The sequence below is a fragment of the Equus przewalskii genome, chromosome 19 (assembly GCF_037783145.1).
Source record: "Equus przewalskii isolate Varuska chromosome 19, EquPr2, whole genome shotgun sequence".
Classification (NCBI taxonomy): domain Eukaryota; kingdom Metazoa; phylum Chordata; class Mammalia; order Perissodactyla; family Equidae; genus Equus; species Equus przewalskii.
The window spans coordinates 42,209,981-42,329,956 of record NC_091849.1 but is presented as its reverse complement, the minus strand read 5'-3'; the positions used below and the strand labels follow the sequence as shown (position 1 = coordinate 42,329,956).

Here is a 119,976-nt window from a genome sequence, read left to right as displayed (position 1 = left end):
CCATGGCTGAGTGGTTAAGTTCATGCACTCCGCTTCGGCGGCCCAGGGTTTTGCTGGTTTGGATCCTGGGTGTGGACCTAGCGCTGCTCATCAAGCCACGCTGAGGCGGCGGCCCATACGCCACAACTAGAAGGACCCACAACTAAAATATACAACTATGTACTGGGGGGGCTTTGGGGAGAAGAAGGAAAAAATAAATAAATAAAATCCTTACTTTCCATTTCAAAGACAAGATTTTTGTTCTGAAGTTAATAATTATGTGATTTCTTTCTCATCCAGAGGCGTTAAAAAAAATGTCAAGATCATAGTGCACATGAAATTTCATGGACCTTTGTTTCTCTTTTATTTTTTCCTTTTAACTATCAAAAGCATATTTTCTTCTCTTGACCATAAATGATTTGGCCTTAAGCACCTTTTCGATGGCTATGCTGAGTAGCTGTGCTGCAACATGTTTAAGCATCCCCCAAGTTCTGGACATCTAAAGTGCGCCCACAATTAAGAGTGAGCATGTGCATGATTATGATCAAATCATTTTCCAAATGGAAAGTTTCTATTAATTGATACTGTCACCCAAAACAAATGTTTGTTTCAACTCTTCTCTACACGAAGATGTTATTTATTGACATTTCATTGGGTAGAAAATCATATCTAATTGCTGTAATCATCTTTAATTCCTACCAAAATGTACCAATAATTGCAGTCCTTCGTCTCTGAACTGTTTGCCCGTGTCCTCTGCTCAGTGACATATATTGAAACTGCCTTTTGCTTTACTTGATTAGTCCCTGTGAATTTTAGATCACTCAAATCTGAGGCCCTGGGTGATGGAAGCGGTCACAGAATATAAATCAATCTACAGTTTGACTTAATTGAAAATAAGAATAGGTGATTTTTTTTTTAAGATTGGCACCTGAGCTAACATCTGTTGCCAATTTGTTTTTTTTTTTCTTCTTCTTCTTCTTCTCCCCAAAGCACCGCCCCCCCCCCCCCCCCCCCAGTACATGGTTGTGTATTCTAGTTGTAGGTCCTTCCACGTCTTCTATGTGGGACGCTGCCTCAGCATGCCTTGATGAGCAGTGCCACGTCCATGTGCAGAATCTGAAGAGGCGAAACCCTGGGCAGCTGGAGCAGAGCGTGCAAGCTTAAAGTCTCAGCCACGGGGCTGGCCCTAGAATAGCTGATTTTTTTTTTAAAGAAGCTCTTTTAATTTCAAAATACATACAAGATTTGTGTTTTACAGTTTTGTATTCAATTTTTCTTGTTGTTGAGGTTATGATAGTTTACAACGTTGTGAAATTTCAGTTGTACCTTATTTGTCAGTCATGTTATAGGCACACCACTTCACCCTTTGTGCCCACCCCACACCCCGCTTTCCTCTGGTAACCACTAATCTGTTCTCTTTGTCCATGTGTTTCCTTATCTTCCACATATGAGTGGAGTCATGCAGAGTTTGTCTTTCTCTGTCTGGCTTATTTTGCTTAACATAATACCTTCAAGCTCCATCCATGTTGTTGTGAATGGGATTATTTTATCCAGAATAGGTGATGTTTTTAATATACAACACTTATTATTTGGAATTGGCTGAAAAGACTAAATTCCTCATCCCCAAATGTATGTGTTTGCAAAAAGACTTCCGCATTAGAATATGGCTGCACCTGGACAAACTTCAAGGCCATTCCTATTTGAGGACACAGGAAAATTCTAGAATTGTGAATTATGTATATACAGCAACTGCAAATGGAAGATCTCCTGGCTGTTTTTGTTTTGATTCAGAACAGGCAGAAATTCATTTTTCAGAGGCTAGATGCCAATTTCCAAACTCCAGTCCAAGCTGCTGAAAACAACTGCTCTGCTGACGGTGTCTCCCCAGATTGAACAATGGGACGCTATGGGAGGGGTGGGAGCCCCCCACCCGCGTGGACTCTGCTAGCAGATTTATCACAATGGATCCCTTTTTGGATCCTTTAACATACCACATAAGACTCAATCTGCTTTAATAAAGTCCCTTTAAGTGAGTGTTAAATTGGTCCCTATATCAGTGGGTGGTAACGATAATTAATGGTGGCTACATTACTATCAAGCTAAGTGCACCTATGAGAATTCCACCAACATGTAAGGAGAGGTTCCCTTTGACCATTTCACACTTTGTTAAAAGCAGTTTTAAGGTATGCTAACTTCCAATAAGAGCTGGTCAGTATATGATCTGCTCACTGAGCTGTCTTCCCATGTAAAAATGATATGCTATCTGAGCCCTGGTAACAGGCTAAACATTGCTCATTGAAACAGGTGACTTAGCACATGCCATCATCACATCCTTTTTTTTTTTTTTTTTGAGGAAGATGATTAGCCCTGAGCTAACATCTGCTGCCAATTCTCCTCTTTTTTGCTGAGGAAGACTGGCCCTGAGCTAACATCTGTGCCCATCTTCCTCTACTTTATATGTGGGACGCCTACCACAGCATGGCCTGCTAAGCGGTGCCATCCGCACCCGGGATCCAACCCAATGAATCCCGGGCCACTGAAGCAGAACGTTCGAACTTGACCACTGCACCACGGGCTGGCCCCACCATCATATCTTGATGAGATGAGGAGTAAAATACCAAGACCACTTTGGTGAGTAATTCCTAACAAAATAGCATCTGGCTTTTTGAGTATATTTTTTGTTTTGTTTTCTTTTTGGCAGAGAACTTTTTATATTTTAGGGAGGTTTGGTGGTGATAGCTCCAGCACCCCTGGAGCTGGTGGTGGCATCAGCCTGTTTCTCTCCCTTCTCAATGAATCACAATCATTTTAATGGATGTTTAAATTCTGTTGGCTTCTACAACCTTCATAAATGGAGAGTACAATTTTAAAGAAAGAATGAATAAAATTGGATTCCTCTTAACGAAGTTGTAAAGAGAAGCCAGCCATTGAGGGCAGCATAAGAGTTAAGCTGGCTTTAAGCTATATGCAACTGTAAACTTTGAAAAGGGAGAAAGAGGGGCCGGCCCTGTGGCCAAGTGGTTAAGTTCACGCGCTCTGCTTCAGTGTCCCAGCGTTTCGCTGGTTCAAATCCTGGGAGCAGACATGGCACCGCTCATCAGGCCATGCTGAGGCAGCGTCCCACATGCCGCAACTAGAAGGACCCAGAACTAAAACATACAACTATGTACTGGGGGGATTTGGGGAGAAAAAGCAGGGGGAAAAAAGAAGATTGGCAGCAGTTGTTAGCTCAGGTGCCAATCTTAAAAAAAAAAAAGAAGAGAAGAAAAGGGAGAAAGACTAGAATGGTAACTCACTCCTAATTGCATTCCCAACATTAAACTCTGAAGACATAAATAGACCAATGGACAGCAGCTGGCCTGTCTTCTAGAAGAGAGAGCCGTGTAAGGGGAAGATGGTGTCCAACCCAACAAGCTGTAGCTGCAGGGTACTGTGGCATTCTGGCTATGCCCCAGAGCACTGAAGCCATTCTACCTGGGCTCATCACCTGGTTGGGCCACTCACTAAATGTGTGACCTTGGGCAAGTTTTTTAACCTTCCTGTGCTTCATTCAACTGATGTTTATTGAGCAGCTACTCTGCCAGGCACTGTACTAAATTCTGGGGATACAACACTGAACAAAATAGATGAAAATCCCTGTTGTTTTGAGTATGTGTGTGTGTGTGTGGGGGGGGGGTGTCTGGGGGGATAGTAGTAATGTTTCATGATCTGGGTGCTGCTGATGGATATTCAGTTTGTAAAAATTCATTGTGCTGGGGGCCAGCCCTGTGGCCTAGTGGTTGAGTGCAGCATGCTGCGCTTCTGCAGCCTGGGTTTGGTTCCCAGGTGCAGACCTACACACTGTCAGCAGCCATGCTGTGGTGGCAACCCACATACAAAATAGAGGCAGACTGGCAACAGATATTAGCACAGGGCGAAACTTTCCCCCAAAACAATACATTTCACTGTACATTTATGTGCATGTTTCTGAACGTGTATTTTACTTTAATAAAGTTTTTAAAAATCCATGGCCTTGTGGAGGTCACAGCTGCATTAAATGAGTTAATTATGTAAAGCATGTAGAGCTGTGCTTGCCACATAGTAAGCACTCGAAAAATAGTGGCTACTCTTATTATTCCAGTGAAAACTCTTTACAAACTAGGCCATCAGGGGATGTTCAAGAGATTCAGCTGGCTCTGCCACTAGGATTAGTAGAATCCTTCCATAGACAGTTAGGCATGGACCATGCATCTGTCGTGAAGAATGTGGGTTTTTTCTTTCAAGGTCAAAAAATAAGAGGAATTTTGTTCATGCTTGTGAACTAAAGCAATGCAGGGCTGCTGTGAACATTTGGAAAAACCTGGGAAGCTGGATCCTGCCTTCTGCCTTGCATAGGTTGGGCACCGGGAGAGGCTGTCTGCTGCTGCAGGTGGGTGGGCAGAGGGCTAACAGTGTGCCACAGGCCTGGCCCTTGGGGGGCAGGGGGAGGGAAAGGCCGCTCATCATGCAGCAGCCACAGGTCAAAGAGCAAAGCAGTCAGAGTGCTGTGCCCTCTGGTCTAGGCCTGGGCCTGGGATTGGGCCCCAGCGCCAACACCCCAGTAAGGGGATAGGTCTTTACCTCATCCTACTCTAAGGACAATGAGCTCTGGGGACAGACATAAGCCAGGTACTGAAGTCCTGTGGTAACATGAGTGACAGCATGGGGGATGGTGGGTAATCAGAGACTGGCCACCAAATCCTAGACAGTCCAGGGGGCTGCAAGCGGTTCCCCAGCCCTGGGTTCCAGCCCCTGAACAAAATCCAGGATGGGGCCTGAGCCTAGCCTGGAATCTCAGTGCCCACGGCCCCTTCAAGAGGGGGCAGTATCCGTCCTGGAGATGGGGAGGTGGGGGCTAGACCAAAAAGCATCATCCTTCAAGGACCTGTTCCAAGCCTCACAGGCTGGAGGAAAAAGCTTCCAGTTTGCTCCCCTCTCCGCGGCCGTGGCTGCCCCAACTTGGGGGAGGGGAAGAGGGGCTTGGCCCAGGCTATGAAGGTGCCCCTCAGCCCCAGTTCAGGCCCTGGAGCCTCTTCTTTTTTTTAAGATTTTTCCTTTTTCTCTGCAAAGCCCCCCGATACATAGTTGTATATTTTTAGTTGTGGGTCCTTCTAGTTGTGGCATGTGGGACACCACTTCAGCATGGCCTGATGAGTGGTGTCATGTCTGCTCCCAGGATTTGAACCAGTGAAACGCTGGGACACTGAAGCAGAGCACGTGAACTTAACCACTTGGCCACAGGGCCGGCCCCCAGGCCCTGGAGCCTCTTTAGCAGAAGCTAGAGTCTGGGGCACTTGGCAGCGCATCCCCTCCCACCCACTGGGCCAGCCCAGAAGTGTGAAGGGGTCTCAGTGTGGGTGCTCACAGGGACCTGGTGGGACCTTCCACCATTCTCCTCTTCCAAGCAGCAGCAGCTGCTTCCTATTTTCCTTTTAAAAGAGGCTTATTGGTGGGGGTGGGTTAAGGCCAAGAAACCAAGCCAGTTCACCATGAATCACAGTGCCAGGTGTTGGGGGAAGGGGCCCTGGCAGCTGCGGGGCAGTGGAAATACAATGGACTTGAGTCAAAACCAGAGTCTGAGTGCCAGGACTTCGGGCATGTCATTTGACGTTAGCCTCAGTTTCCTCTCCCACGAAGTGGGGCTAACAGCACCCACCCCACAAGTGTGTTGTAAGGTTAAAAGCACTGTGAATACATGCAGTTGTCACCATTGCTATTGACTGCCCTTATCTCTGCCCTCAGGACAGACTGGGCGGGGCCTGAGCCTCCCACCCCTTCTCCCCAGAGGCCGGTCTTCCCGTTCCTTCCCTGCTCCCAGGGAACATGCTGTAACCAGCTGTTGTTGGGGGACTGGGGTGTCCTCCCCTCTGGACTCCAGGCGCAACAGCTACGAAGAGCAGAGGGATCAGCTGTGGTCATCAGGGAACAAGGTTCAAGACCAACAGGCAAGGCCGGATGGAGGCGGGAGGGAGGGGTGAGGGGTGGGAGCAGGTGAGGTCGCCAGTAAACATTTTACACAACAAATGGCAAGGCCTTGAGGGAGAGAGGGGAGGCAGGAGGGAGGGAGGGAATGAGGGCAGCTGGGTGCCCAGGCACAAGTGAGGCCCCTCCCAGCCTGGGGAGCTCAAGGGGACCAAGGCCAGTGAAGGGCAGGGCCAGAGCACTGCGCCGGGCCTCACGCCATGCCCAGACCCACCCCTCATCCCAAAAGTACACAGGCCCTCCCTGCACACGCCGTTCCCCACAGTTGGAAGGTCCAGCCTCAAAAATGGGAGGAGGAGAACCACCTCCGCACCCTCAGCCCAGACACTAGAAGGTAAGCAGCAGGGAAGAGCAACAAGGAGCTCCAGGCCCTTCTGAGGAGCTGAAGGGGACTCAGAAATCGGAACAAAAAAGACCAAAAGGTTTTTACTCTGTGAGCCCTGGGGAGGGCCGGGCAGAGCACAAGGTGTCCACAGGAGGGGGTGAGCAGAGAGGAGGAGTTGGGGCCTGCAATCTTGCTTCCCTGTAGGGGAGGAGTGAGGGGAGGTGAAGGCCAGGTGTGACCTCTGCAGGGCTCCAGAAGGCTCCAGTCCTGGGGTCCAGCTCGACACCTGCCCCTCCTGCGTTCACACCAGCACCCCTGGCAGGCCTGAAATCGCACGGCCTGCCTGAAGCCTGGGTCAGGAGAGAAACGCTCAGCAGAGGGAAAAGGCCAGCGCGTGCTGATGGCAGCCCATCTGAGTTCTTCCCAGCTCGTGTCTGTCCCCGTGAGGAAGAGGGCACAGCTGAGGCAGGGAGGCCCCAAGGCCAGGAGAGCTGTCTCTGCCTGCTGGAGCCATGCCCCAGCTCTTCAGCTGCCCGGTCACGGCTCTTGGTACAGGGGCACTGGGTTAGGCTCAGAGCTCATCAGGGGGGCTGTGTGTGAGCGGGGATGCCTTCTGGATGCCCTCATCCTCCTCGGGGCTGGGGTCTCCCTCGAGGTCCCCCAGCTCCTTCCTCTGTTTGCTGCCACTGCCCGAAGCCTTGGTCCTGCTGCTCTTCTTCTTGGACTTCTTCCCTCCCAGGGCGGCTGTGTCCCCCTTCTTGCCAGACCACTGCTCTGCCAGGCAACCTGGGGTGAGGAAGTGAGAGACCCTTAACAGACTGGATTGCTGGGTGAGGAGCACTGATTAGGGGGCCACTGGAAGTGGCGGCTGAGGTCACCATCCCTACCTCCCGCCTCACTGCGGCCCAGGCCCCTCTGGGGCAGCCGAATTGTCGCAGGTTATTCTGTACCTGGTTTCAGTGCCTCTTCCCCCCACCCCGTCCCATCAAGCTCCCTGTGGGCAGAGATGCTATGATGACCCCTATTCCTTATTTCTTTTCCATCCTTTCCCTACCCACCTCCCCTGAGGGGGAGCAAGCAATAAAATCGAGGGCCGACCCACCCTGCCTTCTCCCTGCCTCAGACTCACTGGTGTCCTTGCCCTTCAGTACGTGGTTGGCGCAGAGGAACTGAGTGAGGTCCTCCTCCTGGTGGTTCCTGTACCAGTCCTCGATCACCTCCTCAAACTCTTCCACCAGCACGTCGCACTATTAATCACAACACCTGGCGTTGGCAAAGCCCCCACGCTGACTCGCTCCTGGCGGAGCTCCGCGGAGCCTCACGACCCACAGCAGGGGCTGTGATTCTCCTGAGGAAACTGAAGCCAGAGAGGCGAAGCACTTGACCAACGTCCCCCAACTCTTGGTGGGCTTCCACAGCTGCAGCCCCGATCCCCACCCAGCCCTGTGGGACACAGCAGCCTCTGAGAGCTACAAGGCCTGTACCTGCTTTTTGAGGTCGGCCACCTCTGCAGAGGTCTCGTTCCACAGCTCGTAGGGGATGTCCATCACCACCTTGACCCCTTTGTGTACGAGGTTGTGCAGCGTCTCAAAGGTCTCTGACATGCCCTGGAAGAAGCGACCAGACATGAGGCGCAGAGACACTGCCCTACCTCCCACCCTCCTCTCCTGGTGGTGCGGGGGGCCCAAGCACCCAGCTCTAAGTCAGGACCCTCGAGGGCTCTTCACACTTGACCTCACCTTCCTCTCCCCTTTTAGGCCTGCTTCCCATAACCCCTACAAACACACACACACACACCCCCTGTCCTGCCTCTCCACACCTCCTCCTTTCGAAAAGGTCTGCTCTTGCTCTCAGATCCTTTGAACGTACAGTTGTTTTCCAGGAAATAAGTTTGTCTTGGCTCTCTCCCCTCAAGGGGCTAGGCCCACTCCCTGTTTCGGGTTCTTTCTAGGGCTTGTGTCTTTCCTCGGTGGGAGGAGGGCACAGGTGAGGCGGGGAGGACTCTGTTCAGTAAAAAATATTTCTGTCAGCTAACCTAGGTATTCTCCCTAGAGACAACATAGCATCTACTTCCTCTATCTTTTCAGAGATAATGAACACAAATACAAGCAGAGATCCATACAAATATATCCCCCTCCGCCGCTTTCTATGTTAGCAGTAGTATGTTTCATGTACACTGTTCTGCGCCTTGCCTTTTGTACTCACTAGACCTGGGAGATAACTCTAGTTCAGTCTGTAAAGAGCTACCACATTCTGCTTTACCGTTGCAGAGCAGTCCACTGAATGGCCAGATCCATTTATTTAACCACCCCCTACTGGCCAATGGTTAGGTTGTTTCCAACTTTTTTGCTACAGAAAATAATGTTAAACACTTTTACATTAAGGCAAACATGGATATATTACCAAGTAGAGGACAAAATTCATACAAATTAGAAAAATAAAACCTAAGACTTCTGCTGCTTGAGACTATCCCTCTAGGGTTTGCAGGGGTTTCTGACTGATCTGCTTTGTTAGAAGGTACTTAGGTGCACCAATGTGGGAGACAACCGTCTTAAAATGTGCCAGGCCCTGAAGATGTAGAGACCAAGAAATATGGGCCTTGTTGTCAGCAGCTCATTCTCCAGGGAGAGAAGAGAAGCATTTATGCACATAGTAGGTGCCTTAAAGGTCACATAGGCAGCCTGAGGGAGGTCCAGGGCCCTGTGGGCCGAGAGGAAAGACAGGGCAATCTGTCTCTAAGCCTGGCCAGTTTGTATCTCCTGAGTTCTTCCTGCACAGTGCTTAGGCCTCCACGGGGACTGCCAGCCTGCAGCATTTCTGTCTCAGGCTGAGGCAGAACCCTGATGGGCAGGCCCAGGCCATTAGGAATGTGCCGACTGCCACGGAAAAGTCAGGCCACTCAGGAGGGGAGGAGTGCAAACAGCAATCAATGAAGCATGGGATGAGGCCAAGGAAGGAAGCTCCCAAGGCACTGATCTTCCAATGACACCCATATCAGCAGACACACTTAGATGCATGCAGGCCTGGCCCCAGCGGGGATGAAGGACAAGCACAAATCCAACCTTGGCAAAGCGGTTGCTGCCGGTCCTCTCCTTGTGCAGGCTGTAGTCCAGGAGCCTCTTGCAAATGGTCTCAGTGACTTCGATTAACCGCAAGTCCCTGCCGAGACAGCAGCACAAGAGGGACTGAGTTCCCCTCCTCGCCCCAGAGGATCAGCGGTCCGTCCCTCCAGCCCTGCTACCCCAGCACCTGCGCATCTCACCAACGGGAGGTCAGAGCTGGAAGGAAGATAGGTCATCTGGTCTGGGGGCTCTGAGATGCTGGAACACAGACCAGAGAGACAAAATTTTAACAGCTCTATGGGAAGGAATTTTTTCATAAAGCTAAAGGATTCGGTATTCAGATATTTTTTATAAAGCAAAATGAATTAAATTTTGATGTTAAAATATCACTTCATTTTGAAAGGATGATCATTGCTGATGGAGGTATTTGTTGGTTTATTTGTAATATTTATACCTGGCCAAATTAAAAGCTGGTAATCCTATGTTATTTGTATTTTTTAAAATTGCAAATCCAAGAGTCTGGGAATCACTGATGAGGTCCAAGAGTCTTGCTTTTACAGATGAGGAATCTGAAGCCCAGGGAGTTCAGGGATGTCTGAAGGGGTTAAGGGATTTCTACCCCCACACTATTAGCTGGGGGTAGAACTAGTGGGCTAACTTAGTTCTCAGTTAGAGCTGCCTCCCTTTGGTGGTTTTGCCTAGCTGGAAGGGAGAAGGGAACTCCAAGCCACTGAAGCTCTAAGGAACAAAGCAGGCCAGGCCAGTGGGTCCCCCCATTCACTCACGACTTGGTGTACTTGACTCCGGAGGCCTTCCGGTCCAGGATGCCATAGCCAGTGTCAATCACCTCCTTGGTCTTGCCAGTCTCCTCGAAGGCTGACTTCAGCTCCACGGCGACATATTTACACACTGGGGGAGGGAGACACAGCACAGCCTACTGAGTACATGTGAGTCTTCGACGGGAGCCAGCTCCCAGCAAAACAGACTCAAGTGGCCACCTCTCCCAGACTGCGTCAACGCTCTGGGCGGGGAAGGAGGTAGCACCAGACCACCAAATGGAGTCCACTGGGTGAAACCTGGCTCCAAGATCCACTGTCCCATGTCCACTCCTAGCCCTCATCCTACTCACGTCATTTCTCTCAGCTCCCAGCAATCATTTTTCTTTTAAAATTTTCAAACATAAAAAAGCTGAAAGAGTACCATGAATAAGTATATACCTTCTGCCCGTATTCAACAGCTGCTAATAATTTACCACAATCTCTCTCCAAGGCACAAAATAATGCGACAATAATCTACCTCAACAATATATACACTGTTTTTGCTAAGCCACTTTGAAAGTTGCAGACATCATGACCTTTCACCCCTAAATATGTCATCATGCATCTTGTGAGAACAAGGACCTTCTCCTACCTAAACACAAAATAATTATGATACTTGGAAAATGAACAATAATTCCAATATCATCTAATACTCGGTCCATATTCAGATTTCCCCAATTGTCCCCAAAACGTCCTTTACGACTGTTTTATTACTTGGTTTCATATGTTGTTCCAACACCAGCTCTCTATTCCTACCAAGTTAATTTGCTCCATTCCCTCCAGAGGCCTTGTTTCTGCTGTTTCTGAACATTTATTTTCTCATTTCCTCTTACGCTTCCTCTAACAGTTACTGAGCGACTCCTGTGTGTCAGGTACTGCCTGGGGACACAGAGATGAAAACAAGGTCCCTCCCTTCCAGACACTCAGTCTAATGGAGCAGAAAGAAGTATAAACAAATAATTGCCACTGCATAAGGATGCTACCACTGAAAGCGTGAAGTACCTGAGACCTCGGGAAAGTGCTTAAGGTCCTCTAGGGGCTGTGGGGCTCTTCTGCCCATTCTCCCAATCTCATCTTAAAAGCCTCCTCCCCCAGGAAGCCCTCTGGACTAATCCCACCTGCTCTTGATTTCACTCCTGGACTCTGCAGGATCCAGGCTCTCACTAAAGGCCTTCGGTCACCTCATGTGTCTCTCCAATTAGACTCCAAGGATACCCGAAATGAGTATCATGTACTGGAATTTTCCTGCCTTCTTCTAGGCTGGGACTGTGTATGTGTTGGATAGTTGATATATTGCTGAGAGAGACTGTGTTCGTGGGTGAACAGCTTCCAGTGCCTCTGAGTGGAATATGGTCTGCAGGCTAGATGCCATCAGCATCGTTACAACATTCAGTAGAGTTTGGTAGAAAATCAATTTACCACCAAAACAAATACATCCCCTGGAGGCTTGCTTGGTGAAATTCTGTAACATATACATTAATGGATGGCTTGGAGAACTTGGAACACAACAATTCCAAAATATAAGCTGGTGATCTCAGATCTGCAATGAATTGAGGGTGCCTCACCTCCCTGGCTCTCCATCCAAAACCGTCTGGGCTCCCCCCCACCCTTTTGTCCTGTACGCTGTACAAGCTCAGCATTTTTCTGGCTCCTTTGCCCCCTTCTCCCATGCCCTCAATATGTAGTGTTCCAAGCCTGGGGGGTTGGAACCTATCAACCCATCTCATACCCATCAACTACAACCTTGCTTCCCAACTCTTGCAAACCCTACCTCTTCAAGAGCCCCTCTGGGGATCCTACCCAGAACCAGACTTGGAGGAGACTCATGGCACAGACCCCAGACCCCCGTGGGCACCCACCCACTCTTTTTCAGGGCAGGTTCTCCTTCCTCTGTGCCAAGGTCTGTACCACTCAGGCTACTGAGCCAGGAGGCAGGCTTTGCGAGCCCGACATGGTCAGCATTTAATAACAAAGGTATAACAAGGATAAAGTGAATACATTAGTAAGAGGACCCTAGCGGTTTGAGTTTGCCAAGCCATCCTGTGACTGAAAAATCCCTTTTAAATTAATCTTTATCAATAACCTACAAAATGAGGTTGGACGAGACTGATCTCTAAGATCCTTACTGGTTCTATGCTTCTATGAGTGGATGCCTCCTAAGGAAAAGAAATGTGAGCTTCTTAGGTTATGAGAATAATAAGAGGAACACCAGGGGCTCTTTGGTACCAGAATGAAATAGAAAACGAAGAGAAGAGGAAGTGAAACCCCCAAAGGATATGGGTAAGGACCAGTGGAGGGGAGAAAGGAAAGCACCATAACCCGACTGTCTACTTGAGGAGTACAGGCAAAGGTGCAGGCTGGAACCCACGCTGGGAGCCCAAGCAGTCGGTCGCTCATCTCTAAAGCATCTCACCTTTAATCTCTTACAGGGAAGGATTATGTGTCCTAAACCTCCCCACCCCCACTTTCCAGCGCTCAGGGAACATCTGGCCTGCTGAGAGCTTTGAATTGGGATGAAATATATTTATCACCAACTTTCTGGGGGGCCTGGGGCTAGGAAGGTGGGAAGGAAGGAGTGGCTGTAAAGGGCTAAGGAGAAACCGAGGAATGGAGGGGAGGAAGGAGAGGCAGACCCTTCACAGTCCTGGATCATTGGTTTGTCTGCTGACACTCCCCTCAAAGTTCCACACCTCCACTCCTACATCTTTGGGATTTGCTCTTTCTCCATATTCCTAAAATCTCCCTCCCTCAGGCTCTATCCTTCTCCCACAGTGGCCCCTTAGACCTCAGACCCTCGTCCTTCCTCTACACACACCCACAGGCCCCTGTTTATGCATATTTACTCGAAAAACATCTACTGGGCACCTACCAGGCCCTGCGTGAATAAATATTTGAGATAAGGTCCCTGCCCTCAGGAGCCCACAGCTAGCGCGGGAGACAGCCACTTACACAAACGAGGTTGCAGTGAGGGCACAAAGGGGAGAGTCTCAGGGTCTCCTTCCCCCAAGACCAGTCACACGGATCGTTTCAGTTCCTCAAACGTTTCCTTCGCTTCTCAGCTTGCAGGACGCTGCCTCTGTGGTTTCCTGAGCGGGACCCTCTCTTTTCTCTTCTCTTCACCCGGCTAACTCCTAACCACCCTCTGGGCTTCTTGTACGAAGCCTTTCCGGACTTCCCTCTACACACAGCCTTTCTCCCATCTCTAGGATAGATGAGGTGCTCCTCACCTGGTCCCCAAAGCCCTGTACTTCCTCTATCACGGCATCTACTATCCTGGATAACTGCTTGTTTTTAACGATTTGTAAGCTCCAGATGCACCGAGACCTGCTCTCTCGCCCGCCCCTGGGTCCCCAGCGTCCGGCATGGTGCCAGGCACACAGTAGTTTCAATGAACGAAGAGACTCTCGCTCAGAAGCCCAGGACCTTCCATCCCCCTGACCCTTCTCCGCAAGCCCCGCCCGCCGGCAGATACTCCCCGCGGGCCCCGCCCCCTCACCTTCGCATTTGCTGGGCAGTCGAACCCAGTCGGTCTCCTCGGCCTGGGCCTGCCTCGGGCCCAGGTCCGGCGCGGGCAGCAGCAGCAGCAGCAGCAGCAGCAGCAGCAGCAGGGGGAGAAGCAGGACACAGCGGGGCCCAGGCCCGGGCCGGGGAGCGGGCTCAGCCAACGGCTCCATGGCCCAGCCGGACCCGACCCGAGCGGACCAGGCTGCGCTTCCTCCCGCGGCGCGCGCTGGGCAGCTTCCCGGAGCCGCTTCCGGGACTGCACACGTGCCTCGGCGTAACCGGGGCAACCGCGAGCCCCTCGCGCGCTCGCTCCGCGGCCCGCCCCCGGAGCCGACGGGGGCCCGCGGACGGCGCAGCCAATGGGCTTTTCGGGGCTTGTCCTTTAGCGAATGGGAGGCCGAGCTTTTTTCGGCCTCAGCCAATGAGAGGGCGGATGGTGTCCTCAGCGACCTATGGCAACATCTTTTCCCACCCCCTAACGGTGGCTCTGGGCGGGGCTGGAGGACCAGGACAAGAGGGAGGGAAGCAGCTGACAGGGCCTGAGTGGGACGTGGTCCTGCACGCTCGTCCTGGAAGATGTGCGAGAGGCCGTCTTCACTGTCTTCGCCTCCTTTCACGTCGTTTCCCTCCTGGAGTCATAATGCATCAAGCTCTTACTGAGCACCTGTTTTTTAATTTTATTATTATTACTTTTTTGGTTATTGTTATTGTTCTAACTACCAGTCACTCTAATAGGCACTGTCGGTGAGACCAGGACGACTCAAACAGTCCCCAGCCTTCAAACTTAGTGCCAGTAACCCTAGATTTTTCCCAGTGAGAACTAGAACAAACCACTTCCTCTCTGAGCCTCAGTGTCTGTCTGTATGATCACTTTGTGATCCTCCCAGCTGCTATTCGAGGTTTGCCTGTTGCTGGGAAGCTCAAATAGGTTAATGGAATAAAGCTTATGGAGCAGATTGTAAAAAGTTCACGCATTAATTTTCTTTTTACGTGTGTATTTTCTGTATGTGTGTAACCTCAGCCCTTTTTACTGCCCTATTATTTATTTCTGTGGATTCTGAGCTCCCAGAAGGCAGAGACTTGATTGACGTAGGCCCACAAGCCGTCCTGGGAAATAACATTAAGCCAGCCACAGGAGAGATTCAGAGTCTGGCACAGGGCAGGATTGGCGCAAGATGGGGAGGGGTGTTGAAGCTAAGGGAAGCCCTCTTGCAGAATGAGAAGACATTTACTGAGGTAAGAAGTAGTTTGGCGGGAGCCCTGGGCTTAGCATCTCAGCTGAGAGCTGGGAAGGGACAGTGGCTGGAGAAAGTCTGAGGAGATAGCTGGACATGCCCCCACCCCACCCCAGCCTACCTCCTCCCTCAGTCTGGTGTTGGGGAAGGAGCAGGCCCTATGGGACGGTGGACAGATTCACCCCCAGAAGTTGTGGGACACCCTCCCCTGACAAAAAATCCAAAAAAGGGGTAGGAGAATCTTCTTACAGGCTGGTGAGAGGCAAGCAGGGGAGGAGACAGTGAGAGTTGCCATGGAACAGCAGCTGAGAGGGCACAGAGGCTCAAGGAAGCTGGAGGTGTCATTGACACCACGTGTGTGGGGGGTGTTAAAGCATAGTTCCCCACTGACGCCTTGAGAGAAGGAAGACTAAAGGAGCACCATTGATGCGGCAGACTGTCCTATGCTGCCCAGGGGACATCTAGATTCACATGAAAACGCCCAGACGTTGGGGTGACTACTAGCGAGGAATCCCTGGGAAAGGTTGGATTTCTGGCCCGTGCTGAAGAACAGGGGACACACAGTGTACCCTCCAATGTGGGAGCCTCATATTTTATCGCTGCAAGAACTCTCTTTAGGAAGCAAAACAAAACAAAAACCTCCTTAGTGCCTGGCTCAGAGGTGATGCTCAATGAATATTTTTCAAATGAATAATGACCCTTAATGGATTAATAATGTGCAAGTTTGAAATTACCATCTATGGTCTTGGCACTGGACACGAACCCGTGACCCTGGGATCCTGGCCCTGTTCACTTCTGCTGAGTCTGTACAAGACTTCACAGAGGCCTAGCACCTCGCCTTCCTGGGTCTCGGGCGGGGCTCCTCGCCCTGACCTCTCACAGAGGTTGGGCCACATGAGGAGACAGAGAGGGGGCCTTGCCCCATGCCTGGCTGTGAGGAAAGGAGACAGAGGTGAGATAGGGTCCTCCCCAACCCCAACCCCACTCTGCAATTCCCAGGGTCTCACCCTCAGGAAGCCCTCTTCCTCAAGGGAGCCTTCCCAGATTTCTGCCTCCTTTAATTCTGCCAAATTCCCTCCTCCCAGGGCAGATTTGAATCAAAATATTGTTCATTTGTTTGTGTCATTTATGCTCTGCTTTAATTGTTCTCAGTTATCTGCACCCTAAACGTCCCAGTGCCTGAGTCCGTCAGCACCCTCAAGGATCTCCCAGTCTGACGGGAGAGACACAGCCTTTTCCCTCAGAAAGCCTTGGTCTGAGGGGGGAGACAGAGCCCAGCCCCCAGGATGCTCCTGTCCGCAGGAGGAGGCAGGTCACATACAAATGCTCCAAGGCTCGAGGCAGGAATACTGAGGGGGGTCCTGAGCCTCAGGCCCAAGCTTGGTTGGCAGAGACCATCCCCTCTTCCCAGACTGGGCTCCTGGGATCCGGACGCGGACGGAGGGTGGGAACCCCCCCGGCCGGCCCTGGGCTGCAGCGCCGGCGGGGTGGACGGGGTGAGCGCTCGGCCTGTGGTCCCCCCATCACTGCGGCGAAGCCAGTGGGCGGGGGCTGAGGGCTCTCCTACGGGCAGAGGCTGCGGAAGGAAAGGACGGTCCGCCCTCGGGGCCGCGGGGAGCTCGGGGGTCGCGGGGTCTCGCGGGCCAGGCGCCCGGGCCGGGTCCCCCCTCGCGGCGGGCAGGGCGCGGAGGCGGCTGCAGGTCAGGAGCACGTCAAACAGCAGCAGCTTGAAGAGCAGCAGCCGCAGCGCCCCGAGCCGCAGCGCCTGGCCCCGTGTCCCTGCGGGAGAGGGAAGGAGCGGGTTAGGGGCCTGGAGGCTGGCCCTGAGCCCCACGACAGGAGATTGTTCTATAGTGCAGAAGGGCCTTGCCCTCTGCCCTTGCCATCCCTCCTCCCTTTCACCGCCCCCCCCCCCCAAATCCAAGGAAAGTCCTACCTGGTGTCTAACCTCAGCTCTTACTGGTCATAATAACAAATACCTTCCTAGCCAGCCTTCATTTTATTTGATTCCCCAACAACCAGGGGGATGTAGGCCAGGCAGGAATTAACATCTGATGCAGAGAAGAATAACCAGCTCAAAATTCTCTATTTGGTCAGGAAGTAGAACCTGACTCATGACTCTGTCCAGCAGGTGGTGGGACTTGGGACAGTTTCCCAAGGCTCCCAAGAGACTCCCAAGGCTCTAACACTGAGACCATCCATCTGGGCTGCGCAAGGAGAGCTCCAAGGACCCTCTGTTAGCTCTCACCTGCACTTCTCAGCTGTGTGCAGGAATTAGGCTGGGGTCGCAGGATCTATTCCGGTCTCACCCACGGGAAGACAGGGGCCCAGGCTAGCCAGCGCCCCAACCCCACAAGGAACCCACCAACCCTGGGTGGGACCCACAGGCTAGAGCCCAACATGGTCTAAGGTCCTGGTCCCCAGTACTCACCCCTGAGAGGCTCCCGGAGGCAGATCCTGGCTGAGGAAGCCTCTCCTGCCAGCCAAGGAGAAGGGAGTGAGTCCTTTGGGATGAGCCGTGCCCTCCCCCGCGATGCTATGCCCTGGCCCTGGCACAGGGCAGCTCTTCATGGCATGTGGCTAAATGGACAAATGAACCAGCAGCAGAACCTGAGCCATTTGCTAAATGTCCTCGGAAGGGCCCAGCTCTCCCTCCCTCCTCGCTGGCCCCCGTTCTGTGCCCCGGGGAGGCTGAGGTGCCTCGGCACTTTTAGACAGGGAATCAGTTTTCTTAGCAGCCTTCTTTGGAAGCCATGGCATTTATTCAATAAATAGTCTCATTGCGAAGATGACAAAATTAACATAATCCAAAAAGAGGAAGAAAATCATCTGGTCAGTAATAATAACAGCTGGATTTGGACATGCTGCTCAACCTCTCTGTGCCCATAAAATGAGGAAAATAATATGACCTACTTCATAAATGTAAAGTGTTTACAACAGTGCCTGGCATTAAGTAAGTGATAGCAATTTATTATTTAATTATATTTGGCTCTAATAGGTAGGGTGTCATAAATAGGGTGATATATATAGATATAGATATTAACACTAGGTATAGGGCCAGCCTGGTGGCGCAGTGTGTTAAGTTCCACTTTGGTGGCCCAGGGTTCGCAGGTCTGGATCCTGGGTGCGGACCCACGCACCGTTTGTCAAGCTGTGCTGTGGCAGGTGTCCCACATAAAATAGAGGAAGATGGGCACGGATGTTAGCTCATGGCCAGTTTTCCTCAGCAACAAAAAAACAAAAACAAAAACAAAACACTAGGTATATAAAGAGAGATATTAACCCTCAGTGATAGGGTTAATACATATACCTCAGTATGTATGTATATCTCAACCCCAGGAGGGAGGAGTCATTATTACCTCTTGGAAGTCAAGCATCAGTCTGGATTTGAATGAGATATTACAGTTGCAAATCCCAGGACTCAGGGCCCTTAGGCCACCCTGCTCTGAGCCCAGGAATCACCTCACCTAGATGTCAGCACTTGGACACCCTTCATGCCCCCAGGCCTGGAGCCTGCCCTCCCTCCCACCATATCCTCATTCCAGGGTGTGTTCCAGGGCAGGGAGCATCCACAGGGGCCCAGGCTCGGTCCCCACCTGAGAGCTGTAGGGGCTGTGTGCTCCGGCTGTGGTCCCCAGCCCCAGGCCCAGTGTGGCAGACCAAGGTCTCCCAGGCTGCCAGTTCCTCAGAGGGCAGGGAGAGCTGGGCCAAGCTGGTCCAGGTGCCATCTTCTGCTAGGGAAGGGCCGTAGGTGAAGGCGTCCAGTTCACTGCCATTGCCAGCTGAGAACCAGATGGAGCTCTCAAGGCCAGGGGGTGCAGCATCGAGGACCAGGCAGACCACCAGTGTCTGCTGCTTCCCATCTACCAGCAGCGTGATTGGTGGGGCCAGGGAGGGGAAGGGGGTGCCACGCACACCTGCAAGAAAGCACACACTTGTTGGGGGCTACATCTGTCTGTGCCCTCCCAGGCCAGCATCTCACTGCAGACTTCTATCCTTGTGTCTGAGTTTCTATCCTTCCATCTATCCTTCTACTATCCATCTATTTATCCTTCTACCCTCTCATCCATCCCTCTCTCCTGGCATTTACCCATCTAACCACTCTTCCTTCCCTCCATCTTTTCATTCATCCTTCTATCTCCATCTTTCCTACATCTATTCTCTCTACCTTCCATCTATATGTCCATCCATCCATCCATCCTCCCAGACACCTATCTATCATATCTGAACCTTTCTGTGCCAGGCACTGAGGAAACACCATTAATTAAGATATTGTCCCTGCCTTTAAGGAACTCAGTCCCATGGGAAAGATAGCAGATGCATAAATAAATACTTATAATACCTTGTCGTGCCAGCCTCAGGAGAGTGGTTACATCTGGGGAGGAAGGGAAGGAAACAGGATCCGGAATGAAATCAAAAAGGGCTTCAAATTTATCTGTAAATTTTTGTTCCTTTAAAAAGTATATCTGATTCAAATATGGAATAATTTTAACCATTTGTTAATCTGAGTTGAGTATGCGTGTGTTGTATTATTCTTGAGTCTTTTCTATAAGTCTGCAGTATTTTTAATAGCTTTGTTTAGATGTAATTTACATGCCATATAATTCACCCATTTAAAGTGTATGTCTGTATTATTTCATAATTTAAAAAAAGAAAAATAAGTCATCTCTGTCCTATATTTTCCAGAATAGTCCTGATTTTACACAAACTTATTCTTTTCAGTAAAGATGACTCATTTAATATATAACAAAATGTTATTTTTGAAAGGTTGGGTATCTTGTCATATCAATAAAATCTCAAAGGTTAAAACCTACAAACGGGGCTGGCCCAGTGGCCAGCAGTTAAGTTCGCACGTTCCGCTTCGGCAGCCCAGGGTTCGCTGGTTCGGATCCCGGGTTCAGACTTGGCACTGCTTGGCATGCCATTCTTTGGCAGGCGTCCCACATCTAAAGTAGAGGAAGATGGGTACAGACGTTAGCTGAAGGCCAGTCTTCCTCAGTAAAAAAGAGGAGGATTGGCAGCAGAGGTTAGCTCAGGGCTAATCTTCCTCAAAAAACAAATACAAAAAACCAAACAAAAACACAAAAAACAAACAAACCTACAAACAAATTCACACCATGAGTTAAGCACAGCCAGGCTAAGGAAATGCCCCAGGGTGTGGGAAGGGTGCCAGAGAATCTCATGGGGAGATAGGACAGGAGGCTGCTCAGGAAGGAGTTCTTGAAGGTCAAATAATTGACCAGAAGCACATGGATGGTAACTCAGGATTTGAACTCGGGTCTCTGTGACCCCAAATCCCACAGACCACCCCACCCTTGGAAGGATAACTAAGATTTTGCTATGTGACACAGTGGCCCAAGCCTGGGACAGGCCTCAGACAGAGTTGGGTTGATTACTGACTCCTCCATTTATTTATTTATTTAAATTTTAAAAATTTTATTATTTTTACTTATTTATTTATTTATTTATTTTGAGGAAGATTGGCCCTGAGCTAACATCTGCTGCCAATCCTCCTCTTTTTGCTGAGGGAGACTGGGCCTGAGCTAACATCCATGCCCATCTTCCTCTACTTTATGTGTGGGATGCCATGGCTTGCCAAGCGGTGCCACGTCCGCCCCCAGGGTCCCAACTGGGGAACCCCAGGCCACTGAAGCGGAACATGCGCACTTAACCGCTGCGCCACCAGGCCAGCCCCCTAACTCCTCCATTGAATTTACTGAGTCTCAATTGTCCCAGCAATACAACGAGGTTAATAATACCAGCCCAATAGAATTTTGTTGTAAAGACCATGAATGTAAAATGCCTTAGCAGATAGTTATTAGTATTATTATCGATACTAATATTAATAAGGTATCACAAACAAAGGGAGTAGGGAAGGCTGGGAGTTAACTCCAGGACCCTCAACCTCCTGAGCCTTTTCAGTCGTACAGATAGAGACACTCTCCAAGTCGAGCTCAGCCTCCACCTCCTCCAGGAAGCCTCTCAGTATTGCTCCTTCTCACCCTGGCTGCTTCCTTCCCAGAGCTCGGGCCTCCTGCCATGGGCTCTCCCTGCTCCACACGGGTATGGTTTGTCTCCCTAGCGAGGGAGAGCCTGTGTCATACTGGGGCTAGCTTCAGATCAAGAAAACACCCTGACTCAAAGGTCAAGGACCTTTCCCCCTGACACAGGCAAACAGGCACCTGCTTCTAACTGAAGCTGGAATTCTCAAAATTTGAGTCATTTGGCTCCAACCTTGTTCTGTGGAGGACTGGGGGTAAATACCCCGGGGAAGTCACCGAGGCCTTGGGACATCTCCTGAGAGCCCACTGATAAGGGGGAGCTGGGAGTGAACCTGAGACACTCTGAGCCCTGTTGGAATAAGGCACCCTGAGGGCAGGAGGCCAGGCCAGGAAGGACAGGAGAGGGCCTCACAATGCTCATGTCCCATCACCCATATCGCATAACACAGCCCGGCTACACCCTCCCTCCAAGCTTCCCCCCCACCCCAGCAGTGCACGCCCATCCAGCTTGCTCTTGTTTCCCTATACCTCCAAGAGGTGACCGCCCTCCACCACCGCTGTGGACTCCAGGGGAGCAGGATCTGGGGCCTGGAGCGAGGTAGCTGGGAGGTGGAGTACACTAGGGAAGGCAGTGATGGGCTTCTGTGGAGACCGTCCCCGCAGGCCCCCGTGGCTCTGTCCTGCTTCCCTGCATCCCACCCACCCCCAGGGAGGCTCAGAGCCACGCAGTGGGCTTGAGTAGACTAACGGACGGGGCACAGAGAGGCATGCCGGGAGGGGGCTCACCGGTGGGCAGGGCTGGACACCCGAGGGCCAGGAGAAGCAGCAGCCAAGTCCGGGCCATGGCGCACCTGAGAGGAGGCAGGACCCAGCTGCAGACCTGAGGCGTGGGCTGGGGGAGGAGGTGCCCACAAGACCGCCTCCCAGGCCGCAGGCCCAGCTGCACCTCAGCTGCTCCACCACGGAGCCGTTTACCCCGGTGAGCCCCTCCCACCCCCAACCTGGCCCCTAAACCCAATCCTCTCTCATGGTACCAGGGGGGCTCAGGGTGCCACTCCCACACCAGGAGGTGGATGCCAAACTCCCTCCCGTCTGAAGAGCCCTTCACAGTCCGCAAAGGCTTTTCCCAGTCACTGGTCCTGCTAGAGGGCAACTGTCCTCTCCGGGAAACAGAGCACCAGGCTGAATGGCAGGGGCTTAACCTGCGCACTCCACTCCGTCCACCCAACCACTGCAGTTCCATCCCACGGGGGAAGCAACTGAGGCTCAGAGAGATCAAGTGACCTGCCCGAGGCCACACGACAGGAAAGTGGCAGAGCCAGTGGCTTGATCTCTTCCCTATGGCTTGCCTTACTACAGCCCAAAAGATGCCCAATAACTTACTTCCATGTTGTTAGAACCCCCGCCCCCGACACACATTTTGATAGAATTTACTTTTTCAGAGCTGTTTCAAGTTTGCAGCAAAATTGGGGGGAAGGTACAGAGATTTCCCATATATTCCTTATCCCCTCACATCAAACCTTTTTTTTTTTTTAAAGATTTTATTTTTTCCTTTTTCTCCCCAAAGCCCCCCAGTACATAGTTGTATATTCTTCGTTGTGGGTCCTTCTAGTTGTGGCATGTGGGACGCTGCCTCAGCGTGGTTTGATGAGCAGTGCCATGTCCTCACCCAGGATTTGAACCAAAAAAACACTGGGCCGCCTGCAGCGGAGCACGCGAACTTAACCACTCGGCCACGGGGCCAGCCCCTAAACCTGTGTTTAAAAATAAATATTTTAGGGCCGGCCCCATGGCCGAGTGGTTAAGTTTGCACGCTGTGCTTGGGCGGCCCCGGGTTTCGCAGGTTTGAATCCTGGTCGCAGACATGGCACCGCTCATCAGGCTACGCTGAGGCGGCATCCCACATCCCACAACTAGAAGGACCCACAACTAAAAATATATACAACTATGGGATTTGGGGAGGAAAAGCAGGAAAAAAAAAAAAAAAAGAAGATTGACAACAGTTGTTAGCTCAGGTGCCAATCTTTAAAAAATAAATAAATAAAAATAAATATTTTATAAATGCCATTTTCAGTGACTCCATTAAATTTTAGCTAGAGCAGTCATTTTGACTCTGGAACTTCACACCGAGGCATATACCCCAATGAAATAATAAGAGATTCAGTCATTATAAGACAAAGATTTATGCACAAAAATGTTCTTGGAAGTATTATATTTTAAAAAGAAAGAGAAATTGAGCCAACAACCTAATTGTTCAATGCTAGGGGGAGGGTTGAATGAATTAATGTTTGGTGTATTTTTATTAGTGACTATTACACAGCAGCTTTTAAAATCCTGTTTTCAAAGAATGTTTAATCACCTGGGATGTAAAAAAGAGTTTGAAGTGTGGACTGTGAAGTCAGAACACCTGGCTTTCAATCCTGACCACATCACTCAGGAGTCGTGTGACTCCCACCAACTTCTTCCCTAAGCCTCAATGTCCTCGTCTGTACAGAGGGGATGGTCATAGTTCAAAGGTGTCCTGTGAGAGTTAAACGAGATAATCCATGAAGAGGCCTTAGCACGTTCCGTAGGAAGAAGTCAATAAATGTTCTCTCTCTCGGCATGCGTGTGTACACATAGTCACACACAACTCAAAGTCGCATGTTTGTAAACTAAACAGGATGCCAGTGTAAGCAGAGAATATAGACCCAATTTTGTATACGAAATAAGTAACTATCCCCAGAAGAAAGCAGACCAAACGCTAGCAACGGTTATCTCGGCATGTTAGCATTTTGGATAGTTTTTATTTTCATCTTTATAATTGTTTATTTCTCAAATTTTCTACAATGAACCTGTATTATTTTAAAAATTAGAAAAACGAACATTATTAAAAAGTAAAACTATAGATGTACTATAGTTTATTTAGCCATTCTTTTATTGTTAGACATTTGGGTTTTCCAGTTTAGGGCAACGGATATCTTTGTTTATAAAGTATTTTCCAAATTCATACTTATGTCCTTAAAATTATTAAGACCTCTGTGACTTTTTAGGGTTTTTTTCTTAAAGATTTTATTTTTCCTTTTTCTCCCCAAAGCCCTCTGGTACCTGGTTGTATATTTTAGTTGTGGGTCCTTCTAGTTGTGGCGTGTGGGACGCCGCCTCAAAATGGCCTGATGAGCGGTGCCATGTCAGCGCCCAGGATCCCGAACCAGCAAAACCCTGGGCAGCTGAAGCAGAGCGTGTGACCTTAACCAGTTGGCCACGGGGCTGGCCGCCTCTGTGACGTTTTTGCTTTTTGTTTTCTGTTTAACTTAAAAAAAAAAAAACTGAGGGGCCTGCCCGGTGGCGCAGCAGTTAAGTGCACATGTTCCACTTGGGTGGCCCGGGGTTCGTCAGTTCGGATCCCGGGTGCGGACATGGCACTGCTTGGCAAGCCATGCTGTGGTAGGCGTCCCACATATAAAGTAGAGGAAGATGGGTATGGATGTTAGCTCAGGGCCAGTCTTCCTTAGCAAAAAGAGGAGGATTGGTGGCAGATGTTAGCTCAGGGCTAATCTTCCTCAAAAAAACCCAAAAAACAAAAAACAAAACTGAATTGTGGTAAAATACACAAAACATAAAATTTACCATCTTAACCACTTTTAAGTGCACAATTCAATGGTATTAAGTACATTCACATTGTTGTACAACCGTCACCATCATCCATCTCTACAATCCTTTTCATTTTGCAAAACTGAAACCCTGTACCCACTAAACACTAACGCTCCCTTCCCTCTCCCCTCAGACCCTGGCAACCACCATTCTATTTTCTGTTTCTATGAGTTTGACTGCCTCATTAAAGTGGAATTATACAGTATTTGTCTTTTTGCGCCTAGCTTATTCCACTGAGCATGATGTCCTCAAGGTTTATCACCCATGTTGTAGCACGTGTCAGAATTCCCTTCCTTTTTAAAGGCTGAATAATATCCCTTAATATGTATATACCATATTTTTCTTCTTATGCATTCATCTCTCAATAGACATCTCTCAATGGCTGCTTCCGCATTTCAGCTATTGTGAATATGCTGTTATGAAATTGGGTTTACAAATACCTCTTCAGGATCCTCCTTCCCAGGGGCTGGCCCCAAGGCCTGGCGGCTGAGTTTGGCACACTCCTCTTCAGCGTTCCAGGTTTGGTTCCCTGTGTGGACCTACACCACTCACAGGCCACACTATGGCAGGTGACCCACATGCAAAATAGAGGAAGATTGGAACAGATGTTAGCTCAGGAGGAATCTTCCTCAGAAAAGAAAAAAAGATCCTCCTTTCCATTCTTTTCTGTGTATACCCAGAAGTGGAATTGCCAGATTATATGGTAATTCTATTTTTAATTTTGGGGGGAACCACCATACTGTTTTCCACAGTGGCTGCACTAATTTACGTTTCCACCAACAGTGCATCAGGGGCCGGCCCAGTGGCACAATGGTTAAGTTCACACATTCGGATTCCTCGGCCTGGGGTTCACCAGTTCGGATCCCGGGTGAGGACATGGCCCTGCTTGTCAAACATGCTGTGGTAGGCGTCCCACATATAAAGTAGAGGAAGATGGGCACGGGTGTTAGCTCAGGGCCAGTCTTCCTCAGCAAAAAGAGGAGGATTGGCAGTTGATGTTAGCTCAGGGCTAATCTTCCTCAAAAAAACAAAACAAAACAAAACAAAACAAAACAAAGAAACAGTGCATGCGGGCTCCAATTTCTCCACAGCCTTCCCAACAGTTGTGATTTTGGTTTTTTAAAGCAGCCATCCTAATGTGTATGAGGTGTTTTCTCATTAGGGTTTCAATTTGCAATTCCCTAATGATTAGTGATGTGGAGTACCTAAGGTCTCTGTATTTTAAGGTTCTTTTATACACATTTATGTTATACTAATTTATATTCCACCACTATTTATGAAAGACCCACTTCATCCCCGCCAGCATTTGGAATTCCTTAAAAAAAATCCTAATTTAATCAGTTAAAATAGTATGTCATTTCTCTGATCACATTATTTTCCCATCTTGTTGTTTCCTTCAGTGTATTGCCTATTTATTGTGCTCTTGCAGTCCTAGTGTCTTGCTGATTTTGTAAGAGCTTTCACATATTAAAGATACAAACTCTTTGTATATTGCACTTTTGGAGCTATTTCCTAATTCACTGACTACTTTTAATCTCACTTTTTAAATTTTTAACCTGCAATTTTCTGTTTCATATGAAGCACCATATGTATCTTTCCTATTGGGATTTATCTCACCCCGTTTAAACGTAGAAAGTGCGCTCCCCTCTAGAGAGCGGATACGGTCTCCTTCTATCATCGTTTTGCATGTGTAGTTTAATCCCCACCCCCCAGCCCCATTTAACTCTCCTAGGAATTAATTTTGCTGCATGGTGAAGATGTGCATCTAAATTTTATTTTTTTTCCAAAGAGTTTACCAATTATCCCAGGATTATTAATTGAATAATCCCTCCTGTCCCCATCTTTTGCGAAACTTTCTTTATTGCACGTTAATATCTTTTATGTTGGCGGGTTTATTTCTTCCTGGTTACGGGACTTCTTTACTCTGGTGCCAGCCTCACCCCATTTCCCTCTGGATGTTTATTTTAACAATCGTGTCGGACGACTCGCCGAGTCCTGAGGGAACCGTCTGCAGCCGGCGCCGCGCTCCCGCCCCTTTTCCCGCGGGGCAGCCTGGAGGCCTAGGGCGCCACGTGTTCCCAGGCGCAGCGGGCGCCCAGGTGCGCTCAGTCAACGTGGGTTCCCGCCGGGAGGGGGGTGGGAGAGAGGCAGGTGTCCCTAACGACTTTCCCGCCCTCCAGCCAGGGGAGGGGCTGGTCCGGGCTCCATGACCACATTACAGATGGGGAAAGAGCCCTCTTTTCGGAGTGTCAAGACCTTCCCGAGCACTGGAAGGGTAGAGCCCCCTCCTCCGCGAGCGCTCGCTCTCTTGGGTCACGTCCAGCTGGCACAGCTACCCTTCCGCTTGGCCCGCTCTCAGTTCCCTGGACACAGCTCTGCCTGGAAGCGCTTCTTGCCTGCTCCTCACTTCAGTTTTCTCCTTCCAAGAGCCCTAGGAATCTTTTCCTGACTCACAGTCTTGCTGGTCCTAAAGATGCCCATGCCCAGGTCAGGGAGGACGCCCTGACACTCTGGCCTTAGATCCCAGAGCCCAATCCCTTCTCTGATCTCCTCACTTGGCATTGAGCCTGCCATTTGCTGACCACTGCTACGAGCCAGGCGGTGTTCACAGACATCTCATGAAATCCTCACAACCGCCCCATGAAGAGTTCTCAACCCTGTTTACAGTGGAGGAAACAGGCTCAGAAAAACGAAGTTACGTCGCTGAAGATTCTCCAGCAGGCAGGTGGTGGAGCCCGGCGTTCCCCACAGGGATGTGTTTACAGGTCTGTGTCTCTCCAAAGCTCTTTGCACAAGGCTTTTGGGAGAATTAAGTTAAGTATGAGTACCCATCTGAGCGCCTGGTGTCCGACGGATTATTACTCTCCTCTCTTTTCGCTTGCACAGGTAGGAAACCGAGGCCCCTTGTTAGACTGAGATGACCCACAGAGAAAATGAAAAGGAAAATTAAGGGAAAGTAGCAGTGCTTATAGAGAAGACTGCTGATATCACCAACTCATTACTGGCTGTAAATCAGACATATCCCATCAGAAGATTGTAACCAGAGGTGCAAAATGGGGGTGAGCAGGTGCGTGTGCTGAAACATCAAGGAGCCGTCTCTTCCAGTGATACCGACAGGGGCATCTGATCCATTGATCAATTAAAAATCCTACAATGATATTTCTAATAAGAAGTAAAAATCACCTAAATGTTTAATGATAAGGAAATAGCTAAATGAACTAGGGTACATCTATGTGATGCAAAATTATGCAGGCCTTAAAATGTCCTTTCATTCAAAATCATTTATTGGTCTCTTTCTTTTTAAGATTGGCCCTGAGCTAAGATCTGTTGCCAATCTTTTTTTTCTTCTCCTTCTCCCCAAAGCACCCCAGTGCGTAGTTGTATATTCTAGTTGTGGGTCCTTCTAGTTGTGGCATGTGGGACGCCGCCTCAGCGTGGCCTGATGGGGGTGATAGGTCCACACCCAGGATCCGAACCTGGGAAACCCGGGCCGCCAAAGTGGAGTGTGTGAACTCAACCACTCTGCCACAGGGCCAGCCCCCTATTGGTCTCTGTTTTATGCCAGAAATTGGGGCTGGAGATAATAAGATAAAAAAGAGATATTCCCAAAAGTTAAGGAAGGAAATAGGTTCATAAACAGATGGAGACTTGGAGTGTAATAGATATTGTGACTGAAGTGTATGCGATATGTGTGTGTGCATGTGTGTGTGTGTGTGTGCACGCGTAGAAGTAGAGAGTGGGGTCCCGAGAGAGTGAGATCATTCTTATAGAGTTGGGGTGGACATCAGGAAAAGTGCTTTAGAAGATGATACTTGAGCTAAGACTTGATTCATTCTGAAGAGTTTGTAATGACATGGAAAAATGTTTCAGTTGTGTTAATTTTAAAAGGATAAAAAAATGTACATGTGTGTTCTGATGTTGATGGAGCCACCACACCAGCTTTGGGTTGCCTGACACCAAATTTAATTTATATAAGAAAGACATAAACTTATCTTGTGGAAACTATTGTTATTTTGGTTTTTCTGTTGCTCACTGCCAAAACTAATTCTAACAGAAAAAAAATACTGGATGTCCCAGGGTCCTAGCAGGAACACAGGTGGGTAATTTGAGCAGAGTTTAACAAAGGGATTGTTTATAAAGGGGTGGGCAGGGTATAGGGAAACCACTGGGGTGGGGCTGCTGCAGCACCCCGTGGCTGGTAATGGTGGGGTGTGAGCACCTGAGTCTGAAGAGGGGAGGGGTGGGAGCAGTTACAGGAACCCAGAGCCAGAGAGAGCTGCGTGCAGAGGGTGCCTGACAACAGCTGTGACCCTCAGTCAATGGACGTAGTGCTGATTCCGAAGGGAGAGAAACAGGAGGATAAATTCCCTGACTTGGTCATCCCCCCATCTTCTGATCCCTGGCTGGTGCCCTCACTGGCTGAATCCAAGTGGGGGATGTGGGAATCCTTGGATGTAGTTCAGCTCCCCAGGGCACAGGGCCAGTTGGGGTGGGGTGGGGGTGAGGTGAAGCTGGAGGGTCACAGAGAAGCTCTTCTTATCCTTGATTCAGAGGAAAAATCCATGTCCCCAGCACAGAGGACACACAGTATCTCATCACCTGTTATATTATTGAGAGGGGATGTCAATTTGGTTCTACTCCCACTGAAACCTAAGATGTGAGCTACCACCAGTGTTCTTCACATAAGTTAGCAGAGGAAAATGAGAGTTATGAGGCCTAAGTTCATAATCACAGCTGCCCCTTGTCACTCCCGAGGACACATTCTCCTTATCCTTTGCCAGCACCTTGGCTGGACAGGATTCTTTACCTGTGGGTCACTCAAACCTTTATTCCTATAGGGTCTGAGTCCTTGGTGGTCTTGACTTTGTTGGGTTGCTGAAGTTTTCTGTTAACCAGGACTACTGGGCAGAGGATTCTTAAGAGGCACTTCAGTGAATCCCCTGGCTTCCAGATCTAGCCCCTATCTCAACTATGCAGTAGCAACCTAATTTTCTCTGGTCTTTGGGAAAAATCAACCCAGACGTTACAGAGACCCCTTTCTCTGCCTGTTGGTTCAATAGCATGAGAAATCGAAATGGCCAGGGACCCTCCGAGCCTCCCAGTTGTCAGCACTGTGATTGTTCCACAGTGCAGGTGTTTCTCCCTCGGATACTAGGATTGCCAGACTCCTTGAATCCAAGGTTATGGGAATGGGTAGCAAAAATTCTTCCAGTAGGTTATAGACTTCAGGTATAATAGTGAGGAGACTGCTGCTGCACCTACTTCATTACATATGATTCTGGTTATGGCTTAAAGAAGACACCGCACCTGTAGGATCGCACCTCCACCTCGCAGGCATAGTTTCTCAGTTCTGCTCCAACCGAGCCTTCAGCTGGCCATGCTATCCACCATGCTAGCTGCTTCTGGGTCATGGGGCATGTGGTAAGGCCAGTAAATTCCTTAGGTATAAGGTCATTTGTACATTTCCTTGGCTGTAAATGTGTGCCCTGGCTGGGGATGTTATGTGGAGCGCCATGGTGATGGATAAGATGTTTTGTAAGTCCAGGAATGATGGTGTTGACAGAAGCACTGTAGGCAGGGAAAGTGAATTCATACTTGGAATGTGTGTCTGTTCTCATGAGGATAAAGTACATCCCTTCCATGCTAGGAGGGCCCAGTCAAATCAACCTACAATGAAGTGAGAACGATGCTCAATTAGGGACTCAGCATTGAGCTGTAAGTAGGATGGACACTCAGCACTGGCCACTGTCGGATTAGCCTTGGAGAGGAGAAGACTGTATCACTGAGCCAGAGCATAGCTTCCATTTCTTCCACCATGGGTCCACTGAGCAAGCCCTGGAATGCCTGGGGAAAGAGGCTGACCATGGACCACAGGACTGTTACCTTGTCCACCTGATGACCATTCTTATCGAGGGTCATTGTAGCTACTTTGCCTTTGGCTGTTACACAATCCTTTATTCTGCCAGGACACCATTATCTCACTGAGATCAGGGAATCCAGTTCCATTGATCTATCCAGCATCCCTCACTAGCATCTCCTCTAGAGAGGACAGCCATCAGAGCAAGTCAAGAATGCTGGTGGCCCTTACGAAGGCTTTCTTAGTGCCTTGGTAAGAGGAGTGTTTTCCAGACCCCCTTAAAATATATGGCTAGGAATGGGTAAGCAAGTTTCACATAATAAATCCAACCAGCATTCCCATCTTTCTGAGAGTTCCGATTCCTTCCTCTACTTCCCCAGGGAAGTTCTGGCATTTCAAAGTATTAACTGTAGGCTACCATTAAGTCCAGGCTTTAACGAACCATCCTAGCAGAGTATTAATGCCTCTCCCAGGTGCTTGAGCCAACACATTAAATCCCAAATCCTGGATAAGCATCCATGGCGATGAGTTTGGCCAAACTGAGCCTTACATTCCACCCTCCTGGGTCTATTTCCCTTAGAACCCTCTCCACACATGCTCCCATGGCTCCCACCAAGGCAGTTTGGCAAAGCCTGTAACTCTTTCCTTCTGGGCATTCTCCTCTTAGCGTGGGCCTTGTGCTTCTCCACCCAGGCTGTGTGGGATGTAACTCATGTAGGGCCTGGGGCCAAGAGGGATGGAGGTGGGAAGGGCTCAGAGGCTGATGTCCTAGGACATAGGAGCACTGTAAGAGAAGGTTGTCTCCACAGACAAGAGGATTTGGGGGCTCAAAGTTCTCAGCCTCATCTGTGCCTGCCCAAATGTCCCTATCCCATCTCAGGGTCCCACCCTTCCCCATCAATACCCTTATCTTAACATAAGAGATGTAAAGGGTTGAGTATTTAATGAGCGCCACACTGTGGCAACCCTTACAATGACATCCCGGGGCCAGTCCTCAGCTGCATCAGCCCTCTCTGCCTGTAGGAGATGAGGGACTCCTTCAAGCTGCCATCAAGGTGACCTGATTGCTCACTCACATTCCCCACCAGACAGCGATAACTTCTAGCTCTCCTTTCCCTTGTGCGTGTTCCCTGTAGTCATCAGAAGCCAAATGACTCCATCCATAGTAAAGAAGAGCCACGGCCATTTCATCTCCCATCTCCTCTCCCCAGCAATGGAGTACCCTACACTTCATCCCATGCCACCCCCAATGATAATTTGAGTAATGATGATATCTTTGCGTGCAGTGGATTCCCTGGGTGCATTGCCCCCTCACTCTGCAAGGAGGCTTCCCCTGTACTTCTTGAGTTTATGATCAATTCCAGTATCCTGTCTGAGGCTGCTCTTGGAACCAGTTCCTGTATTGGTGAGTATGGGCGGGAAATAGATGACACACTTATACTGGGGAACTTGAGGAGAACTTAATAAGAGGACTATTTACAGAGGGAAGCGTGAAGGGAAATCCCAAGCGGCAGTGCAGTGCCTGGGACTATTAACAGGCCTGGAGGAGTGAGGGGAGGCAGCAACAGCAGGGCCGCAAAGCCAGAAAGCCGTGTGGAGGGACCCTGCGGCCAGTGCTGATCCTGTGGGGAGGGAAACAGGAGAATCCATACCCTGACCTCCTTCCCCTCCTTTCTTCTGCTGGACCCCCCTCACCCCCACCCCTCTTGGCCAAACCCAAAAGCTAGAGGGCGAGGGAGCCTATTGCAGGTGTCTGTAGATGTCAGTGTCCAGGAGGCTGGGTGGACAAGGGTGGAGAGAGGACCTGGAGGGGCCAACAGAAGAGAACCAGCAAAACCACCCATCTGATAAGAGCATTAATAACTGCCTTCATTGAACATCATTCATTATCCTAGTTAATCTGTCGGACAATCCTGTGAAGCAGGCACTAGCATTGCTCCCGATTCACAGATAGAAATCTGTCGCACATGGGGCTCGCCCCGTGGCCACGTGGTTAAGTTTGCGCGCTCCACTGCAGGCGGCCCAGTGTTTCGTTGGTTCAAATCCTGGGTGCGGACATGGCACTGCTCATCAAACCATGCTGAGGCAGCGTCCCACATGCCACAACTAGAAGGACCCACAACGAAGAATATACAACTATGTACCGGGGGGCTCTGGGGAGAAAAAGGAAAAAAATAAAATCTTTAAAAAAAAAAAAGAAAGAAATCTGTCGCACAGACAAGTGAAACAACTTGCTTCAAGTCCCACAGCTCGTAAGTGCCGGAGGTGGGATTAGGACCCAGGCTCAGTCTGGCTCCAGAGTCGGGCTTGGGCCAGCCCTGCAGGCTGACAAGCTGACCATAAGAGCAGCTTACGCCCGTGTGTGCTGGTAAGATCAAATACGTTTCAAAACCAGTATAATGTGTGGGCTGCTGATTTCAATTGGCACGTAATGTTGTTACTGCACCAGGCACATGCTACATTATTTATGCAATAAATTATAGGATATGTGTATATCATAATTATCACAATAACATAGCTCTGTGACTTTTCCCCTGTATGCGGTGAGCCCCTTGAGGATGGAGATCTGTATGCCAAGCATTTGGCATTGTGCACAGCGTGAGGTGGGCTCTCAAACGACGCTTGCTTTGAGTTGAAATCGATCTTTTCTCCTTGAGTTTATAACAATAGATTCAGTCAGTCAGTCAGTCATTTAGTTAACATTTCTGAGCACCATTAGGTCTCTGCAGGTGCTGGTCTAGGCACATGGGCATATGGATGAGTAGGACTCACAGTCTAATCTAAGAGACAACATGTGGATAGTGAGATGAGCAAGGGACGGTGGAAGCGCAGAAAAAGGATCAGTTAATTCTGAAGGCAATGATGGAAGAGGTGGGCCCATTGAGGAGAAGCCTTTGAAGGATAAATTGAGTTTGAAATAATGAGAGAGAGGGAATTTTCAATGAGATAGAATTTTTTAAAATCATGGATGAAAGATGTCTAATGAGTTATAAATGAGCTTAGGGGTGTTTGGAGCCTATCTCTACACTTAGAGATTGATATCTGGCCTTGCCACCCCCTGCCGCAATGACCTCGTGGCCTCCTGGGGTCCTAGCTGATGCAGGGAGAGGCTGTGGGCGTGCCTGGACTGGAAATCTCTTTGCCCCTGCCTGTGGGCTTATTCACTTTTCCTTCTTTTGCCTCCCTGCCTTCTGCATGCACATCCATGACAGTGCGCAGGCTCAGAATGGCTACCCACAGGGCTGGGGTCTCTGTGCCCTCAAAGGAAAGGCAGCCTGGGATGGGGAGAGAACACTGGGTTAGGAGTCAGCAGGCCCAGGTTCCAACCCCAGCCCTGTTCCTCCCTTTCTTTCTTTCTCTTTTTTTTTGCAAGATTGGCAGCTGAGCTAACATCTGTTGCCAGTCTTCTTTTTTTTCTTCTTCTTCAACTTCCAGTACATAGCTGTATATTCTAGTTGTAGGTCCTTCTGGTTGTGCTATGTGGGATGCCGCCTCAGCATGGCTTGATGACGGTGCCATGTCTGCGCCCAGGATCTGAACCAGCAAAATCTTGGGCTGCGGAAATGGAGTGCACGAACTTAACCACTCCGCCCGGGGCTGGCCCTATTCCTCCCTTCCACGGGCGGTAGCTCTGTATGTAAGAGCGTTGGGCTCAATGGTGTTTGTGGTCCCTCCTGACAACCCTTGATTCCTAGGCTCATCCTGCCTCTCTCATGGAGTTGTGCTGAGGATAAAAGGAAAGAATGCGAGAGAAGAAAAATGATGACACTGAGACAACTCCCCACTTCCCAAACCCATGCATGTCACTCTCCCTAATTCTGAGCAAATTTGGTCCTCACTGTGCCTGGGAGGACACCCAAGGTTTGTTTTGACCTCATAGAGATGTTTTCATTTTGCACTTGACAGGTAGGAAAGAAGGAAATTGTGGAGCAGAAAACCAGAGTGCCCCAGCTAGGATGTTGGGAGTGGAACTGGTGCCAGGACATCTGAGACAGGGAGTGAAGCTGGTGAGTTAGGAGGGCATCCTTAGGGCGAGAACTGCAGATTGCCCAGGAAACTGAAGCAGGCCACAGAGCAGGATGAGCTCTTCCTTCATTCGGTATTCTGTTAAAAACGCAGATTGCTGTACTGCAATTCAATTCTCACGCTAACCACCTGGAGTTAGTGCAGACCCCACAAGTTAGAAGGCATGGTCCCCGACAAGACTGCTCTGATTTCAGAGGTCAGAGGGGTCCCCAGGCTGCAGGTACTTCTGACTGGATACAAATTTGGGGGGTTTCCATGACCCCCTTCAGGCTCAATAATTCACTAGAACAATGCGCAGAACTCAGGAAAGTACTATTCTTTTGATTACAATTTTACCAGAGAGGACACAGATCACTATGACCAGCTAAATGAAGAGACTCATAGGGCAGTGCCGAGCTTCTGGGCCCTTTCCTTGTGGAATCAGGGCTTGTCACCCTCCTGACACATCAGTATGTCTGCCAACTGGACTTCATGTCCAGAGTTTTACTGGGGTTTCATTACATAGGCATGGTTGATTAGATCATTGGCTGGAGCTTGAACTCCATCTCCAGCTCCCTCCCCTCCTGGACCTCACTGGCTCAAAGCCCCAGCCCTCTAATCATGTGGTTGGTCTTTCTGGTGTGGCCAGCCCCAATCCTGAAGCTATTTAGAGGCCACCATGAGTCACCTTGTTGGCATAAACTATCAGGGCCCACCATGAGTATCACTCCTAATTCTTGGGAAATTTCAAGGATTTACAGTCTCTCTCCCAGGAACCAGGGACAAAGGCCAGTCAAATTCTTTATTATATGACACTCAGCGTGGTTTCCTCCAGACCAGCTTCTCAAGCTCCCTCCCTCCAACTTTTTATTTCGACAAGTTTCAAACCACGTAGATCACCAATTCTGGGCAATTTTGCCACATTTGCTTTCTCTCTGTCATCATGATGTTTCACCCCTAAATGCTTCAGCATGTGTCTCCTACGAACAAGGTCAATCTCCCACATAACCAGAGCACAGTGACTGCACTCAAGTCATTTCACATTGATACAACACCATCATCTAATACACGTGCCACATTCACATTTCCCCCAGGGTCATTTGTGGAGCAGAAAACGTCCTTTATAGCTGATTTCCCCCTCATCTTGGATCCAATCTTCGCATGTTTCATATCTCCTTTCAACTGACAGACTTTCTCAGTCTTTTCTTTTTCTTTTTCTTTTATGACATTGACATCTACAAAGTGTCCAGGCCAGTCATTTTGCAGAATGTCTCTCACTTTGGTTTGTCTATTTCCTCAAGACTCGATTCAGAGTGAACGTTTCCGGCAGGAAGACTATGGAAGAGACATAGTATTCCCGCATCTGCAGTGTCCTTCTCAGTGCATCCCGTCAGGAGGCACATGATGCCAGTTTGTCCTCTTAATAGTAATTAAACTTTGAATCCTTGATTAAGATCAGGCTAGCTTTCGATAAACTTGGAAACCCGAGAATTATTGGTATTGACTTTCCAAGCAGTCAGAGGGACTGCAGCACACCTGGCCTGCTTTCATCTTTTCTCACCTGCTTTGGGAACATGAGGAGCAGAGTCTGGATGGCAGGAAATGGGAAGAGAGTCTCCAGGCTCTCCAGTGGTGTCACTTATTCCCAGTTCTCCTGAGGCCACTGGAGATGGCTCCACAGCCATTATCTGTCCGGTGCTTCTGAGCCTGGGATGGAGATTATCTCCCCGTCATGTGTCCATGCATGTGTCCCTGTACGTGCGCAATTCTGCGTGTGCAGGAAAGCAGGTATGTGCACAATGCCTATGCATGTGTGCAAACGTGCGTCTTTTTGCCCGCATCAGCGTCTCTGCACGCACGTTCCAGTGTGTGCAAGCCTTCAAGTTTCTTCTAAAGCATATGCCACGTTGGAGGCTCTGGGGTGGGCTAAACTGTGTATGGGTGTGTGCAGCGCTACTGCGCGGAGCTTGTCACGATTCTCAAAGCTCCGCCCTTTCTGGGCCGGCTTGGTCTGGTCTGCGACCCCCCTTCATTTCCTCCGACAGTGGTTGCACCCATGCCGCCCGGAAGTGTTTGCCTGCCGCACCCATGCCACCCGGAAGTGTTTGCCTGCGTCCACGACATGGCTTCGCCGACGGACACGGACTGGCCTGGCGCTCCGCGCTGGGCGGGCCGAGCTCCCAGGCCGGCGGAGTCGGCCCCGGCCGCGGTGACCCTGGCGCAGCTACTGCAGCTGGTCCAGCAGGGCCGGGAGCTCCCGGGCCTGGAGAGGCGCCACATCGCGGCGACCCTTGGCGAGCCCTCGGCGTCTCTGCTCCCGCGGAGGCCCAAGCCCTGGGAAGCGGCGGGCAAGACCGAGGCCCCCGCGCCCCCGCCCTAGACCCGGGGCTACAGCTCCCGCGGACCCTTGGGTACGCATGGAGGACCCTCCTGGAGGGGCCAGGCGGAGGCAGCGACCGCTCCGTCCTAAATGGCACGCAGTGGGTTCCTGAAGCTCGAGGTCCTTTGCAGCCGAGATCTGGAGGACGTGACTGTGGCATGAACTCGGACCCTGGATACTGGCCACTCTGTTATTCATCTTTTGTGCGTTCGCCCTGAACTGTCTCAACTGGACTTAGGCCTCCTGGGAGCATCATCGGGGTTGGTTTGTAGCCATATTTCTGGACCATGATCTTCATTAAAAATGTTTAAAAAATCCCGTTTCAATCCTTTCATGTAATTGAAACAAACCTCATACTTCCTTGACTATCTGCTATGCAGGTATGTTTTCACTTTAAAGATGCTACACACTAACCGGGTCTGAACCACTGGGAACAGCTTCTTAGCAATGTAGAGAACGTCAGTATTTATCTGTCTCCCGATTCACCTTATTCTGGGGGTTATGGAAGTGAATACAGGATCCATTTTAGACAGCCATTCTCCAGATCAGCAGTTAATAAAAGGTTTGATGATAAAACTTGGCCCAGAATGACTTCAAGGATACAGTAAATGAAGAAAAGCCCAAGCATTAAAAAAAAAAAACAAAACAGCCAACAACAAAAACCTTAGAAGCCATGGCTGTGGGAAGCAGCTGGGTCAGGCAAGGGGCTGGAGGCTCAGAGCCGAGGAAGAGCTCCTCCAACCACCTTCTGAAGTCGGTCTCTTTCAACAGGCCATGTGGCTCTGCCCCACTGCTTCCTGAAACTAGGTAGTCTCCCCTACACCTGGAAGATATCAGGTACATGCCCTGTCACCAACAACCCACATTAGCATACACGAATCTACATATAATGCAAGAGGAGCTTTTCCCAGATAGAAAAAGTATAGTCCCACGACTTGTTCAGGAAATGTTCTATCATGGTACACTATGCAGAAGTGCATAATTTTTATACCCTATTTATTTACATAGAATTCTACGTTAAAAACTATTATTTTGATTACTCCTTTACCAACCATGTGAAGCAGAAAGGCTAGTGTGTATTAGCCCCATTTTACAGGCAAGAGTGGAAATACTCCCATATTTTGTATGAGACACATCTGCGATATAAACCCTGGGCTTCCACACTCAAAACTGTTCTTTTCCCATTACTTTTTTATTTTGGGGGAAGATTAGCCCTGAGCTAACATCTGTCACCAATCCTCCTCTTTTTGCTGAGGAAGACTGGCCCTGAGCTAACACCTGTGCCCATCTTCCTCTACTTTATATGTGGGACGCCTGCCACAGCATGGCTTGCCAAGCGGTGCCATGTCTGCACCAGGATCCGAACTGGCAAACCCCAGGCCGCCAAAGTAGAAGGTGCGAATTTAAGTGCTGCACCACCGGGCTGGCACCCCCGTTACTTTTTGATACATCATTTTAAAGTAATCTGCTTTCACAATGCTTTACAGTGTAAATATTCATCTATAACATCTATCTCTGGGAGGTTAACTCTTGAGGCAACCAACCTAATTAATTAGTCACAACCTGTCACATTTTAAGGTATTATTACATCTCTGACTTAATCTCACAGCTATGTTTGAGGGCCCCAGGAGCCAAAACTTCAGCAAAGCTGATCTCAAGGGACCAGGGGGCTCAATGGTTAATTCAGGCGTGTTTACAAGTCTTACCCTGGGCCTGGTGCGCCCTCATCCAACTCCTCAGAAGGCAAGTTGAGGCGACTGAGTGACAGGAGCAGAGGGAAGGCTCATTTAGGAGTAGACACTGATGACAAATACAGCAGAATGAGACCCCCTTTTCAGGTCAACCGTCCCCAGGAGCCCTAGCGTTGGTCTACTATGTCATTATCAGCAGGATAGAGGGTAACGCTTCTGGAGTCTAGAATATGCGAGGAAAGGGTCTAACTAAACTGCCTGCCCGGGGTCTAAAAGACCAAATAGTGCTAATTTCATCTAGGCCAAACCAAGGAAATGGTCCACTCTTTTCTGATTTGGGTTTTAAGAAGAGGACTGATCATGAGGGAAACCAAAAAATTCCATCCTGAAGCCCAGTGGAAATACACGGTGAGCAGCCCCCCAAGTTACAGATGGCACACGAGCTCGGCAAACGACGACTGTATTCTTAACAGGAAACGCCCAATTGGCATGAAGGACAAACGCTATTTGGGTAAGCTTTGGTCTTCCGCAGTACATGGAAGCAGAGGAGACTAGCAAGGTCACAGCCTGGCTGAGCAACGCTGACAGCGCACGCCTTCCTCACATGAGGTGCAGGGCTCCCTGCGAAGGGTCTACAAACGCCCTCCAACTTCCAAGCAAAAATGGGAGTTGACGTATGTTCTCCTGGGAAAGGGTCCTTTCCCTTCTCACAGATGAGAAGAGGTTAAAATCCTGAGCTAGAGAAAAGGACCAAACCAGAAGGAAACTACCAGACACACTTAGAGCCAGCCAAGTCTGCGAGCTCGCAAAGGCATCACTGGAAAGTTAGAACATGGACTCGCAGCTGAGACAACTGAGCAGTGTTTTTGTGCTCTTCCAACTGTATTTCAAGTTCTTTCCAAAACAAGGCCCTAGGAACCCCCAAGTTCAATATGCCCCTGGACTTGGTCCACTGCTGTCTGATATTCATTCACCAACATTAAGCCCCCGGAAAGAAGATGTGACAAAGCAGGACTCCCTCCTCCACGGCGTGAGTCGTTTGCTGATTTCAGAGGTGCCAGTGGCGGCCAACTGGAAACACACAGGAACTTTTCCTTGGAACCGGACTCTGAGGAGAAGCGCCTGCCAGGACCATCGCCATCCTCTCCCTGACCCTTCCTCTCCAGTTGCTGAAGATATAGCAGGAAATAATCTTCTTTGAAGATACTGGGTAACAATTCCAAGAAACAAAAACACACGCTTCCAACGCATTGTGCTTTCAGATATTCTGAGGAAGAAGAACAAACTTCATTAATAAAAACTTACTGCAACTTGGCACCTAAGAGTAAAAACAGTAATAAAAAGCAATTTCAAACAGCTGAGATTCCCCAAAAGATATGGTTTAGATCTTCGAATCCCTTCTGAAATTAGTTCTTAATATTATTCTCTCCCCACTTCCAGCTAAATGACCATAGCAATGCAGAAGGGGTGTTTTTTGTTACTGAACACTCTCTAGCCTGTAACTCTTGGGATATACACAGCCCTGTGACCTAACCAGGCATTCCCTGCTCCAAGCAGGTCTCCATCCATTAGACTTTAAATACCAGTGTCCTCTCTCCCCACAATGCCAGGGTTACTCTCAAATACTGGCAAATGCAAAAAGAATTTCTAAGTGGCAAGGAATCAAGTCAGCCCAGCCTCACCTGGGTTTAGTTCAGCTGCCGGATGAGCTGATTGATGCGTTCACCTCGGTAGCCAGGGGAGCCCACCTCCTTGAGGAAGCCCACTCTATTCTTGGAAGCATGACGGGCCACTGAGAGCTGGAAAGGGCGCAAGAACCCTGAGATCATCTGGAAATGCTTCCCCGGGAAGGCAATTTCATGAATGAGGTCTTCCAAGCAAATGACACCAAACTTCCCTGAGAAACATAAGGTACAGGTTCCTTTATTCGACATTTACCCAGCATATACTGCAAGGCTCCTGTATGCCAGAGCTGGGTACTGTGCCAGGTTCTTGGGACCCCAAAAAGAATATGACCTGGACCCCACATCAAGACCACCAGATCCCTGCTTTCTGCCCCAACTGACCCCTAACGTGCACCACTTACCCAGGTGCTCCTCAATCACTGTGTTGTCCGTCAGAGGGATGGTTTTATTCTTGACCCTGGCTTGTCCACGTTTCAAGATGAGTTCCCGGACAGACTTCAGATTTGGAAATCTATGTGAGGCAGAGTAAAGTACAGCCTTAGCCAGCTCCTGGCACACTCCACTGCAAGCGCCACTCAGGCCTGTGGTCTGGCTGAGGACACATTCTCCCAACCACCCCCTCTGCGCACCAGGAAGCGTCCTGCACTCACAGTGCAGCTGGGAGGCTTGGGGATACGCAAGCGAAGAAGGGGGTGAAAAACCAGAGTGGCCCTGACTATGTCATCAGAAATGAAAACTTACAGATATAAATGTTCACCAGGCAAAAAATTTTATTTCCCCAGAAAAATAAAACAAGTCCTGGCTTACAGTCTAGGACTCTGGCCTCAGGTCACCCTCTACTCAAGACGGTGCAAGAGTTTGACATTAAATGCAAGCCTTTGTTGGGTTTTGATGTTTGAAGGAACACTACTCTTACACAAGCGCTGCCCCAGCTCTGCCTCAAGACTCGGAGAATTTCTCTCTCCTCCACCCATCTTACTCAGCCCCAGCCTACAAAGGAGCAAGCCCTGCCAGGGTACTGCTCACGGTGCATCAGCAGCACTGCCCCTCCTGCTCTACCTGGCCCATGTTCCAAGGCTCTTAGGGCTGGCAGCTGATTTCTGGTGACTGTGGTCACAGCAAAACGTTCCATCAACACAACAACATGAGCACTGGACGACAGGATGCTGTGCACCCTGCTGTTCCCAACACGTTCAAATACAATCTAAGGTGAAGACAGACACAAAAAACTGTACTCACCCCCAGGTCACGTAAGGTTCCACTGTGCGCAGCATTTTCATGGTGTGAGGGGTCACTCTGACAAAGACACCACTGAAAATCTTCTTCAGGCGAAGCTTTGCAATGGTACTCTGCACCAGTAAACTCACCCCATTAATCCTGAAACACAGGAAGTCAGGTTCTGTTCAGTTTATGTCAGCCCAGCAAGCACCTACGAAACGCCTGCCACTACTAGGCACCCACAGAGCAGACGCAGATCGCGCCTCACAGAGCTCAGCCGAGCAGGAAGCAGCTATGCAAAGGGATCATTTCCACACAACGTGGAGCAACGCCTGAGGTGCTACAGCAACAGAGATGGTCCCTGGATCTGTGGTGTGCGCGCCTGCGTGGGAGGTGGGGCGATACGTGTCAAGCTAAGGAAACTGGACTTGCTTCCGTGGGAGGTTAAAGCTACGGAGGATCCTAAGTAAAGGAGACGTGATCAGATTTCTTTTTGACAATCACTGAGGAAAGCATGTATGACCGATCTGAGAGGGTGACACCAGAGGCAGGGAAACTCAGTCAGAAAGCTAATGTGGTACTCCAGGAAAGAGATTAGGGGCAGTGGTAGGAGGGCTCATAAATACTCAAAACCCCACAGGCTTCTGGTTTGGGTGACTGGGTAGGAGAAACAAGAAAGGGCAAAATTGTACGTGTAGGTAGGAACAGGTAAGGAAAGTGCCCCTAAATGTGGGAAACACTTTATGCACGCTCCCCAGCACCAAATATGCTCCATCCACCCACTCGCCCTTTGTTCGGCTCCTAGAAAGACGCCTTGACTCCCTCACGTCAAGACTCTTTGCATCTATGCCTGGAAAGCTGTCCCCCAACACTAGTTAATTCCTATCACATTTGCAGGTCTCAGCTTCAAGGGCCTGCTTTACAAAGTGTCCCCACCAGGGTGCACACCCCTCTGCTACCCGTCTCCTCAGCCCCTCACATCCAGCACTTGACCCTCATAGCACTTGGTGCGTTTTCATGTCTATTTACCTAAAGTAAGTTTCCTTAACCTTCAAGACAAGAACTATGTTGTGCTCAACCCTGAATTCCCAGCACGACTTGCCTTAGTAGCTGAAGGCCTCCTGTCTTCTCATCTCCCTAGAGACTGGGTCTAAAGCCGAACCAACAATGTGCCCCAGCCTCACAGAACGTCACGAGTTCCTCACCTCTGGATGCGTACAACAAACGCTAAGGAATGTTCATCTGGCACTTCCAAGGCATGAGGTTTCACTTCTAGTCGCCTGAGGCGCACCCTGTCACGTTTTTGCCGCCAGGAATCATGCAGGAACCATTCCAGTCGCTTAAATTTGAGCTCTTTCCCCTTCTTCTGCTACAGAGAAGGCAGACCATCATCACCATTTTGTGCCTCTATTCATCTTTACTTCCACGACAGGGATTCACAAATCACTACTGACAGAGCTTCCTTCCCCGCGTTCTGCAAAGGGGAGCAAGTACCTCTATTCTTAGACAAGGAAAAGTGAGATACCCAAGTAAAGGGGGACTGGGAAAACCTGGGAACTACCGGGCAAAGTCCCTGTTAAATAAACAAGCAAAAATGAGTTCACACGCTGTCAACCAATGTTTCCCAACAAGTCTTTATGGAACCTAGCATTGTATTGGGCATCATAAAGCACAAATCAGGCAGGAGCTTGTTTTGTTTTCTGCCTCCAAAATACTTTCACAACTTTTTTTTTACAAATTATGTACTTTTCTCCAAAAACATTTTAGCAAGCAGTAAAAATTGGCACATTTAAAAAAATATGTATGTGTTCTTCTAGGTTCACAAGTATGTCTGCTCTCTCAAATTACTTGGTATGAACCTGAAAGAACCACCACCATTTCACTTTTTCCTTAACCAACTTTACTGCAGAATTTTGCCTGCAAAAAGTGTCTGATAAAGATGTGCTAAATGTGGGGCTGGCCCTGTGGTCAAGTGGTTAGGTTCGCGCGTTCTGCTTCAGCCGCCCAGGGTTTCAGCTGGTTGGGAACCTGGGTGTGGACATGGCACCGCTCATCAGGCCATGCTGAGGCGGCGTCACACATGCCACAGCTACAAGGACCCACAACCAAAAAAAACCCAATATATATATACACACAACTATGTACAGGGGGTGGGGGGGGGATTTGGGGAAAAAAAGCAAGTCCAGTTCAACATGTGCTGGATAAAACTCACCGAATTCCAATTCGAACCCCTTCCTCCCGGTTCCCCACCATTACCTTCCTCTTTTCCAGAAGCGCCTGCTTTGCCTGGGTGGCTTTGAGGGCCTGATAAGCCTTCCTCTTTTTCAGGAGATTTTCTGGAACCAAAGGGATCTTTTTTCTTTGCCTGATACAGAAAATTGAGATCAGCGATAAGATTTAGGAAACAAATCTTCAATGAATTTCCAAACCATTTCCTGGGCTTCGGGAAACACTACTGTCTTCAAATTCCTAAGGACTGAGACTCCCCTGAAACCTGTGGTTTCTGACTCTAGTCCTCAAAATGGACCCGTACCATTCACTCGTCGCCAAAGCCTTAAAAAGTGCTCAACCTCCCGGCATCTGGTTCTCGTATACGTCAGCAGCTACTGTGCTACAGCCTTTTATAAACACTAGCACACCAGCAGCGATATGATTCTACTAAAATCCTGCGGGGATGCAGCGGGTGCAGACCCACCTGCGGGCGGAATATTAAGTCAGGCTGGGAGAACCCAAATCTGGCACTCTCCAGGATAAGAGTCAATCCTCGCCCCTCGACGTAACCCGAACTTGATGGCGGCCCCCTCCACCCGCCCACCCGTCCCCTCAACCCTCCGGCTCCCCACCCCACCCTCTGTCATCTGAAGCCTTTTCTATCCTCTGCCTCCAGTTCACAAGTACCCTTATTTTCTGCCACCGAGGAACGAGCACCGTGGATGGGACTGGATGCTCAAGACCCCACTTCCAAAGATTCAAAGCCCCAAACACTCACTCTTCCTCCGCCATCTTTCCGCTGCTGCGGCTACCGCTCATGCGCAGCTCCACCCCGTGGGGCCGAGAGGAACCGCTCTATGTTTATTTGACCATAGAGATGTCTAATCTAGCTCACGGCCGGCGGACGCAGACAGCCCGCAGCCTCTTAGCAGCAGTGAACCGCTGAGGTTTTGTTAACCCTGATCCCTACAAAAGCTGCACAGAGCTTTCCTCGCACTGCTTCCAAGCATTTCAGAACCTGTATCATCTTCAAAATCCAGCCCTTTTCACTTAAGCTATAGTCTCAAAATACTGGTGGCTAGACTATAAACAAGGAACTGCTTCCCACAACGCACTGCGACTTCCGGCGTTGGTGAGCGCCGCTCTTCCGGCTTCTGCTCGGCTGTGCCCCCCTCATCCAGGGACAGACGCAGTCTCGGGTCGTGTTCTAGCTTGGTTGAGAGGTCTGGGGGCTCCAGTTGTGGCTTTCACGTGTGAGTGGAGGTGTTTGTGGACCGTTTAGGATGGTAAAGCATGCAGCTCCGATTCCGTCTGCCTGGCTCCCTCCGTGGGTCCCTGAGCAAGTTATTTAACCCGTCTGTAGCTTGGTTCCCTTTACCCATAAAAAGGTGTAGTAATGGTCCTTACCTAACAGCGTTATGAGGATTGTATGAGATACTCCATATAAAGCGCTTAGCACAGTGTTTGACTAAGCAGCCAACACTATGTTAGTTATTAGTGGTAGACCGAAAACTAGAAATTCCTCCTTGCCATCTCAGAACCTTCCGTCATAGCTCTCACCACCTGGAACATGCTTCCTTCTCTCCTGGTCTTCATAAAACAATGAAAAACATCTCAAGTCCCGTCTTTTCTGGAAGCCTCTAGAACAGCGCGTCTCAAGTATGAATGTGCATAGGAGTCACCCGAGGATCTTGTTAAAATGCAGATTTTTATTCAAGAAGGGGAGGGGGTCTGGGGGGTCGATGTTTTGCATTTTTAATATAATTCAAAGTGATGCCGATTCTTCGGTTCTATGGACCACATTTTGCCTAGCAAGGCTCTAGAGTAGTCTCTTTCCTTTCTCTGAATTCCTTTGGCACGCAATAAAATAACTTCCCCGTGATACTAAGAGAGCAGGGACCGTGCCTGCCTTGTGCATCACTGTTCCTAAGAGTCTAGCACAGGTTTCTCAATCTTGGCAGTATTGGCATTTTGGGCTAGATAATTCTTTGTTATGGGTTGCAGTCCTGTGCATTGTAGGATGTTTAGCAGCATCTCAGGCTTCTACTCACTACATGCCAGAAGCACCCCCACTCCAGTCGTGACAAAGAAAAATATCTCCAGGCATTGCCAAATGTTTAGCTTAATATATGTATATATTTATTTATCTTAAGGTCCAGGGCAATGTCGTTATTTGACAGTCGGCACTTAACAGACTTCACTACAGACTTTCTCCTGTACTGTTTGGCTTCTTATTTCCCTACTTAGATTGGGTGCTCTGAAGGCGGGCAATTTGTCTCATATTCTCTCTATCTTCTGCAACACCTATCATAACAATGGGCACCTGCAGGGGCTTGTGAACTATCTAAGCTCAAGGCATCATTCTGGTAGTTGCTGTGTAACTAGTCCAACCAGAGACAGTGCCACAATGCACAGAGCTCAAAGGACAACACAGTCTTCAGAGTCACAGACAGTGGTGGGAGGCTCATTCTCATCCACTCTTTCAGCATCTCACCATGTGTCTTTGTAAAGAGGCAAAAACAGAAGCATCACCAAAGTGTAAAACATCCATTAGATAGTAAACAAGGAAGAAAAATAAGTAATATTTTGTAACTCCCCCAGTCTACAGATAAAAGGTATGTTCTGTGGTACTGAAATTATTGAGGAGAGGAGAAATTTCAGGGGTATCAACAATACTCCTGGCTGAAAGGGACTTGGAGGCCAGGAATCAGGCAGGGTTTTCCAATGCCAGCAGATGGTGCTAGGAGAGTACTTATTCTCAGTGCTAGAGCTATCGTTCCACTAGAGTGATCCCGAGAAAAAGAGGTTGAGTCCTCTTCAACGCAAAATTGTTCGCTAACTGAATACATGTTTACTGAACATTGACCATATGCTCAGGCAAGATACAAGGTTTTTATGTCAAAGTGAGGTTGCTGAATGAGAGCGAGGCATGGCCATTTACAGCCTCAAGAATTATTCTTTTTAGCTTGTCCTCAGAGGCCTCTCTTCTCTTTTTTCTTAACCAATTCAGTTATCCATCATTAGGAATGGCTAAATAAATTGTGGAAGACTGTGCAATTAAATGCAGTGAGGTAGGTCTCCACGTCCCAGAATCTCAGTGGTGGGTGTTTTTCATTTTTTGGCTGCTGACATCCGTTCCCATTTCCTAACAGTATCCCATTTCTCCTGTGGACTGGCCTCTCCCTCGTCGTGGGCAGTCTGGGAGGGCAGGGTATCATATCCAAATACTTGGCCCCCTAATAGGTAAGTTGAGAGGGTCTCTGGAAGATCTTTTCAACTTCTCCCACCTCCCCAGTGGGAGGGGGCATCAGAGCCTAAACTTCTCTGGGTTTTGAATCTTGAGTAGAGTGATGATAGAAGAAGTGTAGGAGGTTTGGGGCAAGGCTTTCTAAGGATTTCCACCCACTAAGAGCTCCTGGAGTTTCCTTGTTCCTCTCTTTCTCAAGCCTGATGGTTCTTCAATCTTCCCTTCAATCCTTATCCTTCCTATAAAACTCCTTTATGCTGGTGAAGCAGATCGGTTTCTGTTGCTTACAACCAAAGAGTCCTGACAATAATACTACTCCCAGACATTTGGTTACATCTGAAAAAGCAAAATACAGAATAGGGTGTAGGAGTGCTCCCAGATTGTTTTGTTGCTGTTTTTGCTTTTTGGCTATAAATGTATTTGTGTGCAACGATTTTGGAAGGATATACAAGAAACTTGATGGGGGTTATTTTTGGGAAATGGGAGTGGGGTCTGGAACGGAAGGTTTACGTTTGTTTTATGCCTTTTATCACATATGTATTCGTTTAAGAAAAACTAAGATATTACTCAGGTGTTACTCTCTAGGTAATCAGGTTCTTCTGATTTGCCTGTTTTAGAAACCGCTTCACTATATGTTGTTTTTTTTATAATTCTTTTTTTTTTTCTTTGAGGAAGATTAGCCCTGAGCTAACTACTGCCAGTCCTCCTCTTTTTTTGCCGAGGAAGCCTGGCCCTGAGCTAACATCCGTGCCCATCTTCCTCTACTTTATATGTGGGATGCCTACCACAGCATGGTGTGCCAAGCAGTGCCATGTCCAAACCTAGGATTCGAACTGGCGAACCCTGGGCCGCCAAGAAGTGGTATGTGCGAACTTAACTGCTGCACCACTGTGCCAGCCCCTGAATATACGTTTTTAAAGACTTTTCAGGGCCGACATTTTGTGGTTCTCTGAATTGACTCCAGGATCCCTTTCCTAACATGTCTCACAATAAGTTGTTTCAGTATTGCCTGCACCTCTGGATTATTTGGAATCCTACTTTTTTTCACTTAAGAGATAATTGAGCAGTACCTTCTCAGTAAGGCAAAACCACCACACTCAACACAACCAGAAGGGGGCTCCATCCGTAATCTCCCATCTCCCCCAAACCTCTTGGATTATGACCCTTCCTGCAGTCAACTTCATTTGGTTTCAGGCTTTCCTTGCTGCTTCCTTAGAGAGTGACGTGGGGTGTCCAGGAAGCAGGAGGGAAAGAGAGGACGGTGAGAGCAGCCAGATGAGCCTGGCGTTGGGGAAGGAACATGGACAACAGCTTTTGATCCTGATGAAAAACAAGCATAAGGGAGCAAAGGCGGGAAGGAAGAAGGAGAGCACAAGTGAAGGAAAGCAGCCTTCTGAGGGTTGAGGGTAGACACAGGAAAGCTAGGGTTGGAAGGGGACAGCGTGCAGTAGGTAAGAACAAAAGCACAACAGAAAACCCAAACCTCTGCTGAGTTATTTCAGGGGTAATGAAACATTAGCTTATTCCACCTTCCACACTTCTTCAGTAACACCTCATTTTACACCCTAAGAAGTGGAGGGCCGGGACAAGTCTTCCTAGTTTATAGGCAAGGAAGCTGAGGCTGAGAGTAACTTGCATGAAGGTATCTGCTTACCTGTTTGATGAAGTTCTGGGACCTGTTTCCAGATTCTGCTGCCAAAGGCACTTTCTGCCCAGCCCATTGTACTGCTTTCCTTGACCTTCACACAAATGATTTTTTCCTAAGGATCTTCTTGCCTTTACAAGCATTTTTAAAGGCCAGGCTCTAGTGCACGCCTACAAAGAATACAGATTAGTGTTTCTTCTAAAGGCTTTTCACTTGCAGCAATGTAGACACGGCTATGCATCCTACGGAATCCACTTCATACTACGAATGTGCTCCTACCATCTGTGTGTTTACTGAAGCAGGTTTCTCCACATATTTAGCACTATAATTACAAAATTCCTTTATCTTCATTCCTGCAGAAAGGACCATACTCTTTTTTTCTGAAATATAACCCAGGAAACTGTACTAAGACCCAGGGCATGGAAACAGAGATTGCAGCTCTCTACTAAGTGGCAGACTGAGAGTTTCAGCCCCGTTTCTTCTCTCCTGAACTCGTCAGTTCCTTCATGTAACAATTATTTGTGTGCTCGTTTCCTCTCTAGACTGTGAGTTCCCTAAGAGCAGAAATCATACTGAATTATCCGATATCCCCAGTGTCTGGTGCAGTGCCTGTCAACTGCTCAATGAATGTTTGGGGGTTAATGCTCTCCACCTGCAGCTGGCTGCCCAGGAGTCTGTGTCAGAGAACACACACAAGGCTGAAGTAGAGCCAGGGCCTGGCCCCTTGAGGACAGCACAGCTCGAGCCCTGCCTGAGATGCTGTTTCAGTACCCCCAGACAGTGGAGGTTTCTTTTCCTTTCCTTTCCCTTTCCCCGCAATCATCCACTGGCCACATTCTCCACATCAAGGAGTACTGGGGCCGCCCAGACTTAGGGCTGGGGTCTTTAACCATCCTAAGAGAAGATGCCTGGTCTTTCCTCTGGGCCTGCCCCTGGGGAACACAGAAACTCTGATCCTAACCAAGCAGCCAGATGATCCATCCTTCTAACTTTTCATTCAGGGGGCACTCCCACCGTGAAGGGCCTGAAGAGGAGCTAGAATGTCATGGTGGACAAACATTTGTCCTTAGCAAGAAGAGAAGCTTGACATCATGGCAACACTTCAAAAGACATTAAGGGATCCATCCATTGACGTGATTATTCTAACTTCTTTTCTTTATGAGAACTACTTCCTATTTCTGTATGGAGTACTGCAGTCTTCATTTCCCAACTGCTACTGCTTTGAGGGTGGGGGGAGTGCAATTAAACCACCGAGTAAGGAGTGTAAGTATAAATTCTAGGCCCCATAGAAAAATGTAAGGAATCCTATACCCTCACCCCGAGAAATACATTTCGCCCTCTGGTAGTTGCCCTAACAAGTTGTTCAAGAACTCAGACGGGCCTCTTGGGGCTGATTTTACAGATAAGTCACAGAGGTATTTCTCAATACAATTTGGTCAAATTGTGAATCCAAAGAGAAACATACTAATTCCGGAACAAGTCTTATGTAAAACAGTTTTCTTTACCTACCCTTCTTGTTCTTGTAGAAACAAAATAAATATGATAATGAGAACTTCCTGCAGATTCAAGCTCACTTCTCTAACTTCAATGACTCCATTTTTCCCTCCTTAGTAAAGACCCATGTGACAGGAGCAGGGATGGAGGCCGGAGGGGTCCATGACTACCTTCCTCACTGACCAGCTTTGTTTAATTTGTAGCTGTTTGGAAAGGCCGATTAATTCAAATCCTATCCCCTCACTGGTTAGGCTACTTTTTGGTGATGGTAAATATATTTAAATAGAACTCCCACTGAACACTTACTTACCCTTTTCTTCTGGGAAAAGCAGCCATTCCTATTTGCAAAATCAAGACAATCACAGGTGCACATTTTCCCAAATCTTTGGCTGTATTGCAATGGTTGTTTCATTTTGTAATCTCCAACTAAACATTTCCTAACCATGGATTAACAATATAGTTACTGACTGGTTTCTTTTAACAGTATTTATCCAACATAACAAAATAAACTGCAATTTGTTATACTTTTTTTTACAAAACATTTTATAAATATTTTTACAAAATGTATACAAAGCAATTTCAAGTGAGACATACTATACAAATGAAGGTATTTAAGCAAATAAAGCCCACACCACACTGACAGTGAGTGACGCGTCCTCCTTCAGTCAAGTCAGTCTGTAAGGCCTCCCTAATCTAACAAAGTCGACTAAGTTCTTCAGAGCTAAAATAGTTCTTTTTCGTAATTGCCAGTTTAAAATTTGCTTTATCTTTAGGCAGTACTTAAGGACACAGAAAATCAAATGCTTAATAACAAATTCACACTTTTGCACAACAACAGAAAAAAAAAGAAAGAAAATCATTTTTGTTACTGAGTACAGGTAGTTCTAAAACTTAACTTTGACTAATGAACCTGAACAACTGAATGTTGACCGTCTGAGGCCGAGCTCTCTCACCCTGCACCCGAGGGGGCTCGACGTGCGAGCTGTGACTCATGTGCGCATAACCTAATCACAGGAGTAAAACACATTTTGTAATCTTCATTTGTCATTATCTAGAATCTTCCTTCGTAAAAAGTAAACTTACATACAAGGACACAAAAATTTACAAGTTTCGTTTTGGTAAATTAGGCTCTCCATCTGCTAGACAAGTGTCAGGGCTTAAAAACCCTTTAAGATGGTGTATAGCAAAGCTAGGACTGGGGTAGCAGGGATGACAAGGAAGAAAGAGAGGTGACAAGTCTACACGAAGCTTATCTTGTCTCAAGAATTCCACTGATTTGCAGTAATTAATGTAACTCATTAGCAGCCTACGCGAAGGCTTCCAGGTATAAAGTTCCACAATGAGAAGAATTTGATCAGGAGGGACCATCTTTAAGTCTTGCTGGGAATTAGGGGAGCATGAACCCTAAGAGAAGAAGAGCCTATGAAATCATGGGGTTCAGGGCAGGGTGTCACCCCAGGGCTGCCCAAACAGAAAATTCTAACTGGCAATACCAACTTATCTTTCTAATATGTTACAATACAGGAAAAAGGGGAAGTCTGCAGCTTGGACATTGGCACAAATAAGGAAAAAATGGTAACCCTAAAATGGCCCAGATTTTCCAATTTCTCTTGGCTGAAAGGTGGGAATGGGAGATGGGACTTCGCTCTTCTGAAGACTGGCTGTCTCCCAGGGATTCCTTGTGTGGTAGGACAAAAGGGCAGGAGACTACAGGTCTTCTCTTGTGTTTTCTACTAATCAGAAGCCTTCCTTTCCATTGCAGGCCAATCTGGAAAAGAAACGCCCAACATGATGACAATGGGGGTCATCCACATTCTGGGGACAGCCAGAAGCAGCTCCTGGCAATGGGTTAGAGTGGGGACCAGTGGGTGCACCTCTAAAGCCAGGGAGAGAAACAGACTAAATGAGAGAGTGCATGCACATAAGAGGGAGAAGTGAGTGTGTACACACTGTAACAAAAATGACCTCTGGATCTGAACAGCCCAGACACATGCACACATATGCGTAAGCGCATATAAAATACCGTTATGTAGCTTTCCCAATGAGAGGACATCACTGATGGTTACGGTGACATTGAGGATGAAATTAACAACAGAAATTGGATGACCTGGGGCAGGTACACAAGAAAGGAAAATGGGGAAAGCTCCCTGAAAAGAAATATAAATAAATAAAGCAATAAGTCATGTTCACTGATCTGAACACGGGCCAAACGCAAACCATGCCGGGGCACGTCCTTTGGCTCTCAGTGGGAACCCCGTGTCTCGGATCTCCTCGGTGGTGGGCTGGCTGGTTACCTTTGGTTTGTCTGTTTTGGTAATGACTGCTGCCGGGGGTGTCTGCTGCTCTCAGACAACAAGAAGCATAAACAAGGCCAAAGTCCCCCTTAAAGTTTAAACTGAAAAATTACAACATAGTTTTCAAATGAAAGTGCTTTTGATGCTTGGCTATTTGTTGTGGGACAGGGTGCGAAGAGCGGTTAAATGGGACAACACCCAGCAACAAACAAAGACATACATCATAGGTTGACTATATCCAATTATAAAATGCAAAACGCTTGTTTTTTCTCAATAGTGAACATATATATGCTTTTACATATATACATATTATATTCCTCATGGCTCTATCCCGGCCTCCCCTGTACACTGTGCCATTTAACTGGTTCCCACTTTCCTTTATTTAGCCTGGTGAAGTTACCTCAAGTCATGCTGTTGCCACCAAGATCAGAGCATTCCCTAGATGAAATTCAACACCGATATGCTGAATAGAAGGAGGTTTTGCTCCGGGAGCATCGGAAAAGCACTTGAACTCTGAACAAGGAAGCTGTGCCAATGCCCTGCTTGTGTGCTCCCGGCTGCTCCCCCTAGGGCTGTGGGGTCCCCAGCAGAGAGGCCAGCAACTTCCTGCTCAGAGATGGCTGAGGGGGAGAACCATGTGGTCTCCCCTCCAACAAACAAACAAAAAAACCCAAAGGCCAAAATTGGGAGATGCAGTGGGATATTCTTTAAAAAGTAGCTTCTATCAGTCCTGTTTGATTTTCTTTAATAAATCTGTTCTTTTCGAACGACTTATGATTGTCAGAATTTTACCCAGGGCCAAGTATACTGTGATCTCATTGAGTTACAGTGTTTTTTAAAAAAATAAAACAAATAAGCAAACAAAAAAATGACTATGAGCACTTTCATAACACTTGAAATGTGTAGGGCCTATCAGACTGCTTTCTAACAAGGACTGATTTTACTAAAGGATCTCCCTGTAACCACGAGTATTGCTCTTAAACACAGAACGGGATTGAGATTAGAAAGAAGAACCTGTGATGAAAGATCAAGCAGGCTGGAGACAGGAGTTTCCATTTGCTTTTGCCAGGAAAGAATGTAACTTGTCCGGGGCAGGGTCTCAGGGGCGGGGTGGGGAAAGGACTGCGGCTATTAACACTCTAGGATACTATTTACAGCTGCTTCTAAAATGGAGTCAGTTTCGACAACGCCTTCACTGTGGTCCGGGATGAACTTTTCCAGGCAGTTTTCCTGCGAAGCCATTGGAGAAAAGTTGGGGAAATCTAACTCAACAGAGCCACTAACCGCGGGGTCACTCTGGGGCTGCCGCCCAGCCTTTTTGAGTTCCAAGATGTTCTTAAATGTTGTTTCCAAACTCTTTGTGAGCTGGAGATCTGGTTGGGGCTCGCCTGACCCTTTCATGATGTCTGTGTGTAAAACTTCATTCTTTGGAGAATTCCTCAGAGTTTTGTCCTGGAAGGAATTGTTACACGTCATCTCCAAGTGAGAATCTACTAGGATACTTGAGAGTTTGCTCTCGGTACCATGATCTGGTCTGGATGAGGTTTTCCGGTGCCCTTCGGGGCCGGGAGAGCACTCGCTGCCCTTCATGGAGTCTCTCCGGCTGGCTTTCTCTTCAGACACGCTCCGGTACTGAACCAAGCCTGCTTTGTCAAACTTCAGTGCTCTGCCGAGGCATTCAGTTTTTTTAGAAATGTTTCCTTCTGCGGAGACCACGATGTGATTAGGCACTAGATGGAATTGGTCATGATTCGTTGGTTCTGCCATGCTGGGTTTGGCTCGGTCTCTGCTTTGGGCCTTAGCCGTCAGATGTAGAGAGCTGGTTGTTTTACTGCCATGCTGGTCACTCCTGCCAAACTGTGTCTCATGAGCAGCTTTATCAAGTTTGAAGGAACAACAGAAATCAGCCTGAAAACCCTCTGGAAATGGGAACAAAAAGAACATTAATGAATGGACGAGAGAAGGAGTATACAATAGACCCTCGGTGGGTCAAGTGCAAACCCCTTCCACTCCAGGCCACCCCACCCCACCGAGTCAGTCATTCACGTTCAGGAACACGCAGAAGCACAACTTCAGGGGCATTCTATAAAAGCAACCAAGGCTATCGGGCTACAGCTTCCAGATGAGAAGCTTAAACCTCTTTGAAGAGGTAGCTGCTTGATGACAAATGGGAAAACCAGATGGGCAAAAAGCTCCGCTTTGTCTTGATCTCTTACTGTTATTTTTAATTAGTTTTTTATTAAGAATGGCTTTGAAACAGACTGAAAATAGAAATTAGATGCTAACATCAGCCTGGTCTTGCTTGGAGCAGAGGGCCCTGGGATGAGGTTTTGTAGGTAGGTGATGGCACTTCAGTCCCTCTAGCCACAGGGGAGTGGACCCAGCATAACTGGCTGCACTAGCTTTGCCACAAACGCAGAATGAATGGTCAACACACCCCCAAAATGATATCTGCTTGGGAGGATAGCGGGGTACAGAGGAACCAGGTCTATGAGTGAGTACCAAACTGTGCCAGGCTTGAGGAGCCAAGGATGGCAAGAGAAATGTTAGTGAAGATTTAGGAGCCGCGGTACGGAGGGAAGAAGGCAGACTGCTGTTCCCCAAGGGCAGGAGTGTGAACTCTCGGAGCAACGAAAGTGAGAGAGGGTTTTGAGCCCATCTATAAAACCACAGACAGGATTTTTTTCAGCAAATCCCCAAATGTAAGATCTTGGGGATACAGTCTTGAAACCTAAATCAATGATTCCATCCAACAAACACTGGCAGTGCAGGCACAATGCAGAGGAGAAGGAGCACATCCCTGCCCATGCAACATGTGCACCCGCGGGGGCTGTGACAAAGCAGGGGCTTTGTCCACGAGCCCAATTCACCAAAAGGTAGAGGAGATTTCAGGGTCTAAGAAAAAGGGAAGGAACATATCCTAGATTATTCTCTTCCTTTTTGGAGAGATTTGAGGATTCTCCTAGGTACAGAGCAGTTCTTTTGGACTCTCCCTTTAGACTGAGTGTAAGGATCATATACTCTCTTTGGAAGTATCTTGAGCCACATCAAACACAAGGGAGAGCCTAAACATTTAAGTATAAGAAAAGATGTTAGAGGAACGGAAGTAAAACCACAGGAAAATGGGAGGCCAATAGTAGGGGAGTGGATTGGCTAAATTATCAGATTAATGTATTAAAAATTTATTAAATACTATTTTGAAGACTACAGCAACATGATAAAAACTTCAGATGTGTTAAATGGAAGAAAATTAGAATAACAAAATCCTATCTAGCATATGACGTGATTATAACTATATGTAAATGACACATGCAAACGGGAACTAGAACTGGAAGAAAACCTGGAGAAATGAAAACATTTCTCTTATAGGATGGTGAAAATATGGGTAAAATCTACATTCCATGAATTGTGATAATGTTATTTGATTTAAAAAATTTTAGAGGCTAAAAAAAGTAAAGAGAACTCATTTTTAAAAGGCAGAATGTGGGTCAAATCTAACATGTATGCAGTTGGCAGAAAACTGATGGGGTTAGAGAAAAGTACTTAAACGGAGCATTACAATGTACTAGCTTGTGGGCGGGGCCCATGTTTTACTGATTTTTTCCCCTAATGAGGCCTTGCACACAGTAAGACACTCAGTAATTTGCTGAGGTCTAACTACTTCTGGGAAGGCTTCTGACAATTTAGTTCTCAAAAACTAAACAAAGATTGAGAATTTAAGTTTATAATGGGGAAAAATAATCACTTAACTGAATGCAAATTTCCAGTTTGGATTTTGTGGAATAGCGACCTTCTCGTAGTATTTATGTACGGTTCTCAACTCTGGGTTTTTTCTCTCCAGAATTCATGTTCTACCTTCAGGTTTCGTACCCAGAGGCTGGTTCAGACGGACTCCCCAAAGGCCCGTGGCCCCTGAGCCTGGCAGCGGCTCTCCTGGACTTCCACTCTGCCATTTCTTACCAGGGTCCACAAGGGCCAGACGCTTGTCCCGGGACAGAGATGCTCTTTCCTCCTGGTTGAACATCCTGTCGATCATCACCATCTCAGCAGAGGGATTGATCCGCTGAAAAGGAGAGAGGCCGGTCATTTCAGATGCCTTCTAACAAGTGCAAATCTCACTGTGTCTCTGGATCAAATGAAGCCCTCAGAAATGAGAACGTGCTGTCTAGCTTCCAGCCATGTCACATTTATCCTTGCCACCAGGGATGCATGCTGTTAAACTGCATTTTTTGGGGAGAAAGTAATTTACACGTTGGTACAAAATTCAAAAGATACTAAAGGGGATGTGAAAAGTAAGCCTTCCTTCTTCATCTCCCCTGTGCACGCCTCCCCCTCCCACCAGGGCCCCTCCTTGGAGACACCCGGTGCCTGCCGTTGACAACACTCTGCCGGGGATGTTTGATGCACACACACAAGTTTACATTCTTTTCCTTTGTTAATTTTCACTCACAAATGGTAGCAACTATACACACTGTTCTGTACCCTTCTTATTCCGCCTCTGCTTAATAATTGGTGGAAATCGTTTCAATAGGATGACATTTTGCTTTATATTCTGCTATGCTATAATTGTATTTTTTATTAAGGCTTTCCTTAAAATTATTTTTTGCTGTACAGAATCAAATCTTAAGTTATATTTCTGGGTCTTATTAAACCTGAACATTCATGGCAGATATGAGATAATTTGACCAAGTAAGTGGTCTTTTCCTCAAAAATGATAGTCTTTTTCATGTCTCAGAGTTTTGTTTCAGAAATGGTTGTCAATATAAGAACAACTATTTAAGGGCCGGCCCCGTGGCGGAGTGGTTCAGTTCACGCGCTCCGCTTCGGTGGCCCAGGGTTTCGCCAGTTCAGATCCTGGGCGTGGACATGGCACCACTCATCAGGCCATGCTGAGGCGGCGTCCCACATGCCACAACTAGAAGGACTCACAACTGAAAACTGGGAGGCTTTGGGGAGAAAAAGGAAAAATAAAATCTTTAAAAAAAAAAAAAAAGAACAACTATTTCAGACTCTGGAGGCACAATTTTGAATAAATATCTGTAAGTAAATATACATATTTAAGTAAGCACAAACAGACACACACATATTTACACTCTATTTCATATGTGCATAATGTGGTTCAACTAGTCTCCTGAGGTACATTTTCAAAGTTGATCTCAAATTGAAAATGACTTGTAAGAGACTAATTTATAGACAAAAGCCTATATGATTTTAGAACTGCTAAAATCTCAGAATAGGTTTGGTTTTTCCATCATTTCCTGAGCTATCTTACTCCTTTCTCTAATTAACTAGTGCTTTAAAACTAATTTTGGTTTCTATTTGGAGAGATGAAAATGTCCTGGAATTCGTGGTGATGGTTGTATAACCTCGTGAACATAATAGAAACCATCAAGTTGTACATTTTAAAATTAAGTGTGAATTTTACATGTTCACGATCTCATTTAAAAACAAGACAAAACTGGGGCCAGCCATGTGGCGCAGCGGTTAAGTTCGCACATTCCGCTTCTCGGTAGCCTGGGGTTCGCCAGTTCGGATCCCGGGTGCAGACATGGCACAGCCTGGCAAGCCATGCTGTGGTAGGTATCCCACATATAAAGTAGAGGAAGACGGGCACGATGTTAGCTCAGGGCCAGGCTTCCTCAGCAAAAAGAGGAGGACTGGCAGTAGTTAGCTCAGGGCTAATCTTCCTCAAAAAAAAAAAAAAAAAGGTTTCTTTAGGGGCTGGCCCCGTGGCCGAGTGGTTAAGTTCGCACGCTCCGCTGCAGGCGGCCCAGTGTTTCGTTGGTTTGAATCCCGGGCACGGACATGGCACTGCTCATCAAACCACGCTGAGGCAGCGTCCCACATGCCACAACTAGAAGGACCCACAACGAAGAATACACAACTATGTACCGGGGGGCTTTGGGGAGAAAAAGGAAAAAAATAAAATCTTTAGAAAAAAAAAATAAAAATAAAAAATGAAAACAAGACAAAACTGACTTTAACATTTGTCATTACTTGGTCTTCTCAGATATTACTCGGGCCAATCTTCAGTGGAAGTGCCACCAGTCCTCCCACCTCTCTGGGTTGGTGAGAGGCAGCAGACAGCACCAGAATGTGGACGGGCTCAGATGGTCCTGGTCTGGATCCCAGCTCCGCTAATTACTCTGCAAACTTACTCGCTGTATGACGGTGGGCGAATTACTTAACCAAAGCCCTAGTCTGCTCATTTGGAAGCAGGACAACAGAAGCACTGATTAAGTGGGGTTGACCATGTAAAGCGCAGCAAATGCTAGCTGCTGCTGTTACTAGTAGTAACAGTCACATGTACGTTTTTCTACAATTTTAACTATCTGAGCCTTTTAAACTATGTTGGGAAAACGTAATTCCTTGAAGGTTTTCTCCCTGAATCGGTAGCTGTGACCTTTGGAGTTTTCAAAAACCAATACGCTCGGCAGCAGAGTTTTACCATGGCGTCTTCTAGGAGCAGGCATCTGTATTTGTTCAGCATAGCTTGGGTCCTTTTCAGGAGCTGAGTGGCAACTGTTTCAAATTCATTGTCGACTTTAAAAAGAGAGAAAGAGAAAATAGTGAGAAAGTGCAAATCACCCAGTGTGACTTTGGTTTCTTAGGACTGAAACGCATTCCTCTTCCACTATTCAAACACGGCTTGTCTGTGGCTCTTCTCGGATTAGCTCTCCCTTGGTGAAACATCACTGCTCTCCCTCCCCGTCCCCCAGCATGTGAGCACAGAAACTCCTTGCAATACTAGCTTATTTTAACTTTAATAAGGAAACCAAAAATATAATATCTTTAACGTCATTGATAAAAGAAAAACCATATAACACAGACCAGCAACAAATATCAGTGACTGGAGAAGGATCTGCTGGTTTGGATGACCTAGGCCTCCACTTCCTCCCACTTGTATGAAAAACTAAATCAGGTGAAACAATGAAAGCCTACTGTCTGGCCTGGGCAGGCCAGTTTTATGTAAGGACACAAACTAGTTCACGACATCCTGCAGGTCATGGTCCTGTGCCTCTGTCCTTTGTCAGTCTCCAAAGGTCTCACATTTTCTGCTTCACTCTTCTCAGAGTCTTTATATCCCCATTTAATGGTGGATCTGGACCCGAGTCCTTAAACCTCCCAGGGAAGCTCAGAGTGGACTAACCGAGACCACTGCTCTCAGGTCAGAGACGCCGGCCAGCGGGAGCAAGACTGGGGCCAGCTGAGGGAGGGATCAAAGCAGTGGAGGGGAACTAGCGGAGTCACGGCCTGGGAAGGTGGTGGGAAGGAGGGAGGAACGAAGTGGCACAGCTGGAGGCGGCGGCAGGCCAGGCATCAGAACGGGCTGAGTTCTAGGTTAGGATAAGGCGTCCTTATCATTAAACTGTTTTGCCAGTTTCTTGACATACAGCAATGCCCTGGACCCACTTTGGAATCCCAAAGAACACTTTTGGGGGCTGAAGCATCTGTCTAACTCATAAAACTGGTAGTAACAGCTAAGGGTGTGCATTCTGCCTAAATGTAAGGACTGTGCCTAAGTCACTGTGCAGGTACCTAGTCCAGAGCCATCCCGTCTGCAGTCCAAACAATGCTTTGGATTCACTCCCCTCAAATTTGTCCATAAAATACTCTGACATTTGAGTATCCCTTCACAGAATATTGAGAAGAAGAAGTCACAACCCTAAACATGGCCTGGGAAATCAAGTAAATTGGGAACAAGTTAGATCTGTGATGAAAAACAATAACTGGCTACCATCTGGGGGCTCTGCGGCTCTCGCTCTTCTGGGGGCATCCCGAGGAGGGTGTCTGGGGTCACAGTGGCACTCTGGGGTCACGGCCTGTTTACCTTTCTTCAAGTCTTCCTCCGTGGGCATGGAGCCCTGGCACACGTGGTAGGAGAGCAGCCTCTGTACCGCATCACTTAGTGAGCGGAACTGACTTTTATCAGGTGTCACAGCATGGGCTTGGTCCCTCTGTAACTGCTGGAGAATGCTTTAAAAGAGAAGTTGCCAATGTCAACCTAGAGTCCTGTTAAGAACTCTAATCATGATGACTACTTGCATGCAAAGACAATGAGACACACAGGAGTGTTACTACACATAGTATAGCAGTTCTATTTTGTCTTCAGCGTTTACTTTGTATACATATGTTTAGAGGTTGGTCTGTCTCCCCTCCAGAGGGGACACAAAGTATCACCCTAGCCTCAAAAGTATGGTGTTCCCACCTACCATTCACATAGATCTTGGCAATGTCTGACCATTGGCTAACTAAGCTTATGGTAACATTTCTGTTCTAAACACAAGAGTCTATCAAACTGTGCTTCTCCTCAGACACCGTTAGGCCAAATAAAGGGTATGGAGTTGCTAAAAAGACAAAGATCTACAGTCATGCGTTGCTTAACAATGGGGATACATTCTGAGAAATGTGTCTGTCGTTAGGCAATTTCATCATTATGTGAACATCACAGAGTGTGCTTACACAAACCTAGATGGTATAGCCTGCTACACACCTGGGCTACCTGGTACTAATCTTACGGGACCACCATCATATATGTGGTCTGTCGTTGACCGAAACGTCCTTATGTGGCACCTGACTATATTCTCTTTAAGAACGAAAGAGCAAACAGTAGGCTCAAGCTTCATTTGATATAATTATAGATCCTGATGGAAACAAACTATAGGGAAAGATTTTCAAAGTATATTTTAAAAAATATATATTATTATAACCTGACTTCTGTTGTATATTTATTGAAGGTTAGGAACCTAGAGAAATGTTCAAAATCAGTCATTTCCACAGTAACTCACAAAGCTCCTTTAGTGAGTTGTTTCGCAGCTGGCCTCTTTTGTCCTCCCGAATGACTATCCACCTAAAAACAAAACACAACGCTTAGTATTCCCTTTTGTAGAAAAAATAAACAGAATATAGTTACACACAAAGGTCACCATGTTTTGAATATTTTCAACTCCCTATCAAGAGCACATTTCTAAGATTGCAGAATTTGTCCTACTAAGAAATAAAACAATCAAGTCCATAGACCCACGTAGCAAAGTCGCTCTGTGTCAAGATGCCAGGAAGCTGTACTTTCAGTTCCTGGGAAGGACTCAGCTTGTACCTGAGTCTCCAGCTCCCTCTGCAAATGCATCGTCATATTTTTGAAGAAATATATTCGCAGGTGCCAACTCCATGAACGTCTGAAAATTCAGTAGGTATTACTTATCTTCTCAGTGGTAAAGGAAGGAGCAAACTCTTTTGAGCTCCTGTTCCACACAGTCCAGCTACGTGACGTAGTAGGGCATTTCTTATACCATGTTAAGGAAACAAATACGCCTTACTCAGACCCAGAGGACGGAACCAAACCCTTCCCTGAGTATTCCAGGCAGGCCCAGATTATAACAAGTTTCATTAACCTATTAATTCGCAAGTTTGACAGAGAAGAAACTAAGGCCTTAGTACGCTGAAAACAAAAAATTTTTCCTTCCTTTTTAGACCAGTGGTTGGGTAAAAAGACCACAGCCACTGACTACTTCACACACTCCCGGTTGCTACTGCAGAAAAAAAATCTCTCAGTGTAACTAACAGGAACAGATCCACTTTTGAGATGCTAATGAGGGGGTCATTCAATAGCAAACCACATTTTTTGAGTGCCTACTCTGTGTTGGCTGCTGGTATATTATCACTTGGTGAGGAAATGACAGCACTGTCGCGTGAGAAGTAGAGCAGACGCGCTCGTCCTAGACACATCAGCGCGGAGAGGCCTGGCCGCAGGAAGGTCTGCGCGGAGCGCTCTCCTGCGCGCCACACTCACGGCTCCACACTCACGGCGCACGGCGGCCGGCTGACGCGCCCGACGCTGGGCAGCAACGCCCAACAGAAGATGACACGACTGCACCTTCTTTCAATTATGCTGAACATTAAGGAGAAGTTTTGCAAATTGTCTTCTACCTGCACAACTGGCTGGCCAGGAGACGATCCAACGACTTTTTCCTGCTGTGGCTGTGCGGTTCCTAAGGGCGCCGGCATGACTTTGCTTCCAGAATCCTGCCCTGTTAGAATGAAACCATAAGACAATGCTCAAAAGAAACCGCAAATCGAGCCCATCATATAACCCTAGAGTCCAACGCAGACAGATGACACAACATTCTGAAAGGGGTTTCTTTGTCATGGACGCCTGCTGTGAGGAAGGAGAGCAGGAAGTACCTTTATCTAGAGGCAGAGGCAAGGATTATTAAAGCCTACTTAGGTAACAAGTAGAAATAAATACATAAATACATAAAAGGTAATAAATAAAAGCCATCAACGCTATAGTTTCAAATTATCTAAGGTCTGAGGAATAGGCCTCCAGCCAGTAATCTCTCAGGACTACCAAACCCCAAAATACTCACAACTTAAGGGAAGGGAGCCCCAAACAGGGGACTCCCTAGGAGTGTTCACACTTTGTCTTTCCCAGTACTTAGTGAGCAGAGCAGGTGTTCAAAGTTTTAGAAGAAATGGAATAACTCATATTTTTAGTCTCAGGTGGGATTCTAAATATACATATTCAAAGCAACATGAGGATGGTTACAAAGTCAGCAGTGCTATGTCATACTAGATTTCATTGTTTCTAAGCAGTACATTCTTTTCACATAATGTAATGTGTCACCATTTAATTAGAAGTGCTTTACTCTTTCTTAGTAGTATATAAAAAGATGGTACAGATGCAACCAGGTATATTATTTGGGTGGAAAGGATACAGAAAGAAGGAATGAGCAGAGCGGAGGTGAGACTGAGTCCTAAAGACCGCATGCAGAAGGAGGATGTGAGAAGAGTGTGCTCTGGGAGCTGGGAGCACAGGGCCGAGCTGAGGGGAGCTTGCTACCGAGGCTCCTGACCTGGCAGTGCAGTGCTCGAGAGGCCAGCGATGTGCGTTTGCCTCAGGCCATCTGCGGTCTTGGAAGCAGAAACGGGGGAAGTCTGAGTCAAACTTTTTTTCTGAGCCTGTGAAAAATATTACCAAGATGGAAAATTAATTTCATGACAAAAAGCTTTAATAGACCACTTAAAATGTCAACCAAGCCTGTGATGCCTATCTGGTATCATCAAGCTAGATTACAAAACAAAACAACAGTTTAAAAACATTCTTCTCCTATCACATTGGGAGAATTGCAGAGTATCCTTTAAAATCCACTGGCACACTGAATTCTCTGGATGCCATTCAGTAGGGATGCTGCGCTGATACCAGACTGCTTTCTCATTCGTGGAACTGCCGTGTTCCTGGTGCTCAGATGCAAAGCCGAGCCAGGAACTCAGTTTCTATCCCTGGTAATTTTACATCACGCTGCAAGGATTTGACCCTGAATATCAGTTCACACATGGGGTCTGCATGGACTCTGAGCACCTGGGCAGGGCCCAAGTGCCAACCCCAAGTCTACAGTCAACCCTCCCTGTTTGCTGTGTAGATGATCTAAAATATGTGTCACCCCTTCCGTCTGGTTGGTCTCTAGTCTGTGTCATGTGAATATCAGTTGACATGTAATTAGGAGCTGTCAATTCAACTGAATACTAGCCTGAGCAAAATATTATTAGAAAAATTAATCTGATGCATAAATGTTGTGTGCTGCTTTTCTATAAATGAGGAACTGGATGAATTGGATGATGTTTAAGGACTAACAAGTTCCTTTCAGCTCTAAAAAAAATCTGTTATCACTACAATTTATCTAAAGTAAGACCATAAAGGGCTTTTAAATCACTCTCAATTTTGAATCCTGCTACCCCTTCATAGTGCAGTAAGTTTTCAGTTTTTTCTTCATCAGTGGATTTAGAGTTTAATATAACCATACTCATGGGGGACTTAAACTATAACATTGGCCCAAGCAAAATGTTCCCACCAACTTTTCACGTGTGGGGGTTCTCACAGACCTTGGCATTGCCTGACCATTGGCCAACTAAGCTCATGTTAAAATTTTTGCTCTAAACAATTATCTATTTGGTTCTCTTTTCTAATATAAAAATGGAGAGGGATTTGACATCACCCACGAAAGACTGGAGGAGGTCATTACAAAGTTGGAAATGGTCACCTTGCTCATCCTTCCACTGGCAGAGAGGGTCAGACCTGCACCACCGTAGGCAGACAGGCAATAAATTCTTAGTAAGAAAACCATGAAGGGAAAATCTTCCAGCGTTCACAGCATTTCCCCCAGAAGGGAACTCCGCACTCTCCTGTTACAGGGAAGCTCTTCACAGGGAGAACACCCGTGTTGTGCGGAGGCCTGGGGCCAACAGTGAGTCCAGGCCTCGCTCACAAATATTTCCAGGGGATGAACACTAAGGGCCACCTTCAGTAAAAAGCAAAACTGATAAAAGTTGGAAAAAATGCGGTTTAACAGGGCAGAGCTCTATAGATAGGACTGAAATAACCAGATCAACAGATGAAGAGATGAATCCAAATTAATACGTTCAAACGACCAAAGTCCTTATGGCAGCACTGCAAAGACACAGCAGTTTTGGAATTTCAATATGCCTAGTTCACATAAAACAGAAGAACATCATCCTTATTGCTTTAGAGCACACAACTTTTTTAAAAAATAAAAATGGCATTATCCAGCCTGATCTACCACCTTATTTGTCAGATGTGACCTGGAAGGACTCCTAATATTAAACAGACAAATAAAACAAATCCATGCATACATAAGTAGTAAAACCATAAAGTAAAACACGGACGAGATCACCATAAAAGTCAGAAGAGGGGCTGAGGCTGGGAAGGCACCTGGAGGGGGTGGTTTCTGGGGGCAATGGCAATATTCTATTTCTTGAGTGGTTACATGGATGGGTATTGGTTTTATAATTGCTAGTTACTTGTACATTTATGTTTTATGCATTCTTCTAAATGTGTTCTATTTCACAATACAGAAGAGCAAAAGGAAAAAACCCAGAACAATCTAATCTTATGTCAAAGCTTGAAAATTTGCCATCATTTGGGGGTATGAAGTACTGTCATGTCTAAAAACAAGGTCACTATCCGAGGGGACCACCTCTCATTTGAGCATGTTTTTTGATAGTTGCAACCCAAAGTACCTTGACTAAGCTATTTGGTGTCGACTGTATCCACAGCACTGTGGTAAGTAATCACAGAGAAGGCAGCTGAAGGATACCAAACAGTCTTTGCTCTCTGAAAGTTTACCATCCAGAAAACGCAGAGGCCCACCCAACCATAATCAATCAGTGCACTATAATTATGGTGTGCAACCTCACACTGGGCCCTCACGCCTGTCCAGCAATCCTTCCTTTCCCCTAGCCAGCTCCTTTGCTCATTTTCCACTGACTGCTGTTTCATTATCTGCAAACCTGTAAGCCAGGTGAGAACTCATTCAACTTTCTACCACCAAAGCTACAACCTTCCCTGCATCCCCACTCATCTTTCCCCCTTCTGTTGGTACCATGGAAGAGGCATCCCGCCTTTCTTCTACAGAGAGTCCCACCGATGCTCCGGGATTCATGTCCCCTCAGCTTTGAAAAAAGCTCAAGCCTTTCTCATATCTTAAAAAAATAACTCCCCTAGGGGCTGCCCCAGTGGCATAGTGGTTAACTTCACGTGCTCCACTTTGGCAGCCCGGGGTTCACAGGTTCAGATCCCGGGCACGGACCTAGCACCGCTTGTCAAGCCACACTGTGGCGGCATCCCACATAAAATAGAGGAAGATTGGCACAGATGTTAACTCAGCAACAATCTTCCTCATGCAAAAAGAGGAAGATTGGCAAGAGATGTTAGCTTAGGGCCAATCTTCCTCACACATACACACACAACAATAATAATAATAATTTCCTTAACCCCACACACTCTTGTAGCTACTGCTGTGTCAGTTACCTTCACTGTTCTGAGTGTTGTCTGCACTCATTACCACACCTCTCACTCTCTGCTTAGTCTACTGCAATCTGGCTTCTGCACCTACCATTCCATGGAAACAAGTCTCACCAAGGTCAACAACTGCCTCCTTCTTGCTAAATCTGTCAGAAACATTCCAATCCTCACCTCCTCTGACTTCTCAGTGACACTTTACTCTGGACCTCTGCCCTCCTGCCTGCAACACTCTCTTTTCTTAGCTTCCAAAATGCTGAACCCTATTGGTTTTACTCCTCCTCTCTGGAACCTTCTGATTCTCACTTGTGGACTCTTCTTTCTCTGTCTGTCTCCTAAATGTTGAAGTACTTCGGGGTTCTCTTCTGGCCACTTTTTCTTCTCTATTTAAACACTCTCCCTGGTCCATTTCATCCACTCCCACCACCTCAGTTACCATTTATATACTCATCCATCCCATCTCAGCCCATAGTTTGGTCCTACGCTTCAGTATGTACAGCTCTTTCTCATACAACTTGCTTGTCCTATAGGCACCTCAAACTTGACAAACATTCTAAACTAAACTCATAATTTCCCTTCAAACCACAATTTCTTCCCATGCTTTAGCTCAGTGAACCTGGTGTCACTGTCAGGAACCTAGTGTCATCCTTATTCACAACCAATCAATTGAAAGTTATACCTAACCTAATTGTCTCAAATCCATTCAATTCTCACCAGCTCTACTGCCATAGGCTAGTGTGGGTCTTCCCTAGTTCCTGCTCAGATCATGACGCTGGCTCCTTCACACGACACACGGGGTCCTGTATGATCTGGTCCCTGCTCACCTTTCCCACCTGAGTCTCCCGCACCTCATCTGACCTTGTCCTCCCTCCCACCGAGACCACAGCCTCTCCTCCCTGCAGGCTTTGCATTCGCTGTTTCCATTGCCTGAACAGTCTTCACTCAGGCCCTTTCTGCCTGGGGAAGTCTTCCTTCTCCCTCAGTAGGTCTCAGTCAGAAACCACTATCTCCAGGAGACCTTCCCCGACCATCCATTTGGTTAGAGGCTCCTTTCCGAGCCTGGCGCTCTGGACTGCTTCTACCAAGCACTTTAAATACTGCGTTGTGGCTGTTGGCTCCAGTCCTGGAACAGATTGTTGTGTCCCTGGGACTTGGCCCAGGGCTGGCTGTGGTAGGTACTGAAATGCTGTTGAATGAATCAATCAATGAAGGAAACATTTAGCACAGTAAGTGATTACGCATCTAGGGGGCGGTATAAAAGGGCAGAGATCAGCAGAGCCTGACAGAGGCGCCATTCTTCTGGGGGCTTTGGGTGGGGCCCCAAAGGAGGGGAAGTATTCAGACCTGATAGGAAAGGACACTAACAAAGACAGTCAGTAAAGGCTTGAGGCTCACAGTCAGTCTGGCCTATTCAGGAACAATATGGGGTCCACCTGGCTAACCTGGAGGGTTTCTGACGGAGAAACTTAACTGCCAGGCCAGGGGTTTGGACTTTCCCCTCCGGCAATGGGAATCTCCGTGATTTGCTTCAGGTCGCCAAGCAAATGTTTTAGGAAGATTAATATGGTGGAAATCTGCCTTTTTAATTTTATTTTTATTAAAGATTGGCACCTGAGCTAACATCTGTTGCCAATCTTCTTTTTTCTTTCTTCTTCTTCTCCCCAAAGCCCCCAGTACATAGTTGTATATCCTAGTCATAGGTCCTTCTGGTTGTGCTACGTGGGACGCCGCCTCAGCATAGCTTGATGAGTGGCACCACATCTGCGCCCAGGATCTGAACCAGTGAAACCCTGGGTGGCTGAAGCAGAACGCGCAAATTCACCACTGGGCCACGGGGCCGGCCCCTGATGGAAATCTGCCTTAAAGAAGAGGCCAAAGGCGGATTAATCACCCAAATAATTGTTACAGGTGTCTAATTACGCTATGTTAGGGTTGGACCAGGCCTTGGAAATCATCTAGCCCAGCGGCTCCCTATCCGGGTTGACTTTAGAATCACTCGGGGAGCTTTTGAAAACTGCTGATGCTCAGAGCCCTTTCTCCAGGCCGTTTAAGTCAGAATTTATGGAGGTGAGGCCAGGCATCCATATTTTTAAAAAGCTCCCCAGGTGATTCTCTTGCACAGTTAGGGTCCTGCATTTTAGAGAAGAGAAAAGCAGGGGTCAGAGAGTTTAAGATAAGAACTCAGGGGGCCGGCCCATGACAGAGTGGTTAAAGTTCTGCACGCTCTGCTTCGGCGACCCGGGGTTCGCATGTTCAGATCCTGGGTGCGGACCTACTCCACTCATCAGCCATGCTGTGGAGGCATCCCACATACAAAACAGAGGAAGACTGGCATGGATGTTAGCTCAGGGCTAATTTTCCTCAAGCCAAAAAAAAAAAGGAGGAGGACTGGCAATGGATGTTAGCGCAGGGAGCAAATCTTCCTCACTAAAAAAAAAAAAAAAAAGGATATGAACTCAGATCACAGAAGCAGTCACTGGCACACCAGGACCTCCAAGTGAGCTCTGCCTCCTAATGCAACTCTTGTTTTTTCCCTTTATAGTGCAGTCCCTCTTAAAGTCTAGCTCAGGGTATGGATGTAGAAAAGGAGAGAAATGGGAAGCAGTATGGTATAGAGAGATAGCAGGTCAAGTCTGACTTTACGAGCAATTTGCCCAAGCTCTGAACCTCCATCTCCTGTGAAATGGGAACAATGATGTTACTTGTAGCCCTAAAATAAGGATTGGAAATAATACATACAGCCCCGGCAGTGTACCTGTTGTTAATAATATAATCATTATTTTCATTATTATTGGAAAGAATGGATATGAGACATTCAAAGAAGAATTGGTAGGATTTGGTAACTTAGTAAGGGTATAGAAGGAGAAGAAAAAAGAACGTCTAGATTTTGAAGTCTGGGTATCTGAAAATACAGTGGCTCCACAGAAAGGTGGGCAGGCTGAGCCAGAGGGGGAAGGGAACTATGAGGGGCAGTGCGGGGTGAAGACCTCAGGTGTGATCACTCCTGAAATCTTGGACCCAAAGCTGGTAGGTGCTGCTCTTGAGGAATTTAAAATCTACCAAATATTTTAGTGATCTAAGGAGATTTGGGCTTAAAATAATTTACTTACTTTTGTTTGATAGGCTACACTCTTACATATCACCTCCTTTAATCACTGACTTTTGAATATTAATCCATTTATAAGAAAGTTTAAGTCCTGTGAATTACTCTCTGCATTAAGGGTTTAAGTTCATGGGGCTTCTTGGAAAAATGCCTTATTCTAGGTCTGAGGAAAGACCTACAATATCTTGTGCCACAAGATGCTCAAAGGAGAGGGGAACATGTCAAAAGCATAGAAGTCACATAAACAGGCCTCCACTGACTAAATCTGGGACAATTTAAGCATCAAAAGGAATAATGAAAGTAATAGATTGCAACACATTAAATACAAAAAGAACACATGATCTTTTAGAGATATACGCTAATATATTACAGATAAACTTATATGTCTGGATTAGCTTCAAAATATTGGGAAGGAGGAGAGTGAGTGGGGTATGGAAGAAACATGAGTAGCCATGAGTTGGGAAGCAGTGAAGTTGACTGAACTCATTACACTACTTTGTCTACTTTTGTTTTCATGTTTAAAATTCCCCATAATAAAAAGTTTAAGAACAGACTGGTGGTTACCAGAGGGGAAGGGGGTAGGGGAAGGGCAAAAGGGATAAAGAAGGATGTTCGCACAGTGACAGATGCAAACTAGATTTTTGGTGGTGAACACGATGTAGTGTATACAGAAGTCAAAATATAATGATGTACACCTGAAATTTATATCATGTTATAAACCAACGTCACCTCAAGAAAAAATAATTTTTTAAATGAAGCCAAAAAAACTTAGTTCATAGTGTTACTCAAAGTGAAGAGAAGAAGAAAAAGCTCTTCTTTATGGAAAAATCCCAGCCAATAACTGTGAATATGATAATACAATTAGGAACCATTTTGCAACCACCAATGTAACAGTCAGGCGAGGCTCATCAGTGGAGTCTCAGGCCGCTGGGTGAGGGGCTGGGAAGCAGGACAGCCACGTGGTCCCAAAGCACCATCCGAGATCATCTCCTCTTTACAAAGGGAACAAGCTATCTTTGAGTACCCTAAGGAGAAAGGCTGGTAGAGGCCTCCATAACCAAGAGATCATACTCAGAATCACCAACAATGGGACAAACCGACATTATTTGCCTTGCCAAAACCATTTAGCCTGATTCTAATCACGAGGAAACAAGGAGACGACCCCACACTGAGCGTCATGGTACAAGACAGCAGATCTGGGCCGCTGAGACTAGAGCCATGACAGTAAGTGGAATCAGGGTTCTCACAGCTTTCTAGATGGAAGCATTGTCGTAAAGGACATTATCGGGTCAAACAGAAGAAATTTGGTATAATAATCCTATTATATTAAAGTTAAATTTCTCGAGTGTGATAGTGAGATTGTGGTTGTATTGTAGAAGGTCCTTGTTCTTAGGAGATACTTGCTGAAGTGTTTTGGGATAAACGGTCATGATGTTTGCAACTTACTTTCAGGGAAAATTAGTGTGCACGTGTGCACAGAGAGAAGCACACAGATACACACAGATAAAGAAAATGTTGCAAAACATAAACAACTAGTGAATCTAAGTGAATGGGTTCACCGTACTCTTCCAACTTTTCTGTGAGTTTCAAAGTTTTCATGGTGCAAAAGGGGAGGCGGGCACAAGGAGCTGGTGACACTGTTGCTGCAGGGTCCTGGGGGCTGGGGGACAGGAGAAGGAAGGAACTTTTCACTGTAGGATACACCTTTCTGTGCCTTTTGAATTTTGAACCAAACAAATGTATTATCTATACCAAAAATAAAGTTTATATTTAAAAACTTACCCCCTCTAATATGAACCTTTTATAGTATCAAAACTTGCTAAAAACAAAAAAAAACCTCTCGGACAATGAGATTTGATGAGCTTCTGGGTTAGCCAATGCACCCACGTGCATTGGTGGTGGGAGGGTTGCGCACCCCAGCTCCATGGGGACAGAAGCTCCTGCAGTCAGGACCCTTCTAGAACCTGCCCTATGTACCTTTTAATCTGGCTGTCCATCTGTATCCTTTATAATAAACTGCTAAATGTAAAAAAACAAACAAAAAGTTGCTGAATTAAATTTCCCCAAATAGACAAACACTGAAGGCCCCTGATAATGGTATTTTTGTTCCAACATTCTAGAAAGTAATTTATACAGAAATGTTACACATTTAAAAGAGTTGCTATAAGTGTTTCCAGATGTCCTGGGGCTTTAAACGTTAGACGACACCTCAATACTACTTTTCCAACTCCTGCTGCCTCCAAGGCTGTGTGCTCCTTGCTCCAATACACCGGATGCTTTAATTGTTCCAGAAAACCTAAGCAGGAACACACTTGATAACACAACCGACTTAGTTTCCAATACTTTTTGGCATTAAAAGTCACAGAAAATTACTTTGGAGCTGCCAGTGTAGGCTTTTTATTACCTTTGGTCAATTGAAACTTTTGGGAGTCAGAGAGAGAGATGTTTTTCCCCATTGAAGTATTATTTATTATGTAGCAGAAAAAAGAAATGATCATGCAGGGGGCCGGCCCCATGGCTGAGTGGTTAAGTTCACACGCTCTGCTTTGGTGGCCCAGGGTTTTGCTGGTTTGGATCCTGGGCGTGGACATGGCATCACTTATCAAGCCATGCTGAGGTGGCGTCCCACATGCCACCACTAGAAGGACCTACAACTAGAATATACAACTATGTACTGAGGGGCTTTGGGGAGAAGAAGAAGAAGAAGAAAGACTAGCAACAGTTGTTAGCTCAGGTGCCAATCTTTTAAAAAAAAATTAATAAACATAAAGCAGATCAATACATACAGATATAAAATCATCCTTAAGTTATATGATTAAGCAAAACCACCTCTGGAGTCTTGTGGAGATAAGTACACACATGTGGTATTTGCCCTTTACATGCAGAGGAACCTCCGGGGGGAGAGGAAGAACCTAGAAACAGTGGGGGCCTCTGGGCGGGAAACCTGGGGACTGGCAGGAAGACTTACTTTTCAATCTAAACTATTTTGGAACTGTTTTAAATTTTTACTAATTGTATGTTTTACTTATTTTTAAAACATACATAAATATGTTTTGATAAATGCTGTCTAGGCATCATCTCGTCTATGTAAGGTAAGTTTTTCAAAACCAGAATAAAATGAGAATAATCTATAATTCTATCACCCAGAGAACTGCTGTTAACGTTATACTGCATTTCCTTCTAATGAACTTTCTGGGTTTTTTGTAAGCAAGAGGGGTTTCTATTTTTCCATTCACCATATTGCCTCTCCTCATCATTTCTCTAAAAGTGAAAACAAATTGTTTAGTAAATATTTTACATTTAAATGTGCATTTTAAACATTTCACATTTATGTGTGCACTTAAAATTATTCTGTAAGCCTTTCCCCAAATCTTTATTTTCCAAAAACATTTTTTTTAAGATTTTATTTTTCCTTTTTTCTCCCCAAAGCCCCCCAGTACATATTTAGCTGTGGGTCCTTCTAGTGGTGGCATGTGGGACGCTGCTCCAGCATGGTTTGACGAGTAGTGTCATGTCCACGTCCAGGATCCAAACCAGTGAAACCCTGGGCTGCCGAAGTGGAGCACACGAACTTAACCACTCGGCCAAGGGGCCGGCCCCTCCAAAAACATTTTGAATGGCTACATAGTACTTCATCATATCCGATCATTCTCCTTTTACTGGACATTTGGGATTTTAGAAAACTTTTTTGCAACCAAAGAATAGAAGAGTATCTATGGTATGCTATATTTTGAGTAAGAAAGGAGAGGGAGTAAGGAAATACTAGTAACTGCTCATTTGTATGAACATAAACATAGCATAAATAAACTAGAATCTAATGAGATTGGTGAATATAGAGGACGGGTGAGACTGGCAGGAAAGGATGGAGGGTGGGAGCGGGGGAAGGGGTAGGGAGGAGGGAGACTGCTCCAGGTTGATGTTCTGCAGAACCTTCACTTTGCGGACCATGCTAATGGTTCAATGTTCAAAAGAAATTAAGTAGATAAAATCAACAAAGATAACGTGGAAAGAATCCTAAAATGAAATACAAACAGAAACAAAGCAGCAGAACTATATCTCAAATGAACAGCATAACCATACTGAGGGAAGGAAAAAGAACGAACCCAAGAAATGTTGTAAGACAGTATTTCGACTAAATATCTATAGGCTAAAGACAGAACCGTAAACCAATACTGGAGTCCAGTTACTAGGTTTGTTTTTCACAGTGGTATGGATTAGCAATTCTGAAATTATTTTCTATGTGTTCTAGGATAGAAGAAATAAGTAAATATACTATAGAGCTGGCTTTCTCACTATTAGAGAAGAGAGTGCAAACATGGAAAAGAGGGAGACTTGAATAATGAACTCTGTGGTCCTAGATTAGAATTGGAAGTATCAATATGAACTCATGGTTTTTAGTATAGACTGATGGATATATAAACAGTTATAGATGTTGAGTATGAGTAAATATATGTAAGTCCAAGCTGAGACAACCCCAGGAGCCATGAATATGTAGCACTCAGATCCTGATTTCTAGATATTATTCTCCACTAGAAGGAATAAGGCTCCTTAAAGAAATGGTTGATTTTAGGGCAGAGGCAGGTAAAGTAAAAGGTGGACATGGAATATCTTGTTTTGCCTGAAATTAAAGGAAGTGCTCAAAGCACAATGGAAACACATCAGAAGGACCAGCAGCCAATTTGGATGGGTGCCCACTGGCCATTAATTTGAACACCAAAATAAGTGATTGTAACAATTTATAACCCATTGAATCAAATAAGAATCTGAGTCTAGACCGATACAAAAAAACATAAGTACAAGGGAGAGAAGGAAAAGCTCTTACTTAGAGTAGAATGTCAACTATTAACGGAGAACAAATGGTGGAATTAGAAAATCTCTATCTAGTGACCATCATAGTAATAGCTGATTCAGTAATTGATTCAGTCAGGAATTATCAATGGAAGCTTAAACTACTGTGTGCAAGTCTGATGAGCAACTGGATATCTACATAGTCTCAAAGTATTTCCCAAAAGAAACATTAAGATGTATCACACACCATCTTAAGCAGACATCATCTTAAGCAAGTGTTCAAAGTTAACATCACCAGCAATGGGACAAGTCCACATCATGAGGAAACACTACTTCTGTGGCAATCCTACCAAAAATGTATGACCTGAATCTAATCACGAGGACACACCAGAGAAAGTCAAATTGAGGGACATTCTACAAAATAATTGGTTTGTACTCTTCAAAAATGTCAAAGTCATGAAAGACAAAGAAAGATAGAGAAACTGTTTCAGATTTAAAGACATGAGAACAAAATCAGACAGTGATCCTGGACCATAAAAACAAAACAAAATAATTTTTTTCCTCTTTTGCTGTAAGAGACATTATTGGGAAAACTGACTAAATCTGAATAAGGTGTGCAGATTAGATGATAATATCGTAATAATGCTGATTTCTTGATTTTGATGACTGTACTATGGTTATGTAGGGCTGTGTCCCTGTTTTTAGAAAATGAACACTGAAGTCTGAAGTATTTAGGGGTCAGGAGCCATCAAGCCTGTAATTTACTCTCAAAATTGTGTGTGTGTGTGTGAGAGACAGAGAGAGAGAGGGAGAGCAGAAGAGAGAGAGAAAGCGAAGGATAAAACAAATGTGGTAAAAAGGTAACATCTGGGACATCTTGGTGAAGGGTATATGAGAATTCTTTATACTATTCTTACAACTTTAACTTTTCTCTAAGTCTGACCTTATTTCAAAACACACAGACGGGGCCGGCCCCATGGCCGAGTGGTTAAGTTCGCGCGCTCCACTTTGGCGGCCCAGGGTTCAGATCCTGGGCGCTGACCTAGCACTGCTCATCAAGCCATGCTGAGGCGGCATCCCACATGCCACAACTAGAAGGACTCACAACTAAAAATACACAACTATGTACCGGGGGGCTTTGGGGAGAAAAAGGAAAAAAATTAAATCTTTAAAAAAAACAACAAAAAAAATCCCACAGACATACATACACCTTTGATATCAAAACTAATACATTGAACATCCTTGATCATAAATAATCTTTGTTTCCTTGGGATTCTTAGTAGAATTTCTAAGTCAAAGGTATACAGTTTTAAAAATATTGATGTATATGGTACAGAGAAGTTTCTAAATACTTCTAAACGTGGAGGGGAAAGGCAGTGGAAATGGAGGACTAAGAAGGGTATGGAGCTGGAACTATGAAGTGTACTCAGAATGAGTGAGAACCAGAAGCTAGGGGAGTTCAAGCATCGGCAGACAGGGGTGAGGGCCCAAAGCTGATGACATTTGGGGTGACTTTCAGAAACAAAAACCTTATATGGTTTTCCCAATTGCCCAAGTAATTTCCCTGCACCGCAGCACAGTAAGAGCAGGTGCAGGTACCTGGTCAAATGACAGTGCCCTGCATCCCTCCTTCTATGTGCCTCCCTCTGGTGCAGGCCAGTTACCCCCTGCTGAGTCACACTGAGTCCCTGAGCCTTTGCGGTTGGCACCCAAGAAGCAGCTACCACTTCACCCAGCCCATAGTCACACGACCTAGTGGTTTGCTATATGATGTAATAATCTAAAATAAGCTTTCATTTTAAATGCTCATAATACGTTCCATTAATATTGGTTCTTACTGAGTATTTGCTATTTTCTAGGGACTATGCTAAGTCCTTCATGTGGATTGTCTCATTTAATCCTCCCAATAACTCCATGGGATGGTAGTAGTACGATGTTCATTTTGCTGATGAGGAAAATTAAGTCTAGAGAGGTAAGTTAAGACTTGTCCATGTCATAAAACTTATATTCAAATCTGTGAGTCTGACTGCAGAGTCTCCGCTCTAAACCACAATGCTATGCCAGATAAAAAATTTCTTAGGAAGAAAAAAAGCAATCAATCGTAAGTTGAAAATTTCAAGTTAATAAATTGGGAGCCTAGGATGAAAATTATATTCTATTAAATACACAGTCCATATTTCCATTCTGTTATCACCCAAACACTCATTTGACAAAGGGAGCATACCTGACAGAAGAATTGCTGCTGGGTTCCTGCTCCAGGTGTGTTACTGAAGGTGCTGGTAGATTTGGAAGAAGAAACTGGAAGACGATGAGACACACTGACCGGTACTGGAGTCCTGTTTGGCTGGGTCAGCTGGTCTCCCGTAAAGTTTGATCCTGATGCCCCCGACTGAACTGCAGACCCCAGGCTAGGATGGGCAGTGCTGGTTGAGCTGACAACAGGGAAACGACTAGGTCCTGCCATGCTCGTCACTGAGGGCATGGTGGTGAAGCCAGGTCTTCCTTGGGAGACGCTGCTCTGCCCAGGTGACAGGTGTAACACAGTTGGTGATGCCTGCTGCAAGGGCATCTGCCCACCAACTATCTGAGGAGAGGCATGATTGACTATCACTGGACTTCCAGAGGTGGCAAACGTCTGCCCAGACACCAACTGAACGGCGGTATTCTGGTTATTAAGCATCTGTCCAGAATATGGTTGGTTGGTCCTGAGCATGTTAGAAGAGTTTCTGTTCAACATGACATGCTCTGAGGCCACTTGGCCAGAAATGAGCTGAGAAGGTTGAGTCTGAAGAAGTTGCCCATTTATGGTCTGGACGTGGTGTACCGAGTTGGAACTGACAGAAAGGCTTGTAGGTATGAGGAACTGACTTTGGGGTGTGTGAGGCTGGCCCATGGGAGAATGAATAACGATACTACCCCCCGCGCTGCTCACTGCCTGTGAGGTGACTGGTTTCCTTGTGTTCTGTTGGTTTACAATGTTCACGGACATGTGCGGACCAACTACTGAGCCCTGGGGTGAGCTTGCCGAAGCAAAAGAGATCCCTTGTTGAACATGGTGCTGCTGTATTCCCAAATTGTTCACATTGTACGTATTTTGCTGACCCATCTGGATAGGCTTTGGCTGGATATTAATTGGGACTTTATTTGCATTTGGTGCAAGACCCCTTTGTATGATGATGTTATGCACAGGTAAAGACGTTTGAAAATTTGTGCTATTAAATGGAACGGTAACAGGCTGTGCTGCTGGACTGGAACTGGAGTTCCCAAACAAGGAGTTGCCATTAGGAGTCTGTCTATGAACCAGAAGCCCTCCACTCACATTGGATGGAGCTTGCTGCCCGCTGCCCTTCAATATGATTTGAGATCCATCTAGGTTATTAATCGTCATCATGGAAGGTTGATTACCAAATGACCCAATTAGTTGTATTTGCCCAGAACCACTAATCTGACTGCTATTAGACAAATGCTGGCTGGGAACACTGATCCCCACATGTTGCATAAAACCATGTTGTACACCCACTGTATTGCTTGCAAACGATGCTCCAACAGGCACGTGAGTCACCCCTATAGGCTGCAGCGTCTGACCTGAGTAATTAGAAACATTAGAAGCCTGAGTAAAGGATGCTGATGAAGAAGGATGAAGCTGAGCTTGTGCAAACTGTTGGCTTGAACCTATGCTGGCATCCAAATATGCCTCTTCTGCCAATGTCTGTTCAGTGATATTGGCCTCCTGCAAGGATTTCTGAAGAATGTCGAAAGGTTGGTCCTCACTGAGATCAGGAAGAGGAGAAGACTCAAGTTCATCTTCAAGAAACTGAAGGCTACTTGAAAGTGGCAGTCCATCACTGGGTCCTTCTCCAAGCTGGTTACTTACAGCTTTGAGGGATGACTTAGGGTCAGCATTCTAAAAAAATAAGCAGTATGTTACATGGCATATCAAACCTCTGAAAGAGATTCTTAAAAAAAATTAATCTCACTGATGAAGATGAAGAAGCCATAACAGGCTGCTTTTCAGGCATAACGACCCAAAACGCTCCCCTTATTCTGCTATTTTATTTCCTCAGTAATGATGTTTAACATTATTTTTCTAAGTATAAGCATTCAGTGCTCTGGTAAATTATTTTCCAGAAAAATAGATAAATAACAGGAACATACTGATAACTACCTGGAGTTTAGCTTCATTATTTGAGGTATTGGCACAGACTTTATTTTTCAGGATTGCTCCCAGTCCAAGGCTTGAGTGGGACCCAGCCCAGGCACATGCGTACACAGGAGACGGCCATGTCCAGTCCCTTGTTGCACAGGAGTCTAAGTGAGTTTGGGGAGTTCTGGGTGTTTTTTTACTAGACACCCAGAAGGTATCCCAGATTCAGCCCTGTCTTTCAAGGTTTCCTCTGACTCCCCTACTTCTAACTCCACCACTCCAGGCAAGACCAGTCCAGATAAAAACAAACTTCCAGGGCCGGCCCAGTGGCACAGCAGTTAAGTGCACACATTCCACTTTGGCGGCCCGGGGTTTGCTAGTTCGGATCCTGGGTGTGGGCATGGCACGGCTTGGCAAGCCATGCTGTGGCAGGCGTCCCACATATAAAGTAGAGGAAGATGGGCACGGATGTTAGCTCAGGGACAGCTTTCTTCAGCAAAAAGAGGAGGATTGGCAGCAGATGTTAGCTCATGGCTAATCTTCCTCAAAGAAAAACAACTTCCCACATAAAATGAGTGAATAGTCTTTTGATTTCTTAGAAGTAATCAGCTTACTATGATGCTTTAAAAACTACTTCATGTCCTATTCAAAAGTAAAAGCCCATCAACTTATTTATCAAGTACCTACTTGTGTGTTAGTTTCTGTCCTTAAGGAGTCCTTAAGGAATAGGCATTCCAACTAGAGACAACAACACAGGCGTATGAAGAGAACTGAACACGGTCACTGATAAATAAGATACACTCCACTGGCCAGCAGTTTTTCATGGGACATGTCAAAATTATAAAAGAAAAGATATGGAATCAATAGCTATTTAAAATAAGGTGAAAACAATGTGAATGTACCTAATACTGTTGAACGGTACATTTAAAATGGTTAAATGGTAAATTTTATGTCATATGTATTTTAACACAAAAACATTTTTTAAAGGTGAAGCAAAAATTTAAAAATAGATCACTCAAGAAGGTGCTCCAACTTGCAAAGCTGTAGAGATTCTCAGCCCTGGGCTGATAAGGTGTTGGGGAGTAGATGATGGGGAGGACTAGGCAGAAAAGCCAAGACTAGTTCATTTGACACCCAATCAATCAATAGTTGAAATGGGATAAATGTGGTGGGACTTGAAGAGTCATTTGAAAGGAGATAGGGAAAGCAACTGAACGCAAGGAGGATATTTTTTTGCAGAGAAATATCAAGGCAACGACAGATATCTCCTGAGTAGTGAAACATAGTTTAATGTTTTTACAACGCACAAATTAACAGACCATAGGTTTAAACACCCATATTTTTCAGAGCTTTTAAAGTATTTCTACTATGACTGACAAGATGCAATAGAAGTTCCCCATAAATACATATTGAATGAAGTAGTCTAAAAAGTTAGAATTAATACTCATGTGGAAGGGGGAGAATTGGTAAATAAAAATCACTAATATTGAGGGGCAGGCTAAAATCTACTTTACGGGCTAAATGGTATCATATGTAGTTATTACTCGTTTAGAATGAATTTCAGAGATGCTACTAATTTACAAGCCTTACAGGAAATCAGTGTTGTGACTTTAAAGCCAGCCCCAGCATGTGGAAGCCTCTTGCATGAGCTCAAATACTTGAAAGAAGTATGCATTCCCAAGGACTTCCTGAACACTATTCCATTTTATAGATGAAGACAATAAACGCCCTGATGATGACGGTGAGTTAACATTTATTGAGGGCTGCACCAAGTGACTTCTGTGGACTAGTCAATTAACCTTAAGCACCCTATGAGGTAGTCCTACTATTCTCCTGGTTTCAGAAATAAGGAAGTTGAACCTTACAGAGATGTAGTGGTACATCCAAAGCTACACAGCCAGTAAGTGGCCGAGTGAGGATTCAAACTTGGGCAGTCTGACTCTGGACTACCATCCACGGTAGAATGAAGCAGTAGAAAAGACGAGAAGAACATAAGGATAAACACAGTCTCCTGGATAAAGCCTCCAGGCAGGACTCTCCTATCCCCCAGGTCAGCTCTCTTCTCGAGATGCTCCTACAGCTTAAAGATACGGGCTCCAGAACGTGGTGGCCTGGGTTAGAATTCCAGCTCTGCAACACCCAGCTGTGTAATTTGGGGCAAACACTAACCTCTCTGTGCTTTACTTTCTTCATCTATAAAGTACAGATAATAACAGAACCTACTTGACAGAGTTATTGTGAGGATTAATAAGGTTAATTATGTTAAAGCCTTAGTGCTAAGAACATATTAAATATGTTCAATAACTTTTTTAAAATATTAAATATGTTCAATAACTTTCAGTTTTCTTTTTTCTCATTTAAGATGAAAATGCTTAGCAAGTAACTACAATTAAGAATAATTTTTTTAAAGCTATGTAACGAGATTCGAAACATTTTAATATGACTTTCCTGGGTTACAACATTACTGAGAGATTTTAGAAAGAAAGTTGAAAGCTTAGGAAAATGGCAAAGTAAATCTCATACAGCTTGTCTTAATTGACTAAGTTGAAAGTGGAAAATGTCAAGATAATTCAATAGACTTTCCTTCTGTGTGAATTACAAAAGACGAGGTGACGACTCTCATCATGATATGAAGGCAGCTAAAGCCTCCACTCACAAAGCACCGATGAGACACAAACACTTGCTCACACACCCAGTTTCCAATACTCACACTGGAGTTGGCGAAAATTGAATTTGAGTTGGCTGCAGAGTATCCTGCATTAGTCAAGTCATCATTGCTCTGCAAAGGGACAAATTCAATAAAGTGATCACTTCAACTGTAAAGAAGAAACAAAATTTATACCTGTGATGTTCCAAGTATTACTTACAGATTTATTACTAGGTCCATGTAGAAAATAGTTCAATGCTTGTGGGTCTCTAGAAGACAACAGAAAAGGGAAAACAACAAATAAATACATTACCCACTTTATGATTCATTTTTACTAGGGTAAAAAGAAAACAACATAGCCTGAGTAAAATTCTCTCTCTTTTTTAAAACAATTTTATTAGTAGTTTTTGTTTTAATACTTATGCATTTATTGGACATTGTTCCATTTCCTAATATCATTTCTGGCTCCTGGGATTTTTTAGAAAATACATTTAATGAAGGATGAATAAAGTTACCTAAATTAAATTACCTAAAGATGACCCCATATCCAAGTCTCTTTACTTGTCTCTTTATTTGTTAATCCATACAATAGCTATGATAATTAATTTTTATTTTAAAAACTCACCCAGTTTTAATAAGCTTATGAGGTTGTTTCAGTACAGCAAACCCACACATTTGATTTGCCCTGATTTTGGACCGAGCATCTTACCCGATAAGATCAAGGAGACACGAGTCATCATCATCATCCATGACAACTATAAAGAAAAGGAGGAAGAAAGCACCATTTCAGCAAAGCAGATTAAGGCCAGTAGCATCAATGTGACATAAAAATATACTATATACTTTCCTAGATAAATAACTGTGTAATTTATGTGAGTTTTTCCTCTAATTGCTTATTTTAATGGGAGTTAAAAATTTTTGTGGTCACTCAAGAGATTAAATATTCAATTTAAATTGTTTTTATTAAACACAAATCCTTAACTCACAAATCAAAAGGAATCTAGACAATCAAAGATAGCTGGCAGCAGCCCCTCACACGCAGAGTCCCCAAAGGGACTGCAAACCACGGACAGAACTTCCTCAAAATGTATCATGAACAAGGAGAGAAATAATATTTTTGTTTTAGAAAAAATCTCATGGGTACACAGGTCTTTGAATTTTGTGACTGAATGTTTCCAAACATGGTGAGCAATCTGGATTTCTTGCCATACTTTGGCCAACTTTATTCTCCCTACTTTTTGAGACAGAAGAGGACCCATAGCGCCAGGCCGTGCTGCTCCAGGCTTTGCCCCAAACGTCCCCAGGTCCTCCTTCGGCAGCAGCACTGCCAACTGCTCGGTTCCAAACAATCTATATCCCAACACTAAAATCTTTAAAGCAGAAAATCTCAACCAAAAATTCACCCCAGCTCCAAGCCCAAAGCTCCCTCTCTCCCCAGCCATCGACAGCATCAAGCTTAGCCAGCGAGATTACTGTGCTCTGGCTGTAACAATAACAACTGTACAGATTCCAAGAGCAGTTCTCTCCCGTTCTCCCCCTCCCCCGAGATCCGGTAAACTTACACTAGTGATCCGACACCTGGCAACACTGCTTCGCACCCATTTTGAGCCATGCGTGGAATAATTTACATCACGGAATGCCAGGGCCAAGAGTTCTGGAGCAGTTGGAAAGGGCAGTTGTGAACAGCAGTTGGACGGAAGAATGAAATCCTGAAGAGATGCCCAGAAGAGGGACACGCCCGAAGGAGGCAGAAGGGATCATTTCTACTAAATGTTTTTTCTTGGTTAAAACTGCCATCTCCTCTCCAGTTCCCCCAAACTTCCCATCCTATCAGTCACGAGGCCAAACAAATATAAAGTCGACTCCTGCCACATGGAAAGAAACTTGCTTTCCTCGGGAAGGGTCTGGAAGGGGTAAGTATCCCCCGATGTGGGACCTTCCAGTCGGCGGGCGAGTTGGTTCAGTTGCAGAATGATCTGGTGATTACAATCCATTTGAGTGGAACTTTAGTGAGAGGAGAGATGACGGATGAGTCAGGAGGAAGGAAGAGTGGGAAAAGCGTTTCAAACGGTAAAGTCCATGGCTAAAACTGTGAGAGCGGCAGCTGGCTGAGTGAAGTCTGCTTTTAGGACCAGATGTGGAGTTACTCAGGGTGTGCTAGCATGGCTGTACTAACAGAACATGGCTTTTGAGGCGTGAAAATGGTACAGGAAGGAAAAACAGGGAAACTATGATTAAACAGACGTACAGAAGTCTGTGTGAAGGGCTTCTCTGAAACTCCGATGTTTAAGATGGTAGAACCTCATTAGCTATAGCTCAGTGTTGTGCCACAGGCTTGTCGCCCAGATATCACAATCACGTGGAATTAAGCAATTACAACATATAATTAAGCCTATAAAATGGATATTATTTCTTTACTTCAACATGACCATTTAAATAGAGTTCCACCATATCCTTTGTAAATTTATTTTTTAAAGTGTCTAACAGACTCTAGAACTAACAAAAAAGTAACTGAGAAACAGCCTACACCAAAAAGTAAAAAACCAAAAAACGAAAACATTTCACAACTATCCCAGCTCCCCTCACTGCTTTCACCTGTACCTGGCTCCGCCAGGGGATGAGATGGCCAAGGGTTAACCAACAGACAGAGAAAGGAAGTCGGCACCAGTCACTCCACCGAGGTGTCACTGCCACTGGGACTTTCAAGCACAGAGAACATCTGCTACCCCAAAGTTCAAAGTGACAAGCTAGTCCGTGAGTAGCCCAAATAAAAGAACGATTTTATGATACTGGATGAAATTAAAAGCCATTGTGTATCCTCCCCTACCAAACCACACGGGCTGCTGAAACCCTTGACTTGACAGCACGCTCCTTGGGGATATCCACCCTAGTCAGTGACGTCAGTCCTACCAGAAAGGCCTCCTCCTCTAGCCCCCCTTGGGTAGAACTCTGAAAGCCTTTATAGTCAGGGGTACCCTGAGAATTCTACTTTTTAAAGGGCCACACTCTTTTCTGACTATAAGCAGTTTTCCCAGCTCTACATAGTGCCAAATACAGTCATAATACAGCCTAATCCAGTAGTTTCTTAACCCTGGAGGACAGATGTTCTACCAAAGCAAAGTTGTAGAAATGGACTATGATTCTAAAGGGGGAAGAAACTTGAGGATCAGAAACTAATGACTCAAAAGCGAAGAGCTTAGTTTTCTTTGGAAAGGTTTTCCCTTTACCTCCGGACTCTTGTTGAGGCTGTTTTCTCATTAAACTAACAACCTTGGAATCAATACGTGGGCCTCTGGCCACAGGTGAGCATTGTAAAGCCTTGTAAAAATATATAAAGAGCCCCTATACATAAGAAAAAAAAATAAGCTACCCTGCGGAAAATCAAATGGTGTGAATAATCAGTTCATAAAAAAAGGAAAAACATGTAGCCGCTAAACACATAAAAATAATCAACCTCACTTAGAATAAGAGAAATAGAATTTAAAGTTACAATGAGATATTATAACTTCTCAGATTGCCAAGATAAAATTTTGGTTAAGGACTATGCCAGTCACCGACTTTTATCCCTTGGTAATGAGAGTATGAACTCATATAACCTCTAGAGAGGGAAATTTAGCAATTACCTTTCAAAATTTCAAGTCCACAAATCATTTCATGTAGCAGATATTTCCAAGTATTTGTCCTGCAGATATTCTTGCATGAGTGAAATGATACATGTATAAGAATACCCAGCGCAGCATCACTGGTTTTAGCAAAAGACTGTAAACACCTAGATGCCATGGGTATGAGGTTTCTTTCTGGGGTGATGAAAATGTTCTGGAATTAAACCACTGAAGAGTACACTTTAAAAGGGTGAATTTTATGGTATGTAAATTATACCTCAACTTAAAATATTTTTTTAAAACCCTAGATGTCCATAGTGAGACACTCACTAAATCAATTATGGTTCATTCACATAGTGGAATACTACATGGTCATTAAAAATAATACAGTAGCTTTAAACAAACTGACTTGGAAAGACACATGGTCAAAGGAAGAAAGAAAAAGAAAGGTGCAGAATAGTGTGTACATTACACTCCCAAATGTGGAGGGGTGGAGAATATATACCTTGGTAAATGTTCAGACCCCCAAATGAAGCACACATAACCAGTAACACTAGCTGCTTCTGGGAGGGAAAGCAGGTGGCTGAGAAGAGAGGAAGGTATTCTCTTTACTTTTATGTCATTTTGTACCTTTTGAATGTTGCACCACATGCATGTAAGGCCTATTTTTTAAAAAATGCAACTAATAAAACAAAGAGGGAAGAGGGAAGAGCTCTGAAACACAAGAACCTCAGTCAGGCTCACTCTAGGTAAGCATACCAGATATCAAATACTCAGAAATTTTTTTCTTTTTTGAGGAAGATTAGCTTTGAGCTAACATCAGCCACCAATCCTGCACTTTTTGCTGAGGCAGCTTGGCCCTGAGCTAACATCTGTGCCCATCTTCCTCTACTTTATATGTAGGACGCTCGCCAAAAGCATGGCTTGATAACTGGTGTGTAGGTCCACACCCAGGATGCAAACCAGTGAACCTTGGGCAGCTGAAGCTGAGTACGCAAACTTAACCACTATGCCACTGGGCCAGCTCCTCAAATACTCAGAAAATTTTAAAACAGCCTAGTGGCCTCAAGACTAATCTACATCAGCTATCTTAAAAGAAATATCTTAAAGACACTTTGATTTTCAATAAGATCACATGAAAAGTTGGAAGACTTGCAAGGTAGAGATATGAAAGAAGATGACAGGCTATTTAATTGTTTTTCACACTGGGGGAGAAAATGTAAGCTCTCATATCAAGAAATGCATTGGTTTCAAGAACAGATATTTAAGGAAAGCTGGCTAAGCAAATCAATTTTACCTATTTAAGATATTCTACGCTAGCGGCAGTAGAAGAAAACTTTTAAAGTCATAACACAGGATTTCAAATGCTTGATAAATTGAAATTTGGCATGTGATTGCTATAACAAACGTTTTTGTTCTCTGTTTTCTTTCTTCTTCCAGAAACACAACCTACGGAAAACGGTGACTAATAAGCCAAAACTTTAGAAGACCACCAAGAGTCAATATAATAGGCTCTCTAACCAACATATGAAAAATTACTGACATTTGCTTTATTTGTATTAATTTGGTATAGGGTCAGTACATGCCATAATTTCTCATTTACAAATTTACCTCCAAAATGTGAAGTGAGCAGAGGAATCGTTGAGAAGCTGAAGGTATAATGAGCTGTAGTCACTTCTATTTTTACCCACATCATTTACCATTCCCAGGGCTGTTCATTCCTTTGAGTAAATCCAGATTTCCATCTGGTATCATTTTCCTTCTCCTGAAGGATTTCCTTTAATATTTTTGTGGTGCAGATCTGCTGGTGATGAATTCTTTCTGCTTTTGTATGTCTTTAAAAAGTGTTTATTTTGACTTCACTTTTGAAATGCATTTTCACCAGGCACATAGTTCTAGACTGAATTTTTCTTTTCTTTCAGTTCTTTAAAGACAGTGCTACACTGTTTCTTGCTTGCATTATTTCCAAAGAGAGTATGCTGTTGTTCTTATTTTTGTCCTTTTGTATATAACAGGTCTTTTTTTTCCCCTCTAGATGCTTTAGAGATCTTTCTTTTTATCACTGGTTTTAAGCAAGTTGACTATGATATGCCTTGGCATAGTTTTATTCATGCTTCTTGTGCTTGGGGTTCATTAAAATTCCAGAATCTGTAGGCTTATAGTTTCCCTCCAATTTAGAAAAGTTTCAGCCATTACTTCTTCATATATTTTGTGCTCCTACTCCTCCTTTGGGGACCACAATTACATGTACACAATAAGGCTGCTTGAAGTTGTCCCAGAGTTCAGTGATGCTCTATATATCTTTTAGTCTGCTCTCGCTTTCATTTAGGATAGTTTCTATTGCTATGTCTTCAAGCACACTAATCTTTTCTTCTGCAGTGTCTTAAATACTGTTAATCCCATCCAATATATTTTTATTTTCAAATATCTCTAGAAGTTGGATCTTTCTTAAATCTTCCATATTCTTCTTTAATATGTTCAATCTTTTCTCTGCCTTCTTGAACTTATGCAAAATAGTTATCACTTTTTAATATCCTTCTCTACTAATTCTACCGTTTGTATCATTTCTGGGTCTGTTTTTACTGATTGACTTTTTTCCTCCTCATCATGGGTGGTAGTTTTCTGCTTCTTTGCATGCCTGATAATTTTTAATTGGATGCCAGACATCATTAATTTTACATTATTGAGTTACTGGATATTTTTGTGTCTTTACAGATATTTTTGAGCTTTGTCTAGGACATAAGTAAGTTACTTGTGAACAGTTTGCTTCTCTTGAGGCTTGCTTTTAAGCTTTGTTAATAGCCTAGGGCTACTTTTGCCCTACGCTGAGGCAATACCCTTTTGAGTACTTCACTTGATGTCCTATGAATTATAAAGATTTTTGCACTCTTGCAAGTGGGAACACAAACTATTCTCTGCCCTGTGTTAGATCCAAGCATTGTTTCCTCTAATTCTTTCAAGTGGTTCTTTCCCAGGCCTCAGATAGTTTCTCCACAGGCATGTACTGATCAATTATCAGCTGAAGACTCAAGGGAGATACTCTGCACATCTCCAGAGTTTTCTCTCTGTGCAGCTCTCTCCTTTCCAGTAGTCTGTCCTGTGAGCTTCAGCCACTTTCACCTCCCAGCTACATCAGCTCAACTCAGGAAGACGGGCAGACTCCAAGTGGGTTCCCCTTCCCCGTGCTGTGGCCTGGAAACTTTCTCCACAGTAAGCTGGGGTAATTATAGGGCTCACTTCATTTGATTTCCGTTTCTCAGGAGTCACTGTCTTTATGCTGCCTGATATCCAGTATGTAAAAACCATTTTTTTAAATATATTTTATCTGATTTTTAACTTTTTATGTAGGAAGGTAAACCCAGACACTGTTACTCTATCTTGGCTGTATAGCCATTTTTGAGGTTTTGAAAAAATCACTTTAGGAGCTAAGAACAGTTTATATGAGTTCATTAGCATGAATTATAGGATCAGAAGATCCCGAAAGAGGGAGAAAAGGAGAAAGGGAGGGAGGATAGTAAATTGCCTGCACAGTTTGCAATGCCTCCTGTTGTTTTCTACCCTGAAGAATAGTTTAGGGAATGGGAAAAGCTGCTTCTTTAATTCCTATCTTTAATAAAGTTGTTCAGTGAGTAAAAAGAATATTCATTATTCATTTAACAAACATTTAGCACCTACTATATGCCAGGTACTGTGTTAAGGCCTGGGAATATCAAATGACATAGTATGAGTATGACATAAAATGTAATAACAAATGTAACCATCCTTAACATTTTCAGAGGACTATAAAAGCAAGGCTGGAAAGAGAATTATTGCATTTAAGCAAACAATTTTCCAATGAGTGTCATGATCAAAAAGTTATATCCTAAAATAGTCATTTACCCAGGGCAAGTAACTTAATGTCAATTAGGATATAAAGTATTTTCATCTTATTCCTTTTACTACACTGTAATTGTTATGGGCCGTTAAACTTTGTAATTGCAAAACTGTGTGAAACCCTCTGGCATGTGTCTTGATTTTAAGGAACTCTCTTTCGGAAGTGAGACACGCAACAATTTATTACAATGCAATGTGAGAAGTGCCAGAGTTTTTGGCAGGGGTTCCCAACTTCTTCAGGTGAAGTCACTGGGCTTTTACTGTGAAATGATATGACATCTTGCCAGAAGAAAGCATGACTATATTTTCACAATTATACCCATTTGTGAGAAAAAAAGAAGCTGTCACACTCAACACTGATTGGCTCTGAGCTTTTCGCTTATTATTCAACCAAGAACTTCATTCATTTTGTCACCAGTTAGAGCCTTCTAGCAGCAAGGAAGAGAAGTGGAAAAGACTAAGAAATGTTATTAGCAGGAAAACTTGGGAATTTAAAAATTCCTCAAAGTCAGAAAGGACAACCATTAATGCAGGCAGTATAAGACCTGGGTTCAACTCGGGCAATGCAGAATTTGAAGGCCTTTAAACTGCTTTTTTTTTTTTTTTGAGCAAGATTAGCCCTGAGCTAACATCCGTGCCTGTCTTCCTCTCCTTTATATGTGGGACACCCACCACAGCATGGCTTGCCAAGCGGTGCCATGTCTGCACCCTGGATCCAAACTGGCAAACACCGGGCTGCCAAAGTGGAATGTGTCACTTAACCACTGCACCACCAGGCCAGCCCCTAAGCTGCTTTAATTCCTACTTGGAATGGGGGGGAGGAGAAATAAACCTAATATATTAAGCAATCCAGCTGGCTCAACAATGTGCTATAACACAGGGGAAAAGTGGGACCAACCTCAGGGGTTGGGGGAAGTCCTGCAAGGCTTCAGAGAGGCTGGGGACCCGTGGGGCAGAATACTGAACTCGGAAGGCGAAGGGCTTGTTTTGGATACTGACATTGACTAACTGCGATTACTGACAGGCTCCAGCCTCTCAGGGCCCATTTTCCCATCCCTCAATGAAGTTAATAGCCACATTAGCAATTTTTAAACTTTATTCCCTGGAGGCCTAGGACTCTCCGAGGTGTGCAGGAGCTGTCTGGGAGACCTAAGAGTTGGTGGTGGAGGCACTGTGACACTCCCGCTTCTCCACGCAACTGAATGGCTTAACTCTTATTCAACTGGGAAACAAAAATTTGAAAAACATTTAACTTATCTGTCAGAACTCAATGGTTTGTTGTCTATTGCGAAGGAATAACCATCCATGGTGGTCAGTCGCAAAATGGAAACACAGGGATCCACAGAAATCAACACATTCACGACTGTTTTAGCAAGCAAGAAAATAGTAGTAAGTATAGGGCTCATAAAACTTCCTTAAGATAAACTCCAAAACAGCGATAATGATCTTAATTTTACCGACTATAGAACCATTAACTATACAGATCAGTGTTTCTCAAACTGGGGTCTGAGGAAATAATCTTGGGTGGTCTGATTTCTCAAGTTTGAGAAACAAACAGATTCTAGAATCGTCCAGGAATACACAAGCTAAAGGCTTGAAAGTTGATAAAAATTCTGCTTAACATGTTTGACAAAGGCCTCTCAGAATCTTCAATGAGAATCTGCTGACGGAAGACCTGTGTACACGTCGTCTTACTGATTAAAGATGGTCCTGGGGCAAACATTCCCAGCCCTCTCTTCTTTATCCTTCTTCAATCTCAACTGCCAATTTTGTGCCAGGTTGGGTGGAAGGGTGCGTCCCAGGTTGAAACAAAGGAGGGCATTAAAAGACACTGCTGGTTCCCTCTGAGGACAGGAACAAGACAAGGGTGCCCACTTTCACCACTCCTATTCAACATAGTACTGGAGGTTTTGGCCAGAGCAATTCAGCAGGAAAAAGAAATAAAAGGAATCCAAATAGGTAATGAAGAAGTAAAACTCTCGCTGTTTGCAGACGACATGATCTTATATATAGAAAACCCCAAAGAATCCACAGAAAAACTATTAGAAATAACAACTACAGCAAAGTAGCAGGGTATAAAATCAACATACATAAACCAGTAGCATTTCTATACACTAACAATGAACTAACAGAAAAAGAACTCAAGAACTCAATCCCATTCACAATCGCAATGAAAAGAATAAAATACCTTGGGATAAACTTAACCAAGGAAGTGAAGGATCTATACAATGAAAACTACAAGACTTTCTTGAAAGAAATGGACGATGACATAAAGAGATGGAAAGACATTCCATGCACATGGATTGGAAGAATAAACATAGTTAAAATGTCCATACTACCTAAAGCAATCTACAGATTCAATGCTATCCCAATCAGAATCCCAAGAACATTCTTCACAGAAATTGAACAAAGAATCCTAAAATTCATATGGGGCAAGAAAAGACCGCGAATTGCTAAAGCAATCCTGAGCAAGAAAAACAAAGCCGGCGGAATCACAATCCCCGATTTCAAAACATACTACAAAGCTACAGTGATCAAAACAGCATGGTACTGGTACAAAAACAGGTCCACAGATCAATGGAACAGAATAGAAAGCCCAGAGATAAAACCACACATCTATGGACAGCTAATCTTTGACAAAGGAGCAGAGGGCCTACAATGGAGAAAAGAAAGTCTCTTCAACAAATGGTGCTGGGAAAACTGGACAGCCACATGCAAAAGATTGAAAATTGACCATTCTTTTTCACCAAACACCAAAATAAACTCAAAATGGATCAAAGACCTAAAGATTAGGCCTGAAACAATAAGACTTCTAGAAGAGAATATAGGCAGTACACTCTTTGACATCAGTTTCAAAAGAATCTTTTCGGACACTGTAACTCCTCAGTTGAGGGAAACAATAGAAAGAATAAACAAATGGGACTTCATCAGACTAAAGAGCTTCTTCAAGGCAAGGGAAAACAGGATTGAAACAAAAAAACAGCTCACTAATTGGGAAAAAATATTTACAAGCCACTTATCCGACAAAGGGTTAATCTCCATAATATACAAAGAACTCACACGGCTTAACAACAAAAAAACAAACAACCCGATCAAAAAATGGGCAGAGGACATGAACAGACATTTCTCAAAAGAAGATATAAATATGGTCAATAGACACATGAAAAGATGTTCATCATCGCTAATCATCAGGGAAATGCAAATCAAAACTACACTAAGATATCACCTTACACCCGTTAGATTGGCAAAAACATCCAAAACCAAGAGCAACAAATGTTGGAGAGGTTGTGGAGAAAAAGGAACCCTCACACACTGTTGGTGGGAATGCAAACTGGTACAGCCACTATGGAAAACAGTATGGAGATTTCTCAAAAAGTTAAAAATAGAAATACCCTATGACCCAGCCATCCCATTACTGAGTATCTATCCTAAGAACCTGAAATCAGAAATCCCAAGAGTCCCTTGCACCCCTATGTTCATCGCAGCATTATTTACAATAGCCAAGACGTGGAACCAACCTACATGCCCAGAAACTGATGATTGGATAAAGAAGATATGGTATATATACACAACGGAATACTACTCAGCCATAAAAAAAGACAAAATTGGCCCATTCGCAGCAACGTGGATGGACCTCGAGGGTATTATGTTAAGCGAAATAAGCCAGTCAAAGAAAAACAAACTCTATATGACTCCACTCATAGGTGGAAGTTAGTATATTGACAAGGAGATCTGATTGGTGGTTACCAGGGAAAAGGGGGGGTGGGGGGAGGGCACAAAGGGGAAAGAGGTGTACCCACAACATGACTAACAATAATGCACAACTGAAATCTCACAAGGTTGTAATCTATCATAACATTAAAAAAAAAAAAAAAGACACTGCTGGTTGAATGCTAAAAGTCGGCTGAATCTAGATACAGACCTGAGGTAGTTACTAACCTCTGAAAGTCACAAAGCCCTGTAGCATGAGCGGAGGCTCTTAACTGCCCACTCTCTCCCACTGCACAGCCAGGAGTGGGATAGAGCTACGGGCAGTAAGTTAAGGCTCAATTAGAGTGGACTGAAAGACTGACTGCAAATTTAAATGTTACCAATAGACTATCATCTACAAACTAAAAGCATAAGACAATATTACAGTGCTACCCTCAAAAGTAGGAATCTCTTCATACTCATCTTCATATCCCCAGCAAATAGCACATAAACGGGTATAGTAAATATTGAATAAATATCCAGGGTTTAAATATGGGGCAGCTGCATTTTATGCAAAGATTGTGTTCCCAAAGACCTTGCATAATTAAAATCTCACATAATTCTAGCTTAATTCTGACAAAGAAATGTATAATTTCCTGGAGTCCCTCAGCACTGAAATTTTGCAAATTCCTGATAAATTATAAATACATTACATTTTGTTAAAATTTTTTAGATGTAATAATGAAATTGGGGTGATATTTTTTTAAAATAACTCATATGTTTTAGAGATCCATACTGAAATAGGTATGAATAAATAATATGACATCTGAGATTTCCTTTAAAATAATACGGACTGGAGTTGGTTTTTAAAAACATGGGATTCTGTCTCTCTGCAGCCCCTGCCAGAAATTCTGATTCCTCAGGAACCTGGGGTTACGACGGGTTTTCTCTCTGACCCCCTGAGGTCGGTCACTCTTTCCCCCCATGTTCTAGCACATATCTGGAGAAATTTCAGGCAAATTGGGGAACCTGTCCCCATCTGGAGTCAGGTGCGACCTGCAAACAAGGGCCTCTGGTTGGCTCAGACACACAAATTAAGGCTGCTGACTGCAAACTCAGTTCCTTGGTAATCTGACTGAAGGAAAGGCTGTAGGTGAAACCCCACCTGGGGATGCAGCACCCTAGACAACCTTCCACTCCTTCCCATCAAATAATCCCTTTATTTCTTCCTTCCTCTCTTTACTATATTTACTCATATTCACATCAAAACGTCAGGTCCACCAGGGTAGAGGTTTGTGTCTGTTCACAGATGAACAGAATAGCACTTGGCACATAACAGGAATCCAATGAATTCCTCCCCCAGCTTTTTTTTTTTTCTCATTTTTTAAAAAAATTTTTCCTTCTTCTTCCCAAAGTCCTCCAGTACATAGCTGTATATTCTAGTTGTGGGTCCTTCTAGTTGTGGCCTGTGGGACGCCGCCTCAACGTGGCCTGATTAGTGGTGTCAAGTCCATGCCCAGGATCCAAACCAGCAAAACCCTGGGCCGCCGAGGTGGAGCGCGCGAACTTAACCACTCGGCCACGGGGCCGGCCCCCACCTAGTTACAATTTTGTGTGTGTATGTGTGGTTAAAACATTTAAGATCTACTCTCTTAACAATTTCAAGTATATAATACAGTATTTTAACTATAGTCACCATGCTGTACGTTAGATTCTCAGAATTGATTCATCTTATAACTGAAAGTTTGTATACTTTGACCAACATCTCCTCATTTACCCCACCCCAGCCCCTGGCAACCACCAATCTACTTTCTGTTTCTACAAGTTCAGCTTTTTTAGATTCCACATATAAGCGAGATCATACAGTATGTCCTTCTCTGTCTAACTTATTTCACTTAGCATAATACCCTCAAGGTCCATCTGTGTTGGCCCAAATGGCTGAATAATATTCCATTGTGTGTATATATACACACTACAACTTCTTTATCTATTCAGCCATCAGTGGACACTTGGGTTGTTCCCATGTCTTGGCTGTTGTGAATAATGAGGCAATGAAGACGGGGTGCAGAGCTCTCTTCAAGACAGTGATTTCATTTCCTTTGGATAGATATCCAGAACTGAGATTGCTGCATTGTACAGTAGCTCTATTTTTAATTTTTTTGAGGAACTTCCATACTGTTTTCCATAGTGGCTGTAACAATTTACATTCCCACCGACAGGCACAGGGATTCCCTTTTGTCAGCATCCTACCCAACACTTGTCGTCTCACATCTTTTTGATGATTGCCCTCCTAACAGGTGTGAGGTGGTGTCTCATTGTGGTCAATGGGCATTTTTTTCAACGAACCTATCACCCTTTACAAAGTGTTGGCCACAAGACCTGCAACAGAATCAGGCACACCAGGGAGAACGTGCTTACTCCCTTTTCCTTGAAACCTACTTCAGTTTTCCAACAAAGCAGGCTTTTCTTCTTTTCAAAGCCGGCTATTCCTAAGGAGAACAATCTAACCGAGAATGTACAATTGGCTCAAGTTATTTCCCACAATTCCCCTACGTTCTGTTCTAGCCAAACTACCACTTTCCTTGCCCCCAGACACAACGCACAGTTTCCTGGCATCCCCCTTGTCCAGCTGACAATTTCCTTACCTGAGATGCTCTTCTTCCTCTTCCCTATCTACCGATTATTCAAAACTTAGAAACTTAGCTTGAATCCACCCTCTGAATCCTTCTCTGACAACCTGGGGCTGTCTTTAGATTCTCTCCCCAGAGTTCTAAAAGCTACAACTGTGTCCTTTGACACTGATCAGACACTGCTCTGTATGATTATCTTCATTATGCCTATCTTCTGTTCCCAATTAAAGCACAGCCCAAATCTAAATAAAAGCAGTATAAAGTACTGTATAAAGAGTACTGATGAGAGAGCAATTAATTCCCCTGTCTCAGAGCCATGCAACTTTTAGACTGTGTGGTGTTCTGGTATCAGTGAACTGAAAGTGCTGGCCCATCGTCACAGGCACAAGCCTCATTTTGCACCTCTATCCACTCCACCCAACCTTTAAGGAACCCTTGGCTCTTTGCCATCTTGACCATTCGATGTCCCCAAAACTTTATCACAGTGCTTTTTCAATTCTTTGGCTTTGCACTTGTCCTTCTACTTAGAAGACAAAAGACCTTCCCACCGACCTCAAGGGGCCAAGTGACAATGCTTACTATCCTTTAAGGCTTTGAGTAAAATGATACTGCCTTTCTCCTTTTTTTTTAAATCCTCAAGCAAAATTAATTGTTCACTTATTTGCATCCCTAGAGCACATGTAACATGTTACTAGCATCTGACACGTGTATGACGAAACTTTGTTTTTCTGACTCCCTCATTAGCTTGCAAGTTCCATGAGAGCTGGGTCAGTTTCTTTCCATCTTTGTGCTAACAGAGTTTACTGCAATGCCTGGTACAAATGTGCCCAATAAATGTGTTTTACCCAAGTGAATTACTTTTGTAAGATTCTGGTCTCCAAAAGATGAGTTTTTTCAGGGGTAATATCAGTTCCTTATCATTTAGTTCTCAAGAGTATGCAACTAGGCCACACATGGGCACTTTTTCACAATCACAAAGCACAGGATTTGGGATGCAGGGCTAGTCATCCATCGTCCAGTATCTGCCGACTTATGCTGGACCCTTATTTATCCAGCCAGGCATTCCTGCTGTGTAGAAAAAGCCATGAGAAGTCAACTGATCCCCCATCTCTGCCCCAGATCAGACGGTTCACCTCTCTGAAGCGTAAGGACATGTCATTTTTAAGATCCATAAGACAAAAGATTGTGTATCCTTCCATGATAATCCATTTAATATTTAATCAACCTCCTTAAAACAGGGATTTATATACTAAAGATAAATAGAAAATAATTCCTTGGCACCCCCAAATCTTTATCACAGTAATTTATTATATTAATAATAGCTGTGTTTATTAAAAGACTCAGAAGTAAAAGTCTAAGTTGAAGAGTTTCTGGCACAGCCATGTATGGCTTTTTTTTTTTTTTTTTCCACGTATGGCTTTTTGAGGAAACCAACACTAGACCTTATGGAAAAGAAAAAACAACTCTACCGTGTAGGAAAAAACAGACGTCCTGCCAAAAATGTTTTTATAATTTCTTGATTGTGTTTTATAAGAGACTGAGGACATTTTAATGACTATGAAAAACAATACACAGGAAACGATTGAGAAACGATACAAAGAAGTGCTGCTACCCTGATTGCCATGAAACATTAAGCAAAATTAAGTTGAAACTATCTTTGTGATAATTCACAATACTTCAGTATATAGAATATGTATTTTAAAAAATGAGTCAATTTTATTCAGCTACACTACTAAATTTCAACTAAAGAATTCTTCTTCTTCCAAATAAAAGTTGAACTTCTGTTTTAATCATTATTGCCACATTTCTTTCTTCCACTAAAAATAATTGATCATTTAGGGAATCAGTTCCAAGGATAAGATGACTGAGGCAGCAAAAGGAAGCAACGTCAACGTTTAAACTAACCATCATAAAGATGAACCTGGTCAACAACACATTAGCAAAAATTCCAGGAAGAGGAATTAAAAACTAGAAGAGTCAAAAGTCAGTCTTACTTGAATTCTCTCCATAAAACCAAACCACTGGAATATTAGAAAGTACTCTGACAATTTTTTGATTTCCAGTTTCCTTCAGAAAAATATAATATCTTTTATTAAATGAAATGAAGATTTATCTAAGTCAGTGTTTTTCCTAATAGAAAGGAGATTTCTTTTTCTTTTTCTTTTTTTGTGAGGAAGATTGGCCCTGAGCTAACATCTGTTGCCAATCTTCCTCTTTTTGCTTAAGGAAGCTTGTTGCTGAGCTAACATCTGTGCCAATCTTCCTCTATTTTATGTGGGACACCGCCACAGCCTGGCTTGATGAGTGGTGCTATGTTCACACCTGGCATCCAAACCTACAAACCCTGGCCGCTGAAGTAGAGTGTGTGAACTTAACCACTATGCCACTGGGCCAGCCCCAGAAAGGGGATTTCTTTCAGAAAACATTTTAAATGAAGTAAAAGCAAAAATCCTACCAATGTGATTTTTTCTACTTTTAAAAACATTGGCTATCATTGTACAATGCCAGTCATAAATAGTAAAAAGGACTGCTGTTTGCATTCCCATCCCACAGTCACAAAATTCACTAGAACGCGGTATGGTAATAATTAAGCTATTAAGGGGGCCATCCCTGTGGCCTAGTGGTTAAGTTCAGGCGTTCTGCTTCGCGGCCCAGTTTTGGTGCCTGGGTGTGGACCTACACCACTCACTGGCAGCCATGCTGTGGTGGCAACCCACATACAAATACAAAAATAGAGGAAGGCTGGCACAGATATTAGCTCAGGGTGAATCTTCCTCAAGCAAAAAGAGGAAGATCGGCAAGAGATGTTAGCTCAGGGTGAATCTTTCTCAGAAAAAAAAAATTAAGCTATTAAAATTAAAACTGCCTAATCGTTCTCTGTATTTCCTCAAATACAGGACACCACTGCTCTGTGTTAGTGTAATTTGTACGTTATTGTCCCTATGTATGGAACTGCTTTAAAAAATACTATGAAATGGCAGTAATTATAAACAAGACATATTTTTCTTTTATCAAGCATTTGCTAAAGTTATTATGCAAACTCTTGACTCTTATTGCACTCTGTCAATGAGTAACATTCAAAATATTTGGGTTTTACAGTACGTTCCAAGAAAAACAAGGCTTATAAAAACAACTAACAATACTAACAAACAAAATTCCATTTTACAAAGCCAATGACGTTACCAAGGAAGAGACGCTGAGTATTCCCTTCTATAAAAGCAGATTCAAAAGGAAGATGTGTGGACAAAATCAATTTTTAAGGAGGAGAAAATGAGGGGAACTTTTTAAGCCAAAAATGATTTAAGAAAGAATATGGACAAATATATGTGTAGCATAGTACTCCAAGAAATATTTCACAGTTTCTACAAAGATTTTAAAGAAGCTGAAATAATCTCACCTTTCTAAACTCCATTTAAGAGATATAAACTTTTACCTAGTGTGAAAGTTTTCACAAACCCTAAGAAATGCCGTGTGAACTGGAATTTATATTTGTAGTTATTTTTATCAAAAGACCATAAGATATAGAGTTTAATATGAAGAAGACGAAAAAGTTCTGGAGAAGGATGGTGGTGATGGTTGCACAACAATGTGAACGGACTTAATGCCACAGAACTGTGTTTAAAAATGGTAAATTAATGTTATGTATATTTTACTACAATAAAAAACTCTTTCTCTTTCTGGAAAAGTATTCTTTTCCTCCAAGCTGGTGGCTCCAGGACAGACGCTCATTGAGGGGAGATGAGGGACCCGTGGTTCATCATTAACATTAACTCCAGCAAGCAATGGGGTGAAAGAGGGTGAGACACATCGCCCCACAACTACTGACAAGCACCAGCTGCAGCTGTCGGAAGGAACCCCTCTAAAGAAGGAGGAGGGTTCTGAACACTTTCTGTGCCTTTCGGCTGTCTGGTGAACCCATGGATACCTCCTCAGAGTACTATTTTATAATGCATAATCTATGTACGATTTTTAAAGATATAGTTATAAAAATATTTAAAAACTGTAATATAGTTATCTATGTGATTCTTCATCAACACATTAATATACAAGATTTAGTGGTGGGTCTAGTAACTACTATCATCTGGAAGATAGTAATCTTTCAAGATATCTGCAAGTGTAATTTTTTTTTGTTTTGCTGAGGGAGATCAGCCCTGAGATGACATCTGTACAATCTCCCTCTACTTTTTTTTAAATGTGGGACACCACCACAGCATGGCTGGTGAGTGGAGCAGGTCTTTGCCCAGGCTCTGAAAACGCGAACCCAGGCCGCTGAAGCGGAGCATGCAGAACTTTAACCACTCAGCCACTGGGCCGGGCCCTGCAAATGTAACAATGAAAAAAAAATTTTCTACTGGTACCAAATTCCTAGGCACTGCTAATACTACCGTGGTATGTGGCCTTCACTCACAGTTTCAGGAAATGATAAATTTCAATTGGAGGCTAGTGAAAATAGCATGCAAGTTTTTTCCTGTACAAGTTGATAGGCCCCTTCTCCTAATTCTATCCACAGATCCTGTGGGGGCAGTCCATGAAGCCTTTGCTCTGCTGGGTCCAGGGCAGATGTTCAACATGTGAAATGAATAAACTCCATCTACTAACAAACACAACAGGACTCTAAACGTCTGAATATAAGCCACAAGATGGCTATTTCCATACGCTATTTTGATGTCCTTTTTTTGCTATGTAAAGATGTTGAAGGCGCTGCCAAACTCACAGGACGGTAGCAGCGAGCCATCGATTTCAACAGTGCAGAAAGGACCCCTTCAGCACCATCACAGTCATCCAAGAATTCCGAGTGAGGAAGGTCAAGTAAGCTAACTTTCTGTAAGCTTAGTAGAGAGCCACAGAAATACACTGTCTAATTTGAAAAGCCTGAGACTGCAGTGGAAAAGCCCATCAAAGTTCTCACCTTGGACCAGAGTGAGGTACAAAGACGAATTTCACCGGATAAACATGCAAACTGTCTTTCTGGAAAGCTTAGTCAAAATTCACATCTTCCTTCTCCCAAACATCCAAAGTGGAAAACTGTCACATAAATCACATACTTTTCTATTTTCTAGTTTTTATACGAATGTTTGAAATTAGACATCTAAATTAACACCGTTTCTTAGACTCACTTCTGGGCTATTCTGCTATAGATTATAGAACCCTCACATAAGAGAGTCAAGTAACCCAAAAACAGGCTCCAAATGGTCTAAGCATAAAACACTAAATTTCTTTTTTAAGGCCAACTCACTGTGAGTGGTTTTTTTTTTTTTTTCCCCCACTTAAAACGACATCACTCTGAAGATGGCAGTCACACGTGCCAGAATCCAACGGTGTTAGGGGAAACTGTCTAACTGGTTTAGAATACAGTCTCATCTTCTGAGAGATCTGTGCCTACAACATAACCCTTTTCTTTAGGAAAGAAATAAAGACTTTTCATTTAGTTTGATCGTATCTTATATCACTTCTGGGTCACCTAAAACAGGACAGACCCATAGTTCTATCGTCACTGTTACTCAGTATCATCCTTTTTGACAAATTAGAATAATTTTCTCTTGCATCATTATATTTTCATAGTCTTGCCTGAAGAACACCTTATTTCCCTCTCTAAATATTCAACTTGTTAGATTTTGCCCCACCTAGTAAAATTATTATTTTTTTTAAAGATTTTATTTTTTCCTTTTTCTCCCCAAAGCCCCCCGGTACATCGTTGTATATTCTTCGTTGTGAGTTCTTCTAGTTGTGGCATGTGCGACACTGCCTCAGCGTGGTTTGATGAGCAGTGCCATGTCCGCGCCCAGGATTCGAACCAACGAAACACTGGGCCGCCTGCAGCGGAGCATGCAAACTTAACCACTCGGCCACGGGGCCAGCCCCATTAGTAAAATTATTTTTCTATGAAGGTTTGTCATTATTTAACTTTTTCTTAAGCTTCTAATGATAGCTTGCAATTTCTGTTAATGATTCTCTTACCATAAATATTATAATTTTTCTTTAAGAAAGCACATAAAAATAGCATGATATATTAAGCGGTACTGTTATAATTTATCACACTAATGATAATGACGACTTAATCCAATGATTATTTATTTATTAAGCCTGTGCTGGAGGGGCAGTGTAAAGGATTACAGAAACACAAGAAACACACAAGTAAATAATACATCTCAGCTTTCAAGTAGCTGATAATCATACTGGAGAGGCAATAATTTTCCTGTGAAATAATTTTCCAAACTGCAGAAAGCATTATCAATATGTATGAAAATAAACATATACTAGTATGGATATTTACAGTCACATTAAGCCCCTTTAACTATTAATTGATACACCAAGGCCCATGAGGTGATAAAAACTGGAATAGCAGGTGACATTTACTAAGTGCCCTCCCTCTGCCAGGCACTTCACACAGTTCCAATCCTTCTAACACAATCCTGTCAGGTCCGTATTATTATCCCTGTTTTTTGATTTTTGGTTTTTTTTTTTTGAGGAAGATTAGCTCTGAGCTAACATCTGCCTCCAATCCTCCTCTTTTTGTTGAGGAAGACTGGCCCTGAGCTAACATCTGTGCCCATCTTCCTCTACTTTATATGTAGGACGTCTGCCACAGCATGGTGTGCCAAGCGGTGCCATGTCTGCACCTGGGATCCGAACCGGTGAACCCGGGGCTGCTGAAGTGGAACACATGCACGTAACCGCTACGCCACCAGCCGGCCCTATCCCTGCTTTTATGGAGAAGAAAGACACTTGCCTAACATTGCAGAGTTTGTAAGTAGCGTGAGAGAAGTCTGAACTCAGATCTTTAATTCCCAAGCCCACAATGCTTCTCATCTCTGTGGGTGGAAATGTTATGATTTTTGGAATGTTTGTTTCTGTAAATGTTTCCCAGGCCAAAAGATAGCAACTAAGAATCTCAAAGCACTTTCTCCCACAGCAGAAAATGTCACGACTCCATCAAGTAAAATTCTAAAACTTTAAATCAACTGAATATAAGGTATTTATGCTGAGAAAAGTGAAGCATATTGTTTTAAATCTATCACCATAAAAAGGTACGCATAAGCAGGGAGAAATATTTGTTGGCACTGGCTTGTGGAAAGGCGCTCTGTGAACAGAGACCGAGAGCAGCATGTCCATCTTTTCCACGTAAGACTCTGGGGAAAGGAGTCCTTTAAACAGAGAAGGCAGGCAGAGCTTCCACAACGAAACAACTTTGGGAAACATTACATATAACACGCCCTTCTTGGTAACTCACAATGCAAATTAGACCTCCTGCTTTTTAAAACTCATTATTTCCCACAATTACTTTGCCAAAGAATCCTCTTTATTTCCTTCAACTCCATTCCCAACACCTATCAACTCCCAGAAGGTCTGGAGTGGTGCTGGTGTCTGACAGAAAGACAGCATGCGTCACAAGTGAGAGCCACATACGTGATATAACATTTCCTAGTTCCCAAATTTTTTAAAAGGATAATTAATTTCAACATACTTTATTTAGCCCAGAATATCTAAAAAATATTTGGATCTGAATAAAATATTTTTAATTTAGTATTTATTTAGATAACCATTTCAATATGTAATTAATATAAAATTAATGAGATATTTTACATCCTTTTTTTCATACAAAGTCTTCAGAATCTGGTGTGGACTTGACACCGAAAGCACATCGCAGTTGGTGCTGGCCACACTGCCAGCGCTGATAGCCGTATGTGGCTGGGAGCCACCACGTCGGACAGTTCAGTTCTAGAGACTTTCATGGAACTTAGTTTAGAAAACACACTGACCCAGAGGTTCATTTTCCCCTTGTACCCCTCACAGATAGCCACAAGGTGGAAATCCTTAAGAAGATTTAAGAAGAGTTGAAGAGATATGAATAATATTTACCCTCATGATTTACATAGGGTTTCCCAGAGGTGTTGTTTGTGGGATTTTTTTATGGAAAGGGGGTGGAGGGAAGGGAGTTGCCATAACTCTTATTTTCCCAGAATATAACCCCCCACATAGATGGATTTAATTTGGAAAAGAAAAAAAGTTGAATATTAAATATCAGTTCCAATGATAACCCTAGTCATTGAACTGAAAGAATCCTACTCTCCTAAGAAACAAAGTTAACTTTACATGCCTCTTACATCTTTAAGGACTTTAATATATGTTTCTAAAAATAAGTTATTTTTTTCATGTTTGTATAAAATGGCCATAATTACATGGGAAGAAAATCCAAAGGAAATTATTTGAAAATAAAGCAAGTTAACTATTTGTTAAAAGGAAACAATCTGATGCCAAGAGTTTCTGAATCAGATACTCTCACATCAGCCTCACAACGGGCTCAAGGACCCATTTTTACAGACTCGGAAACCAAGACTTGCTCGAGGCCGGCGGTTCTCAGTCACCTGGAAGCCTGTTAAAAAGGCAAATTCTCAGGCCCATCCCAGACCTACTGGATCAGGAACTCAGGGGCTGTTAAAGAAGCCACCCAAGAAATTCTTCTTTTTTGGTATGGTCTTTTGGTGAGGAAGATTGGCCCTGAGCTACCAGCTGTTGCCAATCTTCCTCTTTTTTTTTTCCTCCCCAAAGCCCCAGTGATAGTTGTATATCCTAGTTGTAAGTCATTCTAGTTCTTCTATGTGGGATGCCGCCACAGCATGGCTTGATGCGCGGTGCCATGTGCGTGCCCAGGATCCGAACCGCCAAAGCCCAGGCCACGGAAGCGGAGCCCTCGCGAACTTAACCACTCAGCCTCAGGGCCGGCCCCTAATCAGGTAATTCTGATGCACACTCAAGTCTGAGAGCCACTACATCAACACAGAACTAGTATTTAAACCCAGTCTGTTTAACTCCAAAAACTATGTATTTTTTAGAAGTTTTTTTGGTTTTACAGTGGGGGAGGGAGCTGGGAATTTTTGTGTGTGGTGAAATACATAGAAAATTTACCATCAACCATTTTTAATTGTACAGTTTGGTAGTATTAAGTACACTCACATTGTTGTGCAACCATCACCACCATCCATCTCCAGAAGTCTTTTCATCTTGCAAAACTGAAACTCTCTACCATTAAACACTCACACCCCCCGCCCCAGCTCTTGGCAACGGCCATTCTACGGGCTGTCTCGATGAACTCTAGGTACCTTAAATAAGTGGAACCTAGAAGTGGAATCTAGTTTCATCCAACACCCCAACTGCAGAAAGTTTGGAAAGTACAGAAATGCATAAAGAAGAAAATGAGGATCACTTAATCTACCGCCTAGCAGGAGCGACTGACAGCTATCAACTGAACTGTGTCCCCTCCGAACTCACATGTTGAAACCCCAACCCCCAGAGTAACTGTATTTGCAGACAGCGTCTTTAGGAGGTAATTAAGGTTAAATGAGTTCACAAGGGGAGGGCCCTAATCCGATAGGGCTGGCGCTCTGAGAGGAAGAGACAGCAGAGCTCCCGTGAGGACACAGCGAGAAGGCGGCTGTCCGCAAACCAGGAAGAGGGCCTGCCCCAGCAACCAATCGGGCAGGCATCCCAATCCTGCCCGGCCTCCAGAGCTGTGAGAAAATAAACGTCTGTTGTTTAAGGCCCCCAGCCTGCAGTATTTTATCATGGCAGCCCAACTGACTAATACCTTGGTACATGCTTCTGCAGTCTTTTTCTTTAGTGTATTTTATTTTTATTATTACTTACTTTTAATTTTTTTGCTGAGGAAGATTTGCCCTGAGCTAACATCTGTTGCCATTCTTCCTCTCTTTTTCGTATGTGAGCCACTGCCACAGCATGGCCATTGACAGACGAGCAGTGTAGGCCCATGCCCAGGAACCGAACCTGGGCTGCCGAGGTGGAGTGCACCAAACCTAAGCAGTAGGCCACTGGGGCTGGCCTCAGCATATCTTTATTTTTTAAGTTACGTTTTAATATTTAAACGTAATCAGAGCCCATATGCCTTTTTTCACTTTCCCAGAATTTTCTAAACCTGAGTTCTGCAGAACAGCGTTCAGTAGGACATTAATTTTTGGAAACTGGGTTTTAAAGTGACATCAGGTTTCTGCTGCTAAATTTCTCAGACTTTTTTGCACTCAGCTGGAAACATGAAGATGGGAGCCTATTAGATTTGATCTCTAAACGTTCTGGGGGAAAACTCTGTATCACATCCCCTGCTGGTCTGATAAAAGTATACAACTGGACAACTAACAGGAATTACAAGGGACAATGCCCAGACTTGGAAGGAAACACTGGCTGACAGGAATAATTCACTTTAGATAAAAAGTCCCCTTCATTTTCTAAGGGAGCCATTCACTCCTTCATTCACTGTTAGCAGACGAGTCTAACTAAACATTGCTTTAACATTACTTTTCTATAATAATAATAATTATAAAAAGCAGCGACAGCTGAGACCCAAATGGGTCAGGCACTTCATATGCACGATCTCACTTAATCCTTCCGAGCTCCTTCTGACAGGGAAATCCTCAATCCAGAGGAAGAAACTGAGGCACTCCTCAGAGAGGTTATGTATCTTACTCAAGACAGCAGAGAAAAGAGCGACGGTTGGCACTCAGCTCTGTCTGATTCCAAAGCTTTTTTTAACTACAGAGCTTCTTTAAGTCAAATCACTGCCTTGCTTGAAAACGTTCATGATTTTTTACTATGTAAGGGAAAATTTCAAATCCTTGGGCCTTGATTTAGCGCATTTCACAAAGCAACCCAAAGTCCCTTCCCAGCCTTCCTTTTTCCCCTCTCTCCTCTTTTACAAACTTGTTACTCCACCCCAAGAAGCTTCCCCACTCTCCTGCCCCTCTCATACACCCCTCATCTAATTTAGTGCTCTCTCATGTAAATTCCTCTGCTTATGTCATCTTTTCTGGTCAACAAATTCCTTTAGGCTCCAGTTCAAATTCTATTTCCTATACATAAGCCTTGACTGCTCATTCTCTTATGCCCCTCATTCCATCCATCAAGAAACCCCATCGCATGCCACAACTAGAAGGACCTGCAACTAAGATAGACAACTATGTACCGGGGGGATCTGGGGAGATAAAGCAGAAAAAAAAAAAAGAAAAAAATCCCATCGGCTATACTTTCAAAATAGATCCATCCAACACACACCACCTCCATTGCCGTCTCCCTAGTCCAAGCCATCATTTCCCATCTGGTCTCTGCTTTTTCTCTTTTACCCCCTACAACTTATGCTCAGCCCAACCTCCTGAGTAATCCCTATAAAACATAAATCCAAGCCCGCCAATGAACGCCCATTTTCCCCATTGTAGAAACCAAATCCTTTTCTATGCTCAACTGTGAGCACCCGCAATGCCCTGCATGACTGCCCTCCCTGTCCCTCCGCCTCTGACCTCCTGTGATCCCAGCCCTTGCTGACTTGCCGTGCCCTGAACTCACCAAGTGCACGCTCATGTCTCAGGCCTTTCGCACCGGCTGCCCTCTCCCTGGAATGCTGTTCCTTCAGGTGTCCTCTTACTTCCTTCAAGTCTGCTCAGATGATCATGATCCACCAGGACCACCTTTCCGCCCCCAGCACTCCACGTCTTCCTTATTTTGCTTTATTGCCCCCCGTAACCTACTACAACGTTCATCTAGCTTTACTGTTCGTCTTCCCATGAGAGCAGGGCCTTGGTCTCTTGTTCACTGAGGCATCCTGGAGCCTAGGAAGGCGACTGGCACACATGAGGTGCTCAACAGTATTTGCTGAATGGGTGGATGGATGGATGGATGCTCTCTCACACACCTCAAAGGCTCTCACTTGTACCATTCATTTGGCACCTACCATACACTGCCGTGTACGTTTCCATGTGCACCTACTATCTATATGCTAGATTTTATGTTCCTGTACTCTCCAAATGCCTTGTAGAAAATTAGCATTTAATAAATATTTCATGATGACATGACAATACAGTGGCTTTTTCCTTCAGAGTAAATAGTTACAGTAGTAATTTGTCAAAATAAGATATTCCATTTAGAAAAGAAACATTCTGGAAAGTAGTATGAGCTAAGAAAAAAATAAAATATTTAATTTTAAATTAAAAGGATGGAAAATACTTTAAAGGTATATATGTTATGTAGATAACATATGACATACACATTATACCAAATCCATGTCATGCTCTGAAAATATTTGCCTTGTGACTTTCATAGCATCTTATATCCTGAAGACGTTCTTTTTTTTTTTTGAGGAAGATTCACCCTGAGCTAACATCTGCCGCCAATCCTCCTGTTTTTGCTGAGGAAGACTGGCCCTGAGCTAACATCCGTGCCCATCTTCCTCTACTTTATATGTGGGACGCCTGCCACACCATGGCTTGCCAAGCAGTGCATAGGTCCGCACCTGGGATTGGAACTGGCAAACCCCGGACCACCGAAGCGGAACGTGTGGACTTGACTGCTGCACCACTGGGCTGGATCACTGAAGACATTCTTTCTTTTCCCCTGCTTTATCTCCCCAAATCCCCCAGGTACATAGTTGTATATCTTAGCTGCATGTCCTTCTAGTTGTGGCATGTGGGACGCTTCCTCAACATGGCCTAACGAGCAGTGCCATGTCCGCGCCCAGGATCCGAACCAGGGAAACCCTGGGCTGCCGAAGCGGAGCACACAGACTTAACCACTTGGCCACGGGGCCCGCTCCCTGAAGACATTCTTGAGAGTCAAGCTCAAGGTAACGTTTTGATAGTAAGATAATTTGAAATACAGAACATATTTTAAATAATAATTATGAGTTTGGAATTTATGTAATATGTGACAAAAATAAAACGTTAAGGTCAAATAGGTTTTATGTCAGGTTTTTTGATCTAATGATAGAGAGTTCTAGCTGGGGAGCCTTTAACTGTAATGAAGAAAATGTGTTCTATAAAAAAATTATCTAAATTTTTATTATACATGTATTTATAGAAATCTCTCTCTATATATTGCTCATTTTGTACTGCACATCCAATGCATATATTTTTGAAAAATAGTTCAGACAACTGTCTAACATCTGATGCAGATCTTTCCAGTCACCGTGACTGTAGCACATCCACAACTCTCTTTGTGAGCGTTAGCGAGGGAGATCTGTAAACAGACCCTGCATGATTTATGGTAATTTCTTAATTGATTACATGTCTAATTTAAAAAAATTTTTAAACATTGGCACCTGAGCTAACAACTGCTGCCAATCTTCTTTTCTTTTTCCTTCTCCCCAAAGCCCCCTGGTACACAGTTGTGTATTTTTCAGTTGTGGGTCCTTCTAGCTGTGGCAAGTGGGACACCGCCTCTGCATGGCCTCATGAGTGGTGCCATGTCTGTGCCCAGGACCCAAACCGGCGAACCCCTGGGCCGCCGAAGCGGAGCACATGAGCTTAACAACTCGGCCACAGGGCTGGTCCCTCTATGTCTAATTTAACCTTAAAACTCTAACATGACAGTGAAAATAAAAAAAGAATGTACACTAATATATTAGTACTCATAAAATATGATAGACAAAGATAAGCAAGTTTTCTCTGGTATAAATTAGGTATTTTCCGTGGCACAAAGTCTATTTTACATTTCTAGGTATGTTAAGGTCCTCCCCACCCCTCTTTTTCAAACAACATGGTTACCCAAATTTCATTTTTCTTTGTATTATTCTCTTTGGACATTTACTTTCAGACTGTTTTACCTACATAAGCTGTAACAAAAAATAATCCTAAATCTATCATGTGACATATCAAGTCAGACTTAAAGAGAAACAAGTAAAACACTTTTAAAATTTGAAAATTAAAAAAAGGCATCTCGAGGTCTATGGGTAGAAGCAGCTCTTCATCTGTAAGTGTGATCACACCTAGAGGGAAGGGGCTGGGCTCCAGGGACCTCTCCAACACTAAGATTCTCACAGATCCCGAGAGTCAGAATACAAACAGGAAGTAGGAATAAACCGATCTATTTCTAAACATATTTCTTTGCACTTCTAGGAAATATCAGCGTTAAAAGAATCTAAATATAGCACCATTTTTATTTTAAATCCGAGAAGAAATACTTCCAAGTCAAAACCACACAATCAAAAATAACTTTTACTCTCAGTAATCAGGAGAAAATCTGATTTTTCTTGTAACAGTCTCTGTACATGGAAAAGGTTACTTCCAAACTTGAAGACATTTCTCCAAGTTAAAAAAAACCCACTAGTACTCTAGTTTCCAGGTTAAGTCCAGTTTAGAAAACTAAAATTTGCTCTAGAAAACTTTCTTTGAATTAATTCTAAGTGTATTTAATGCTTTTATGTTTGCCAAATACAGATTTTAAATTTAATCTCTCAAAATGGCATCCAGGTTTCTCTAGCTCTACTATTTACTGAGAAATGAATTCTGAAAAGAATTATAAACTACTCTACGTTACTTCATATTTATAAAACTTTTATGTATATTACACTAAGCTTATTCAACAATATGGCTTTTTTTTTAATTCAGGAGAAATGCCTAAGGCTTTAAAAATTATTGCTAGAAATCTACTAATGTGCGTGGTGCTAACACTGTAAAATATTTTCTAAGGAGTGCTGAATATCAATTCTAAAATAAAACTTAGGGGGCTGGCCCGGTGGTACAGCGGTTAAGTGCACATGTTTTGCTTCAGCAGCCTGGGGTTCGCCAGTTCGGATCCCGGGTGCAGACATGACACCGCTTGGCATGCCATGTTGTGGTAGTCGTCCCACATATAAAGTAGAGGAAGTTGGGCATGGATGTTAGCTTAGGGCCAGTCTTCCTCAGCAAAAAAGGAGGATTGGCAGCAGATGTTAGCTCAGGGCGAATCTTCCTCAAAAAGAAAATAAATAAATAAAATTAAAAAATAAAATGAGATACTTAACCACAAACTTGATAAACTGATTTATCTTTAAAAAAAAAATTACAGTAAAAGGAGTCATATCTGAATTATACTGCAAGCAACTTTTAAAGATGGTTTATTTTAATACATAGAATCGAGGTCTCAATACTCTGTAGCTTTGTTCAAAATATTTACAGTCTACATAACAAATTTTGAAATTCTCTCCCACATTACACTTACCACAAGGTTTTGAAATTCTTTATCTCCCCAAATTAGGTTTACCACTAATAAGCAGTGAGGGGTTGGTTCTCACTGGGCAAGGAGGAAAATTCAAGTTAGTTCTTGCGGCCTCTCATGAAGAACTCACGCACCACCTCAAACTGTTCAGTGAGCAGCATGATGCTCAAGAGCTGTAGGCCAGCCCCAGGGAACTCAGGAACCCACAGTGGGAATGTTTCATGATCTTTAATTATTGCTGTCTATCAGGGCTAAGCTTTCTTGTACAGTCCAAAGAAAAAAATAATTTGTTTTGACATATCTTACTGGCCACAACTTAGTAAATTCAACCTACAATACGGCCTCTTTAAAAGAATGTTTCCTTAAAGTGAATCATACTTTGTACATTTTAAAGACTTTCCCCCTAAATCTGTACTGTAATTACTGTGCTTACATTGACAACATTCCAAGCAAGGGAACAACGTGAGCTCCACCACATCATGTTTAACATCTTAAGTGTTCTCTCTTTCCAATTAGGATTGTGTGTGTGTGTGTGTGTATGTGTGTGTGTGTGTGAGAGAGAGAGAGAGAGAGAGAGAGGAAGAGTGGCCCTGAGCTAACATCTGTTGCCAATCTTCTTCTTTTCCTCCCCAAAGCCCCAGGACCTAGTTGTATATCCTAGTTGCAGGTCATTCTAGTTCTTCTATGTGGGACCATGGCTTGATGAGTGGTGTGCAAGTCCATGCCCAGGATCTGAACCAGCAAACCCCAAGCTGCTGAAGTGGAGTGCGTGAACTTAACCACTTGGCCACAGGGCCAGCCCCCCAATTAGGATTATTTTCAGTCAAAGATATAATTCATAATTCCTGATTGCTACCAGATATAGAGCTAAAATGGTCCCCATGTTTGGCTTGCCATACTATGCAAATAAAAAGTGAATTATCTGCAGAATAATTGCTTTGACCTAAAATTTGACTATCAACATAAGAGATTCTGTTTTTTTGGTCTGATATTTTAAAAATAAATTTTTATTTATTAATAAAAACAGGGGCTGGCCCCATGGTCGAGTGGTTAAGTTCGCACAATCCGCTTCAGCAGCCCAGGGTTTTGCTGGTTCAGATCCTGGGCACAGACATGGCACTGCTGGTCAGGCCATGCTGAGGCGGCATCCCACATGCCACAACCAGAGGCACTCACAGCTAGAATGTGCGACTGTGTACTGGGGGGCTTCAGGGAGAATAATTAAAAAAAAAAAAGCAGCAGCGTGGCAACAGTTGTTAGCTCAGGTACCAGTCTTTAAAAAAATAAAAAACACACTACTTTTCCCTGTTCCTTTTGTTAAAAAAAAGGTCATCCAATTTTCAGACCTCAAAATGTTTAACTACAAGGCATTCATTTGTAGATTACATTTATACCTGGGCTTAATACCAATGGCAAAATGTACAATGCAGAGCTCTGCCCCTTAGTAATGTATCCTTGGGCAGTTATTCATGCTTTCTAACCCTCAATTTCATTATCTATAAAAGTGGAGACAAAACCCACCTATAGAGTTGTGAGAATTTAATAATATTAAACACTCATCAGGGCCTGAAACAATGTTAAGATTTAACACATATTATTTTTCTTCCCTCCCCCATATTTTCTTCCTCGTGAAAATGTTTCACTTACAGGTCAGGACACAAAGTTTAATTTCTGATGATACAAGGAAGTGTCTTGAATTTTGGGTGAACTCAAATAAGCCACTTCTAGAAAGGCAATACCTTTCATGCCTCATTCCCTCACCAACAGGGTTTTTATTTGAGGTAACATAAGTGTTTAATGTGTTTGCAAGATAGCCAAAGAACCCACAAAACCAGAAAATGTTCAATTTAGCAACTTTATTAAAGAAATTTATAATTAAATCACAATGATATAAATTAAAATTGATATGGTTAAGGGGACCCTGGGTTTAAGCCTGGTACAGTGGGGTCTCAGGATCTTTCCAGAATGGAAGCATGTATGAGGCAAGGAAAAATTAAATCAGAGTCCCCAGCAGCTTCTCCCCAAGACCTCTTCCTTCCACTTTCCCATACAACTTATGTTGACAGCCCCTGAGCTCTCCTGAGCCCTACTACAAGTGGGTACCACATGCTGGGTTCTGTCTCCATTCAGCAAGGTACCACTTAACAAGGGTTCCACTTTAGGGCTCTCCCACTCCTCCACACTCATTTAACTACCCCCCCCACCCCAGCTTTCTGCCAGCCCCGTCACCCACTGCATTTTCCCCTTTTACTATCAACATTATTCATCACTAGAGAACCATGCCATGCAGATGGGTCTGGTACGTTACCCAATTCATGTTGCCTCTTCACAGCTAAGTACCATTTCTTTTATCCATTTCCCCCCACATCTGATACATTCCACAAATTTACTTCTCTCTCTTTAAACTCAAACCCTTTCGCCTCTGTCCCTGACAAATGACCTTGCTATCCTCTCAGTGAAGACCACAGACAACTATTTGAATCCTATCATCTACCCTGCACCCCTTTTCTCTAATTTCACTTTACTGTTATTTATTCTGCAGGCAATTTGGGGAAGAGAGGAACCTCATGAAAAGGTGAATGGCAGCAGATTCAGAGGAAAGAATGGAGAAAGGGAGGTCAAGGGGAGTGCGACACACTTCCACTTGGTATCGTCTGAATCTTTAAAAATGACTTTCCCAATAGTTATTTCTCTCCCTCCCCACCCTGTAACCTGATTTTTCTCATCACCTGCAGAGGTCAGAATGTCGAATGCTAACAACAGCCACATTCAATGGTCTTTCTGCTTCTTTTTCTCACACATCCCTCTAAAATAAGGCACTGCTAATCTCTATCAGAAAATTGTTTTTCCCTCCTTGCTTCCCATCATTCTACTCTACCTGGGTTCTAAGTACTAATCAGCAAATGTTTACCAAGTACCCAGGTTGTTGTAAACGCTATGCTAAAAGGTTAGAATAAATCAGTGAACAGGGAAACAAAAAACACAAGACTCCTCGGTCCCATTCCAGAATCTCTGTCTACAGGTGACTGTTATGCACGCTTAAGTTTGGGACATGATAAGAGAGGACATTCTCTTTAGTCTCAGTAATTCGAGATTTTTTTCTAAAACTACCTTCTTTCATAGAAAAGACAGTATTTTGCAAAGAGTCCAAGGCAGTGTACAAATAACATCTGTGCCTGCCACAAATGTTTACATGTTAAAAATGTTGATTCAGTTTTTTTATTGTGGTAAAATATACGTAAGATTTACCATTTTTAAGTGTATAGTTTCAGTGCCATTAAGTACATTCACATTGTTGTGCAACCGTCGCCACCATCTAGGCTCTAGAACTTTTTCAACATCCCAAATTGAAACTCTGTACCCATTAACTGATTTTTAACCAAGAATGGTTTTCATGGTTAAATTCATGGCCCCCATCCCCATTATCTTCTCTTGCTTTCCTGCCCAGCTAATCTTCCAAGGTTCATCATTGTGATCGTCGCCTTGCAAGCACCCTCAACTCCCTAGCTCCTCTCTTCCTCTGTCACATCTGGGGAGCCAACCTTCAATCCCGGTCGAACCAATCACCTGCCTGCTCTTTGCTTCCCTTTTACAGCTGAATGTTGCCGGCAAAAAACCACAACTAAATTAGTTCATTGGATTCACCTTAAATTCACGACCCCCAAGCCACAGCCAAGCATTCCATAATGCCCAGCAATCCTACCTCGGTTCTCAGTGAGTTCACTGTCCTGCTGTCCTAGGTGAGCTGTCTTTCACCTCAAACCATCAGCCCTTCTGCCCCTACTGGAAGTTGCTGGCCTTGCCTCAGACTTCACTGAACAAACAGAAGCCATCAGAAGGGAAAGCCCTATATTCCACCTCCAATTCTAAAACCTCCTTGTACCTGTGCTCACAGTCTCTGCCTTCCCGCCTGCTACACTGCAAATCTTTCTGCTCCCACCAAAGGCAAACCCTCTTCTGTGTTTTGAATTCCTTCTCACCTTCTCAAGAATTCTGCTCCTTTGGTAGTCTGATCTCTCTTCTGCATAGTCTCTCCCTCTCTATTAGATATTCTCATTACCCTATTTGAAAATGCTCTTCTATTTCCCATCATTTTTTTAAAAAGCTCTTCTTTGACCCCAGCTCTCTCCCCAACCACTGCTCTCTCCTCACTTTACAGCAAAACTTCCCCAACAAGCGGTTTACATTCACTTCCCATTCTCTCAGTGCATTCCAATCTGGCTTCCGTCCCCATATGCCACTGAAACTACTCATCAAAACAGCCACCTCCTTGTTGCCAAATCCAAACGGCCACTTCTCCAGCATTGCTTAACTTCTCAGCAGCATTTGGCAGAGGAGACCATTCCTTCTTTCTTGAAAACGATAACTCACTCACTCTCCCACTTTAATGGCTGAATGTTCTCCGTGCCCTTCACCCAACCTTTAGCAATTGGAAGTGTTTTAGGGCTTGATCTTAAGGCTTCTGTGATCACAAATGATCTCAACCAGTTCCATGACATACCAGCTGTATGCTAGTGACTCCCAAAACGAACGTCCACTCCTCTCAGCTCAACTTGAATATTCACTGCCTACTTGACTTTCCACTAGGATGTATCACAATTTTTCAAAAACATAACAGGTTCCACACAGAACTCTTGTTACCAAGCCCCCCCTCCCTGCTCCTCTTCCAGTCTTCTCCATCTAGCCAATGGCAACATCAGCCACCCAAAGCTTAGACCAGAAAACTGAAGGCATCCTTGATTGCTCCCCTCTCCCTCCACAGCCAACCCACTAAGCAAATACCTCTGATTCCACCTCCGAAATATATCTGAAACCCCCCATCTACTCCAATGCATCGCCACTGTCACTGTCCCTGCCTCAGATACCATCAATCTCGAGCTATCGCAGGAGCCTAACTGCCCTGTTTCCTCTCTTGAGCTGCACAGCAACCAGTGATCTTTAAAAACAAAAACCTATCACTGCCCTAATTAAAGCCCTTCAATAGCTTCTCATTTTCATTGAAATAAAATCCCAAACCCCTACTGCCTCACACAAGAGGCCCTGCAGGATCTCTCCAACTCCACTCAGTCCCTTCTCCTCTTGCTTCTCTCGGTTCCCACACCCACGTCCTTCTGGGCCTTTCAGTCTTCACACTTGTCCCCAGGCCAGGAATGTCTCGCAGCTTTTCACGGGCTGGCACAAGCTCGTGTTTCAAGTCTCAGCGCAAATGTCACCTCTTCAAAGGGCCGCTCTGACTCGCCAAAACAGTCACTCCCCACAACACTTTTAGATCTACCAGGTTAACTTCTGACAATTTGTCTTAATCTGTAATTATTGTGATTATATGTGTTGACTTATTTCCTGTCTTCCCCACCATATGTAAATTCCATGGGGCAGAGATCTTGTCTGTCCTGACTTCCACTGAAGGCCACTTTAAGAAGCTACTCTCTCTCTGTAGGCAGGTTTATTTTAGATTTCCCTTCCTTTCAAGCTTTATTGGATTCTAGTCAAAGAATATAATTACTTTGGCATTTACCATTAAAAACAAGGGGAGAAAAACCACACAGGACAGTCAAAGACTAGAACTCTACCCGCCTACTGGTCTAGACCGGACACAGACTACAGTCAACAGTTGCTCCTCATGAAAACGTTCAAATGTGGACACATGCAAAGATATCTAATTTTGACATGTGCATCAAAAACTAAAGTTTTCAACCATTCCCCCAGCAATTACTAAATACAACAGTGATTTGAGAATGAAGAAAGGAAAGCACAAAATAAGGAAAGTATGTGGTCCTGGCTCCAGAGAAGTTAATGATTTCATCACCTGCTCTGGCTGTTTCTTCCTGACCCTGTGTCTTTATGCATCCGCTGTTCTTATTAGGTCTCAGAATAACTTCCCCATCCTACTTCCCAAAACCCAGAAGATACCTTCACAATTGAAAATTCAGAAAAGAACCCTTTCTTCCAAGGATTTATCTCTAGGTTTTTATTTCAGGATCTTTTCTACCCTATTTCTAATTTCCGTACCAAACCTAGATTCAATTCTATTTTTGCTGCAAGGCTGTCTTGACTAAACTAGATGGCCCAGCTAGTTACAGAAGCCTGTGTGTTGTACGGCTTCTGAGTAGAATGAGATGATGCACTTTTTAAAATGTACATTGATTTTAGTGTCTTAGGATACGTAAACCTTCTTCCTGTAAGAAAATAGTTTCAGTATTTGATAAACGGCAGCTAGAGGAGAAAAATAAAAATGAGAATGGTGTGAGCAATAAAACTGTGCTGAAACTCAAAATGATATGGATCTCACGTCTCATGTTCCACTTCAAAAAAGAGCCAGCAGCACAGTGCATAGCGTGGTACAATGATTTTCCGAATGTGTATCTGTCACACTGAAATCACCTGGAGAGCTTTGAAATCACACAGACTACTACATACTTAGATTTAGGGGGTCCTGGGTGGGCCAGAATTTCAAAATTGGAGGGAGTTAGGGGATTCAAGAAGTTTAAAGTCAGAAGCTTAAAAACTGAGATTGCCTAACAGATTAACCATTTGAAAAAATCCCAATTGGCCCTCACAAATAATGAAGGAAAAAGAGGTGATATTACAAATCTGTATTTAAAAACATCTCCCCAGTTTATTCTGATGCTCAGATTTGGAAACCATAGGTGTACAGACAAGAACACGACTTTTGGGCTCCAATGTCAGTTATACCACTTAAAACTGCAAGACCCTGAACAATTCCTCTATCTTCCCTGGTAGATAGATACTAATAAAATCAATATTGCAGGGCTGATATGATAAGTAAGTAGGAATTCAATAAACCACCAAGCTCAGTTCCTGGCACACAGCTGCGTTCAATATATGTTAGGTCTTAGAAGGTCTAAAACATCCAATATATATATATTGTATTTGTAAACACAAAGACACGCCTACTGGTGCCACTATGTTACTTTTATCCATCAGAAATTAACCAGCTAATTTCCATCTTGGCGGACTCTTAGAGAGATCAGAGCTTTACATCGTTTTTTCCTCCTCTCAGTAATCTTTTCAGTAACAATTAAAACAAAGTTAAAACCCACACACACCTCTTAATATAGAGCTACTACAGCACAGATAAACATTTATATGGATGCTTTTAAGGAAACATTTTAGTGAGTTGGGGAACTGAGAAACCTTACAGTGATAAGAAAGAGATGACCTAAAACACAGGGCAGGTTTTTTAAGAAAGGGAAAGAAAAAAAACCTCGGAGTGTTTCAGAGCAAGTTTAATTTTTCAGTCAGACTTCTAAGAAACTGTTTTAACTTACTACCATTTGGAATAGTAATATGAAAGCCAACAAGAAGTTTCAAATCACTGGAACTCATCACCTTCCCACAATTTGAAAACTAGATAAATGTCTCTCCAGGGTTGTTTTAAAACACAACTAACTGAAAAATAGAAACGTAGGGCACCGAAAGAGAACCATGCCACTGGAAACCAGACACGGCCCTGGACTCTTTTCTGCAATTTTGTAACCTGGTTTGACTCTACTCTCAACTGGAAGAGGACTAAGGAAAGGCCCCAGTGCCCTGGCCCCCGGTCGGGCCGAGGAAGACAAAGCCGTCCAGTTTCAGGCCATAGGGGAGACGACGGGAACCCCTCACCCCCAATTTTGACCGGGGAGACATGCGGGCTCGAGGGGGGGGCGGGGGGGAAGCCCAGCGGCTGCAAGGCCCGACCCCAGCCCACCGCTTCCCTCCAACGCCAGCGGTAAGGAGCAAGACGCCGCAGCCCCAGCCGCTGCCCGCTCCGAGCCGGCGGCCTCGGCTTTGGGGTCTGGGGACCCGGGGAAGGACAAGGCTGCGCGGCCCCGGCCCCCTTTACAGAGTCCGGCCCCCTCGCCGCGGCCCTCCCGCCGCCCGGGCCCGCGGAGCATCCGCGAAGGGCGCTGCCCACGCCGCCAGGGAAGATGGCGCCCGCCGAGCAACTGCGCCACCAGCCCTGGCGAGGGGCCAGGCCCAGCGCCATCTTAGCGCCTTCCAGCCGCCCCCCCACCCCCAGATTCGCAGTCGGGGCGGCCCGGGGGGCGCGAACCGCATCGGGCCGGCGCCCTCTCGGCCGAGACAGGGCCGGCCCGGGCCCTCTTCTCTCCGGGCCGGCCGCGCGGGCTCCGCAGCGGGCACCAGGCCGGGCCGGGTCCTCCGCGCGGCGCCACGGCTCGTCCGGGCCCGGCCGCGGGTCCTCGGCGGGGCTCCGGGGCCAGGCGGCGAGGGAGGCGGCGGGCCGGGGCGGGCGCGCGCCGGGAGCCGGGCCGGGCGGGCAGTGCGGGCCCGAGCTGTGCCCGCCGCGGCCGCCCGCAGGAGCGGCGGGCAGGAGGAAGCCAGGAGAAACAAGCCGCCCGGGCGCCGCCGCCGCCCGCCCACCGCTCCCCTCCCCATCCCGAGCCGCGGGGTCCATTTTGCCGAGAAGAAAGAAAACGCGATTCACACCCAGGAGCTTCGGGGAGAGAAAAGAAACGAGGGGGGGAAAACCGAGGGGAGGAGATTGGAAAAGCTTATTTTTCTTCCGCGCCCGCCGTCACTCGGGCCCTCCCTGCCCCCTGCTCGCGGCCCCGCCGGGCCCCGCTCCCTCCTTCCCGGCTCCCGGCGGCTCCGGGGGGCGGAAGACACACTCGCTGGCGCACACAACTAATTTTAAACCGGCTCAATCAATGAGTCATTAAAAGGCTTCCCTCCCCTCTCCTCCCCACCACCAACCGCCACGCCACCCCCCTTCCCAGGCTCTCTCCCTCTCCCCGCTCCAGAAATTTGCATCCGCGGAAAAGGAAAAAAAAAAAAAAAAAAAGAAGGCGCCGGGGCCCCCACCCCGTCGAGGCGCCCCCGGCCCGGCCCCGCCGCCCCCCGCCCGCCCGCGCCCCCGCCCGAGACACTGAACTTGGTCTTCCCGGGGCCCGGGCGGCGCTGGGAAAGGCATAAACACTCGATTCCCCTTTTCTCCGTGTCCATTAAACATCCACCCACCACCACCATCACCCACCCACAAACCCACCCCCCCCCAAAAAAAACACAGCCTTAGCCAATAGCTCTCTGGGCTGAAACCTAATATCCTGGTTTTGGCAACTCGGTGTTTAATTTGCTCCTCTTTCTTTTCTGTCTGTCTGGAGATAGATCTCCAGCCCCCCCTCCCTCGCTTTTCCCCTCCCCGAAGGAAAGAGGCAGAGGAAGGAGGTTGTGTGTTTTTTTTTTTCTCCTTGAAATTTTTATCACAAAATTATAATACACTCAAAGGGAAACTCACCGTCATGAAAAAGCAGTGCCTTGTCAACGGGGTTTCTGCGCCATCGCACCAGGGGCGGCGGCGGCGGCGGCGGCGGGCGCGGGGCGCGGGGCGCGGGCGCGGGAGCTCCCGGCCGAGCGGCGCCGGCCACACGCGCTCCGCTCTCTCTCTCGCTCACCCCCGCGCCGGGCGGCGGGCGCCCGCTCCCCGCGCCCGCCCGGCCTTCATGCTCTGCGCCCGGGCACACCGCTCGCCTGCTCGTCTACCTCCAAACTTCGGTTCTCGCCTAGCAAAAAATGTGGAGATTAGGATTTTTTTAATTAAAAAAAAATTTTTTTTAATAGAAATCGAGCTCCAAAGCTGTTAATTCCTGTTTCCTTTGAGATCCTTTTTAACTTCATAAATGTCTTGGTTTATTCAAGAAACAGGTTTTTTTTTTTATTTTTTTATTTATTTTTTTTAAGATCTACAAGATGCGTGCCATTCTCCACAGGCGCCCTGCACACACACACACACACACAGACACACACATAGACATACACACACACACACACCAATTTTAGCTCGACGGGGGGGGGGGGGTGTTTAAAAACAAAACCCAATATTTGTTTAGAGCTCTAATTAGAACTAGCCACAGTAAATACTTTTTTTAAAAAAAAACTAAAACACTTTTAACTTAGTTATTTGGCAAATAACTAATTCATTCGAACTTTTAAATGTAATAGGCTTTCCTTTGCAACACTCTTTCCATTCCAAAATGCTGTAAAACCTTATCTGTGAAATCTGCATGTCAACATTAAAAAGAAAACAAAAAGCAACTTTAGTGGGCAAGATGAAGGTGAGGAGCTAAGTCACTCTCAAAACATCCAATTCCTACCGCCTTTTCTCTATGTAAATATCCTTTATCACCCCATTTGTGGAATTTTCATTACATGATCCCAGGTCTTAAAAAGGGAGCTACCCAACCTTTTAACACTCTTTGGTCCAAGTATAATTACTATCCGTTTTCAATCTCAAGTCTCAAATTGTTGAGACGTCTCCATAAACCATCTAGCACTCAGAGTGTTTAAATAAATGTTCATTATGATAGTGTGGATTGGGAGTGGATGTGTTTGTGATCTCGGATAATTACATTTACTTTTCCTGTAAATGCCCACGAAAATATAGTGGGGTTTTGCTGTCTTTTA

At 44.9% G+C, this 119,976-nt stretch overlaps 4 protein-coding genes and 1 long non-coding RNA gene across 14 annotated transcripts; 1 reads left to right on the top strand and 4 right to left on the bottom strand.

Moving 5' to 3' along the window:
- The first annotated feature begins 6,043 nt into the window (after window positions 1-6,043).
- LOC139077336 (uncharacterized) lies at window positions 6,044-9,848 on the top strand. The gene is made up of 2 exons (XR_011529757.1): window positions 6,044-6,313; window positions 7,453-9,848. It is a non-coding gene; the product is annotated as an uncharacterized lncRNA (long non-coding RNA).
- On the bottom strand, window positions 6,380-14,041 carry CNPY3 (canopy FGF signaling regulator 3). Of its 6 annotated transcripts, none has more exons than XR_011529756.1 (7): window positions 13,681-14,017; window positions 10,152-10,275; window positions 9,554-9,624; window positions 9,367-9,463; window positions 7,789-7,911; window positions 7,434-7,661; window positions 6,380-7,090 (listed from the first exon to the last, which is right to left on the bottom strand). XR_011529756.1 is itself a non-coding variant. In XM_070584642.1 (7 exons), exons 1-7 carry the CDS (start codon window positions 13,856-13,858, stop codon window positions 6,876-6,878), a joined length of 951 nt encoding a protein of 316 aa, XP_070440743.1. In that variant the 5' UTR covers window positions 13,859-14,017; the 3' UTR covers window positions 6,380-6,875. The 6 variants fall into 6 exon arrangements, 3 of the variants coding, with proteins under 3 accessions (XP_070440743.1, XP_070440742.1, XP_008514034.2); XR_011529755.1 differs by having other exon boundaries at window positions 9,567-9,624; XR_011529754.1 differs by having other exon boundaries at window positions 7,434-7,551; window positions 9,567-9,624.
- A 1,981-nt stretch (window positions 14,042-16,022) lies between these two features.
- PTCRA (pre T cell antigen receptor alpha) lies at window positions 16,023-24,116 on the bottom strand. Its single transcript, XM_070584623.1, has 7 exons — window positions 24,013-24,116; window positions 21,712-21,776; window positions 19,738-19,869; window positions 19,266-19,298; window positions 18,520-18,840; window positions 17,355-17,399; window positions 16,023-16,702 (listed from the first exon to the last, which is right to left on the bottom strand). Exons 2-7 carry the CDS (start codon window positions 21,767-21,769, stop codon window positions 16,164-16,166), a joined length of 1,128 nt encoding a protein of 375 aa, XP_070440724.1. The 5' UTR covers window positions 21,770-21,776; window positions 24,013-24,116; the 3' UTR covers window positions 16,023-16,163.
- A 14,819-nt stretch (window positions 24,117-38,935) lies between these two features.
- RPL7L1 (ribosomal protein L7 like 1) lies at window positions 38,936-44,736 on the bottom strand. Of its 2 annotated transcripts, none has more exons than XM_008515813.2 (7): window positions 44,384-44,736; window positions 43,651-43,759; window positions 42,600-42,763; window positions 41,416-41,553; window positions 40,578-40,687; window positions 40,174-40,388; window positions 38,936-39,758 (listed from the first exon to the last, which is right to left on the bottom strand). In XM_008515813.2, the coding sequence occupies exons 1-6, from the start codon at window positions 44,422-44,424 to the stop codon at window positions 40,180-40,182; spliced, it is 771 nt and encodes a 256-aa protein (XP_008514035.1). In that variant the 5' UTR covers window positions 44,425-44,736; the 3' UTR covers window positions 38,936-39,758; window positions 40,174-40,179. The 2 variants fall into 2 exon arrangements, with proteins under 2 accessions (XP_008514035.1, XP_008514036.1); XM_008515814.2 differs by having other exon boundaries at window positions 42,600-42,760; window positions 44,384-44,723.
- Window positions 44,737-50,363: 5,627 nt separating this feature from the next.
- Window positions 50,364-119,031, bottom strand: BICRAL (BICRA like chromatin remodeling complex associated protein). Of its 4 annotated transcripts, none has more exons than XM_070586084.1 (13): window positions 118,811-118,910; window positions 81,493-81,538; window positions 81,004-81,052; window positions 80,847-80,915; window positions 78,824-78,941; window positions 76,217-77,896; window positions 63,139-63,244; window positions 62,213-62,313; window positions 61,075-61,136; window positions 60,117-60,262; window positions 58,734-58,828; window positions 56,246-56,348; window positions 50,364-54,204 (listed from the first exon to the last, which is right to left on the bottom strand). In XM_070586084.1, exons 6-13 carry the CDS (start codon window positions 77,489-77,491, stop codon window positions 53,417-53,419), a joined length of 2,676 nt encoding a protein of 891 aa, XP_070442185.1. In that variant the 5' UTR covers window positions 77,492-77,896; window positions 78,824-78,941; window positions 80,847-80,915; window positions 81,004-81,052; window positions 81,493-81,538; window positions 118,811-118,910; the 3' UTR covers window positions 50,364-53,416. The 4 variants fall into 4 exon arrangements, with proteins under 4 accessions (XP_070442185.1, XP_070442186.1, XP_008514037.2 ...); XM_070586085.1 differs by lacking the exon at window positions 118,811-118,910 and adding an exon at window positions 82,346-83,720; XM_008515815.2 differs by lacking the exon at window positions 78,824-78,941 and having other exon boundaries at window positions 118,811-119,031.
- Between the last annotated feature and the right edge of the window lie 945 nt (window positions 119,032-119,976).

What these genes read in the sequence shown, in the direction of transcription:
- BICRAL (XM_008515815.2), bottom strand. Translation starts at nt 81,533, where the DNA reads ATGGATGATGATGATGACTCGTGTCTCCTTGATCTTATCGG. An exon ending in AGCAGCAATTCTTCTGTCAG is followed by an intron (nt 63,245 to 76,216) that starts GTATGCTCCCTT and finishes TATTTTTCACAG; the next exon opens with GCTCAGAAAAAAAGTTTGAC. An exon ending in TCTGGCCCTTGTGGACCCTG is followed by an intron (nt 54,205 to 56,245) that starts GTAAGAAATGGC and finishes TCCCATTTCCAG; the next exon opens with AGGGTTTTCAGGCTGATTTC.
- RPL7L1 (XM_008515813.2), bottom strand. Translation starts at nt 44,424, where the DNA reads ATGAGCGGTAGCCGCAGCAGCGGAAAGATGGCGGAGGAAGA. An exon ending in CGCTTCTGGAAAAGAGGAAG is followed by an intron (nt 42,764 to 43,650) that starts GTAATGGTGGGG and finishes CCTTCTCTGTAG; the next exon opens with CAGAAGAAGGGGAAAGAGCT. An exon ending in GAACCTTACGTGACCTGGGG is followed by an intron (nt 40,688 to 41,415) that starts GTGAGTACAGTT and finishes TGCCTCACATAG; the next exon opens with ATTTCCAAATCTGAAGTCTG.
- CNPY3 (XM_070584642.1), bottom strand. Translation starts at nt 13,858, where the DNA reads ATGGAGCCGTTGGCTGAGCCCGCTCCCCGGCCCGGGCCTGGGCCCCGC. An exon ending in ACTGCCCAGCAAATGCGAAG is followed by an intron (nt 10,276 to 13,680) that starts GTGAGGGGGCGG and finishes TCCCTCCCCCAG; the next exon opens with TGTGTAAATATGTCGCCGTG. An exon ending in TGGCCGACCTCAAAAAGCAG is followed by an intron (nt 7,552 to 7,788) that starts GTACAGGCCTTG and finishes TGTGATTAATAG; the next exon opens with TGCGACGTGCTGGTGGAAGA.
- PTCRA (XM_070584623.1), bottom strand. Translation starts at nt 21,769, where the DNA reads ATGGCCCGGACTTGGCTGCTGCTTCTCCTGGCCCTCGGGTGTCCAGCC. An exon ending in CCACTGGGCCAGCCCCGTTT is followed by an intron (nt 19,299 to 19,737) that starts GTAGGTTTTAAC and finishes CTTCCTCCCCAG; the next exon opens with ATGTAACCACTCTCCTGAGG. An exon ending in CCTCCGGGAGCCTCTCAGGG is followed by an intron (nt 16,703 to 17,354) that starts GTGAGTACTGGG and finishes CCTCTCCCGCAG; the next exon opens with GGACACGGGGCCAGGCGCTG.